The sequence below is a fragment of the Rhinoraja longicauda genome, chromosome 22, assembly GCF_053455715.1.
Source record: "Rhinoraja longicauda isolate Sanriku21f chromosome 22, sRhiLon1.1, whole genome shotgun sequence".
In the NCBI taxonomy this organism is placed as follows: Eukaryota; Metazoa; Chordata; class Chondrichthyes; order Rajiformes; family Arhynchobatidae; genus Rhinoraja; species Rhinoraja longicauda.
In genome coordinates this window covers 27819260-27963438 of record NC_135974.1, presented here as the reverse complement: position 1 = coordinate 27963438, position 144179 = coordinate 27819260, and the positions used below count along the sequence as shown (strand labels likewise).

The window sequence follows — 144179 nt, the reverse complement described above, 5'->3', positions numbered from 1 at the left end:
CGCTGCGCTACCGTGCCGCGGTCTTTAGTCTTCAGGCTATAGAGATCTATTGATCTATAGGTTGCAATATAGTTAAAATGAGCTCCCGCGCCAGCTTGAAGAAATCCAAAAGCTGACTTTTACATGTGGTACAAAAGAAATATCTGGAGGAACCAGTATCGTCCACTGGTTCATTTCACAGTACACAAACTAGAAAAACAGGATAGGGAAGGATTCAGTCAAAAAGGCAGAGGTTGACAAGTGAATTTTTCTATTTAGAGAAGGTTCTTGGGATGAAGGAACACTGGGACAAAGACCTAGTCGTACTTATTGCCCAGTCCTAATTAACTCAATTTACAAATAAATGGCTTCCAAAACTTGGTGTGATTTGGACTCTCGACATTTGTTTTGCTGCCTCGTGCTTTAACCACCATAATGTCCGAATATTACCACAAATAATCAGCTAAGGGACATTGTGTAGAAGTGAGGTGATTTAGGTAAGTAAATTAGAGCCTCATTTCAAATGTGCTCCTGTGAAACATTCACAAGGACATCTCCTGAATTTGGCAGATAACTCCTCTATATTTTAGATGAGGGATTAAAAGACAATTGCACGGTTTTATCGTAACACCTCTTGCATCATTTTCCTGTCCTACTGCCTGTTGGACACACAGAGGATAAAAAAATGTCACCAGAGGAAGTGAGCGTTAGAACTTGTGGCTAGCCCCATTAGATTACAGAATCTGTAAATAGGTTTCTGTCAACCGCTTCAAGATTGCAGCAAGGTAGGCTTGACATTCGTTTAAGTCAAGACGCTGCAAACAAAATGGCTGCTGTTTCTGACATAATATGTGCCCCACTATAACGCTCACGTTGAACAGCAGCACACTTGCACGTCCACTTCTAGAAGGGTTACCACACCACTGAAAGACTGGAATACGGAAGTGAATAAAGACTGATAAATTCATGCCGGTTTAATCTGTACACAGTGGATGGCCTGATTGTAATCATGTATTGTCTTTTTACTGACTGGTTAGCACACAACAAAAGCTTCTCACCATACCACGGTACACACGACAATAAACTAAACTCAAACTCTACCCGAACTCTAGCAAGCAATGGATCTCTGACCAAAATGATCTGATGACCAAAAAGAAATCTAAGTAGACATCGGCATGTCGCAAGTAAACGGATTATTGAAATGTTTACGCAAAGTTTTTCACAAACTTTACAAGATCACAGAATCTGCAGACATTACGTCACCAAAGTGTGATAGAACATATCAAGTATTCTGTGATGTAACTGAATTAATTAAATGGTAAATTGACCTCAGTTATCATAAGTCAGGGCATTATACCAAACCATGATATTTAATGGATAGAGTACTGAATTGGATATTTCACTTTTACTATCTTAGTACATATCTACTGTGTACAAACAAGAATGCATAACCCCACAAGTTAGTCTGCCGGAAAATACTATTGCTGCTGGCTTCAAGAAGTAAAAAGTAAAAGAAATTAAAGAAGTAAATCAGGAAGTCTGTAAATTTAGTTTTAATTAAAACAACAAAGAAACATACCAGTCCTTGACTAAAGGACACAAAGTGCTGGAGTAACTCAGCAGGTCAGGAAGCATCTCCGGAGAACATGGATAGGTGACGTTTCAGGTTGAGACCTTTCTTCAGACTGATAGATAACGTTTCTGGTCGAGACCCTTCCTCAGACCAGTCTTAGAGATACTCTGAGCATAATAAATAAAATCTTTCACTCCAAGTATGTTTATGCACATTTTATTCCTCAACATAAACGGTCATTAGGTGAGTAGGAGACAGATGAGATTACAATTGCTGGAACCTAGAGCTATAAACAAAATGCTGGTTGAAACTGCTGTTTCTGGAATGTTATGTAAAACACAACTTGGGGCTACTCACTATCCCGCGGTCTAGGCTTAAGCTCAGGGGTGACAGCGTTTTTGCGGTTGCAGCTCCTAGATTGTGGAACAGCATCCCTCTCCCCATCAGAACTGCCCCCTCCATCGACTCCTTTAAGTCCAGGCTCAAAACCTATTTCTACTCCCTAGCGTTTGAGGCTCATTGAGGAGGCGCTGTGAACTGTTTTGTATGTGCTGTTATGTTTGTGTGCTACTGTATGTTTCATTTTTTTCCTTAGTACATAATCAGATGTACAGCACTTTGGTCAACGTGGGTTGTTTTTAAATGTGCTATACAAATAAAATTGACTTGACAATGTGCTGAAGTAACTCGACGGATCAGGCAGCATCTCTGGAGGACGTGGATAGGTGACACTTTGGGTCGAGACCCTTCTTCGTACTGATTGTAGAAGGGTGGACAAAGCTAGAAATGAGGTGGGGACATGACAAAGTCTGGCAAGTGATAGGCGGATAGACATTCTGAGGAAAGACATTCTAGCCTTAGAGGGAGTACAGAGAAGGTTCACCAGATTGATCCCTGGGATGGCAGGACTTTCATATGAAGAAAGACTGGATAGACTAGGCTTATACTCGCTGGAATTTAGAAGACTGAGGGGGGATCTTATTGAAACATATAAAATTCTTAAGGGGTTGGAGAGGCTAGATGCGGGAAGATTGTTCCCGATGTTGGGGAAGTCCAGAACCAGGGGTCACAGCTTAAGGATAAGGAGGAAGTCTTTTAGGACCGAGATGAGAAAACATTTCTTCACACAGAGAGTGGTGTGTCTGTGGAATTCTCTGCCACAGAAGGTAGTTGAGGCCAGTTCATTGGCTATATTTACGAGGGAGTTAGATGTGGCCCTTGTGGCTAAAGGGATCAGGGGGTATGGAGAGAAGGCAGGTACAGGTTACTGAGCTGGATGATCAGCCATGATCATATTGAATGGCGGTGCAGGCTCGAAGGGCCGAATGGCCTATTCCTGCACCTATTTTCTATGTTTCTATGTTTCTATGACACAAAATGCTGGAGTAACTCAGCGGGTCAGGCAACATCTCTGGAGAAAAAGGATGGGTGACCTTTCTTCAACCTTTGATTTCTCCAGAGCCACATCCATGGAGGAAAGAGGGATCTGATTCAGGGACTCGACCCAAATCATCCACCATCCCCATGCCCCCACAGATACTGCTTGACCAGCTGAGTTCCTCCAGTAGTTTATTTTTTGCTGCAAGAAATCATTAGGTATAGTGGACATATTTGGATTTCTCCTGTTTTGTCATCATAGGTTTAAACATTAACAAAAATGGCAACAGCTTATTCCAAACTAAAGCATGTTTTAAATTATTTAATGAGATGGCTGCCAGCATTTACTGTCCCATACTAATCACCCTTGACAATGATGGTGGGGCCGACCCTTCAATCACTGCAGTCAGTGTCATGAGGGGACCCTCACAGTTAAGAGTCAAGAGGGTAAAGAGTATTTATTGTCAAAGCAGAATGATGACATTTTTAAAGGACACCAAGTGCTGAAGTAGCCAATTAACCAACAAACCAGTATTACGTCTTTGGAGTGTGGGAGGAAACCGGAACTCCCGGAGAAAACGCACGTAGCTCACGTAGTCTGTACATATAAACTCCGTACAGACAGCACCCATAGCCTCTAAACTTATATCCCTCCATTCCTTGTATATCCACGTACCAACCTAAAAGCATCTTGAATGTCACTATTGTATCTACCACCACCACCACATCCCCTGGCAACACATTCCAAGAATGTAACACTTTCTGTGTGAAAGACTTGCTCCTCTTGCCTTAAAATTGTGTCTTTGATATTTCCAAAGTCTTGTAAAGCTGCATCATGACTTCCTGACTCTTATACCCAATGAAGGTAAGCATATCAAATGCCATCTTAACTATTCTATCTACTCATGTTGCCACTTTCAGGGAGCTATGGACTTGGACCTCAAGATCCCTCTGTACATCAATGCTGTTAAGGCCTTGTCATTAACTATACTTTCCACACATTTGACCACCCAAAATGCAACATCTCACATTTATTCATATTAAACTCCATCTGCCATTTCTCTGCCCATTCCTGCAGCTGATCTACATTCCACTGTATACTTTGACAGTCTTCTTCATTGTCCTTAACTCCACCAATGTTGGTTTTGTCATCAGATTTTCTAACTATCTACATTTATGTCCAAGTCATTTATATATTGCACTAACTTCAGCGCTCACAGACCTCAAAATAGAATAACATCCTTCCTCCACAACCCTCTGTCCTCTACTAGTAAGTCAGTTCTGAATCCAAACAACCAAGTCATAATAGAATCCATGCATTGTGATCTTTTGGATCAGCCTATCATGAGGGACTTTATCAAATGCCAAACAACAACCATGTAGACACCAACCACTGCCCTACCCTCATGACTCATCTATGTCACCTCGTTAAAAACTTATTCAAGCTCATAAGACATGACCTGCCATGGACAAACCATGCTGACTGTCCTTGGTTAGCCTATTCTTTTCCAAATGGGAGTAAATCAAAAGCTTTACTACCTCTGATGCAAGGCTCACAGGTTTGTAATTTCCTGGATTATCGCTACTTCCCTTCTTAGATAAAGGAACAACATTAGCTCCTCTCCAGTCCTCCGGGACCTCACCTGTGGTTAGAGAATATACAAAGGTCCGTGTTAAGGCCCTGGCAACCTCCTTTCTTGCTTCTCCAAAAAACCTGGGAAGGATTCCATGGGGTCCTGGAGATTTATCCACCTAAATGCTCTTCATGAACCACAACACCGCCTCTCTCTTGATCTCAAACTGCTCTAGCATACTAGTATTCCGCACACAGATCTCTGAATTCCATGTCCTTCTTCTTGGTAAAAATGAGGTTTGTTTAATACTTCGCCTATGTCCTCTGAATCTAAGCACAAATTCCCTCCTCTATCCTTGAGCTATTCTACCTTCTCCCTGGTTACCCTCTTGTTTTTAGTGTATTTGTTAAAAAAACGCCGTGGGATTTTCATTAATCCAACTTGCCAATGACATTCCAAGGCCCCTTTTGGCCCTTCTAATTGTCTTCTTCTTTCCTGCTTGCTCTATATTCCTCAAAGGCCCAGTATGATTTCACCTCTCTAACCTCAAATATAGTTCCTTTTTCATTTTGACCAAATTTTACAACCTTAATTGACTATCGTAGGATCCTTTACCTTGTCATCTTTATCCTTCCTCCTTTTTATTTTTATGCAAATGATTCTGAAAAATAGTAATAAAAAGTGATGTTTCGGGTCGCGACCCTTCTTCAGACTGAAAAAAAAATAGAAGCTGTAACTTAGTGAATATTATTTTCAAACCGCAATCCCACTAAAGACATCTAAAGTACTCACAGAGATGAATGGGCCTCTCACGTCCTGTCTCTGATGTTATAGCACCACCACAGGTGAAGACATTTTGGTGCAATAGCTTCACTGCTGGCAATGAGACTTCACATTCTATCATTTACCAAAGATTCAGGCTTCACAGAGAACATGCTTTAAAGAATCATTCACAGCATTTCTCATTTTGTGAATGTGGGAACAAAATTCAAAACAAAATCTTGTTCCACTCACATTGAAAACAATCATTCTGACCCCATGCAAAGTGGTTGGTATTAACATTACGGTACCCACAGATCTTAACATTCGGCAGGACATTTGGGAAAAAATTTAGTTCGTCCTGTTCATCATCGCACTCTTTTCTATTTTATTGGCGAGGAGGTTGGGGTTAGAAATTAGTTTTTGATCCCCAACGCATTAGTAGTGGTTTCCCTTCTATTCCCCTCTGAATACTCCCACTCCAAAAACGTGCAGGTTTGTAGGTTAATTGGCTTGGTATAAATGTAAAATTGTCCCTAGTGTGTGTGGGATAGTGTTAGTATGCGGGGATTGCCGGTCGATGCGGACTTGGTGGGCTGAAGGGCCAGTTTCCGCAACGTATCACCAAACTAAACTGAACTAAACATTCAGTTCCAAACATTCTAATGAAATGAAAAACAGGAGGGAATATAATTGTTGCCCAACATTATCGTCCCTTTTCATCCTTACAACTAGACATGTATTTCTCACCTCTGAATTTTTAATTTATGAAATAAGTAAATTGTGTTATTTTAACTCCATGCCTTTTCTTTCCGGTAGAGCGTACCTCCTGCTCGTTATAAATTGTGTCCAATAGGACAAAGTACTGTTTGCTTTCTTGGAATGTTTTACGATGTTGGCCGCATCTATAAATTGAGATTATTTACTCTGATTAAACATGGTTCCACTTTTGAAATAATTAGCAATTATCATTCAATTTGAATTCACTTTCTCATGTTACCCTTCACTAAGGCCTTAAAACATTCCCTAACTCTAATCTATATTGCACAGTACTAATTTTATTGCAACCAGCTAAGTTGCATATAAATATAGCATAATTTAAAAAATAATAATTAACTTTTTTATACTAGCAGTCAGTTTCTGCATTGCTGCAGCTATTTTAAGGAATAATTCAAGATGCATAAATTAGTAAGGCTGTGGTTAGCTATTATTTTGAAACAGTGATTTCAAAGGTAATATTTGCACAACCTTGTTAGTTGTAGTGCTTAGTTAATGATTTGTTCCTGTAATCTTATGTAATTGGGAATATTCAGCAACATTAATTTTCTACTTTTCTTTAAGCTTTTGCAAGTATATGTTGTACATTTTTGGTTTTCTGCTTAATCTTTGGTTGAAGTACATATTTAAGTTCAGTTAAATATAGATTGCTCTGTACATCTGACCTCCCCTCACTCCCGCATGACTCGAGTCAGCCTGTTGTATCTTTAATAGTGCATGCCTGGTCCAGAATCTCTTGCACTGTCAGATCACATTTGTTGTTTGGTAAATACTATGATCTTTCCCCTATCAAATGGGATATATAACAGATTTACCACTTTCATCACACCACTTAAATTAAATTAGACCCATCATGTTACGTAACTCTTTAGTCATTCCCCCCGACTGTGACTGATTGTACAAACCATGTTAGTTTTTCCATGCAATTATTGAAATATTATAGTTTTGATTAGTTTATTATTGTCACGTGTACTGAGGTACAGTGAAAACTTTATGTTGCGTGCTCTCCAGTCAACAAAAAGACTATACATGATTACAATCAAGCCGTTCACAGTGTACAGATACAGGATGAAGGGGATAACATCCAATGCAAGATAAAGTCCAATGAAGTCCGATTAAAGATAGTTCAAAGGTCTCCAATAAAGAGACAAGGCAAATAATAGCTTATAATTTCCAAACTGTGGATTTCAGGAGCTATGGGGCAAAAACTGTACAAATCCTCCCCCTTCTGTCATGGGGTAGACTGAGGCTGACTGCCTTTCCCCCCCGCCACCCCCCCCCCCCTCCTCCCACTCCCCACTCTTTGCACATCCCCAATCCTTTCCACTCATCACTTTAATTTCATGTTTCATGGATTTTGTTTGTTTTTAAGACTGTTGGCAGATAAATTTTCCTCCTGGGATAAATAAAGTTCTATCGTATCGTATCATATCGTATCGTCAGCAGGAGAATGGGGCTAAGAGAGAAAGATAGATCAACCATGATTGAATGGCGGAGTAGCCTTGATGGGTCGAATGGCCTAATCCTGCTCCTGTCACTTATGAACTAATAAAGTCTTAGACTGGTATTTAGCCCTGGTCTCAGAGTTTATAGCTACCCTGTAGCTTCATTATCACATCAAAGACCATCAAAGATTTCTGGATTTAGGACACAGTTTCTCACTTTTAAAGTGATGTTCCTGGCGTTAGTTTTTGTATTCTCCAAAGCCTCAGCAGATGGACACCATACGTCACCTGACCTGCTAAACATGTGACGCTTTCCTAATGTTCACAAGACCACAAAACAATTATTCATCCAACTGTTTGCACTTCTGATCTAACAACCCACATCCTTGAATCATCGACAACCAATTCCAGCTCCCATAACATTAAATAACTTGTGAACAATTAGTTTATTTCCAACTAACCATAATTTTCTTTTAATATTCCCCCAACGCTATCTGGTAAGCAAAATCCATTTTCATCCCCACAAAATCTTTTCAGTATGTTGCTGTCCTCTGCTGGTAATTAATCCTTAGCAGATGGATTATGATTTCATGCACTGCACAGTTCATTAAATCCACAGATGAAAAGGTTACCAAGTTTTGCACAAACCCCTCACCCCAAATGTTTACAAATTTTCACTCTAATTCGATGGAGAATACAGCAGTTGCTCTTTGAAAGCTTAGAAGAGAGTTTAATTTAACGCTCCTACGGCTAATTTACACAGAGATTTTGGGCGGCACAGAGGTGCAATGGTAGAGTTGCTGCCTTACAGCTCCAGAGCCTTACAGTTCGATCCTGACTACGGGTACTGTCTATGCGGAGTTTGTACGTTCTACCTGTGACCACGTGGGTTTTCTCTGGGAGCTCCAGTTTTACCCCACATTCCATAGATGTACAGGCTTGTAGGTTAACTGACGTCGGTAAAAGCAATTGGAAATTGTCCCTATTGTGTAGGATAGTGCAAGTGTACGGGGTACCAGTGCTCGTGTACGGGGGATCACTGGTTGGCGCAGACTCGGTGGGTTTCCGTGCTGTATCTCTAAACGCTAAAGTCCAAAGATAATTCAAGGCTGATTATAAAACATCGAGATGCAGTAGCTTTCTCAAAATGCAGATGACAGGGCCCTATCATTGCATGATATGAGCGTCTTGGAATTATTTTTGCTCCTGCGAATCATCAAGGAGGAGCTGAGAGATTTACAGTCATCACACACATATGGCCATCAGCAAGCCTGGCTTCTCCAGGAACTACAGAGGGTTTCAGTTCCTTAATGTCCAGCTGGTCTTTGACCACTGGCAACAGTTCAGGCAGATGATGTTTCCGAGCAAACCCCATGATGTCTGTAACCTGTGGCTGTCTAGCAGTCATTTTCTCTCTCTGACAAAAATCAATAGATCCCAGGCTAGCTACAAGGAGACAAAATATCCTTACAGACTTGGCAGATTGCCCTGGTTCAAAATCTAGAGATGCCAGCAAAAATCAACAACAGCAGTTACAACTCAAACAGAACAGTCCATAGAAAAAAACAACAGCTCCTTGCTTAAATCAGAAGAGTTTTGCAGTGGTATCGTTTTAGTTTAGAGATCAAGCTTGGAAACAGGCCCTTCAGCCCAAAGAGTTCACATGAGGCAATTAACAGAGGACAATTAATCTCCATACCCGTACGTTTTTGGGATGTGGGAGGAAAGCGGAGCACATAGAAGAAATCCAGGCGGTCACAGTGAGAACGTGTCAAACTCCACACAAACAGCGCCCGAGGTCAGAATCAAACCCGGGTCTCTGGCGCTGTGAGGCAGTGGTAGTGTTCTATCTCCTGTACAATTTACTCCTACGTTGGAAAGAATTAGTGTTGGTTTCAAGTGAATCATGTAGAGGAAACTAATGTTCCAGTGGGTGCAACAACGGCTAAGAGGCAAGGAACATCTTCCTGCAACTGGAGTGGCTTTGTCCAGTTTGTTTCTGCATTTCCCCAGCCCTCACTGCCATCTCAAGTCTAATGTCCATCACTGCACATCATCCAAATTGGTCCTTCCTCCTTTCAACATAAGAAGCAACATCTACCTAACCATAGACAGACACAAAAAGCTGAAGTAACTCAGCGGGTCAGACAGCATCTCTGGAGAAAAGGAGTAGGTGACGTTTTGGGTCGAGACCCTTCTCCAGACTCTGATGGTGATGCTGAGTTACTCCAGCTTTTTATGTCTGTTTTTGTTTTAAACCAGCATCTGCAGTTCCTCCTTACATGCTCAATCTAGGCATAATTCATTTATATACCACAGCTTTGAACAGAATCACCCACTGAAAACATAATCAAATGGATAGGCAGTTCATTGTTTTAGAATTATAAAAGAAACTCTAAGAAGTCAGCCGTTAGCCCACAGTCTCAATTTATGAGTGGTGGTGATGAAATATTTCCACTACCACCACCACCCCCCTCCACCCACACTTCTTCGAGTATTGAATGCCCTTTGACAAAGGTTGGGGAGTGAGCTGTTGCATAACAGCGGACTCTGTCATCCAGGGACATATATAGAAACAAGGTGGCACGGTGGCGCAGCGGTAGAGCTGCTGCCTTACAGCGCCAGAGACCCGGCTTCAATCCCGACTATGGGTGCTATCTGTACGGGCTTTGTACGTTCTCCCCTTGACCGCGTGCTTTTTCTCCGAGATCTTTGGTTTCCTCCCACACTCCAAAGATGTGCAGGTTTGTCGGTTAATTGGCTTGGTATAAATGTAAATTGTCCCTAATGTGCGTTGGATAGTGTTAATGTGCGTTGGATAGTGTTAATGTATGGGGATCACTGGTTGGTGTGGAATCGGTGATTTTCTCGCATGAAGGAATACACGCTGAAGGATGCATTTAAGCCATATGCACCATAGCAAAAGCTTCAAGTCAAGTCAAGTTTATTGTCATACGCAGAAGTACAATGAAAAACCTGCCATTTACTCTATATCCATAACCCATAGAGTAATTGGTTACATGCTAACTTTTAAACGTGATATCAATCAATATTATGTCCATTACTAGTATGAAAAAGAGTCCCGACCCAAAACATTGCCTGCCCATTCCCTCCACCGATGCTGCCTGATCTGCTGAGTTACTCCGGCAATTTGTGCTTTGCTCAAGATTCCAGCATCTGCGGTTCCTTGGTTTAGTTTAGTTTAGAGATAGTGTGGAAACAGGCCCTTTGGCCCACCGAGTCTGTACCGACCAGCGATCCTGCACACTAACACTATCCTACACACACTAGGGACAATTTACATTCATACCAAGCCAATTAACCTACAAACCTGTACCTCTTTCGAATGTGGGAGGAAACCGAAGATCTTGGAGAAAACCCACGCGGTCGCGGGGAGAACATACAAACTCCATAAAGACAAGCACCCGTAGTCAGGATCGAACCCGGGTCTCTGGCGCTGTGAGGCAGTAGCTCTATGCCACCGTGCCGCCCTGCTCTAATGGTTCTATATTGGTTCTCCAATATGACGTGGAGGAAAGAACTGCAGACGTTGGTTTAAATCAAAGGGAGACACAAAATGCTGGAGTAACTCTTCGGTCTGACCCGAAGAAGGGTCTCAACCCGATACGTCACCCATTCCTTCTCTCCAGGGATGCTACCTGGCCCGCTGAGTTACTCCAGCATTTTGTGTCTACCTTCTCCAATATGATATTCATTATAACACAAACAAATCCTGAGACTAGTGGTCTTCGTTATCATTTGCTCTTGCATTATTGATAAACAAGGTTAGATCATAATCATGGTACATTATGTTATATATGTGGCCACGTTGAAGTTGACACATTTCCCTAAGGCAATACAAGGAGTATTGTACCATGGTAATTTTGAGCTTAAGTTTCAGTTTCAGAGCTACATTGAAAGGAAAGGGCAATTTATGCTAGAGTTTGTGCCTCTAATACAACAACTAGAATCCTATGAGCAAGTCTACTGCAAGAAGCACATCACATTTATGTATGATCTTTAACACCAAATGACATTCCAATATATGCCAATGGAAGCCTAGTCAAGGATGTAAGTGAAAATGAGAAAAAAATTGTAGATGCTGGAAATCTGAATAGAAAATGCTAGAAACACTCAGCAGGTCAGGCAGCATCTGTGGAAAGACAGAGAGGAAATAAGAAGGGTCCCAACTCGAAACATCACTTATCCAAGTCCTCCAGAGATGCTGCCTGCTTGACCCGACTTCATACTTGAAGAGAAAAAACAAAGTGCCGGAGTAATTCAAGGTGTTCACCATTCACCACTATTGCTGATGGTGGGAAAGAATGAGTGATAATGGTTTTCCATAGCAACCATCTGAGGTAGATCAAACTAACAACAGATTTCTGAGTCTTAAATCAGGGTTATTAAATATACTTATTGTGCACATTGAAGTGGGTAAAGCGTCATGCAATAGTTTAGAGCTTTGAACCTAAGTAACAATGAGGACAAAACATCCAGAACCAATTGGCTGAGGAAGGAAGCAAACCATTTTCATTAACAATATTAACATTAGAGTGGCAATGTGGTGCAGCAGTAGAGTTGCTGCCTTACAGCAACAGAGACCTGGGTTCAATCCTGACTAAAGGTGTTATCTGTATGGAGTTTGTACATTTTGATTTGTTTTACTTCTTCATTTACCCCATAGTGGGGTACTGATTGAGAATGATCAGCCATGATCACATTGAATGGCGGTGCTGGCTCGAAGTGCCGAATGGCCTACTCCTGCACCTATTGCCTATTGTCTATTGTCTATTTCCCTGTGACCACGTGTGTTTTCTCCAGGTGTTTCCTCTCACACTCCAAAGAGGTACACAGGTTTGTAGATTAATTGGGTTTGGTAAATTGTCCCTAGTGTTCGATAGTGTTAGTGTACAGGGATCGCTGGTTGGCACGGACTCGATGGGCCAAAGGGCCTGTTTCCACATTGTATCTCTAAACTAAACTAAACTAAACTGAATTAAACGTTTTGTGACAAACACTGCAGATGGAAGCCCCATAGTGAATACCTTCTCTAGCACAGTGTTTCACCTGTGAATGGAATATGGAATTTTGTATTGCTCACAAAGTAGTGTAGAGCTAATCCTTAGTCTCTCCCAGCAATAGTGACTAATAAGCCTTGGTAAGAAATGCCAATATCACCTTTATTGTATCAGGTGGAAATTAATCTCATAAATGGATTAACTTGAATGCTAAACTTCACAACCAATTATATTACTTTGGTGACAAAGTTCAACAATTATGGAGGACCTTATCAAATCAGGTCTTTCCTCAGCTGTGGGATTACTTTTTTCGAGTTGACACACTTAAGATTAGATGCTCAAATAAAATTTAATTTCATAAGCAACCCAATGAGTTGTGGTGTAACCACAGGTTAGCATTATCTGTATTTGAATGCAATAAAATTCATGATGCAATTTAAGAAAATAAATCCTATGTAATTTCCATCCCGCATTGAAGCATCAGTGCCAATTGTTTCCTTCAAAGAAACAATTCATTCTAAACTCAAAAATGACAGCAGTCCACACATTCGAAGCTACTCTGCATTGGATTCAGTATTTGGCAAATCCAACAGGTTAACTTATTGACTTTGCAACTGGATAGATAAGAAAACATTGCCAATTGTCAGGATCAAACCCGGGTATTTGGCCCTGTAATAAAAGCAATAAAATCACCTTCACTTCCCTCTGCCCAGCTGGTTCCATCTGCCTTCCATAGAAGGTTGTGGAGGAGGTAGGTAGGTGGGTAGGTAGGTGGGTGGGTAGATAGGTAGATAGGTAGATAGATTCTTGATTAGTACGGGTATCAGGGGTTATGGGGAGAAGGCAGGAGAATGGGGTTGGTTGGGGGGAGAGATAAATCAGCCAGAATTGAATGGCAGAGTTGACTTGGTGGGCCGAATCGCCTAATTCTGCTCCTATCATTTATGACCTTATGAGCCTTTTTTTTGTCAGCCTCCACCTAAAAAAAAGGTTAGAAAGTTTAAAAAAAACTTTTTTAAAAAGCTTCTAGAAAGTAAAAGTAAACAGGTATACTTCCTCATATACCCCAACCCTACCAATGGAATAAATAGTTTTCCATTCTTCAATTAGTGTGAAAGGACTGTTAATTCATCGTGTTGGCTAAACATTCAAACAAGCAATTAATTTTTGTGTTCTCTGTTTTAACATTAAGAATGCATCATAGTTTATACATCATTAGCTTCAGAGATCTTGCGATCAGATACATCTTTCCCTTTCGCTCCTCACATACCCCCGCCCCCCAACCCACCAGTTATTTTCTTATGTTTTTGCCTATCAACTACCAGCCTTTGTCTCAACTCCATAAAGAAAGTGCAATTCCTCAGTCTGACATCTATTTAACAAAAACATTGCTGATAATAAAATGTCAATGTGACATTTCTCAATTAGTCAGCTAAACAGATCATGGATATGTCCTTGCACAGAGAACTATAACAGCAATTTCAAAAGTATCATTTGCCTCAACTACTCTTACTAATATCTTTGTTAATGTATTTTATTAATTACTTATATCAGGAAAATATACCTTTTGCCAGAGGTAGTATTTGCGGCACTAACAAAACATTTAAAAGACGTTTGGATAGGTACATGGAGACAAAGGTTTAGAGGGCTATGGGTCAAATGGTGGCACTAGTTTAAATGGAGCATCTTGGTCGGCATGGACAAGCTGGACCAAAGTGCCTGTTTCAATGCAGTGTTACTCTATGAATGTAAAGACGAGAACTCAAAAGAAAAATGAAGTGGAAAAAAATTGGTTGTGATAGAGAGATCAAGGGTCTACAATAATCTTTTTAGGCTATCTTTTATCTCGACACAAGTCTCTTCATATATAATTGGGCGCTAAATGTACATAAGCTGTCAAAGTACAATAAACTGATTGTATATAGAACAAACCAGTTCTCTGGCAGTATCCAAAGTCCATCTTTGGGTATATTGCAAATCTTAGCTTTTCATTGTATTGCATGGATGGTGAAGTGTTGGTGACAGTGCAGAGATTTAGAAGAACATTAAAATGTTTGAAAATAAATTGGCATTTAAAAAAATTGAGCATTGAGAATTCCAAGATGGCGGCTGATAGAGGAGAGCAATGGTGCCGCCAGGACAATAGGCCTTTAAGGCCAATGGAAGACTGCATTCTTGACAACTTTGAAACATTGTGGGCACCAGAAACATGGCGACTCTTTGTGTACTGTCTCGGTGAAGTCTACTACTACACTACAATCATTGCACTTTTGTACTTATCTGTGATTATGCTTATCTGTAGTATGATTTTACTGGATTGTATGCAAAATAAATTTCACAGTACCTAGGTACATAGATACATGTCACAATAAAATATCACCATCAATAAAGTATCATCATGCCTCTGGTAAAATGACTAAATACAAATTAATAGAAGTCTTTAAACTTATGAAGGAATGTGCATCATTGGAAATAAGTATTGATAAATTTTGGTTGGACAAGGAAATTAAAAACTCACAAAACCAATGTGGAATTCACAAGACCCACGCCCTAAATAGGATACATAAGATAAGCAGAAGCGAGAAATTACTATGAGGATAATAACATTGTCCTCTTAGTTTAGGAAGGCCACTTTAGGATTGCAGATGGGGGAAAAAAATTGAAGGGGTTAAATGGCAAGTGATATAACAGCTGAAGTAAGACAAAGGTGCAATGAGAATTGTAGAGCAGCACAGTGGCACAGCGGTAGAGTTGCTGCCTTACAGTGCCAGAGTCCCAGATTCGATCCTGACTATGGGTGCTGTCTGTACAGTGTTTGTACATTCTCGGTGTGCCCTGTTTTCCTCCCACACTCCTAAGACTCACAGGTTTGTTGGTTAATTGGCTTAGGTAAAATTGTAAATATCCTAGTGCGTAGGATAGTGCTAGTGTACGGGAATCACAGGTCGGCATGGACTCGGTGGGCCAAAGGGCGCTGCATTTCTAAAGTCTAAAAGTCTAAAGAAATTGCAATGATTTTAGGGCAAAATATTCCCATGCAAGTTGTTTTTATTTTATTGAATCTTATTTTAAAAGATTAAAGGATTGCACTCTAAAGCCATCATTTAATATCACATTTATACCCTCAACATGATATAAATGTGATATTAAATTTGCATTATATATAAGAACGAATTTCTAAGTTCTGCATGATGTGAATCAGGTTCCTTGGAAGTGAGGGCAAGATTTGGCCCTCCACTCACCTGTTACTATCGCCAAAGTTTTTTTTTCACCACCTTCACTACAAGGGAGAGAGGGGAGTGATAACGAATGTACTCAAATGCATTTGTATGTAATTGCTGAAAAGCTGTCAGTGTGTAGGCACATAAAATCTGGGATGAATTAAAGGTAAGTATTCATTTATGGTATATGGTATATTTCACAGCTACAGAAACGTATGTCTGCACCCTTTGCAATTGTATCCGCCATCACTGGACAGGTATATGGATAGGATAGGTATGGAGGGGTATGGGCCAAACGCAGGCAGGTGGGACTAGTGCAGATGGGACATGTTAGTCAATGTGGGCAAGTTGGGCCAAAGGACCTGTTTCCACACTCTGTGACTCTGTGACTCTATGGCACTCTCGCTCTCCTGGTCTATTTCCTGTGCAGCAGTCAATTGCAGTGGCACAAACTTGGCTTTTGTTGTGTTTCCTTGAGTGGACATCCCTCCAAAAATTGTGTATCTGTTTGAAAGGTGCTTGGCCACAAAATGGTCTGCACTATTTAAAGCCATGTAGCATGGAAACAGGCCCTTTGGCCCAACTTGCCCATACCGACCAACATGTCCCATCTACACTATTCCCACCAGCCTGTGTTTGGCCCATATCCCTCCAAACCATTCTTACCTATGTACCTGTCTAATTATTTCTTAAACATAGCAATAGTCCCTGCCTCAACAACCTCCTCTGGCAGCACATTCCATACATCCACCACCCTTTGCATGAAAAAGTTAACCCTTAGATTCCTACTGTCTTTCCCCCTTCACCTTAAACCTATGCCCTCTGCTTCTCGATTCCCCTACTCTGGGCAAAAGTGTCTGTACATCTACCCAATCTATTCCTCTCATGATTTTATATACCTCTATAAGATCACCCCCTCATCCTCCTGCGCTCCAAGGAATAGAGTCCCAGCCTGCTCAACCTCTCCCTATAGCTCAGACCCTCGAGTCTTGGCAACATCCTCGTAAAAATGTCTACTATTTATCCAAGTGTGGTTGAGATTAAAAAATACTTTGTGGAAAACAAGATGTAACATTTCTCTATAATCTTTCAGCAATCACTTTAAGTCGGTGTCTTCTGCTTCTCTATCCTCCCATCACTGGGAATCAATGTTGCCTCTGAAATTAATCTGACATAATCCAAGGCTGACTCTCTGCAGATCTTCACTTGTTGACATAATTATTGGCCCAGATTTTCTGGTTGGCACCAAAGTGACTGCATTTCATAGAAACCCACCCACGTACAGATTAAGTAGGCTCTAAGGCATAGATTTCCCCTTTGCAATTAGTTTATTTTGTTTTACAGAATTTGAGACAAAGCGAGATGTCATTCTGAACTTCTGCGTTTAACTTGCGTACAGATGATGCTGCAGTCAGTTTTACTGGTGATTAGCACGAATGATTCCTCTTGTCAGTACAACAGCAAATTGTGGGCCGTTGATCTTGAAGCTAATAAGACCGTTGAAGCCAATAAGACAAACTGATTCAAATTGCCCATGTGTAGCTGTGACCAATGTATCCCGTTCATGCAATATATAGCTTGCAGGCCAGTAAGCAGTCCAGTCCAATTGGGAGAAATAAATTAGTATCAGCTCAATGTTGCAATTGTATTATGAGGGTATAAAAAAGGCAGGCAGAGCAGAGAAGTAACGAAAGGCCAAGCATTAGGAATTAAGCAAGCATATGAGGGAGACAAGCTTAGTTTTGTTTCCCCCAATTTTTCACAAGTCAGCATTTATACTCCAACCTCAACCTCAGGCACCCAGCTCCAGTTTCAGTTCAGCCAAGGATTCTATAGCAGGGTTCGTTGAAAACCTCTCAACAGCCCCAAATAATGCAACCCACAATTACAAAGCAATTCCAAACGGGCATGCTGGCAGTGTTTGCAAAAAAGGTTACAGAGAGAAATCTTCAGTGTCGCTGAGGAATTTTGTTCCATAAGCGCTTTTTAAAAAAATTGTAAGGAGACTCTTGTAACCACAATAGAGTTAACAAATTGAAACTTCTGCCAAGAGTTCAGAGTATATCAATAAATTGATGCTGACTCCCTAATTAAAAAGCAAATACTTCAGATCTGTTTAGTGCCCATTACTATTTTTTTTTCATTGCACAAATCCACTGGAATATGTTTTATGTTTTATGAAATCAAGAACAAATGAGAAGCAACATCAATTTTAGTAATTATAACATATAGAACACTGCTGTGACCGTATTCATATACAGCATTGCTTATTAATATTACATTTTGATTGCTCATTTGCAGTAAAGAAGCTCCTGCATCATCAACTAGTTTAGATTTATTCTACCACATGTTATTGAGTAAAATTGACTATAACAATCGTTACACCTTGTCCTAAGTCTGTGGGGAAATGTTAAGAGTTGTACTGACTTAGGTCTGGGTCATTTGAGGTTAAAATTGATGCATAGCATATAGAAAAGCAATTCTATCAAATCTAGTTCTTTCCCAAAACAAGTCAAAATGCTCTGCTGTGGATTTTGTTTCTATTATTCATTTTTCCTGAAATTTCCTACATAAATATTCCTCAACCTTAAAATCATAATTCACTGAACCCTGGAGAAATGTTTCAATCTTTATTCAATGTTCACCAGCTGCCCACTCTTGATGACAGCCCTCGAACACGAATAACACATATCAATAATTTCCGCTGATATTAATTCTGTAACCCGAGTCTCATGTTCTGATATTATTTCCTACTTTCGAATGTATCTTGGGATCTATTCCAAATGAATCATTGGCATGTGGAGAAGAGGGGATTGTTTGAGATAAAATTGTCTTGGTTCTGCAATTCCAAGCCAATTTTCTGAATTTAAGGTGTTTAGTTTTAGTTGAAAGATACAGCATGGAAACAGGCCTTTCAGCCCACTGAGTCCATGCCGACCGTTGATCACCTGTACACTATATCTATGTCCTACACACTAGGGACAATTTACAGAAGCTAATTAACCTACAAACCTACATGTCTTTGAATGTGGGAGGAAACCAGAGCAGCTGGAGAAAACCCACACAGCCACAGGGAGAACATGCAAACTCCGCAGAGATTGCACCCGGTCAGAATTGAACCTGGGTCTCTGGCACTGTAAGGCAGCAACTCTACCAGCTGTACCACAGTGCCACCGTGGTGGACTATCTCATTTAAGATGTAGGGTTTAGAAATAGCATAGTGCCTCATAAGGTGCAGCAAGATTGTGCTGTGCAGCGTTCTGTGAGTAGGTGGTGTGATGGAAGGGGGAGTTTTAGGAACTTTTGGTGGTGGTGACGGGGCCGCTCCAGTTTTGTGCAAGGTTTGCAGGCACCGTTACACTTTCAGGCACAAGGTACAAGCTGACATGTGTAAAAGAATGGCCCGCGGATGAGGAGACTTGCACAAAAGCCGAACGCCTGCATTCGCCCATCTTCACACACAGTGGGTCTGACAGACAAAATGAAGTTTGGCTGCAGTTTGCAGAGTACGGATTGAGAGGCTATCTCGGGGGAAGAGAGAGAGAGAAAGAGACATGATCACGGGGGGGGGGGGGGGGGGGGGGGGAGAGATGAGCGTAGGAGGCAGAGATAGGAATCAAAAAAAGCATTTACATGACTTTGAATGAGTTCCCCAGGCGCAGTCCAGAAAAGGTCAGGTCTCATTTACATAATGCTAAAGTTGCTAAAGTTAGCCCCAACTCTCCAGCTGAGGCCTACTTCACTGTGCATCGCCTAAGTTTTGTAGACCTCATTCCCACAGTGAAAGTTTGCATTGTAAAAGCACGCACTATACACTGGTGGAGTCGACAACGTGGAAGCATAAGCGTGCAGTTAACAGGAAAGAGAGTGTAGGAAAGGTCACGTTTAAACTAACAGGGGAGGGGGATAGGAACCAATGCAAGGAGACAGGGGGACATAAAAGGAGGACAGAAGCAAAGGTAGAAGGGATATAAGAAAAACAAACCTGAAAGCTTTGTGCCTCAATGCGAGGAGCATTCGTAATAAGGTGGATGAATTGAATGTGCAGTTAGTAGTTAAGGAATATGATATAGTTGGAATTACAGAGACATGGCTCCAGGGTGAGCAAGGCTGGGAGCTAAACATGCAGGGGTATTTGATATTCAGGAAGGATAGACAGAAAGGAAGAGGAGGTGGGGTGGCATTGTTGGTTAAAGAGGAGATTACTTCAATAAAAGGGGAGACATTAGCTTGGATGCTGTTGAATCGGTATGGGTAGAACTGCGAAATAACCAAAAGCAGAAAAAGCTTTTGGAGTTGTATACAGACCACCAAGCAGCAGTAGGGAGGTTGGGGATAGCATCAAGCAGGAAATTAGGGATGCACAGCAGTTATCATGGGTGACTTTAATCTACATATAGATTGGGCCAACCAAATTGGTAGCAGTGCTGAGGAGGAGGATTTCCTGGAATGTATACGGGATGGTTTTTTAAACCAATATGTAGAAGAACCGACTGGAGGCCAGGGAGTGCAGCGCAGGTTCACCAGGTTAATTCCCGGGATGGTGGGACTGAATGGGTCGACTGGGCTTGTATTTACTGGAATAAGGGGTCAGCCATTTAGGACTGAAATGAGGAAAAACTTCACACAGAGAGTTGTGAATCTGTGGAATTCTCTGCCACAGAAGGCAGTGGAGGCCAATTCACTGGTTGTTTTCAAGAGAGAGTTAGATTTAGCTCTCAGAGCTAAAGGAATCAAGGGATATGGGGAAAAAGCAGGAACGGGGTACTAATTTTGGATGATCAGCCATGATCATATTGAATGACGGTGCTGGCTCGAAGGGCCGAATGACCTACTCCTACACCTATTGTTCTGTGTTTCTATGTTCTATGTTTCTATCCTATGGGTATTTCACACATTGTTCCTCCAAGCACTTGCACTTATCAATTTAGTTTATCAACTTATCAATTTACTGTTACATGTACTGAGGTACAGTCAAAAGCGTTTTTTTGGTGCGTACTATCCAGTCAGCAGAAAGGTTACAGGGTGAGGATGTGAATCAGGTCAGGAATGAATGAATGTTGGGATATGAGGGGAAGAGAAAGTAGAGAGACAAATAATAACATCAAGATAAAGGGATGGAAGCAAGTAAAAAAAGTTTAATCAGGAGACGCAGCATCAAGGGAGGACAGCCAGGGGGGAGGAGCGAGAATTGGGAGAAGGGATTGTACTGAGGGAAGGGCTGAAGAGAGCAAAGATAGACAAAGGTGATGGAGGTGCAAGATTAGACATAATGTTGAATGACTTTTGAACACGTAATTAGACTAGGCTTCAGAGAGGGTCAAACATGCAATTTGAAACTCTACAAAGTATTGATATCAAGGTGAGCTGTGAGGCTTTGGAGTAAACAGTAACTAAGGTAACTGTATTGCAGTGGTCCCATCTGCTAGAAGTCTGGCACCTCAGTTCCCTGGCAGCAGAAAAGGCAACTCCAAAATAGTCATAATAATAGTCATAAGACGTTGGTGAAGGAATGTCAGTGGCCCATGCCATTCAAGGGACGCAAGCATAAATTTTATAGAAGTCTTCTTCTTGCGTTTGAGGCAGCAGAAATAATGTAACGCCCTCCAGGTGCTGTAGCCAGTGCAATGTGCTGTTGTCAAGGGCCGTGAGGTCTACCCCTCCACCAGGGGGACGGAGGACAGTGCAGTCGAAAATGCCGTGCTGCGCTGTTTGCTGGTCTGCTCCACACACGCAGGCTGCTGATGGACGCAACCCCCAACGATGCATGTTGGCATTAAACTGGCCGACCCCTGTGCGGAGCCGGTTCAGGGCGACCCACTCTTTGTGGGGCATGTCCGAGCCGGGTGGGGCTGTGGTGTTCGGTGCGACGGTAAATTGAGGAGGTCGCGATGTCTGTTCCCAGCTGGTTCTCCATGCTCCTAGTATGTTGAAACTGGAGCCACAGAGGGTCCCTGCATGACGGGAGAAAGGGCGATGAGATGACAGGTGTTGAGGTCCCAGTTGCTGTGAATCCTGGGCGAGGTGGTGCAAAGGATGTTTGGCGTCCGATAGAAGTAACAACAAGGTGTGGCATATATACCATCCACTGGCTCTGCACATGGAAGATAATGCCCCAGCACATGCACATCATAGGCCTGATAGATCAAGCAGGGAATTTCAGAACTGCAAAACCTACAAACAAAGAATGAGAACTTGGGAATTAGATTGAATTTCTTTGCCCAGCGTAGAGTAATAGTACACAGCATGAAAGAATTTCTGGCCTTGTCCTTTCACCTCTGTTTTAAGGACTGGATAGGAAAGGTTTAGAGGGACATGGGCCAAATGCAGGCAGTTGGAACTCCTGTAGATGGGGCACCTTGGGCAGTGGCGGCAGGTTGGGCTGAAGGACCTGCATCCATGCTGTATGACTCTGTGACCTGAAACATGCTTCTCAAATCTTTTACATCAGAATTAGGCAACTCTGTTTTCTTCTGGAAGGACACACGAAATTGGTGTTGCGTGGAAGTTTAGTTTAGTTTAGTTTAGAGATACAGAGCGGAAACAGGCCCTTCGGCCCACCGAATCAGCGCCGATCAGCGATCCCAACACATTAACACAATCCTACACACACTAGGGACAATTTACATTTATACCGAGCCAAACAAACTACAAACCTGTATATCTTTGGAGTGTGGAGGAAACCAAAGATCCCAGAGCAACAAGGTCAAAGGGGGAACGTACAAACTCCGTACAGTCAGCAGTCAGGATTGAACCCGGGTCTCTGGCGCTGCAAGGCAGCAACTCTACCGCTGCGCCACTATGCTGCCTGTTGTTGCAGACAGTTTGTTGGAAACTGGATTCCACTGCCAATAGCTGTACTGACCAAGCTGCAGTCACCGTGGCCGGGATTTTGTGGGGGAAATCTCAACTAATCTGCTAGCCTTTCCCATGCAACCAAAAACAGCTTCTGTGCTCCCATCTGTGAAATGTCAGATTGCACGCAACTGTTCATGGGTTATTTTCCAAGCTGTACTTGAAAGCTGGATTCATGTGCAGTGAGAGAGCACAAAGTTGCAGCTGTACCATAAAACATAAAGCAGTACGGCACCCTTTGGCCCACTATGTCAGTGCCGAACATGATCCATATCCCTCTATTCCCTGCATTTAGTGCTTATCTAAAATACTCTTAAACGCCATTATCATATCTATCTCCACTACCGTTCCAGGCCCCCGCCAGTCTCTGTGTAAAACTCTTGCCCCTCACGTCTCCATGAAACTTACCCCCTCACCTCATAGCTATGCCCCCTAGTGTTGGACATTGCCTCCCTACGAGAAAGGTTCTGACTATCTACCCTATCTATGCTTCTCATAATTTTATACCCTCGTCTTACAGGGGGGAAATCTGCATAAATATCCCAAATCAATCTGAATCAGAATTTGGAAACTTCTCTGTTGATTTCAATAGGGAGAAACAGAGGCAAGAAAATAAAGTAAGAGATAGTTCATTTGCACTTTTAAATTAATTATATTTAAATAGTTTTAACTCTAAACAAACAGAATATAGAACATAGAACAATATAGCACAGTGGCCCTTTGGCCCATAATGTCCCTGCCAAACATGACACCATGTTAAACTAACCTGCATGTGATTCATATACATCCATTCCCCGCATATCCATGCGCCCAAGAGCCCCTTAAATGCTACTACTTGCCTTCACCAAAACAGGGCCACAACACAAAACATCGCCTATCCATTCCCTCCACAGACCATCCCCTAACTTTCTGCGGCACGTTGTGTTTTGTTCAAGATTTCAGCACCTGCAGTTCCTTGTGCCTGCCTCCATCACCATCCCTAGCAACATGCTCCAAGCACCCACCACTCTCTGTACATGCATATCTTCTTTTAATTTTGCCCCTTTCACCTGAAAGCTATGCCCTCTGGTCTTTGACATTTCCATCCTTTGACTGTCTACCCTATCTATGCCCTTCATAATTTTATACACTTCTATCAGTTCTAACTTCTAAACTTCTAAATGTCTTTATATGTTTCAGAAATGTTTCATTTTGTTTGTATTGCTATAAAACAGTTTTTGATAGTCCTTGATTTTTTAAATATAGGAACCATTTAGAAACATTCTGTGTCTCGACACCATTGGCATGTGGCTGAGCCAGAAGAATGGTTAGTTATCGTAGTTTTTCAGTTTTATGGCCTTATTTTGTTCAGGCTGGTTTTACAAATCTGGAAAGCAGTGACAGGATCGGTCAAAGTCAGCATGGATTTATGAAGGGGAAATCATGCTTGACTAATCTTCTTGAATCTTTTGAGGATGTAACAAGTCGAATGGATAAGGGAGAGCCAGTGGATGTGGTGTATCTGGACTTTCAAAAAGCCTTTGTCAAGGTCCCACACAAGAGATTAGTGTTCAAAAATAGGAGCACATGGTATTGGGGGTAGGGTATTGACATGGATAGAGAACTGGTTGGCAGACAGGAAGCAAAGAGTAGGAATTAACGGGTCCTTTTCAGAATGGCAGGCAGTGACTAGTGGGGTACCGCAAGGCTCGGTGCTGGGACCCCAGTTATTTACAATATATATTAACGATTTAGACGAGGGAATTAAATGTGACATTTCCAAGTTTGCGGGTGACACAAAGCTGGGTGGCAGTGTGAGCTGCAAGGAGGATGCTATGAGACTGCAGGGTGACTTGGATAGGTTGGATGAGTGGGCAGATGCATGGCAGATGCAGTATAATGTGGACAAATGTAAGGTTGGCAAAAACAGGAAGGCAGATTATTATCTGAATGGTGTCAGATTAGGAAAAGGGGAGGTGCAACGAGCCCTGGGTATGCTTGTACATCAGTCACTGAAAGTAAGCATGCAGGTACAGTGGGCAACGAAGAAAGCTAATGGCATGTTGGCCTTCATTGCGAGAGGATTAGAGTTTAGGAGCAAGGAGGTCCTACTGCAGTTGTACAGGGCCCTGGTGAGACTGCACCTGGAGTATTGAGTGCAATTTTGGCCTCCTAATTTGAGGAAGGACATTATTGATATTGAGGGAGTGCAGCATAGGTTCACCAGGTTAATTCCCAGGATAGCGGGACTGAAAGAATGGACTGACTGGGCTTGTATTCACTGGAATTTAGTAGGATGAGCAGACATCTTATAGAAACTATATACAATTCTTAAAGGATTGGACAGGCTAGATGCAGGAAAAATGTTCCCAATGTTGGGGGAGTCCAGAACCAGGGGTCACAGTTTAAGGATAAGGTGCAGGCCATTTAGGACTGAGATGAGGAAAAACTTTTTCACCAAGAGAATTGTGAATCTGTGGAATTCTCTGCCACACAAGGCAGTGGAGGCCAATTAACTGGATGTTTTCAAGAGGGAGTTAGATGTAACTCTTAGGGCTAAAGGAATCAAGAGATATGGGGGAAAAGCAGGAACGGGGTACTGATTTTAGATGATCAGCCATGATCACATTGAATGGCGGTGCTGGCTCAAAGGGCCAAGTGGCCTACTCCTGCACCTATGTTTCTATGTTTCTACACCTTGAAAGCTTTCTTGACAAGCAAAGTCTCACCGTGAAGATGGAAAATGGGTAATAACGATTTCATAAGATTTCTATGATAGAAAACATGATAGTTAAACAGAGATGTGAATTAAACTAAGCTTTGCATTGAGTCCATGTGCAAAGATTTGTTTCTTGTGTATTGGAATATGTCAAAAATGAGTCTGTCTTTTACATTGTTTTTCCTCGCTGAAATATCCCCAAGTAACGTGATTTACTTGCCATTCTTGTAACAAAGCACTTATATAAGTTTGGATAGGGAGAGCATGAAACAAAATTGGCAACAGCTCAGTCAATCATTTTGATCACAGATTAAAGTGAGGCTTTTGATATAAGAAGATAGAACATAGAACAGTAGAGCACAAGGACAGGCCCTTCTGCCCACAATGTCTGTGCTGAACATGATGCCAAGACAATCACTTATCTATCTGCACATAACCCATATCCCTCCATTCCCTGCATATCTTTTAAATGTCACTAATGTATCTGCGTCAACCACTGGCAGCGCTTTCCAGACATTCATTACCCAAATTTTAGTCCGCGCTGAGCAGCAATCACCTGTACACTGGTTCTATCCTGCACACTAGGGACAATTTACAGAAACCAATTAACATACAAACCTGCACGCCTTTGGAGTATGGGAGGAACCTGGAGCACTCGGTCAAAGCCCACGTGGTCACAGGGAGAAGGTGTAAACTGTACAGACTGTACCAGTAGTCAGGATTGAAGCCGGGTCTCTGGAGCTATGAGGCAGCAGCTCTACCTGCTGTGCCACTGTGCATTGTGCAATGTCTACTTATTCAGTTGTGAGGTAGCATTTGTCAGGTAACATATGTCAGGTCTCTTTGTTCTCCAACCCATAACCTAGGTGGAAGATAAGAGTTGCTTTGTCGGAGATTCTTTCTGCCAAATGAGATATTAAACCATTAATCTGATATTAATCTGAGGTAAATGTAAGAGGGCCCAAAATGCTATATAGTGGTATTGCTGTACTCTTGGTATTGTGGCAGATATAAATCCCTCAGCGATACTGAAAACAGATGAATCTGTTTATTTATTACAGTCTCTGTTCCCCGATGGAATGCCAATTCCACTTGGCTCATGTTAACAAAATAGCATTCTAATGGAGAAATAATTAGTTAATGACTCTCATCTGCCCACTGGAGATTAAGTGACAAGGACCCACTGATGAAAAGAGTACACTCATAATGTAAACTATGAATACCAGTAAGTACAGAAACAGTTCGAACAATAGTTACTGTAATACATTACTCATCAAAACCACAAGCAATAATATTTAACAAGCACTTAGACGCAGCAACTGCCAATGACGCCAGTTTGTTTTCCCAAGGAGTATCTATGGAAAAGAAAGAGATTTTACACCACACTAAAGTGTTTGATTGGACATATCTGTGTCTTATACCTCAAAATGATACAGCTGTGATAGCAGTCTGAAGAAAGGTCTCGACCTGAAACATCACCCATTCCTTCTCTCCAGCATTTTGTGTCTATCAGGTGTGATAGCATTTCCACCGTGAGCATGAAAAGTGAATATCTCAAATTAAAAACTATCACAGACTTAAAGAAAAATGCCCATTTGCAGATTTTGATTTATGGAGATTCTAATAGAACTGCATGTTAGGTCGGCACTGTGATGCAGTGGTAGAGCTGCTGCCTCACAGCGCTAGAGGCCCGGATTCGATCATGACTACAGGTGCTGTCTATTCGGAGTTTGTACATTCTCCCCATGACTGCGTGGGTTTCCACTGGTTGCTCTGGTTTTCTCCCACATCCCAAATACGTACAGGTTTGTAGGTTGATTGGCTTCTGTGAATTGCCCCTGTGTGGAAGTTGCGAAAATGGGGTAACATAGAACTAGTGTGAACTGGTAAGATCAGATCAATCCCAGATCTCTGGCACTGTGAGGCAGCAGCTCTACCACCTGTGCCACACTCTTTAGAAAAGATCAAGCCTTGTCAAAGTTTTTAGCACCTACTATACATCAGTGGATTTAAGATCTGATTTTAGACATCAATCTGATGTAAACGGGATTTTCCAACTCACCCTTTGCTGACAACATTATTTTCCATAATATTAATCATCTCTTTGAATACAATATAGGCACTCAGCATGAATATGCACATTTTCATTCTTCATATACTGTCTGTTTTATTTGGATAAATGCAATAGAATCAGAAACCGAGATCAATAGTACTGCTTCAACTCCCCGAATCAGACTACTCCCAGTGCGGGCTCATTCATTCCAGGAATCTTCTCTGCACTTGTATATTCACCCCATGGGCATCAAGTTAACAAAATGTACATGATGGCTCGATCAAATATGTATTTGAACATATGTAATAGCTTCTTAAAATATTTGTGAATGTACACCTAAATATACAATGGCTGTAGGAAATATATATGTCAATATATTTTTTCTGAGAAGTCAATAAAAATACCGCAGAATATTCTTTATTCAGTTTGAACTTTTGCCAGAGCATAGATGTGTGGGTAGAAGTTGCACTTTGCACCACGAGATACAAGCATGATAAAATCTGAATTGATACTCATCTCAACTGGCAACTTCCTGTTTAAGATTATCCAAATAGCCTTATCCTCATTCAAGAATTAACTCTGAAAGTCTTGTACCAGCCAGTCCACATGGACACGAACCAAATGGTGATCAACAAGTCAAATGATATCTTCAGGTAATCAATAGAGCCTCTCTCTGCTGAAGGTAAGTGAGAATGGAGAATGCCCAGCGAAAAAGAGCTACTTCAAACTCTGAAGGAGTGAAAAAGGGACTATTAGTCACAGTCATACAGCATGGAAATAGGCCCTTTGGCCCACCTTGCCCATGCCAACCAACATGTCGCATCTAAACTAGTCCCATCTGCTTGCATTTAGCCCATATCCCACTAAACCTATCCTATCTACGTACCTGTTTAAATGCTTGTTAAATGTTGTGATAGTATCTGCCTTCACTACCTCCTCCGGCAGCTCATTCCCTACACCTAGCATCCTTTGTGTAAAAAGTTACCCTTCAGGTTCATATTAAATCTTTCTTCCCTCACCTTAAACCTATGTCCTCTGGTTCTCATTTCCCCTACTCTGGTCTGGGCAAGAGACTCTGTGTGTTTACCAGATCTAATCCTCTCACGAAAGCTGAACACTATACTCTCCAGCTTCTTGTGTCTATATTTGGTTTAAACCAGCATCTGCAGTTCTTTTCTACACACTAGACTCTAAATGTGGCCTCATCAATTTCTTATCTCATCTCAACATGACCTCCCAACCTCTATACTCAATACTCTGACTGATGGCGGCCAATGTACCAAAAGCCTTTTTGAACACCCTATCTACCTGTAACTCCAGTTTTAAGGGACTATTCTCATATTTCCTTCTCATTTCAGTTTTTATCAAGTCACAATTGGACGCAATTAAATAAAGAATCTGCACCTTCATAAGGTTCTGTCATCAAATCTGCTAGATAAATACTGAGTGCAATACATAACGTTGTTACTGGGCTGATACAAGAGGTCTGGACCATGGTTCCAGAGCACAAGTTTGATTTCTATCATGACACTGGAGAATTTATTCTCAAGTATTTAACTTAAACCGAAATATTGAAAATAAATAATCTCAGCAACAGTAACCCATCTGATAATAATCTAATCTTGTGTGGTGTCATCTTTTCAGAAAGCAGAAATGGGTGAGGATGGGAAGATGTGATTAGTGGTGGGATCATTTTGAAGATGCTAGAAATGTAGAAAAATTAATCATTTCTGACCCAAAACGTCATCTGTCTATTCCCTCCACAGATGCTGCCTGACTGCTGAGTTCCTCCAGCACTTTGTTTTTTGCACCGTTATTTTTACTCTTTGGTTCCTGCTCGACAACCATTTCCTAATCCTTGTCCGCGGCACTGTAGTGCAGCAGATAGAGCTGTTGGCTCACAATGCCAGAGACCCAGGTTCAATCTCTACCTCGGGTGCTGTCTGTGTGGAGTTTGCAAGTGCACCTTGTGACCACATAGGTTTTTCTCCGGGTGTTCAGATTTCTTTCCACATCCAAAAGACGTGCAGGTTTGTAGGTTAATTGTGCTCTGCAAATTGCCCCTAGCGAGAAGGGAGTGTTTGCAAAAGTGGGATCAAATGGAGCTGGTGTGAACATGGTAATTAATGGTCACCATGGACTCAGTGGGCTGAAGGCTCTGTTTCCATGCTGTATTTTAATAAATAAATTAATAATTCATAAATAAATAAAAAATATTACTCCCAATCCTATGTATTTTAATTCTAGACAATGCCGTTTATTGTGGGACCTTATCAAAACTTTTCTGAAAATCGACACAGGGTCGCAGCTGATAGAGTTGCTGCCTCATAGTGCCAGGCACCCAGGTTGAAACCTAGCCTCAGGTGCTGTCTGTGCAGAGTTTCCATGTTCTCACTGTGACTGCATGGATTTTCTCCGGATGCTCCGGTTTCCTCCCACATCCCAGACACGTGCAGGTTGTAGGTTAATTGGCCTCTCTAAAATTGCCACTGGTGTGTGGGGGATTGATAAGAAAGTGGGACAATATAGAACGATGCGAATGGGTTATCTGTGGACAGCGTGGAATCTATGTGCTGAAGAGCATGTTTCCATACTAGATCTTTAAAATTAAAACTAAAATCCAAATATACATCACATTCACTCTGATCAGTCTGAAGAAGGGTCTCGACCCCGAAACATCACCCATTCCTTCTCCCCAGAGATGCTGCCTATCCTGCTGAGTTACTCCAGCATTTTGAGTCTATCTTCGGTGTAAACCAGTATCTGCAGTTCTTCCTATACATCACCTTGCCCATGTTCTGTAGGAAAGCTGCCTGACCCGCTGAGTTACTCCAGCTTTTTGTGTCTGTTTAGTTTGATTGGGTGGGATAAATGCAGGAAGTTAAGGGTCATCTTTGTTAAGGTGCACGGGTGTAGTGAGGTAAAACTCTATCCTTGCATTATCACTTTTGGATCAAATGCATGCAGGTAAAACAAATGATAACTGTATTTTTCTTATGAAGTGGAATTTTATCCAGTTTTTATTAAACGAAGGCTAGCTGCTCATATTTTTATGTACGTCATTTTGAGCCCATAAATATGTCTAAAGGGAAAATTAAAATGTCACAAATATACAGTCATTCAACTTGCGTCTCAAGCACATTATTGTGGCATATTTCTCTTCTCCAGCTGGCCAGTGTTTTGCCAAAACTGATGATTTGAGGTTGGAAGATACATAAAGTCTTCAATTCAATGCTGGTGAGATGCATTATTTTGATCTGCACACCAAACTGTAATTTAGAAAAAAAATCTTACAGCTTCCTATGTGAAAACATTTTGTTTAGCAAATTTTGATTTAAGGATATTGTTCAGTTTTTGCTCCAAGTCAATCTGAATTCTATTCAGCTTGTAGTTCTTTTGTACAATAAAGCATGGGGTGCTTCAAAAGTACATCAAAAGGTCAGTGAGAATACAATGCCACAACTCAAAATTTAGTTTTGTTTAAAGATACAGCACGGAAACAGGCCCTTCTGCTGTCCCAGAATAAATTCTGTGTTTAGAGTTGCCATTGAGGCCCATTCTTCAAAGAAGCTGGCAGAAATCTTAATAAAGCCACACAAAAAAATCTCAATAGAACAACACACAAAACTGCAATGCCACAACTAATGTGATATTTCGGAGTAGAAAGTGGTTGTTTCAGTCAAACGTAAACACGAACAGCAGCTGAATGATGTCAGAAGGTAATCATGTTTCAACAGGAAATATAAACCCATAGCCCAAAAATGGATAGCATCGCCAAGTAAAATGTTTATCAAAGGCTGATAAATAACTTTAAAATGCGCCACTTATTTCGAGGGTCAGTGCAAGCCACAATGACGTCCTACACAGCACAACATTTGAAAAATGTACCACAGAAAAGGAAATTATGTTTTTCACTAGATGCAAGTTTTGGCACAAAGTCTGACAGGGAAAATGAGAAGAGGAAACAGTGAAGTTTAAAAACTTTATAAATATTTGGCAGAGGAGGATTGACTTTTGAAGAATGCTTTTCCCTCTCAGTCACATCAAACAATATTAGGGAAAGTAAAAGTTTTTCCAACACAAAAAATTGAATATTCGGGATATATTTGGCAATGCCTTTTATCTTCAAAATGCAACTACAAAGACTTTTGCAGCATAGGGTTTAGTTTTTCCCAGCTTAGTAGAGAATCTAGGATAAGATAAATTAAATTCAAAAATCGGTATCAGTCCATTCAGGCCTTTTCAACCCAATGAAGATAGATGCATGAAAGTCTCATTCAGAAAAGGCATTTCATTTGATGTTATTAAATCGACATTAATGTTGCCAGACAGGATATGAATGAAGGCTCGTGAAAGAGGTTACAGATCAACCATAAACACATTGAATCGTGGGCTGATTAGATTTTGCTGTGTCTATTGTAATTCAAAGTGGTACACCATGTTAGTTATGCAAATAGTCACCACATAAAGGCCACTAACAAAGTTACAAAGTATCTACGCCAGTTCCTGCTTGTTCTTCCCTCCTCCCCCTCCTCATGGCGGTACCCCCACGCTGTGTCCTCCATTGTTCCTCCCCCCTCCCTCACGGCATTCCCCCAACGCTGGGTCCCCATTGGTCTTTCCCTCCTTCACGGCGCCCCCCCCATGCCAGGTCCTCCTTTGTTCCTACCCCCAGCAGCAGCGTCCTCACTCCCACATGGTCCGTCCCCGTCCGTCGGTCGGCGCCCTCATCGACCACCACACCGACCTTTTCACTATCGCCGCCGGGTCCTCTCTGGACACCTCCGTGGCACCGACCCAGACCCCAGCGGGCTCCGCCGACCCAGGTGCCATCTGCCATGGGCTCCGTCGATTCGCGGGAGACTCCGACCCGAGAGGCTCCACCTACGACCGCGAGGCTCCGGCCTCAGCTCCGCCACAGTCTTCCAGGAGGCGTCTGTATTGTAACATAGGTGCTGTATTGTTGTATTGTAACACAGCTATTTGTAACACAGCTGTTGTAATGTAGCTGCCATGAAAACATTAAGTCCAGAAATCAAACCTATCAGGTTTTTAGACTATGTGTCGGTCCACATGCAGGCAATATTACACAGGTTAGATATTGTCCATGATTATTTCTGGGCAAAACAATGTTCCTTGGGAAATGTGTTCAGATTTAACCCTTCACAATTCACATTAGTGCTGGTGACATTTTCTTAGACTCAGATGAAGTCGTACTGATGTCAAAACCCACAAATTGCACCCTTCCTTCATTGCAACCTATGACCTTTGTTGAACATTCAGTGTAAAATTAGCAAGTATTGCATTTTTACTACTTTTTTAACGGTGTCTTTTTAAAGAGGCATCACTGACTTCTGGGAGTATAACTTGGTAGCTTCAACACTGATTATTGGCTACTGCTACTCTTTCTTTTCTGTTGAGCGCCAGTGGTTGAGATTTACCTGATAGAAGTATATAAAGTTATAAGAGGCATAGACAGCGGAGACAGTCAGAATCTTTTTCCTCTGGATGAAAATGTCAAGGACTAGAGAACATAGTTTAAGCTGGGAGTGGCAAAATTTAAAGGAGATGTGCGGGTCAAGTTATTTTTAACCGAGGGTGGGGGGGTGCCTGGAACGTATTGCCAGGGTTGGTGGTGGAGGCAGATATGATAGTGGCGTTTAAGAGGCTTTTAGATAAGCACATAGATATACAGAGGATGGAGAGATATGGATCATGTGCAGGCAGATGTGATCGGATTATCTTGGCATCAGGTTCGGCATTGACCTTGTGGGCTGAAGGACGTGTTCAGCACCATCCAATGCTGGTGCTGAAACCACCAAGAAATGCTTCTTTTGGCATTCGGCTGTTAATGTACTCAATGATGATACTGTTGATAGAACTCCATTGACTGAGTCCCGTTACATCAGCAGCATTAGGGGTTTCACAGAAGTACAGCGTAGAGTTGCTGCCTTACAACACCAGAGACGTGGGTTCAATCCTGACTACGGTGCTGTCTGTATGGATTTTGAATGCCCTCCCTGGGTGCGCATTGGTTTTCTTTGGGTGTTTTGTTTTCTTCCCACATTCCAAACACATGGAGGTTTGTAGGTTCATTGGCTTCTGTAAATTGTCCCTAGTGGGTGTAGGATAGAACTTGTGGATGGGTGATTGCTGGCTGGCATGGACTCAGTGGGCCGAAGGTCCTGTTTCTCATCCATAGAAGGATGAGAGGGGATCTTATCGAAACATATGAGATTATTAAGGGGTTGGACACATTAAGACAGGAAACATGTTCCCAATGTTGGGAGAGTCCAGAACCAGGGGCCACAGTTTAAGAATAAGGGGTAGGCCATTTAGAACGGAGATGAGGAAAAACTTTTTTCAGTCAGAGAGTTGTAAATCTGTGGAATTCTGCCTCAGAAGGCAGTGGAGGCCAATTCTCTGAATACATTCAAGGGAGAGCTAGATAGAGCTCTTAAGGATAGCGGAGTCAGGGGGTATGGGGAGAAGGCAGGAACGGGGTACTGATTGAGAATGATCAGCCATGATCACATTGAATGGTGGTGCTGGCTCGAAGGGCCGTATGGCCTACTCCTACACCTATTGTCTATTGTCTACTGTCTACTTCCACACTACATCTCTAAAACAAAACTAAAAACAACGATGATGCCAACAGTTACTAAAGCAATGTTATTGCACTCTACACAATGAAGGGTGTTATTCGTCCTGAGTGAGGATACATTTCTTCAGTGGCAGCATCTTCAGAATCATTTATAAGACAAAAAATACCCAGAGCTAACCAAAAATCATAGCATTGTTCAGTGAAATTAAACATCCTAGGGCCTTTCCAATTTCACTACCACGTTTGTGGGTTTTGACTTCCTGTTCTAGGTAACAGTAGGCCCATTTGGCTACAAATGAGAGACCCCCCTTTCCCTTTAAGTTCATACAGATGTTGATTACCCAAGAGAAGCTCCTACTGTGGAAGAAATTGGCTTCAGACTGCTGCTTGAGGCCTGTTGAAAGAGTGGTCTGGAATGGTTGGCTGTTGATCATAGGCACTGCTTGAGAAGTAATGGTGGAATTATCTTCAGAGGGAGAAGATGAACTTGCTGATCTTGTCAGCGGGGGAGCGATCAAGGGACTGAGTAGACATTGGTGTTATAGAAACATATAAAATTCTTAAGGGGTTGGAGAGGCTAGATGCGGGAAGATTGTTCCCGATGTTGGGGAAGTCCAGAACCAGGGGTCACAGCTTAAGGATAAGGGGGAAGTCTTTTAGGACCGAGATGAGAAAACATTTCTTCACACAGAGAGTGGTGAGTCTGTGGAATTCTCTGCCACAGAAGGTAGTTGAGGCCAGTTCATTGGCTATATTTAAGAGGAAGTTAGATGTGGCCCTTGTGGCTAAAGGGATCAGGGGGTATGGAGAGAAGGCAGGTACAGGTTACTGAGCTGGATGATCAGCCATGATCATATTGAATGGCGGTGCAGGCTCGAAGGGCCGAATGGCCTACTCCTGCACCTATTTTCTGTTTCTATGTTTCTATGTGTCATTACGTTCTGGAACTGAGACTCCAGTAGGAGGAAGTGTGGGGTGGAGGGGCAGGGTGGGGAAGATTTGAGTGCTTACTAACAAACCCGAGGATGAGAGGCATGTTCCTGCATACGAGCAAAAACAAGCTGCTGGAGGAACTCATCGGGACAAGCAGCATCTGTGGAGGGAAATGGACAGCCAACATTTCGGATAGGGAAACAAAGGCACTGCAGACACTGGTTTACAAAAGAAAAACACAAAATGTTGGTGCAACTCAGTGGGTCTGGCAGCATTTCTGGAGAAAATGGATGTGACATTGTGGGTCAGGACCCTTCTTCAGACTGATTGTGGTGGGGTGGAGAGGGGGTGAAAGCTGGAAGAGAGGTGGGGGCAGGACAAAGCCTGGCAAGTGATAGGTGGATGCAGGTGAGAGGGGGGTTTCCATAAACACTGGAAAACTAAAAGTCCAAGCATACAAAATGTAAAATCAAATAATTTTTCCTCCAGACCATAGCTTAAACGAATATACAGTATCTGTGACAGTGCATATTGGATCGATAATCAATTGGATTTGTGACCTACTGTATATGAAACTATTTATTTTACTGTCATTCGCAAACTTGCTAATCATGCCTTGTAATTCTCATCCAAATCATTGATATAGATCACAAACAGCAATGGGCAGCATGGATCCTTGAGGCACATCACTAGTCACAAGCCTTCTAGCACCACCCTCTGTTTCCTACCATTAAACAAATTCTATATCCGGTTAGCTATCTCTCCCTAGGTCCCTTGCAATCTACCCTTCCAGAGCAGCCGTCCAGATGGAATCTTATCAAAGGCCTTGCTGAGGTCTATGTAGACTACATTTATGGCCCTGGCCTCATCAACCTTCTTGGCTACTTCTTCAAAAAGCTCCATTAAATCTTGGGACACAATACCTCACGTCCAAAACCATGCTAACTATTTATAATCAACCCTGTCTTTCCAAATGCATATTTATTTTATCCCTCAGAATCCTCTCCAGTAACATCCCTATCACAGAGGTTAGGCTTTCAAGTCCAAAGTTCCCACGTTTTATTTTGCAGCCCTTCTTAAATATTAGTCATCCTCCAGTTTTCTGGAAAGTCTATTGTCTATTGTCATCCACATCTGATGATCATTCATACATCTCACCCAGGACCCCTGTAATTTCCTCTCTAGCTTCCCACAATATCCATGAATATACTGATCAGGCCTGGGAGATTTATATGTTTTAGGCAATCCAGCACCTCCTTGAATTATAATAGACTGCTCTCAATACATCGCCATTTTCTTTCCCGTTCCCGAGGAACCAGGAGAATTAGGCCTAGGAGAGTTGTCCAGAAAAACAGTCAGCCTTTAGTCCTATTTAGACTTATGAAGTACTTACACTTCAGCGATAATGCCTGTTTCTTGATTTATTTTTTCCTCTGACCTTTTTTTAACTATTATTGGACTATTCTTGGTGTTCTTTTCTGAAGGCTAATATCAAAGATTTGTTTAATGTCTCCCCTTTTCCTTAATTCCCATTCTCACCTGCTACAGGACTAAAGTTTTCTACCCTATGAGGCTATGTATCAAGAATGCAACGAATCCTTGTATAAGTGGCAGTGAACCTCCTCATGAACTACTCCTATCTGCCCCAGCAGGCTCTTCCTGCCCCATGTGTGGAAGACTATTTTGTTCCAACATTGACCTCATTAGCTGCCTTGGACTGGTAAACGATGGTATATAGTACTGGTATACTACTTTACTGGAGTGATTGTATATCATGCTAAATCCCAAAGGAATGCCTAAAAATATATTTTCCTTTTTATTTGCTGTAACCACTTGCCATTTGTTTTTATATGCATTTTAATTTATTTCCATTATCAATTGTCTCAGTCATTCCTTGCTGTTTTAAAAATGTTTCCAATTTTCTGGCCTACCATGGATCTTTCGATATTTTCTGCTATTTCTTTCAACTTGATACTTTCCTCAGTTAGAGATGGACCATCTTTCTTATGGTGTCATTTTTTCAATGAATTATATCTTTGTTGAGAATTATGTAAAAGTCCTTGAATGTACAATGCTGCATAACTACCATCTTATATTTTAAAGTATAGCAAAGAATTGCAGATGCTGGTTTATACCAAAGATGGACACAAAATGCTGGAGTAACTCAGTGGGTCAGGCAGCGTCTCTGGAGAAAAAAAATAGATGACGTTTCGGGTCGGTTCAGTCTGAAGAAAGGTTCCAACCCGAAATGTCACCGATTCCTTTTCTCCAGAGATGCTGCCTGACCCACTGAGTTACTCCCAGCTTTTTGTGTCTATCTTATATTTTAATCTAATTTCCCAGTTTGCTTTTGCCTTCAATGTCATTACATCTATGTAATTGTAAGCTTATATTAAACATTGCAGGCTTAAGACATTGGTTTCAGACCAAAGATTCTCACTTTCAGATTGAATAACGTGGTCAGGTGGGACATATTGGTTGGCTGGGGTAAGTTAGGCCGAAGGGCCTGTTTCCTCGTTGTATGACCATGACTCTATCGTTTACAGGAAACTTTCAACAATAAAAATACGAACAAATTTTCAACAATAAAAATGCTACGGTGTGCAAACAGTTCATCTGAAACTTCTTGACATGTCATCGTTATTTGACATATCGCACCTCAGACAGAATCCTTGTCAATATGTAGTCTAAAGATGGACAAAGTGAAGAACACGCTTGCATCTTGTACACAAAAAATGAAAACAACTAGAAATGATGGACTTTTGCCAATAGAGTTTCTGTTTCACATTAAACCCCACAGGGGTTGGTAATCTAATCTCAAAACAAAATTGGTTTAAATGGCCTAAATCAGAGATTCCACTCTTTTTCATTCTAGGTCTTCCACACTCGACAACAATTGCCATCTGGTAAAAATACGAGAGATTTCAGCACCTTTTTTCTATATGGGTATTTCATTTCCTCTGCACAGTGAGGAAATGTCCTTTTCCAAAGCTTTAATATCTGGATCACTATAATCCAAAGCACATTGCAAAAATTGAATTGTATATAATATTTTCTCCATGCAGTTGGTGGGTAAAATATTTCCCCTAAGCAATGGTATAAAATCTATTAACAATTAAAGAAGGAATGCTAGCACCAAATTCCAGCTGTTTGTCTGTATCTCTTAAATGTCACATTCGAAACAGGACCAGAGATGAGCAGAAAGACCTCACATTTCTTATAACGAGTGAAAGTAACTGATTCTACAGGAATCTATACTCCTTTCCCCAAATAACAAACTGAATTTTACCCCAAAACTACTCAAAATGCAACAAAATACAACAATGCTGTTTATCTAGAATAAGAACAAAAAATGTTCAGAACCCCCAGGTAGTTTCAATGGAGAAAGAAACAATAGTTTCAGGCTGATGATATTTTGCTAGTTCCAATGACAGATCATCAACATCAAACATTAAATATGTTTTTCTGTCCTAAAAAACCCCCACTAGATCTGCCAAGTGAATGGGTATTTTCCAGTTTCTAATGTTGGACATTTTACTGCTTACTAGGCAGATTTTCTTGTATTTAATGCCTAAAAATGATGGTGTTACCCCCTTATTTTACTTGGAAATTGTGCATGTTTAACACATTTGCATTCATTTTCTGTGGAAGTTTTGCTCAGTAGAAAACTGTGCTGATATTTCCAGCCTACAGAAGAGCTTGGCACAGACTTCTGTCATCTTTTACAGCATCACTCGTGTATATGATAACATCATTAACATGCTCATATCATAGAAATTGGACCTAAAAGTCACAATCTTAAACTTGCATTTTCAACTCGGTCCAATAAGGAACAATTCCAGTAGATTATTTTTTAAATAGAGACAGAATCCAGAAATCGGAGGTGCAAAGGGACTTAGGAGTGCTGGTGCAGGACCCCCAAAAAGTTAATTTACAAGTCAAATTGGTAGTAAGGAAGGCAAATTCAACGCTAACATTTATATCAAGAGGACTAGAATACAAAAACAGAGATGTAATGCTGAGGCTCTAAAAGGCTCTGGTTAGGCTGCATTTGGAGTACTGTGAACAAATTTGGGCCCCATTCTGAGGAAGGATGTGCTGGCTCTGGAGAGGGTCCAGAGGAGGTTTACAAGAATGATCCCAGGAATGAGTGGGTTTGCATATGATGAACATTTGACAGCACTGGGCCTCTACTCACTGGAGTTTAGAAGGTTGAGTGGGGACTTCATTGAAACTTACAGAATAATGAAAGGCATAGATAGACTGGATGTGGAAAGGATGTTTCCACTGGTGGGAGAGTCGAGGACCAGAGGTCATAGTCTCAGAATTAAAGGGCGCGTTTTTTGGAAGGAGGTGAGGAGGAACTTCTTTAGTCAGAGGGTAGTTAATATGTGGAACTCATTGCCACAGAGGGTTGTGGAGGCCAAGTCAGTGGATATTTTTAAGGCAGAGATAGACAAATTCTTGATTAGAACAGGTGTCAAGAGTAATGGAGAGAAGGCAGGAAAATAGGATTAGGAGGCAGAGATCAGCCATGATTGAATGGCGGAGTGGGTTCGATGGGCCGCATGGCCTAATACGACTCCAAAAACTTGTGAACTTGTATAATTTATATATAATTTACTTTTTATGTGTAGTCTGAGTCCATGTGCCTGCGATGCTGCTGCAAAAAAGATTTTCATTGTACCTGTACCTCACTATACTTGTGCACATGACAATAAACTCAACATGACTTGAATTAAGGGGAGAGGAAAGAAAACAAATGAAAATTTGGAACATACTCAGCCAGTTTGGCGACTTCTGTGAAGAAAGCAACAAAGTTAATATTTCATTTATACAACAGCTTTCATGTTCCTTTCTAATTGCCGTAAAGCCAATGAAGTACTTTTGAAGTGCAATTGTATTTGAAATATTATAAATGTGATAGCCAAGTTGCCCAAAGCAAACGCTCAGAATAGCAATCTTGTGATTAGATTATTTGTGTTAAAAAAGATAGATTACATGTTAAATATTGGCCTCTATGCCAGGTGATCAAGCCCCTGTGTTTAGTTTAGTTTAGAGATACAGCATGGAAACAGGCCCTTCTGCCACCAAGATCCCTGTTCATTAGCACTATCATACACACCAGGAACAATTTACATTTATACAAACCAAATTAATCTATAAACCTGTACGTCTTTGGAGTGTGGGAGGAAACCGGAGATCTCGGAGAAAACCCACAGTCACAGGGAGAACGTACGGACTCTGTACAGCCAGCACCCATAGACAAGATCAAACCTGGGTAAAACAGTAACTCTACCACTGCGCCACCGTGCCGCTCCTTTATTTCTTTAAAATTACGCAGTAGAATCTTTGACATCCACCCAAGAGACTATACAGAGTCCCAATGTATAGGAAGGAACTGCGGATGCTGGTTTATACTGAAGATAGACACAAAGTGCTGGTGTAACTCTGTGGGTCTCGGAAGAAAAAGGATGGGTGATGTTTCGGGTCGGAACCTTTCTTCAGGCAGAAAGTAGAGGGGGTAGGAATGGGGTGATTGAAGGTATGAAAAGGCCAGAACAAATCAGGGCAGGCAACAGATGACCAAGGAAGGGTGGAGCCCATAATGGCCCATTGTTGGCTGTGTTAAACGTGATAACGAGAGGGATGCGAACAGTAAAACTGGTTGGAGGCTTAGGGTGGGGGAGGGGAATGCAGGGGTTACTTGAAGTTGGATAAATCAATATTCATACCTTTCGGTTGTTAACTGCCCAAGCAAAATATGAGGCGCTGTCTCAGTTTCATATTGCAATCAATAAACAGCTCTCCCTCGGCAATGTTAACCAAATGTATATATGTTCAAGTATCTGGTGTGAGAACTGAACTCTAAGTGTTTTGACCTAGAGGTAAGGAGCAGCTAAGTAAATAACAACTGACATTCTAAAAAGACACACAAACTGTAGCTGGACACAAGAAACTGCAGGTTTTTGGGTTACGAAAAAAAGACTCAACATGCTGGAGTAATTCAACAGGCCAGGCATCATCTTTAGAGATCATGGATAGGTGACATTTCAGGTCAGACCATTACTTCAGACTAGGAACTTTGTTTATCCATGGTGGCTGACCTAAAACATTGCCTATCCATGTTCTCCAAAGATACTGCCTTCTTAATTAAAGAATGGTACAGCAGAAAAAACCTCCCCTGCACCGAACCCATGACATCTTTTGCATTCGTTTAGGAGCAAGGAGGTCCTACTGCAGTTGTACAGGGCCCTTAAGAGACTGCACCTGGAGTATTGAATACAATTTTGGGCTCCTAATTTGAGGAGGGACATTATTGCTATTGAGGGAATGCAGTGTAGGTTCACCAGGTTAATTCCCGGGATGGCGGGACTGACATATGATGAAAGAATGGTCGACTGGACTTGTATTCACTAGAATTTTGAAGGATTAGAGGAGATCTTATAGAAACATAAAATTCTTAAAGGATTGGACTGGCTAGATGCAGGAAAAATGTTCCCGATGTTGTGGGAGTCCAGAACCAGGGCTCACAGTTTAAAAATAAGGGGTAGGCCATTTATGATTGAGATGAGGAAAAACTTTTTCACCCAGAGGGATGTGAATCTGTGGAATTCTCTGCCACAGAAGGCAGTGGAGGCCAATTCACTGGATGTTTTCAAGAGGGAGTTAGATTTAGCTCTTAGGGCTAAAGGAATCAAGGGATATGGGGGAAAAGCAGGAATGGGGTACTGATGATTAGCCATGATCATATTGAATGGCGGTGCTGGCTCGAATGGCCTACTCCTGCACCCATTTTTCCATGTGTTCTATGTTTCTATTCTTTTCACAGAGCAGCCAATTAACTCCCATTTGTTTTCCTCCTTCAAGTATTTATCTATTACCCATTTAAGTACTCCTATTAAATCTGTTTCCATCATTTTATCTGACAATATATTTCACAGTGACACAGTGAGTTGCTGCCTCACAGTGCCAGACACCCTGCTTTAATCCTGACTACCTGAGGCATGGTTCCCCTCCAATCATCCTGAGGAATGATGTGACTCTACCAAGGGTTTAAACAAATCATTGAATTTGAACAAGCTAATTGAATTCAGAGCAGCTGATTTTCTTTTACGCAGGCTAAAATTAATTGACTATCTTTTACGTACAATGAATCATCTTACTAAACTGATTTGAACAAATTCCAGATGTTTGTATTTTAATCGAGTACATTGCCTTTCCTCAAGCATGCGCCTGATGTGACAGAAATAAAACTATAACATTTGCATCAAAATAAATTAAAACGCTGCTTTGTGAATCCAGCAGTATAATATTAATATATTACACTGACAAGTTTAATATAATCAAAACTGAGACAAAAGTGCACATTTGTTTGTCATAGTGACCTCTTACATTCCTGGCTTGTTCACAGGTCACTCTTTTAATCAGAACTGAAAATAAACAGACGAAATCTTCCAAAAGAGCAGGCGAATTTGATGCATTATATTTAACAAAATACAGCTGATGTTGTCTAAAACATTTCAACAATTGGCGAGTGGTTAAATGGATTATTGCCTGTACTAGTTTAAAAGCTCATGATATATAAACATAGAAATATAGAAAATAGGTGCAGGAGGAGGCCATTTTGACCTTCGAGCCAGCACTGCCATTCATTGTAAGTATCACAAAATGCTGGAGTAACTCAGCAGGTCAGGCAGCATCTCTGGAGAGAAGGAATGGGTGACTTTCGGGTCGAGACCCTTCTTCAGACTGTTGTCAGGGGGGGCGGGACAAAGAAAGGATGTAGGTGGAGACAGGAAGATAGAGGGAGAACTGGGAAGAGGGAGGAGAAGAGAGGGACAGAGGAACTATCTAAAGTTAGAGAAGTCAATGTTCATACCACTGGGCTATAAGCTGCCCCAGCGAAATTGTTCCTCCAATTTGCAGTGGGCCTCACTATGACACTGGAGGAGGCCCATGACGGATAGGTCAGACTGGGAGGGGAGGGGGAGTTGAAGTGCTCAGGCACCGGGAGATCAGGTTGGTTAAGGCGGACTGAATGAAGGTGTTGAGCGATACGATCGCCGAGCCTGCGTTTGGTCTCGCCGATGTAGAGAAGTTGACATCTGGAACATTCATTGTGATCATTGTGATCATAGCTGATCATCCACAATCAGTAACCCGTGGCTGCCTTCTCCCCATATCCCTTGATCCCGCTAGCCCCCAGTGCTCTATCTATATGAAGTGAATGTAAAACTCTACTCTACATTTTGGAAATACAAAGCTAAAAAGTGAATGTCTGAAGCTTAGTGCATCAACATAAATCTGAAGCTATTTATTTCACAAAAAGCTGGAATAACTCAGCAGGTCAGGCAGCATCTCAGGAGAGAAGGAATGGAATGCTGCCTGACCTGCTGAGTTACTCCAGCATTTTGTGAAAGAAATACCTTCGATTTGTACCAGCATCTGCAGTTATTTTCTTACACAACATAAATCTGAAAATCTTTTTATTAATCAAAATTTAACACACTAAAAATTATTCTTATCACTATTTAGCATGTATTTTAGTTCTCCGATTATTACTTTTGAACAGTCATCATCTTATTTATTAAAAAGGTCAATGACTGATTACAAAAGCAGACAAAAACAACACAAAACCACTTTCTCAATGTAGACACAAAGAACCGCAGATGCTGGTTTACCCAAAAAGCCACTCAGGCAGCATCTCTAAAGAACATGGACAGGTGATGTTTCAGGTCAGGCCCTTCTTCAGACTGATTGTAATAGGGGGGGAAAGCTGGAAGAGTGGTAGGAGTGGGACAAAGCCTGCAAATGACAGGTGGATATAGGTGAGGGGGGTTTTAGATTGGCAGATGGTTGGACAAAGGCCAGAGATGAAAAGGGTGAGGGAAGGGTGAAAGAAGAGGTGTGAAATGTGAATCTAGAGAAAGGAATATAGGTGGAAGGGAATGTGGCGAAGGTGGAAAGAGAGAAATGGATACATATCCAGGTGGAGCACAGGGAAGAGAGCAAGAAAGAGAGTGGCACTTTCCCAGTGTCATCACTCCAAACTTTATAAATTACATTTTGTTCATTGCTGGCAAAATCATCATTGACAGTCCATCCTGACAATGCTTTAACATTTCAAACTGGCAACTAAGTTGGTGAATCCAGAGTTATAAATACCCAGACAGAGTAACAATGGCAGTTTTTCTTCCATTAAGGACATTAATGAACTATGGTGAAGAAAATTACAACAATCACATAAGCAGTCACTTTTAAATCCACCTCTTTATATTTAAAAAAAATGTAATCATTTAAATCCTTTATGTGTTTTGCTGCGATTCAAGCTAACACCTATTGATAACAATGCTATTAAAACACTATGCGTGACCCAGGATTACTTTGCCCTCCTCCCTGACTCTCCTGGGCACTGTTCATCACCAGCCTATCCAGAACAGCATTGTCCCACATTTGTCCAATTGTGGCAAAATTCATACATTATGTAGCAACTCTTCCCTGTATCTGGAAGAGTGCTGTAACCCCTGCATAACAGTTGCAACCCCTGCATAGCTCAGGTTACGGAAATTTGCCCGTACAAAATTCACAAATCACGCTCAATAAATCAAGATAGGGAATAAAATTGATTCTTACAAAATTTGTGTGATTAAAATCAAATAAACAAAATTTATTTTGTTCAACTTGTATTTCTTGATGCATATGCAGATGACTTGCTTTCCTGTTACGGAAAAATTAGATTGAGCCATTTTTTTAGGAAGGCAACTAACCTGTTTGTAACATGGAGACGGGGGGGGGGGGGGGGGGGGGGGGGGGGGGGGGGGGGGGGGGGGGGGGGGGGAGGGGCGGCTGGGGTCACCTACATTGTGGTATATAATTTAATAGTCTGCTTAAATGGCAACAGCAGCAACAACATGCTATGTATCCGTTTAATACTTCATAATGAAACTGGCGTGTTACACATCAAAACCCAATATCATTGTTCTGTAAATGTCATAACTGAAGATTTTTTGAAGTTGTTGCTGTTCCACAGGTGCTGTTTTGGTGTAATTAAAAGGCAGTAAAGCAATATCTAGATTCACATCTCTTCTAGACCAAAGCTTATGTGCAGTTTCTGCAAAGCATGAAGCCTACGCCTTTCCAAGTGAGGTAAAACGTCTTTATTTTCTAAATCAGCTCCTGATGCAGAATGCATTAGTTGGAGACCAGAGTTCCTCTTGAAGAAGTGCATGGTGTATTTGAATAGTCCAGGCGAGCTTTAATTGGTGCCAGACATTCATGATAGCGTCCTCACAGTTAATACATGAAAATGCCGACTTCATCGGAAGCAATCATGTTTTCAAGGGCATTAAATTTTGTCTCGCCTATCTCAATTTTAGTTTAATTTCCATCGGACTATCTCGTGAATTATTATTTAATACATTTTATACCAGTTCCATCTGATTTTATTTATTCTTGCCTCTCTTTAAGTTTACTCACTTGTGTACATTTGTGTTTGGGAGGGTGGAGCAGAGTGTCATAATTAATTTAGCAGGTGAGAACACATTGTAAAATTTGACATTTTGTTTGTCTGTAAACTCCTCCAGCAGTCAGTTCAAGATCTGAATCACAATTATTATCATCACTTCATCACCGTGACTAATTAAACTTTCGGCACAATTTGCAAGATTCAAATTGCTTTTCATTGATTGTTTTATTGTTTGTCGAGCAGTGTGGCTTGAGCAGTGAATTGTCTGCACCAATCCTCCAAGGCAAGCTGCTGGGTTTTGTGGTGAAAGTAAGTGAAGTTACCAGCATTTGGTGGTGTAAAGAGTTGCAGCATCATGACATGCACTATAAATGTAGAAATCAGCAAGTTGTTTTCTGAGATGCCATCCTTCGCCAGAAGTGTTATTATACCAGTGCAGCAGTATTGGAAGGCACCAACTCTGCCTGAAAGGATGGAAACTAGGCCACGCCAACTTTTATAAATAATAATTAAACTCGAATTTGCTGCATTAAAGAGGTGCTGCCCTTAATATAACTGCCCAAGATGAAAACAATTGATAGTAGAGTTTTTGTCCTAAATGCTGCACGAAACAAGACCTACGTTATTAATATAGCTCTTTTTCCCCTATCTCTGATTTTTTATGTTTCTGTTTTTCTTCCTCTTTGCCATTGAGTTGGGTATTCTAGTGGACAATTCCTGGTTCAGTTGGTTTTTGCATCAGTAAATAATCTTATCAGTTAAGATTTAGAAATACAGCATGGAAACAGGCCTGTCACCCCACCAAGTCTGCACCGACCAGCAATCACCCCCTACACTAGCACTATTCTACACACTAAGGACAACTTACATTTTTACAGAAGCCAATTAACTTCCAAACCTAACTTCCAAAACGTATGTTTTTGGAGTGTGGGAGGATACCTGGTGAAAACCCATATGGTCACAGGAAGAACGTACAAATTCCATAGAGACAGCACCCATAGTCAGGATCAAACCTGGGTCTCTGGCGCTGTAAGAAAGCAACTCTGCCGCTGTGCCCTATGCCGCCCCTTGATTCAGCTGAGTGTGTGTTCTGTTCCCACTCGTTTCAGGTTCATCATATGGAGTGGTACAAAACATTTTTTATTATTATCCATGTGATATTAATTAGTTTCAATTATTTTCAATTAGTGTGTTTCAGTTGGAGGATGCGGTTGCATTCTTTATGTGTGAGCATATCTCTAGAGAATTGTAAAAATTAATGAGCAAGACCATGCTGGACCTCAGCTGAAACTTGTCTTCAGTTTTCGCAAGATGCATTATGTATTCACCTCTTGCAAGGATAACTCTGGTTTAATTTACCTTTAGCAGCTCCTACTACCAGCCTCCCACCCCACCCCGCACAAAGACTGGAGCACGGAGACAGGCCCTTCGCCCAACTTGCCCATGTTAACTCCATCAACACAAGTCGTACCTGCCTGCTTTTGCCCCATATGCCTCTAAACCTTTCCCACTCATGTACCTGTCCAAATGTCTTTTAAATGTTTTTATAGTACTATCCTCCTCTGGCAGCTCATTCCATTTCTCCACCACCTCTGATCTCACAATCCCTCATGAAACGTCATGGACCTGAAAGGTTTAATTTGGTTGCCCTTTCCCCAAATGCTGCCTAATCTGCTGAGTATTTTTAGATTTCTGGATTATTTAAGGTGTTAGCAGGAGATATTTACAAAACAACTATCTCAGATCAATATTTTTTGTGCCAGTCATATATGAACTTTGTCACCATTTGTTTATACTAATGAATTCTTAGGTACAGCGCTCTGTAGCTGGACTCCAGCCACATCACACCTTTACAAAAGGCGTTTTCACAATTCTATTCACCTGAATGCATATCTGGTAATCAACCGCATCAAAATGTGCACAACGATACATTTTAGAATTACTGATTCACTTTCATATTCCAAATCTCTAACTCCGCCAATATTTGGTCATACTTAAGGGATATTTCACAACGCCCAATACCACCAATTGAGCACTCTGTTATACATTGTCTATCATAAGACTATTCTAATAAACCCAAATAGAATCTACTGAACACAAAATTCAATTGCTGGGTTAGGAATGTAGCACTGGTCTCTTCTGTTACCTATCCAGGATTAAAACCCATTAACTGTCCAGAGGTTTTGAAGAGGGATTTTGGTAAATGACCCAAAAGAGCATAAATCTTTATTCTGGGGGGAAATACTTTTGGCTGACATTATGAGATTACATAACTTTGATTTAACAGCTGACACAAAAGTACACTTTCCTTCATTTTTACCTCACTTAACTGTAAACTGAATACTGTGCATTTTCATGCCTGTCCCTGAGAGCAACTTGCTGCAGATCCAATGAGGCATGGTATCTGTGGACTGACCAGGCCACCTTCCCCCCCACAGCAGCCACTGTTTCAGTGGTTTACCTGCCAACATCTGAGGGTGACTGACCAGGTCGCCTTTCCTGACTGCAGTGCTCTTGTGCCTGGGTGGTCTTACTTTTAAAGTAAACTCTGACCTTCAACAAAGTTGTTGAAATTGCAGCTTTCCCTTTGATCATATTCTTTCCCCCTCTACATGGCTTGAGCAAGTAGTCTTCAGCTCTTTTCCACTCTCCCAAAAGGGTATCCGTGTCAGCATTTCGTTGCATTTTTTTAAAATGTCGCAATGTCATAATTATACTCCAGGTAGTCAAACACATTTTCAATGGCTATCATGGGATTACGTTTATAAATTAAATTAAGCATGAAATGGTAGAGATAGACTCAAAAAATTACACATTCACAATAGAGATACACTTTAGGTGGCAAATACGTTTAAAACATTACAGCATCTGCTCGCTATTCCAATTAAGTTAACTCCACCATCACAGTTCCTAACCCCTCAATCCTATCTTTTCATCTCTGGCCTTTATCCAACAATCTGCCTATCAATCCCCTCCTTCACCTGTATCCATCAATAACTCACCAGGCTTTGTCCTGCTCTTCCTCTTCCTCTTTGCTCCACACCCCCCCCTCCCCCGACATAATGCAGCCTCCAAAATTTCTTTCTTGAGTCCTTTAATGTCTGAAGAAGGGTCCCGACCTGAAACGTCACCCACCACTAGATGCTGCCTGACCTGCTGAGTTACTCCAGCACATTGTGTCTTTTTGTTGTAAACCAGCATTTGCAATTCCGTGTTTTTAAGTTAACTTCATGTTATCATGAGATGCTGTATCTACAAATACAAGTCTTGCCGTCTCCGTATTGAGAATTTTTAAATGATTCAACTTTATTTTTCCTTTTAATATTCATAAAGTCTCTGTGGGCAAAACTTGGGGGAGACGTCATCTCCATTAATGCAGGCTTCTTGAGAGCTGCACCAGATTGTCAGACTGGATAATAAGGGCCCTGAATCGACTGCTTAGACTGAGAGTATTACAATTGAGTTTCGAGTTGATGCACTTTCCCTGCAGTTTATAGTGTGTCATAGCACATTTAAATCTACAAACAATATCCGTAATTGAAAGAAGAGCCAAATGACCTAGTTAAGTGACCTCGACAAACATTTGAGCAATGTCTAATTTTTTTAACGGAGATGGCAATGCACCAGTGAATGTTATCATTTCTAAATTGCACAAGACTGCAGCAAGGTTTGTCTTAATCAATGAAGCAGGAAAAAGTAGCGCTTTTTGCAGATATAAAGAGAGTGAAATTGGGTTATAAAGATCAAACCACAAATAACGCATGCAGATAAGTCACCTCACTGTGATGTTGGAGTGGCTCGAGCAAATGTATTTCCTGTCCCAGTATTAATGTTGTTGTTGTTTGTGACTATTTGAGATTGGTTAGATCTACTGAAGATCGCTTTCGCATGACATCATCTGGAGATCAGACGTCATATAGCTCCCTGTAGTCTAAACCTGCAAGATAAATTTAGTACAGGGGGAGGAAGTACCCGTTTCCTCTGTACACATGAAATGCGTAGTTGTTGAGAGGCTCATATGATTTTGCATGAACGTGTAACTATAAATTTAACTTTGAACACAGTTACACACGTAATTAGTGTTTACAATCTGAAGTAATAACACAATGGGTCATTTAATTACGTGGGTAGCATTGGAACAGATCACTTTTCCTATGCATGTCCAATATGCTTAAAGAAAGTATTTACTGTACCACAGGGCTAGATTGCAAATACTATTTTCAATTTATTTAAAAAAATCTATTGGAAATCTAAATGCAAAATTATGCATTTGTTCCTTAGCTTGATGCAAGGGAGGATTGATGCAGGAAAGGTGATTCCAATCATTTAGATAAGGTTACTGACGTTTGCAAAAATTGTGTGTACATGTGGCTTGACATAATTTATCATATTTGAAATGTTATAATATTTTCTCAGTACTTTAATGTGCTTTAAATTAGTTTTATCTTTTAGTGTGTTAAACTTTTTTACTTTAATTTTTGAAGTACAAGACCTCCAGATTTGACATGTGAGACATGCTCTGCCTCACTGAACTCTAGTTAGATCAGAGGGCTCACCTCTACCACATTCAGAAAATGGAAATGGGATTGCTTGGGGACTGCTGGCAGTGAGTTCAGACAAGGGGCTGAATTCAGATGACTTGAATGTATCTGTCTCTTTTATTCAGCACACATTTTATTGAAAGATACAGCATGGAAACCGACCCCTCGGCACATCGTGTCCTTGCTGACAACTGATCACCCGTTCACACAAGTTCTATGTTATCTCACTCTCGCACTCACATACTACACACTCGGGGCAATTTTTACAAAGGCCGATTAACCTACAAACCTGTTCGTCTTTGGCACATGAGAGGAAATGGGAACATCTGGAGGAAACACATGCGGTCACAGGGAGAATCTGCAAACTCCACACAAACAGCTGCCGAGGTCACCATCGAACCTTGGTAACTTTTTCATCGGTGAAGACACTGATTTGTTCTGGACCTTTTCATACCTCTAGTTTTTATCTCCCCTGACCCTGAATTTGAAGAAGGGTCTTGACCCGAAACATCACCTATTCCTTTTCTCCAGAGATGCTGCCTGACACTGAGTTATTCCAGCATTTTGTGTCTATCTTTACTTTACTCAGATCTAATTTTGGCTGAATATGAAGTACTAATCATGCATAAGGTAGGCCAGAGGCAGCAAGATCTTGAGTGGCTGTAATGGAAAAAAATGATTTCAAATTAAATGAATAATAATAAAAAAGTGTTGAAAAACAACTAAAAACACGTAAAACATTTAAATGTTTAAAAAGGTTAAAGAGCTTAAAGAAAGTTACTTACCCATTTTCCCTTTTCTTCCCCTGTCTTACAGCCTGCATTTGGATGAATAGGTGAGTGGTACCTGCTCCACGTCGAAACTCCTGCAGGAACTGAGAGCAGATGTAAATACTGGGGAGTCCAGCGAGCTTCCATGGAATGTCTTGGAGTGGAGTCCAATGAGGAAATGGAGCACATCAATAACTCAATAAATGTGTATCCATCAATAACTCACCAGGCTATGTCCTGCTCTTCCGCTTTGCTCCACCCCCCCTCCCCCAACATAATGCAGCCTCCAAAATTTCTTTCTTGAGTCCTTTAATGTCTGAAGAAGGGTCCCGACCTGAAATGTCACCTACCACTAGATGCTGCCTGACCTGCTGAGTTACTCCAGCACATTGTGTCTTTTTGTTGTAAACCAGCATTTGTAATTCCGTGTTTTTAAGTTAACTCCATGTTATCATGAGATGCTCAAGAGGTATCAAGAGGTACAGATGTTTGAAAATGCATACCTTCAGATTCAGGGACAGTTTCTTCCTAGCTATAATTAGGCAACTGAACTGTCCTCTCATCAGCTAGAGTGCAGTCCTGACCTCCCATCTACGCCTGACCTGCTGAGTTACTCCAGCACATTGTGCCTTTTTGTTGTAAACCAGCATTTGCAATTCCGTGTTTTTAAGTTAACTCCATGTTATCATGAGATGCTGTATCTACAAATACAAGTCTTGCAGTCTCCGTATTACGTTCATGTATGAGCTATGAAACTTCATGGCACTTTGCACAAAAATGTGTTGCTAAATTGCCAGAAAATCCCAACAAATTTCAATCTATGATAATACCTTGTAGCCATACCTGCACAAAATGTGGCTAACTGTACTAACATTAATGGAGCCATGCGTTAGATTGATGGCTAATTTTATTTTAGCTTAGTTTAGTTTATTATTGTCACGTGCAAGGAGGTACAGCGATACCCAGTCAAAGAAGACTATACATGATTACAAGATCGTGCAAGATAAGTCCAATAAAGTCCAACTAAAGATAGTTTAAAGATTCCCAATGACGTAGATGGGAGGTCAGGACTGCACTCTAGCTGATGAGACGACAGTTCAGTTGCCTGATTATAGCTAGGAAGAAACTGTCCCTGAATCTGAAGGTATGCATTTTCAAACATCTGTACCTCTTGCCTGATGTTGGAGGAGGGAAGAGGGAGTGATCGGGGTGAGACTCGTGCTTGATTATTATGCTGGTGGCCTTGCCAAGGCAGCGTGGTGTGGAGTCAGTGCTAGGGAAGTTGATTTGCATTGTGGTCTTGGCTGCGTCCACAACTCTCTGCAATTTCTGGCAGTCTTGGATGGAGCTGCTCCCAAACCATGCTGCATTGCATTCTGATAAAATGCTTTCAATGGGGCATCTGTTGACATTGGTGAGAGTTGTTGGGGTCATGCCGAATTTCTTAAGCCTTCTAAGGAACTAAAGATATTGGTGCCATTATAGCAATTGACCATAACTATTGTATCCACAAATGCCCCAAAAAATCCAAGGCTCGGCGAAATGTAGAAGCTATGAAAACAAAGGGAAGGGTGGGAGGGGGATTCATTATTTACGAGCCTAACCATGTTTTGTTTCTTTTCTGGCCCCACATGATTTGAGGTCACTCCAGTATTTTATGATGGAGTTCATCATGACTGACCTATTTTTATTTTCGATGCTCTAAACCTGGATCTTACCTGGAACGGGGGCACTCCGGTACTTCCAACATATTGACAGGACTGATTTTTTTCCTTTATAAACGGCAATAAAGAATCATTGAACTATTTAAAATGATGCCCAGAATTGGTGTTGCTTTTTTAACCACTTTCATGACCTACCTTGTCACTTTCTGTTAGTCAGAACAATGTTCCCGACCCGAAACATCACCTATCCATGTTCTCCAGAGACACTGCCTGACCCGCTGAGTTACTCCAGCACTTTGTGTCATTTTTTGTAAACCAACATCTTCACTTCCTTGTTTTTCCATTGTTCTGCCATGTTCAATGATTTGTTCACAAATACTTCCAGCTTCTTCTACTCTGGCTCTCTTTTTAGGACTGCGTTCTTTAAATACCTTCCAAAGAGCATCGCCTCATATTTCCCCACATTAAACTTCATCCGTCACATGTCTGCCCATTCCAGCAGCCTGTTTATATCCTGGTTACATCTTTGCAGTTCACAATCCTTGTATGAAAAGAAAATACTAATTGTAGTTTGCATTGCCATGTCTAGATTATCAATGCAGATTAAAATAAAAGCAACGGTCCCAACACTGTTTTCTGGAGAATGCTATTATTCACTTTCCGCCAGTCCAGTAAACAACCATCACTATAATCTTCCCATGTCAGTTTCTTAGCCAACTTCATATCATTTTGCCCTGTGTTTCAACTTCATGAAAAGCTTCTTATGTGGCATTTTACCAAAAGCTGTTATAAGTCCATGTACTTCAGCTGCATTACCCTCGTTGACTTAAATGGATATCTCATCAGAAAATAAAGTTAAACTGATCTCATCTACCTGTACATGATCCATATCCCTCTATTCCCTGCACTTCAATGTGCCGATCCAAAAGCCTCTTAAATATCACTATCATTTCTGCCTCCACCTCCTCCCCTGGCAGTGCATTCCAGGCCCCCACCACTCTCCATGCAAAGACTTGCCCAGCACATTTCTATTACCCTATCCATATCAAGTCTCCCCTCAACCTCTGACGATCCAGAGAAACCAATCCAAGTCTATCCAACCTCTCTCAGCAGCTGAAACCCTCTAATCTATGCAGCATTCTGGTAAACTTCACTGCATCCTCTCCAAAGCCTCCACATCATTCATTCAGATCAAACATTAATTTAAAACATGTACAATTTTCTTTGGCCATCTGAGATCAGAATCAAATGTTCAATTTGTAGATCTTGGGGTTGATTATTTAACAACACAATTAGCAGGACACAGAAAAGAATGTGCATGCTTACCATATGTGATCATTTACATTTTCCAAGAAGTTAAAACATTAATCAAAAGATTCCTCATTGAATAATAGATCCTTATTGCTACTCGTGCAGAAGTATTTTACAAAGCAGGAAATGAAATTTAAGTAAACAGATGATTTTATAGTTTTGTAGGTGAGTTAAGGGTTATGAAAATAGGTCAAGATCAGATCAACAATCAGATCACGTCAACAGCCTATTGTCCCTATCTGCTTCAAGGAAACTATCATTCTAGCCCCCCGGAAAAAATAGTGACCTGTTTCAATGATTACCACCAAGTAGCTCCAACGTCGACCATAATGAAGTGCTTTGGAAGGCTGGATATGGCCACTTCTGTGCAAGTCTCCTGGTCAAATCAGACTCCTTGCAATTTACGAACAGGAAAAATAGGTCTACGGAGGAAGCCAGCTCCCTTGCTCTACATTGGACGCTGAATTTCCTTGATAATAAGAATACTCGTGTCAGGATGCTATTCATTGATTACATCTCAACCTTCAACACTATCATACTGAATAAGCTCACATCTAAACTTCTGGACCTTGGCCTTGGTGCCTCCTGCTGCGATTGGTTTCAGGACTTTCTGACATCTGGCAGACCTCAAGCAGTAAGAATTAGTCATCACATTTCCTCCACCCTGACGCTCAACACTGGTGTTTATCAGGGTTGTGTGCTCAGTGCCCTGATCTACTCCCTGTACATGCTTGACTCTGTGGCCACATTCAACGTCAACTTCATCTCTAAGTTTACCGATGATACACTGTAGTTGGATGAATCAACGACAAGACAGAGCATAGGAAAGAAATTGAGAACCTGTGCATTGATGTCAAGTCAACAACCTAGTTCTTAACATCAGCAAGACAAAAGTGTTGGTTGTAAACTAAGAAAGATGGAGGGTGAACACAGCCTTGACGTCATCAACAGAGCCACTCTAGAGATGCTTGACAGATTCAAGTTTCTTGGCATCCATTTCACCATCAACCTAACCTGGTCCTTTCACACTGATGCAGTCATGAAAAAAACACATTACTGTATTTACTTTATTTGGCTTCTGAGAAGATTCAGAATGTCCAAGAGGATTCTTTCAAACTTTTAAGGAGGCGCAATAGAAAATATTTGAATGGGATGCATTTAGGTCAGGTATGGCAACTGCTCTGCTCTTGACTAGGTGAACCTGCAGGGAGTGGTGAACCTAGCTATGCCCATCACAGGCTTGCCACTTCCTTCCTCCCGTCTATCTTCATGGTGTTTTGCATCAAGAAGGCTGCAAGTATTACCAACCCTGGCCATTCCCTTTATTCTCTTACACCTTCTGAAAGAAAACACAGGAGCTTGAAAGCCCAGACATGCAGACTTGGAATAGTTCCATCCCCGCAGATATCAAACATTTGAACCAATCTTCCCTTTCACGCTCTATTCCCGGAGGTGCTCTGCAAACTCTTATTCTTAGGTTGACCATATTTCTTTATTCCATTTTTTTACTGCAATCTTTTTACCATTCTGTTGTTATGCATTAGTCTTTGTATTTGTAGTTGTACTTTTTATTGTTTATTTTATGAGCTTCACGTGAGTAGGAATTTCATTGTACCCTAGTGTATACTACAATAAACCAATCTGAATGAATGATAATTTTATTAAATGGCAAAGCAGGCTTCCACTTCTGTGTCTTTTGTTTTAAAATGTTCTTACACCTGCTAATAAATTACATGAATTTCCAGAGCACTTTATCAGCTCTTCTTTTGTTAGATATATTCACACTGACTAAACCATTTGTCGCTGTGTTGTCTCAATCTACAATAAACAGGTATGGGTACCTTTAGAAATGTCAGTGAGGATTATTTAGCTTTACAGCCAGTTACATTCTCAGCAGCATTCAATGTTTTGATTCCTTCTTCTACTGACATCATCAATCACCACCACTAAACTTACTTACTGGCTACAACATCAAGGGAGACTATTTGACTCATCTGGTCAATGCTAGCTCCTAACAGGGCAGACCTGGCAGTCCAGTTCCTCCCTCCTTGTTTTCTAGTTGTCCTGCAAAGACATACACTTCAAAGACATACAGGGTTGTAGGTTAATTGGCTTAGTATAAATGTGTGGGATAGTGTTAATATGCAGGGATCGCTGGTCAGTGCGGACTCGTTGGGCCGAAGGGCCTGTTTCTGCGCTGCATCTCTAAACTAAACTAAACTCATGCTCTCTCACATGCTCATTAACACTAGTGTGATTTTCTTTTTCCAGTTATCGACTCTAGATCATAATTTACAGCAGCCAATTAATCTGTCAGCACCTGTCAGAAATGTGGGATGGAACTGACACATGGAGAAAAATCCATATAATCAGAGGGGAAATCTGCACATCCAAACAAACAGCACCTAATGTTGGGATCAAAGCTGAGTCCCTGGAGCTGTAGGACATCAGCAGTACATGCTATACTATCATATCACCATGAAGCACATCTGAGGAATCTAAAAGAAAATAGTTTGGAAATTGCATTGCAACTGAAAAAGTGCATTAAAAATATATTTTTAAAATCAGTTAACGGTGTTCAAAAGGAAAAGAACAAAACATTTTAAAAAGGAAATTTCCACTTTTTTTCTTCACTACAGGTTTGTAATTCCGATTGAAATAAATTAGATTGTGGATCCTGCAACAGATTGACCAGGTGCAGGGTCTGAACGCCAATTGCCTACTGTGAATGCTGCGGAATATCTGCCAGATAGGAATCCATCATTGAATTCCATGGTTCAAGCAATTCAGAATTTCCATGTCTGTCTATACATGTTCAGGAACCTGAAACCTGCTGACATTTTAGTTTTTTTTAGTTTGGAGACACAGTACAAAAACAGGCCCTTCGGCCCACCAGGTCCCCGCACATTAACACCATCCTATACCCACTGGGGACAATTTTTACATTTACCAAGCCAATTAACGTCTTTGGAGTGTGGGAGAAAACCAAAGATCTCGGAGAAAACTCAGGCAGGTCACGGGGAGAACGTACAAACTCTGTACAGACAGAACCCGTAGTCGGGATCGAACCCGGGTCTCCGGCGCTGCATTCGCTGTAAGGCAGCAACTCTACCGCTGCACTATCATTACCCATTTAAATGGGTAAGGCTAGTGAATCCGAAGTTTTGATATTTGTCTGCAAATTCAGTACCACAACTTCTTCAGACCGGTTTCAGACTAGTTCGGACCGGAAACATCACCTATTCTTTTCCCCAAGATATGCTGCCAGACCCACTGAGTTAGTCCAGCATTTTGTGTCTATCTTTGGTATAAACCAGCATCTACAGTTCTTTCCTACCCGTAATATCCTTGTCGGCTTTTCTAAACCAGCATCTGCAGTTTCTTGTATCTCCATGCTTCCTTATCATAGTCATACGTCATGAAAAAAGGACCTTCAGCCCCAATTGCCCACACCGGCCAACATATCCCATCTACACTAGTCCACCTGCCTGAGTTTGGCCCATATCCCTCTAAACTTTATGTGTGCAATCCTTTGTCAGAATCAGATTTCTTTGGTGAAGAAAGATCTATTGGAAAAAACAAAATAGTGTCCCTCCAAATACCAATATTCTGCACCCCAACAGTAAGTATTTCTCTTTAAAAATCTCTAAGGTTATTTTTTCATCCTTTCACGCTGATTTAAAAAGCAATGACATTTATCTTTGGAATAAATCAAGACATTCATGATATTGTGCATTGTAATATTAGTTTGGAATGAAAATTATTGAGTTAAAGCTATCCATTCTTTAAAGACAATATCATGTGACCAACTACTCCTTCAGTTGCAATGATATTAATCAAAAGTTTTGGAGAGGCAGTCTGTGTGGAGCCATCAAATAAAGAAGGCATACCTTATTTTGAATTCCTTGTGTCTCATGGGTGTTTATCTGCACACTCTGCAGTAGGATGTTGTATGCTAGGAATTTACCTCTAAATAATGCATACTCCATGATATTTTACCAAGACACAGGTTAATAAAGAACAATTAGCATAGATATGTTAAGGAATGACTGTGTCTGACTAACCTTTTTGAGAGGTAGTAAGGGGAATCAATGAGATGAATGACTTTTATATATATATTTGACATAGATTTTAGCAAGACATTTAAAGTCCGCATGTTAGATTGATCAGGAAATGAAATGCCCCTATGATCCAACAAAGAAAGACAAGTTGGATTAATATTCGGCTCAACAGGGGAAAGCAAAAGATATGGTCAATGGAAATTTTAGTCTCTGGATTTTGCAAACTGTTGAGCCTCTGTACCCGTGATAATTACACAGACACAGTGCAAAATTTATTTATTACCAAAAACAAGATATGGTATGTGCTCAGAAACATATGCAGTCTTAAAGAGGAAATAAGCATCGTATTCTTATAAAGGAAAGATAGCATAAAGGCATCATAACAGTGCTACAGAACAGTGGTACACAATGTTTTTATGTCTTATAGCCAGATTGATCATTATTTAATCGTGCATAACTGAAGAGTTATATTATTAGTCAGATGTGTGAAGCTAAAAATGCTAAATTGGAATAATTGGCATAAACTTAGCATACGTAACTTCACACGTGTGAATAATATATAAATTTCTAGTTATGCATGATTAAAATATAACAAATTTCATGAGTGCCCCTCAGATAATGTTTAGGTGATCAATATGGCTCATAATCAAAAGCCACAGGGAGTTAAAGAAGAAATGACGTGATTTGACTGGCAAACATATCCCTTCCTTAATTAAAGTCCGCATGTTAGATTGATCAGGAAATCAGGGATCCTGTCCCGTCTGAAGAAGGGTCTCGACCCGAAACATCACCCATTCCTTCTCTCCCGAGATGCTGTCTGACCTGCTGAGTTACTCCAGCATTTTGTGAATAAATCCTGCCCCTTCTTATGGCTTTACATTTACAGAGCCTATTTATTTCCTCATGGTGCGCTGGGATACTGAACTTTGTTCAATATCTGTGTATGTGAGCTACAAACAACCCTTATTTTACAGTCACCCACCCCTGCTAATGCTAATGCCACACTTACTGCAGATTGGGGGAAGGAGGGAGATTATTAAGTAAAAAAGTTTACGCCCAAATACAAATGGGGGGTCTTGAACTCTGCTTGAAAGTCGGTGGGGATGGACATCCTCTTCCTATCCAAAAGGATGAATACCTGAGGCACTATAATCTACATGAAATCTAAAGAAGTAGGATTACAGGGAGCATCATTAGGTGAAAAAGGAAGCACTTCCCAATTTCCATCAGCACATTTTTCTTTAAGTCTTGTTCAATAACCACTTTGGAACAGTCATAGGAAGGATCCTTGCCATCAACGTCACAATCCCATGATGCTCAGATTCACCAGCATCACCATCGTTCAAAGAGATGCAACTTTGCCTCTCACCTCCTTCATAGCCCCATTGAAATGCAGTGCCACTGCTACCATTTACAAATGAAGATACAAATGTAGACCAATCACTCCTCTGTTCTGCCGTTTTTTTGTTGATCTGAATACACCACCCTCAATTCTACATTTTGCCGACTGCAATAGCCTACTGTCTCATTACAAATCTGTCTCAAACAAAGTTCATTATTTTTAACTGAGGTTCTTCATTTACGGAATGCAATCAGATTTACATTGAAACTAGATTAGGAAATGTCTTTTTGATTTATGAACTTTCTCTTAATAAGTTACACTTAAGAAAACGAGTCCTTTTGAATCCAACTCTGTTGGAAATCAGGAAAATTCGTGCCCCTCCTGACAACAAAGTTTAAAAAAAAGAAGACTTTTAAGACAGGGATTTGCCCATCACTTGCTTTCCCTTCAGGGAATAGCTAAGAGATGACAGATTCATGTTGAGATCTGAATAGCATCATTGATCCCAAATGTTTGGACATAGAACATAGAAAAGTACAGTGTAGGAAGGAATGGCAGATACTAGTTTAAACCAGTATAACAGATAGACACAAAGAGCTGGAGTAACACAGCGAGTCAGATAGCATCTCTGGAGAAAAGAAATAGGTGATGTTTTGGGTCGAGACCCTTCTTCAAACTCTGAATTGAAGGACGTTCTTTTAGGAAAGAGATTTCTTTAGTCAGAGGGTGGTGAATCTGTGAAATTATTTGCCACAGAAGGCTGTGGAGGCCGTCAGTGGCTATTTTTAAGGCACAGATGGTTAGATTTTTGATTAGTACAAGTGTCAGAGGTTAAGGGGAGAAGGCAGGAGAATGGGGTTAGGAGGGAGAGATAGATCAGCCATGATTGAATGGCAGAGTAGACTTGATGGGCCAAACGGCCTAGTTCTACTCCTATCACTTATAACCTTATGAAACGTCACCTATTCCTTTTCTCCAGTGATGCTGTCAGACCCGTTGAGTTACTCCAGCTTTTTGTATCTATCTTCGATAGAAAAGTACAACGTTGGAACAGTCCTTTCAGCCCACAATGTCTGTGTCAAAAATGATGCCAAGACTGGATATGAGATTGTCAAATCCTTACAAAGACTGTTCCACATAACTCCTGAAGTTAAAGAGTTTAAATACCGTATGGTAGGGATGAGGTACAATTATAAATGCAACGAGTCATCACCCTCTTACCTGTAGACAAAGACACACATGCACAAAACACTCATTGTCATGGCAGAAAATTCTTCCAAGCGAAGGACTGTTTTAGAAGTTTGAAGGCTTTCATGCTGAACATATCAGAGTAAAGGAATAGGAATGGATGCAAGTAATTTCTTCAGTCGGATATTGCACAAAAAAAGACAATCAGAAAAGTGTTGCGCTCGGAGCTGCAGGTGCATAAAGCATGGATATTTAGGGTGGAGTTGTACAATACTGAAGCCTTTTCATATGTTGCCAGAGGCATCTCAAGGTTCATTCAGTACATAAATGTATCAGAAAGTTGATGGGATGAGCTATTTGCTAAGGTATCAACATTCCCTGCTACAATAATATTCGGAACGAATGGGCAATTGAGAACTTCTCGATGAACTAGGAGCTTTATCAACCACAAGGGATTTCATTTCATCAATGCAAAGTTGGTTTCCATTAAATTCTCTGGGAGATGTCAGAGTAATTTTGTACTACTACAGTCCACCATTCCAAACCATTTTGTGGCAGGAAACAAAATACTGGACAAAGGATAATCTATTTTAACATGTTCAAGATGCCTCTTAAGATCTGGCAAATTAGAAAAACCACTAAGAGCCATAGATTAAACATATCAAGAAAGAGTATTGAAATGGAGGATTAGCCATGATTTCACTGAGTACCTGCGCAGGCTAGAGGGATAAATTAACTTTTTTGTTTTTATTTTTCTTATAGGAAACCAGCCATCAGGATGTTTAAAAAATATATATGAAAATAACTGCAGATGCTGATACAAATCGATTTATTCACAAAATGCTGGAGTAACTCAGCAGGTCAGGCAGCATCGCGGGAGAGAAGGAATGGGTGACGTTTCGGGTCGAGACCCTTCTTCAGTCTGAAATATATGCCTGATGCCCGAAGAGTTCTGTAGATACTAATCTTGATGCAAATCATTAATGATTGGTGCATCATACATAATTAGTCTGTTTTCACTTTCAATGCAATTGGCATACCCTGCATGCTTGGTTCATGATCTGCGTAGACCATAAGAGTCAAACTTAAATTTCCACTAAGCCATTAGAAGTTCTCGCAATTTTTGCAAATTTGATCATTAATGCCAAAATAGACACCTCCATCCATATTGGAAAGAATGCATGGCATTTCTACCAGTACCTTGTAAAGTTGCTGTTGTGTCTTTATTGGTCTCTCTGTCGACCACGAGTTCCAATGTTCAGCGTCCATGTCAAGCAGAGCTTGGAGTGGATTTCACACTCTCACACCACACTCCCTCTAACAGAGTAGTGTCACTCCCTTGTCCAAAAATGGTAACGCAGATAAGCCCATCAACTACATGCCAGTCAAATATGGTAAACCCTTAAGAAACATTGACATAGGACAGGATTAAGGAAAATTGAATACTTCAGGCAAGTTGACCTGTTAACCAATTTGATAGAATTTTTGATGAGGTAATGAATAGATTTGATGGGGTTAATGCACTTGATGCGTGTACATGGATGTACAGAAAACTTATGATAGGCTGCCACATTACACGCTTTGCAGCAGAATTGAAGTGCATGGCATAAAATAGTATACGATGGCACAAGATATTGGAGATCCACAAAGTGTATGCAACTACATTCAAGAAAGTTTCAATGTCTTCAGAGTAGATAGAATGAGGAGAAAATTCATGAGAAGTACCAAAAAATATATATTTATGTAAACAAAAGACTGCAATGCTGGAATCTGGAGCAAAACCAAACTGCTGGAGGAACTTTGCAGATCAAGCAACTTCTGTGGGGGGGGGGGAATTATTGACATTTTGTGTTGAGGCTATGTATTGGGACTGAGAGTGGAGAAGGTAGATAGCCTGTGTAAAGAGAAGAGGGGGAGGGGTAAGGCAGGGACTAGAAGGTGATGGTGGAACGAGGAGGGCTGAAGGATGATGACCAGATGGAGCTAGGTAGAGAAGGGGGAAGGGGTGGAGACAGAGTAGATGGGTGATCGTGCTCCTCAACCTGCTGAGTTCCTCCAGCAGTCTGTTTTTTTGCTATTTATGCACACTATGTGTTCAGTTGCTTTCACATCCACCTTTTTGTATCGGGAAATCATCAAGCCTAATCAGATGAAACTTCTTCTGACATCATTTTGAATATACAGAGAAGAATGGGCTTAGCTAATTTCCAGATTGGATAAATCCACAGCATAAATCTTCACATAACTTGACACTATTTAATATTTTCATGCAGCGAGATCACAAGTGGTGAACTGGGGTAATGCCTCCTTCCAGGTCGTGCAGGAGGTGCTTCTGGGACATAAAGATGGTCGGCGGTTCGAGGGAATTGCTCCAGTACATCGAGCATGCGTGCCAACCGGACTTTGGATTTTGAATAATGGCGCCAAAAATGGCGGTGCCTGCATGAGTAATGTATACAAAAATAGTTTCACTGTGCACTTGTATATGTGACAAATAAAGCACCATGAACCAATGAACCAGCGATAGTTATCGTAAGAATGAGGCCCCATGGCAACTTTTCTAAGATTGGTATTAATGAAAGCACCGTCATCTGAATAGTAATTGAATTGACCGGTGTTTCTCCACAGAAGTCAAATACCTCTAGTACAGCCAAGTTCTTTACCTTTAGTACAGCCAAGTTTACTTTTAGATAAACCTTTGACAGTTCCCTTTCAAGTAATTTTGCCACCCATATGGAGCACCACATCACCGGAAATTGATTTTCAGCCATAGGAATGAACCAATAAGGCATTATGCGGACGTTTAGTGGTAGTTCTTGTAATTCTGGGATCTCAGTCACACTTACATATTCTTTAAAAATGTAACCAATAGATACATAGTTAAAATATGTGTATAACACACAGCCAATGTAGTTTTGTTACCCACAGAGATCCTGTACATTTACTTCAATCATTGATGAGCATATTTACACACTGAGATGTGAGTTATTGCTGTTTCGCAATGTCTCATTGCTAGCTGATAATTTACTACTCATTCCAGATGTTTTGAAAATACCGTCATTATACTATTAAGTTCCGAGAAGCAGTCTCTCGATCCACACAGTATGAACATATGTAGCACACCCCTTTCTCAATACATGTAGGAAAGAAAACTGCAGATGCTGGTTTAAATCAAAGGTAGACACAAAATACTGGAGTAACTCAGCGGGTCAGGCAGCATCTCTGGAGAGAAGGAATGGGTAACGTTTCGGGTCGAGACCCTTCCTCAGTCTGAAGGATGGTCTCGACCCGAAACATCACCCATTCCTTCTCTCCAGAGATGCTGCCTGACCTGCCGAGTTACTACAGCATTTTGTGTCTCCCTTCTCAATACATGATTGGTTACAAGACGAACCATCTGCACAAAATAGGCACAGAGATAATTCACCATATGCAAAATTAACAGTGCTTATTTTCTCCAATGATTTAATATTTCTTCTAACATAGTCTCAGAATAGTATGTGTGTGATTAAGTGATGATAATCAAATCCCATAAAAAATGGTCTGTTCATTATGATTCTTTAATTCGCAAGCAGCTAAAGAAGGTCGCATGAATTTTCAAAGTACTTGTTTCTGAAATTTACATTTTCCACAAAACTGAGTATCGTTAATGAATCATTGGTTCCCCTCTTCCATCATCGATGAGGCCCTCACACGTGTCTCCTCAGTGCCCTGCAGTTCCACCCTTGCTCCCCCTCCCTCTAGTCGCCACAGGGACAGAGTCCCCCTGGTCCTTACCTTTCACTTCATCAGCTGTTGCATGCAACACATTTTCGTCACCTCCAACGGGATCCCACCACGGGATAACATCTTCCCATCTCCACCCCTTTCCGCCTTCCACGGAACACGTTCCCTCCGAAACTCCCTAGAAAATTCATCTCTTCCCACCCAAACCACCCCCACACCAGGTACCTTTCCCTGCAACCACAGGAGATACAACACCTGTCCCTATACCTCCTCCCTGGACTCAGTCCCGGGACCCCAACAGTCCTTTCAGGTTAGGCAGAGGTTCACTTGCACCTCCTCCAACCTCATCTACTGTATCCCTTGTTCAAGGTGTGGACTCTTATACATCGGCGAGACCAAACGTAGACTGGGCGATCGTTTCGCTGAACACCTTTCCTTAGTCCACCTAGACCTACCTGATCTGGTTGCCAAACACTTTAATTCCCCTTTCTATTCTCACACTGACCTTTCTGTCCTGGGCCTCCTCCATTGTCAGAGTGAGGCTAATCACAAATTGGAGGAACAGCATGTCATATTTTGCATGGATCACTTACAGCCCAGTGGTAAGAAATTTGATTTCTCTACAAGTAACCCCTCCCTCTCTCTCCACCCCTCCCCCACTGAAGTCGCAGCAGGTTCCCGTTCTCAACTAGCAAACAGCTAACAATGGCCTGTTTCTATTATCATCGTTACTTTTTTGCATATCTTTCATTCATTTGTTCTTTATCTCTCTACATCACTGTCTATATCTCTTGTTTCCCTTTCCCTTGACTGGTCTGAAGAAGGGTCTCGACCCGAAACGTCACCCATTCCTTCTCTCCAGAGATGCTGCCTGTCCCGTTGAGTTACTCCAGCATATTGTGCCTATCTTCAGTTTAAACCAGCATCTGCAGTTCCTTCCTACACAAATCATTATATCACATTGGTAGCATAAGTTCCTTTCATTCCCTTTTTCACTTTTGGATAGATTTTAATTAGCTAACTTCATGAAGTTGTTAAACAGACAGGTTCATGGCCATTGGAACTGTCAAAGGTTTATCAAACTTACTTTCTAATTGAACTTTGTACTGGGATTAGGCAGCACACTTGTACACATAATAACTTTTAAAAACTCTCAGATACTTCCAGCTATATTTCAGTAAATCCCTGCAGTAATAATAAAGTAAAGCTTTTGTATAATGTACAGTATTTAAATTATAATATGTTTTGCACAATATTTAATGGAAATGAAAGATAATAGACTGGAATTCAATACTTAAATTCAAAAGCAGTAAAATTCCATGACCTATGTTTATTCCTTGCTGACATCATGAACAAGCAACAGGTTTACATTGACTCATTCATACTGAATATCAGTTGTAGGCTGGGAGCCAGTTTCCAACTGATGTCATACTGCACATCAGAACACAATGTTCTGGCAAAAAAAGCAAAAACTTACTCTTGCACAGAACAAGCAAAAACATGTCCAGAAAATTTAGAGTGGTGGTTCAAACTAAGTGGCTTTAAATTCTTTTACCTGGCTTTCGTCATGACATTCTCCTCCTCCCAAAACTGCCTGTCCCGCTGAGTTACTCCAGCATTTTGTGTCTATCTTCAGTTTAAACCAACATCTGCAGTTCCTTCCTACACAAGTCATTATTTGGAATGGAATGCGCCGGCAGGTACAGGTATTAAAAACACATTTGATAGGAACATAGGGCAGATGAGTTTATTTCAATGACATGAGCATTTAATTAGAGGCAGTTAAACCAGAATGGTCAGATGATAGGGGACAAAGTTGAGTCACTGAGGGAGGAAAATCCACTGTTACGCCAGAAACATTTCTTTTATGACATGCATCTGAATTTAGAAAGTGGGGATTAAATGCTCCACTTATACCTTCATGAATACTTTAATAGAGAAAGTCTTTAAATACTGTTCAGAAAGTTCTTGCATTATTTAGTTGATCCTTGTTTTATACAAAAGGAAATTTGGTGATATTAGAAATCAATGTTATGGTGCATTATATCTACTCACTTTTTTTCTATTTAAAGTATATTTGATCTTCCAGATGTTAAAAGACAAGTAGAATTATTGATAATTCATACTTAACTAGAAAAATAAAATAACATTAATGTTTTTGGTATAATGCATGAGAAAATTGATATTTACCCCCAGAATGGGATGTAAAAGACAATTATTTCCTGTTCATTTCATTGCACAGTGGAAAGTCAACCAGTGCTTTGTGGCATAAATAACCCTCACGCTTCTGATCTGATTTCCACATTAGTTGAACAAGGGACATAATTTCCCTTCTTCTTGGACCATTACCGGGGAATATAGAATATGTATTTCCATCATAGAGTTCTCTTGGTTTAACAAGGTCTTCACATAATGATGCTGGATTGGTTCACTATTTATTTTCATTTATTATTGTGAAGATGCCAAGATACAATGAAAACCTTTATTCTGCGTGCAATCCAGTTACATTATATACATTGAAATGCTAATTTTTCATCCCTCTGTTAAATGCACACTATGCCTCCACATTGTACTAACCAACTGCAGCTCTGTGTTCCCCTCTTTCCCTTCTTCTTCAACACTAAGATGTCCAGAACCCCCAGCTCTCAATTCCTCAACAACCTGGGGCCTCCCTAATTCTCCTAAACCCCATTTCCCCAAAATAATGATGCCTAACAACACACTCTGTGTACCATCACCATGATGGAAGCGAGATCTCCAAACCCAACACCGATCCACTCACCTAATCATTGTCTCCAATTCCTGTCAGGTTCAATCCTCAGCCTTGATGCATGGACCCTCTGTAACCTTTAGCCCACGCTGACAGTCAATACCTCCACCACCACAATCCCTGACATTCCTCTCCTCTTCCAATGGCAACCACTCGTCTTCGCTATCCCAAAGTGCTCAGAATCCCACCTCAATCCTTGGCAATCCACCAAGATCTTAAGCAATACCACAATGTTTAACATTCCTTCTAACCCCTATCCTCAATAACCCCGTGATTCCTGGCATTTGCTGACTTAATTCTAGGCAAGCCTCCATTCCACCATGCCATCTCCTAGGAAGCTCAGTGCTTTTCACCCCAATCTTTATTCTTCTGTATCCACGCTCCCCGGCCTCAGGATGAGACTATCTAGCTACCCTCAATTAATCCAGACTCCTCTCCCTACCACACCAGTTACATCCCCATAATGGTCGATGCTCCTCCCTTCTTCCAACAACAACCTTTCCATAATCCTCAGGAGGACTCTTTCTCTTCACTGATCACAGGCCACAAATGTCCAAAACCCTTACCCTAACTGAGCAAAAGGCCGCTGGTAGTCCAGACTTTGCCTCACCACTGCTCCCTCCTCCTCTTATCACAATTTGTTCCGATTACCCCCTATCTCCCTGCAACCACTGAAATTTACAGTGGGGGCCTCATACCACATCAGTTATTCGCACCTTATTGCAATGCCAATCTGGTTAGGAACTCTGGAATTTCTGGGTAACTGCAGTGTATTGTGATATTAGCCCATACAAGGGATTTTGTTTCATAAAAGCACTTGCATCACATTCCGCAATGCAAAATGTGAAAGGATACTTGTGCTCCTTGACATACTGACATCAATGTAACAACTGATAAGCTGGAAGGGAAAAAAACACTCCCTCAGGAACGATTTATGGTCCATAGCACCATCTAGAGGATTTTGAAAAAGCACCGTGTTAGCATAGTCACCTGTCAACTTCTATTGCCCCTCAGCACTAGGCTATAAACCAGAAAATTAACATGACTCCCACTCCCAGTCATTATAGGACAAGTCAAACAGGAAAGGGTGTGTGTGTGTGTGTGTGTGCGCGTATGGCAGATGTCAGGTAAGAGCAGACTTCAGCTCAGCTATTGTGAGGTGGTTAACTTACTGATAATTACTTCCTTGAGTCACACAAGAAGAATTCTTATGGCAGACAAGTTATGTGAGAGTCGCCAGTACCTATGGCCATATACCCTGCAGGAATCATCTGCAGAGAAGTGAGGAAAACAAACACCTTTGGTATGTTAAAATGCATGTCTATTAGGATACGGTAAATTATATGACAAGTATAGAATTAGAATAATAAATACATCATTTATAAGCTGATGGAAACACAAGGAACTGCAGATGCTGGAATCTTGAGGAAATCCCAAAGTGCGGGAGGAACTCAACAGGTCAGGCAGCATCAGTGGAGGGAATGGACAGGTGACATTTTGGGTCAGGACCCATCAGTCTGAAGAAGGGTCCCAACCTGAAGCGCCCCGACACAAAACAACACTTGTCCATTCGACTATTTAAGCTGATGGTGTAGTTTCTGCATGTGTGTAAATCCATGTGTGTGCATGCACGCACGTGTTTGACCATTACAGAAGATGGTCGACTAGACAATATGATTTCTCCCCTTCTGTACGCTTGAGAATAAGACTTCCTCACTAGGGCAGAACTCTTTATACTTTCAGTCTCAGAGATAAAGCAATTTCTCTACTTCTGTGCAGGAGAAATCCACTTTGCCAATGCTGTCCCGCAATGCACCCCTCAACCCTGCTCCTGGTGCTATGGAATCAATGTTTTTTGGTTACAAAAGAATTTGTGTATTGAACATCATGATTCATAATTTGCATACGCCAAAAGTTTTAAGATGTTTCTTACTTTTTATTTCTGTCGATTATCTAATATTTACAGGAATCTGTTTTTTTAGTGGTATCCTTTTGATTGGCTGTACTAGACACTCTAGACATGGTTTGTCATTAATTCAACCTCGAATTGATTTTGTGTTGTCAGATATTGTACAATTTCATTTTTTCTTGCTTTGACATTCTTAAAGCTCCTAAGTATTCCAAATAACAGTACAGTTTTTTGTCATTATGCAGCAAATCATTTTGCTCTGCTGGTAATTACTGACTCTCTTACGAAATGATAGAACGTTATTTATCCCAGGAGGGAAATTAACAACATTTTTATACAACTCGAGCCTAATGTGCTTAGCCTGGAGGGAAATTTAACAACATTATGATAAAATTTGAGTTTAAAGTACATAGTCAATGTCACATTTCATTGTTCCTTCTCTCAAACATACGCAGAAGACCATTGGCCTCCTTAAAAAAAAAGTATTAATTTTAACCAAATAAATTCAATATCGTCACATAATCTCGAAAGAAAACAAAACAGGGCTTGTTGGAGGACTGGGTTTATACCATTATATCATTTGGTTAGTTTATTTCCTATACTTACATTCTAGGAAAACATATACACTCTACCTTCTTGGAGTACATGACCTGATTTCAGCTGAAATTACCAACAACCTAGGTAAAAAAAAGAACAAATCTAAGAATAACTTTTTGGGAGGTACTGTGGTCTTCATATTGAAATGTCAATGAAAGCATTAAACGCTCTGGGAAATAGTTGAATGAATAGTGTTAAAGTAGCATGTATGCAAAGCCATTGAAAGGAGCTGCTGAGGTAAGCCAATAACAAAATATATAGACAAAAAGGAAACAAAATACAAAAAGAAATGCAGATCATCAATAAAATCATTAATGGAACAAAACGTGTGGAAGAATTATACAAAACGAATCCAGATGAGAGATACAAGACTAGAAGATGTAGAAGTAAAATTTACATAGAGTGAACTTGATGTCTTCACTGTACACTGATGGCACTGTATGCCATTTATCTTTATGTTTAGAGGGGAGAAGTTGTTTTATTTAATGCGCTGGTGGGCAAGAATGCTTGAACAAAAATTACCTTAGAGCAGATTAATTCTCCCTTCTCACAATCACAAACCATGAAAGTGATAAGCACAATAATCTCCTCAACACTTAGATGAGAATTTCATCTGTTATAATTAGTACACATCATGAAATTGGCCCAAGTTCTTTCACGCACTATTCATCATTACGCAATAAATTATATTTGGTCATGATTCACATCACTAATGATGCCATTACTGTGCCTCCTTTTTCCAGCTTTAATGTTAGAAACTGGAGATTTTTGGATGCACATTATCACTTTCAAGATTCACTCTTAGTTTAGCTGCAAGTGCATCCCACCACTTTGCTGCAGCTTTTGTGATTGGCTGGCCATCTTCAGGAATGCTACTTTAACACTATCCAAACCCCACTAAATCTGCAGGAACATAGTGCGTGACTTTAGCTGCATTAAACAGCCAATGTACTAATGTAAGAATGGACAATAGTCACACCAATGGGTGCTAATTTTGAATGGAGGAATCAAATTTTGACGATTGGCTACACATGATATGTTGGAGATCTTCCTCATGTGGCAAATGCATGGCCATCGACCAAAATCCTAATTCCAGAGTCTTCAGAAATACAATTTCCAAATAAGATCTCACTGACAGTTGACTACTTTTTCAAAACCAGTCACAATGACGATATGTGACCAGATGAAGAAAGACCTTAAACCACATTCTCATGCCAGGACTGTTCTCTCCAATAACCTCAAACCAATTTTGACCATCAATTTCTTTGTCATAGGTCATTCTAAGCAATCACAGAACTCTGTAATGATTTCCAATATGCTACTCACTGTTGCATCATAGAGGTTATACAGGCATATTACACAAGGGGAGACGACTTTATCTTCTTTGATTTCAGCAAGGAACAGATCACTTCGCGAGCAAAGAGGTTTACAAGACTTGTTGGCTTCTCATAATTGTGAGCATCTACTGACTGCACTCATGTGCCCAGAGGAATTCCATTCAATAAGACCAACCTTTTAATCAACAGAAGAGGTTTCTGCTCAATCAACATGCAGGTCATGATGGTTCATTAGAAGATAATCAATTCCACTCATATTCCACTTGGTAGCTTCCAACCCAATGGTAAGTGCATTAAATTCTCCCATTTTAGATAACAATCCCACGCCCCTTTTCACCCTTCTCTCCCGTGCCCCACCCAGGTCCATCCTCCCACTATTCTGCCCACCCACCCCCCTTCTCCCTCCCACTCATCCCCTTGCACATATCCTTTCTTCTGGCTTTATTCTCACTCCTCTCCTTCTTTTAGAGCCTTATGTCTTCTTTTTATCTCTTGTCTTTGTCCATCCATCTGCCAATCAAAACACCTCTCACCTGGATCCACCTACAACTTGTTAGGCTTTGTCCCACCCTACCTCTTTTCTAGCTTTGTCCCACTGACTACAATGATTCCGAAGAAGGGTACTGGCCTAAAACATCACCTACCCATGCCCTCCCGAGGTGCTGCCTGACCTGCAATTCATCCAACATTTTGTATTAAGCTCAATTCAATGTTTTATGGCAGGTCTCACAATATGTAGAAACAAGGAACTGCAGATACTGGTTTACAAACAAAAAAGACACATAGTGCTGGATCAGGCAGCATCTCTGGAGAACATGGATAGTTGATGTTTCGGGTCGGGATCCTATTTTAGATTAGGAGTATATATAGACATGACATATTCATCCTGAGGGAAAGCCAACTGTAAATTTAAAAAAAGGCAGATGCCAGAAATCCAATAAAAGATCTTGAATCTGAAATATTGTTTCTCTTTCCTCAGATGCTGCTTGATCTGCTGTGTGTTTCCAGCACCTTTGGTTTTTATGTAAAATTGGCTAAAATTGTCTTCACTCATTTAGTGACAATTACACAACTGCCACCAGATGGCAATAGATGTACAGCACAAATTTAATGATACCTGCATCAAAAGATAAATGGAACTAACTTGAATTAAATTTCTGTTTGTTATCATAATACTCTTGTTCCTAATTATTCACTTGATAGCCCAGCAATTTCTATTACATTTCTTCAAAGGTCTGGGATAATTATTTGCATTATATCCATCAATGTTGCTTCAAAGATCAGATATAAAGAATAACTCACTTTTAGAAAGTAACATTCATAAATGTAGGCCATCCTAATGAATTATATGACCTATAAAGTACTTCTGAATTGCAGTAACATAAGAAGTACATAAGATAATTTGCACGCAGCTAAATGCTATGAACAGGAATAAAACTAAATGGGTAAGAGGGAACTGCAGATGCTGGTTTAAACCGAAGATAGACACAAAAAGCTGGAATAACTCAGCGGGGCAGGCAGCATCTCTGGAGAGAAGGAATGGGTGACGTTTCGGGTCGAGACCCTCCTTCAGACTTAAAAAATGGACCAGTTAATCTACTCAATGCTCAATGATTATTGTCACATGTACTGTCAAATTCTTTACGAGTACAGTTCTTACGAGTACAGTCTTATCTTGGCCTTAAAGGCCTTTTCTCCTTCGTCCGCCGCCTTGAAATCAGCATCTTGTCCAGTGTCCCTCCAGCCATCTCCCGACTCCCTCCAGACATCTCACCTGTTCCCGGTCTTCAGGGTTCGGAAAACAATTAAGGTTGAAATGGTTTCCCATCATACAATGAACTAAATCAAACAAACTCTGTCTCAGTGTACTATTTCTATCAATCTGAATCTGAGTAATCTCAATCTAAAGAAGGGTTCCAACCCGAAATGTCACCCATCCTTTTTTTCCGGAGATGCTGCCTGACCCGCTGAATTACTCTAGCACTTTGTGTCTATCTTCTTTACTATTTTATACATTTGTACTGTATGTAAAATATTTTTATACATAGTAATACTTGTACTGAACTGTATGCAAAAATGAATTTCACTGTACCTCAGTACATGTAACAATAAAGTACCATTGAACATTGAACCATATTGTTACGTGGAAAGTTACTTAAACTTCTGAGCACATTGAATTCTCCTGCAGAAATCTGCCCGATATAACTTGCACAGAAAATATTCTTATGCAGAAATTGTGCAACATAAAGGACACTATTCATTAAATAATGTCATAGAAGCAGCTGCTTGCTCAGAATATTTTCTTGCACAGTGCAGTATTTCAGGACTTAGATCCAACTACTGACAATTTTGAAAGAGGTTGGTCTACAAGGGATGAATTATTTTCACTACTTCTAGGAACCTGGAGAAATTTCACCGGACTGCCTTTTGATCAATAGATAGAAGCTTTGAAAGAACATATATGGAAGCTATTGCAGCCAAGTCATAATAGTTAGTGAAATGGACACGGTCTTTTCTAAATTTCAAGCTCATCGACATGTTCCTCACTTTTGGAGGTCACCGAAAAAGCACCTCAAAGTCATAAATAAAACAACATTTCTGTTAAATGCTTAGCACCTTGTTTGGTTTACAGGCTGCTCCTCAAATGTTTATTATTTATTATAGGAAGCTGAGGGGTGACCTTACTGAGGTATGTAAGATGATTAGGGGTAGGGATAAAATGAACGTTCACAGTTGTTTTCCCAGGGTGGAGCATTCTAAAAGTTGAGGGCCTAGGCTTCAGGTGGAGCGGGAGATGTAAGAGGGAACTTACGGGCAACGTTTTCACTCAGTTGGTAGTCTGCATCTGGATTGAGAAACCAGGGGAGGCCATAGAAGAGGATACAATTATGGCTTTTAAAGGGCAGATATATGGATAGGAATGGTTTAGCCCAGTATGCCAACTTGGTCGGCATGGACAAGGTGTTCAGAAAAGTTTGTTTCCTTGCTGTTTGACTGTGATTAACTCCAGCAGAAGACATAGAGCAGTGACTCACCCTCCAATAGCAATGTTGTCCAAAGAAAGGAAAAAATGTCTATGTGCACTAGCAGCATTGTCCTTCCATTACCCAGTGTAACCTGACATTGTGAATTCCAAAAGGTGTCTGATCTATACAAGGAAAGTGAAAATGTTTTAGTCATAAAGTTAGTCAATAATGAAATTCAATTGAAAATTATTTTGAGTGAACAACATGGCTGACTCTTAAAAAGTACATGGGACTTTTGTAAGAAATGTGACATTTAATTGAATAGCCTGAGCTCACGATCTCTTATTTCGTATGACACAAAATGCTTCCTTTAAATGAATTAAATTATATCTCCTGACTATTCACAATGTTATGCTCCATATAATGAAAGTGGTAGGAATACGATTGTTCCTTGTTGTATGATTCGACTCAATCTCCGGCAGACTGGATGCAGGGAGGATGTTCTCCTGGCTAGGATGTATAGAATGAGAGGTCAGAGTCTCTGGTATGAGATTTAGGTTTGACTTTAAAATGTCTTCTCTGAAGGTAGTGAACTTATGGGATTCACTACCTTAGAGAGCTGCAGACGCCAAGTCACTGAATATATTCATGAAAGAACATTAGTGGATGGAAAAAGCATTAAGAGGAATGGGAAAAGAGAGGGAATATTTTATTGAGATAGATGACCAGCCATGATCATATTGAATAGAAGAGCATAGAACATAGAACAGTACAGCACAAGAACAGGCCCTTCAACCCACAATATTTGTGCTGAACACAATGCCGACCGTTACATCTACCTGCACATAACCCATATCCGTCCATTCCTTGTATATCTATATGCCTATCCAAAAATCTTTTAAATGCCACTAATGCATCTGCTTCAACCACCACCTCTGGCAGCACGTCCAGGCACTCAACACCCTTTGTATAAAAACCTTGCCTTGCACATCTCCTTTAAGCTATTCCTCTCTCATTTTATACCGATGCCCTCTGGTATTTTTCCACCCTGGGAAAAAGATTCTGACTGTCTAGCCTATCAATGCCTCTCATAATTTTACACACTTCTATCAGGTCTCCACGCAACCTCTGGCATACCAGAGAAAACGATCCAAGTCTGTCCAACCTCTCTGTAGCTAATAGCCACTAATCGAGGCATCATTCTAATAACCCACCTCTGCACCCCTTCCAAAGCCTCCACATCCTTCCTGTAATGGAGTGACCAGAACTGCACACAATTCTCTAAATATTCGGCCTAACCAAATTCCTATAAAGCTGCATAATGACTTCCAGATTCTTATACTCAATTCCCCGACCTATGAAACCAAATATATCATATGCCTTCTTAACTACTCTGTCTACTTGTGTTGCCACTTTCAGTTGGTTATTCAACACTTCAATCTTGAACACTCACTCCCTAGGGTAATCTCGCACATTTTGAATCAAACCTTCTGTAAGAGTTATGACAAAGGTAAAATGCCTTCTCAGGCGGATGTGAATGATCTTATGCACCATATCAATAAGAACAAGGGATCCGATTCAATTAACACTTCCAAAGATTGATTATCTTCAACCTTTGCACACATGGAAAAACTCTGTTACTGGCTTTACAAATATAACCTATTATTTCCTACAAGTTGTTTTTATTTCATAATTGTAGCATCTGCAAATTGGCCTTTTGTATCTTATATACAAATTGCCGACCTTGTCTGTCTGCAGGACAACATTTCATAAATAATTCACTGTATAACACTTTTTAATATTCTGAAAAGGTAAAAGTTGATTGGTGCAAGCTATTTACTTTATACACCTGCTTCTGGTGATAATGAAATCTTTGATTCAGGAATCAGGTTCCAAGTTCCGGCATATATTTTTTTCAAAGCCAGGAAAGTGTGGTGGTCAAACAATATCATATACATTGAAGTGACTATTATTCCACTGGAACACTACCCCTTTCATAGACTGGATTTGTGTGCAGTTTTTAATTTATGGAAAAGCCAGTCTCCTGATGTATTTGGACTTTATGAAGAAGGGTATTAGTCATAAAGTTACATAGTATGGAAACTGGCCTTTTGGCCCGACTTGCCCACACTAACTAACATGTCCCATCTACACTAGTCCCACCTGCCTGCGTTTGGCCCATATCCCTCTAAACCTGTCCTATCCATGTACCTGCCTAATGTTGGTTAAACAATGCGATAGTACCTGCCTCAACTACCTCCTCCAGCAGCTCGATTCACCCTTTGTGTTAAAATAAAAAATACCCCTCAGGTTCCTATTAAATCTCCCCACCCCACACCTGAAACCTATGTCCTCTATTAAACAAAATTAGAGCACAAAACATTGGGTCTAATATCCCTGCATACTCTGAGGATTGGTCAAAGGACAGGAAACAAAGAGTAGAAATAAAAGGTAATTTTTAATTTGGGAGGCTCAGATGAATGGGATGGTGCAGGGTATCAGTGCTGGAGCCCTGGTTGTTTGCAATCATTACCACTGATTTTTAATGGATCAGGTGCAATATTTTCAAGTCTGTTGAAGACACTAAGCTAGGTGGCAGTGTGGCCCAGGAACATGATGCAAAGAATTCAGGGAGATTTAACCGGGCAAATTAAATGGCAAAGTACATTGTAGACCAAATACAAAGTGGAAAAATGTGAAGTTTTCCACTTTGTTTTAAAAAAAGGAAAGGTTAAAAAAATATATATATGTGTGGTGAGATATTTAATAATGTTTGGGAGCAGATGGACCTTAGTGTAAAAATAACCGTAACTGAAACGTAATAATCAGGTTCAGCAAATAATCAGGTATGCAAATTGTGTAAAAGCATTTGAATACAAATGAGAAATGTCTTGCTTAGAAAGAGCCCTGGTAAGACATCATGAATGTTGTGTTAAGGCTGGTCTCCCTACCTTAGGAACGATAATCATGCAGTAGACTGAGCGCAGTAAACATTCACTACATAATCTGCATCGTTTTTCCCACATGACAAACCAGGTATAGATAGGGCAGGCGGTTAGAACCCTTTTCCCGGGGTAGAAATGTCAAAAATTAGAAGGCATAGCTTTAAGGTGAATGGGACAAAGTTTAATAAGGATGTTCAGGGTATGTTTTCTTAGACATGGGTGGTGGGTGCCTGGAACGCACTGGCAGGGATGTTGGTGGAGGCAGATACAATAGTGGCATTCAAGAAGATGGATATGCAGGGAACGGTGGGATATGCATCATGTGCAGGCAGATAAGTTTACCTTGTCATTATGTTCAACACAGACATTGTGAGCTGAAGGGCCTGTTCCTGTGTTGTACTTTTCTATCTTCTAAACTGACATCATGGTCATCCAGACATTGTGGGCCAAGGTCTGTTCCTGTGCTGTACTCTTTTATGTTTTATGTAATGGCAATTGAGTTAAAATACTGAATTGCCAACAACACCCAAAGAAATGAACAGAATAAATCTTTGAAATTCTCTATTATAGAGGGCTGTGGAGTGTCAGTTACTGAGTCCATTCAATTAATTATATTGATATATATTTGGACTTTAACAAAATCGGGGATATGAGATTTGTGCAGGAAATTAGCAGAGATGTAAGGTCAACCAGAGAAGCACCAAGTGGCTTGGGACTCTTGCTTCTATTTCCTATGCTTTCTAATTTGTAAGAAAATCCCCAGACATGAGTATAATATGATTGCTTAAAAATTTAAACCCAAATTGTGAAGGCATGGAACAAATTATGTCCCAAAATATTTGAATGTTAAAGCTAGACATTATAGCAATTTCTTCAAGTTGCACAATTTGCAATTTCTTTAACATCTTAAAGTTAATTTGTAGGATTTCATGGAAATGATACTGTTTTTTTCTTTAATTATTTTTTAATGTAGGATCAGATGCCATTATTTGGGTAAAAAGATCAATTTGCATATGATGGCCTCAGTTTAAACACCGGAATTTTATTTTGGTTTTCATCTAAAGTATCTCAATCAAAGGGATCGAAACAACGGTTTTTGCTCTCCTTTTTGGGGGCAATAAATGGCTTTTAAGAATCTTACTCGCGAGTTGTTAAACTGACATATATATTTTGGAGATAGATACAAAGTGCTGGAGTAACTCGGCGTGTCAGGCAGCTTCTCTAGAGAAAAAGGATGGGTGATGTTTTGGGTCGGGATCTTTCTACATATTAATTTGGGAATTTTCTTCACCACTTCATTGAAATCTAAGAGTTCTGGATCTAGTGTTCAATGATCTAGTACTCTAATTTCAAAAATAATAATGTATCATCAGCAATGCCCATGGCTTTCTTTCTCTTGGGTGATTTGTCCATGGGCTGGGTTATGTTGTGATTCAGGTTGGCCTGCAACCCAATTTTTTTTGTGTGTATGTGTATTTGGTATATTTTCAAAAATAAACTTTATTCAGAATAAAAACATATACAAATCCAAAAGCTCTGCATAAACTCTTTGTACTTTCTTAGTGTCTACATTCAATAGTGACATATCAATAAAAACAGCCTTTCCACTCGTGTGTGGGATTGAACTGCAGATGCTGGTTTAAACCAAAGATAGACACAAAATGCTGGAGTAACAACGGGAGAGGGCAGTTTCTCTGGAGGGGCGACTAATTCCTTCTCTCCAGAGATGCTGCCTGCTGAGTTACTCCAGCATTTTGTGTCAGCCTTGTCATTCATTTGGCCTCCTGGGGTGATATCCATTTCCTTTCCTTGTTTGAAGCGTGTCCCCACCAAACTCAGCCCCTCAATGTCCCGCAGCATTAGGATCCCAGACTGGTCCTTTCCCCCACCTCCAAGCCTTGGTGTTGGCAGCACGAAGTTTCAGTAGTGCATCCTTCATCACTACTCCTCCTGGCTGAAAAAGGGACAGTTGGCAACGTTTCCCTGACGGACATTACTTCACCACCAAAACGCTGGGATATCAGGCTTTGAAAACAAACCGGGGAGGGAAGACTCTCCCCGCAGATTAACAACCCCAGGACTCACAGCTCGGCCAACGTTCCGCCTTCCTCGCTTCAAGCAGCGGCGAACTCTGGGAGCGCCACTGAACTACATCTCCCAGCAGACCCTGCGAGTGACAGCGAAAGCAAATTCATTATTTTTCTCTCAGAGACGACATAAGATAAAATCCTATGTGGTATTAAAATCAAAATCTGGCTTTACCGTCGTTATTTTACCTAAAAGATATCAGGCTAATTACATGACACTAAGAGAGAGATGACTACAAATCCCAGGAGGGAACGTAGCCGGATGGGGGCGATTCTCTCCCCCCCCCCCCCTCTTCCTCCGTGGATTCTGATTGGTGGGAAGCAGTGTCAGTCAGGCCGGGAGAGGCGGTTCGTTTCCGGCCCGGAGGGTCGGAGAGCCTCTGATGTCAGCGGGTTGAGATGAGGAGGAGGAGGAGGTAGGGCGGAAAGAGAGAGGGAGAGAGATAATTTACAGCGTCAGTGAGGCCCGCAGGGGAAGGTGCAGCGACGCTACACCAGTCATGGAGCAGGAGTTCGAGGAGATCGACAAAAACGGAAACTGGTCGACGCTTTATCAGGTGAGGGCGGTCGGGGCTTGAGTCCGAACGAACACCTCTGATCCTCGCTCGGCCTCGACTCTCCGGTGGGCAGCTTCCCAGCAGCGAACAACCGCAGGCCGAGAGGGTCGGTCCGGAGTAAATGTCCGCCGCGCCTCAGTACTGTGACTGTAGGCGGATGCTGAGAGCATTGTGCGGGAAGGATCTGCAGATACTGGTTTAAACCGTAGACAGACACAAAAAACTGGAGTAACTTAGCGGGTTAGACAGAAATGCTTTCTCCAGACTGACTCGCTGAGTTACTCTAGCTTTTTGTGTCTATCTTTGCTGAAACCATTAGCTGCTATCCGTCTGTGTGTGAGAGCGAGATGCTTGTAGATTGTGACGGGCTTGTCCAATTAATTAGTGCTGTCAGCGGCCGCTCAAGCAAATTACTCCACAAGCATTGAAATAAAAGTTGTCACTGTTGCTTGGACAGTTCGCTGGCAATTACTTGTTTGTAGTTAACGTTTGCCTGATCTCGACATTCGTTTGCCCGTTTCAATGCCGACGAAACGATCACATTTATTCTCTGGCCTCCTGAACAAACTTTTATCATTATACGCCGGGATTCATTTTTAACTGAGAGTAATGTTGTATAAAACAAGAAAGACTTTTAAAATCTCAAGTCGAGTTTCACCCCACAACGGTCGAATCCACATACGCACATGTTGCATTCCCAGAGACACTTCCCCCACATTTTACGTGCAACCGACTGGTGATGACCTACCTATTTTTATTTCAGTAAAAAGAATAGTTAAATCTAACTTGAGGCGCGGGAATTTCCCGTTTCTATGAACTTGCAGCTGGAAGAATAAGTATCTAAAAAAGATTGGTTCTGGTAAAATATGCAAGGCCCCAGAATTCACACTTGCTCTATCTTAACGTTGCCATATGTGTCTGTCAGGAGGTGAAACTATGCATCTACGGGTCAGTATATTTATAGTAGTCCTATAATGAACATCACAAGTATGCTGTGTAAAATTAACAACTTCAATACATCTGCTGAACTGTGAATGTATTGTTCCAAAGCACTCAATACTATTTTCTAATCTCTAAGTCATAGATCTACTTATGACTATGAAACTGAGGATGCGTTTGACCAATCCTTTGAATTATTACAATTTGGGAATAATTTGGAGCATTGACTTTATAACACAAAATGGATCAAAATGTCATGACTATGTCTGTGTGGGAGTGATTTTTTTTTAAATTTTTTATTTGCGGCTTCAGTGTTTACTGTTATTTGTTAAATGCATTTACTTCCTGAACTGCTTTGCAGTGACTAGCTAAATGCAGATATAAGATTGTGGAACAATCCCAAACTTTTAGCAAAACTTGTTTGAAAACATTTTCAAGTGGAACAGGGAGCCATTAAAGGCTAGTAATAGGTAGTGTAAGAGAAAGTGAATCAATTTCTGAAATGTCTGCATTGACTGATGAGAGACGAGAGTGGCACCCAGCAGTGTGGGTGTGAAATGGGCAAGTAGACATTATTAAGAACTGGGAATGACCATATAACCTAGTGAACTAGAACCAATACTGTGATTGATTTACAGTCCTTAAGACGGGACCCATTTACACTATTTGCTTTCATCTATCAATTTATAGATTGTGATAGGAGGAAATTGAAGCACTTGAGGGGAAACCCACAAGCTCAGGGAGGAAATGCAAACTCCACATAGATGGGACTGGAAGAGTTCTGTGTGGAGCTGAGGCAGCAGCAATGTATGCTGGTCTACTGTGCTCTTCTCGTTGCCTAGTGCTTGAATCTTTTCCTACAGTAAACAATTTGTCTGGATCAAATACGGCAACCAACTACATTATTTGTGTAATCATGAAGAGAAACTCATGTTTTAAGATTTTATTTTTGAGTATAAAATCCTGATTATTTTTGCCTTCCTTTAGCCCAAAACTGCCCGTCCACTAATGTACTGTATTTGATTAGGTGATAACTGTATTCGTTACCCATGTGGTGACTGACCATATAGCAATTCAACATCCTCATTTCTGTTGAGTTTATCTTAGTTGAGAAGATAGTAAATTAATTTAGAAAGAAGGCTGGAAATTCGAGAAAGTAGAATAATTAGTGGGTTCATGATAAGAATGGCGTGAAAGAGGTTACAAGGAAAAATTCAATAAATAAGATTGAAAACATGATTAATTTTGAACGGGTTACTCATTTTGTTTAATATTTGTCATAGGAAATTATTTAGTCAGCCCACTTTAATGAGTACAATAGGTATCTAGTCCACATAATGTACTTTCATTTTGACTTTTTTGATAAGATTTTATGCACCCTTGGTGCGTGGTATTTATCACACGGCTTGCATTTTTAAGGATTCTCTTAACGCTGTACCTGCATTCTATTATGTTATATCTGTTCACTTAATTCTTCGAAATTTATTATTTGTACTCTTTATCTAAACCATTAGAATTACATTATAAAAGTATATCTTGAGTAACCTGCTCTTACTTTCAATCCTATTACCTATTGACATTTTGCCTTATCCAACTTCCTGCTCTAATTTTTATTGTGACCCCAACTTGATTATCCATTTTCTCAAATTCTCATCTTTCTTTCGAAGATTATTGTCTTAATCACTCGAATCCTGCCATTTCTAATTAACTTGCACTTCTTGCAAATCATTATTTTTCTCAATAATTGGAAAACGTAAACATGCAAGCTCAGCTCTAAATGCTGACAAGATATTGGATGTTACACAATTGACCTGGATTACTATCAACTTTTAGATTTGGTGATGTTCCACAAAATTGCAACTCTACTATAGATTGACACAATTATCTGATGCATGTACGTAGGTACGATTCTACGACTTTAGAAGCCCTCGCTGGTGCTTCAAGGAGTATGTTATTAAATTAGTATTTTTGTAGGAGTCATTGTTTCAAAACTACTGTGAATGACGCTCGACTCTCGAATGACCAAATGTCAGCAGCAAGATTTCCTATAGATCATGAAATATGTACTTTGTGAAAGAGCAAAATAATCTTAGCTTGGGTTGTTTCAGAATCAGTAATCTTGACATTGACATTTTATATTTTGTAAATCTGCTGAACCTTTAAGGCGACAACTAAGTTCAAACATGAATATTTCGATTGATTCACAAAATGCTGGAGTAACTCAGCAGGTCAGGCAGCATCTCGGGAGAGAAGGAATGGGTGACGTTTCGGGTCGAGACCCTTCTTCAGACTGAGACCCTTCTTCTCTCCCGAGATGCTGCCTGACCTGCTGAGTTACTCCAGCATTTTGTGAATAAATCGATTTGTACCAGCATCTGCAGTTATTTTCTTATAAAACATGAATATTTGATGGATTTTAAATGTAAACGATGCTTTTAACTTTATTCTGGAATTTTGGTATCCCTAAATGTTTGGTAAAAAGTTTTTTAAATGTTTAAATCATTTCTAAAATACAATATTTTCCTTTACTAACTTCTGATGACTACTTAACTCGAACAGTGAAACACTAGCCCTATCATGGATCCCTTCATTGAAACTTCTTGACCAAACATAAGCCAACAATGCCGCACATTATTATTGTGTCAAGGTATTCCATTTTTACAGAGGATGCATTTAAACCACTGATTAAATGGTTGTAAGATGATTTTTAAAAATCTCAATATGGAAAGAGAAAACATGTAGGCTGACACGGTAGCCAATTTATACATGGCAGATTTCCACAAGAAAATGCCATAGATGAATTGTAAGATCCCATTTTATTCCCTGCCTGTGAAAAACAATGCAGATGCTGAAAATTTGAAATAAAATCAGAAAATGTTGAAATATTAAGTTCAAAGGTTTCAAAGGTCTTTTCAACAGAACAGATCAACAACAGAGCTTTATTTGTCATTCGGTACCGAGGTACCGAACGAAACTACATAGCAGTCACACACAAAAAAGAACACAAGACACATGACCCCAACACAAACGTCCATCACAGTGACTCCAAACACCCCTTCACTGTGATGGAGGCAAGAAAACTTCCACTCTCTTCCCCACGCCCACGGACAGACAGCTCGTCCCCGACCGACCCGCACAGTCCCCGCAAGGGGATGGAAGTCCCCGCGGCCGAGTCGCACCGGGCGCTGAGACATCTCGCGGCCGAACCGGGCGATGGAAGGCCCCGCGACCGAGCCGTGCACATCGTCACATTATTGTCACATGCACCAATTAAGGTACAGTGATATGCAAATTACCATTTTTAAAAAAAGCAACAAGATACACCGACATAAAAGTTAACATAAACACCCACCACAGCAGATTCCTCACTGTGATGGAAGGCAAAAAAGTCCAATCATCTTCCTCTATTCTCCCGCGGTCGGAGCAGTCGAACCATCCGTCGGGGTGATCGAAGCTCCCGCAACCGGAGGTTGAAGACCCGCGTCGGGGGGATCGAAACTCCCACGTTGGGGTGGTAGAAACTTCCGCAGCTTGGAGTTCCCAATGTCGGTCTCTGACCAAACCGTGATGTTAAGTCCGCAAGCACCCATGTTTGGAGCTCCGAGGCCGATTCCTGGTAAAGGGATCGCGGGCTCCGCGATGTTGAAGTCCCGCAGGCTCCCCGCAATGGAGCTCTCAAAATCGGTCTCCTGCAAAGGCCGCCAACTCCTCGATGTTAGTTCGCAGCGCGGACGGGGATACGCTACGGAAAAAATCGCATTTCCGTCGAGGTGAGAGATTAAAGGAGAAACAGAGTTAAGTTGTGAAAATAGAATTAACTGATGAAAGGTCATTGACATGGAATATTGACTTTGTTTCTCTTTCCACAGCCTGGCTGGCCTGCGTATTTCTGACTTTAAAAAAAATTACACTCTAATTATTACCTAGGAGAGGGGGTTTGCAGTAATAGCAGAATTTAGTGTTGCATGGTAAAGGAAATGGCATTTTTAAAACTCGAACAAAAGAGTACAAATTTAGAATTACAACATGAGTTGGCTTTAATGTAGATCACAACAATTCAATAGTTAGTTCATTTCATGAGGATTATCTAGATAACAAAAATGCTTGGCTAACTTGTTTACTGCAGGAACTTGCCTGAACAGCAGTCAGCATGTGGATTTGCACATTGACCCAGTCGAGTACTATCTCATCCAAATGTAGTTTGTTTGCAGAGGAATTTTAATAATGGGAGATCGTTCTGGGAAACCTGCGAATCCCTTGCGTTGTTAGTTGTAGGGAAATCAAATGTTGGTAATGTTCAAGTGTGCAGCATGTAACATTGAGAAAAAGGGTGGTAACATATAAACATGAGTTTTAATTACCTGTCCTATTGTCTGTAGATAATACCTATGTGTATGAAGGACCTGCAGATGCAGGCCTGACGCCAGTCTGAATAAGGGTCTCAACCTGGAACGTCACCCATTCCTTCTGTGCAGAGATGCTGCCAGTCCTGCTGAGTTACTCCAGCATTTTGTGTCTATAATATCTATGTAAGTGGTCGTTGCCAAGCCAGAGATGACCAAAAATGTTTCTTCAAATATTGTTTATTCTAATCATGTAAATGAAACATTTGTGCATTTTAAAATATATTTGTGCACTTTAACATTATGAAATCTTTTCTAAAATTGTTTATTTTGGCATCTCAATTTGTAACAAGTCACTCTGGAATTATTATCTTTGCTCGTAGTTAATTATGTGTACATTTTTGACCTACATAATCCTCATGAAATGAACTAACTCTTGAATTTTATTAGTCCTATTATTGTCTGTCAGATAGGTAAAGTTTCACCTTTATGTTTATGGCATTTTTGTGATTAAAACCAGCTGTCTTTGAAGATCTCCAGAGAATTCTTATTTCCTGATGGCAGTTTATCCATTTAGAAGCACAGCTGATAAAGTAGTAGATGGAACCCTTACTATGCCACGGACAGCAAAACTGAGAGCACTGATGACTGGGTTCTTCATTATGCGGCTTTATAGATTTTGCCTTCATGCAAGCAATGCTTCCACTGCATTCATATCCAGGTTGCAAAACCCTCTTTTAATAAAGAGCATAATGCTGTTTGTAATGAACAAATTGTGAAAGTCTATTTTTTTTAAAACTAGCTTTGATTCAGTTCCTGGAGTCAAAGCCTGTGTTTGCTTTATATACTCACATGCACAAGGTCTGCAAAAAGCACAAGATTCATGCCTTTTTCACAAAGTGCTGAAAAGTTACTCATTACATGGTGCTCCTAGTCCATCTGGCATGGCATGCACCAGATCCATGGTTGATTGAATTGAGATAGTTACAAATAAATTAATAGAATTAAAACTTTGTAGCTGTCGCAATCATTTAGGCTTAGACCGAAAGTTATTCATGGTGTCAAAACGAACAAGTTTCAGACATGGCAAAAGTTGGTGAAATGGATCATGAAATTTATTTGTTCCTTTCCCTGGGCAATCAATTGTTGAATTTTCCAGCCCCAGTGTCCCTATAAAGTTGGCAAAAATTGCAGTGACAAATTGCCTACAATAGCCATGTCTGTTGATTTCTGGCAGTATTTTGGAATTTAGATTCTTGAGATGGGAATCATTTTATCAAAATGAATCTAAACACTTGTGTTTGGTTTTACGATCTATTTATCTTTTCCATTTTGTAGTATGTTATCTGAATGGTCATTGAAGTTAACATTCTTATTTTTCTGACTAATATGGTTGTATTATAGTAAAAATATTAGTAGCTAAACTTACTTCGGAATTCTGTAATCTGTCATCTGTATTCTTATGCAAGGTCATTGAAAATCATGCAATTTTTTTGATGAGATTGTGATTGAGGGGCGATCTGTGACAGTTATTTTCATTATAACAAATTGTGTGCCATTTTCTGCTCATAGGAGATTTGCGGTACTGGGAAGCCCATTTTTTCTAAGATGTATGTTGATAACCTTTTGATAATGCTCAGTTTAGAATGACATAATTAGCATTTGTAAAATCACCAATTGATTAATTTGTTTTAAAATTATTCTCAATTTCTCTTTGGATTCCTATGCATTAAAATTATCCTTGCAGTGTTGACACTTTATGTTAATTAAAGGATGTTGGGATTGCAGGAAAGGTCAGCATTTATTTGCCATCCCTTGTATGCTGTTGGAAAAATAGTGGTGAGCTTTCTTGAAGTTCAGCCGCAAGTTGAGGATTTTGTTCATGCAGTGTTTTTTGCATTGGATATAATGTGCTTGGATACCCATGCACCTGTTGTCCATGTCCTTCTTGTTAATAGAAATAGCATGTTTCACGTAAACCGTTGAAGTTGTGTTGAATGAATGCATTTCATCTTGTGAACCAAAGCCAGAGTGCACTGCTGATGGATAAAATGAATGCTTGGGAAAGTGGAATAGTTGTCAGTCAAGTAAGCTCATTTGTCTTGGATAATATCAAACTTTTAGTTTTTGGAGCTGCGCTCTTTGAGACGAGTGTATTGTATTCCATCTTACTCATGGTTTGCACTTTGTAGATGTCAGAATGCCTTTGGGAGGTTGCGGGCCCCCGCATTTGACATAATGCACAGCTTCTGACCTCTTAATTATGTAAACCTCTGGTCAGCAATAAACTCCAGGATGTTTACGTAAGGAATTTTATCATTCCATACAATAAACATCAAAAGATGCTGGTTTCAACAAGGAGCTCTCTTGTTAGAAATGTTATTACTTTACTATTTGTTTGGAGCAAATGTTATTTGTGACATCTATCAGCTCGTGTCTGAGTATCTAAGTATACTGTACAAATCTATGATGGCTTCATTACTAGAGGAGTTCAAAAGTGATTGAGAATTTGGATCCTACACTGGTGAATGTATTCTATAAGTCAAGGTAACAGGTTTATTCTGTGATGAGGTCAAAGTGGAAAATTGATAAGATTTCGCCTTCATTTGCATGTCACATTCCAGTACCGTCAATTAGCTGTAGAATTATTTAGGCATTCTCCAAGGTGAGATTAATGATGGATTGACATTGACGGACTGCAGAGTTCTGTGTAAGATTTGAGGAGAAAAATAATTTTGAAGGTATTGTATCAAATTATGGATTTAATTGATTAACGGCCAAATGCCTAGTATACACGCAGATCCTTTGTACAATTTTATGTTTTAATAAAAATTTAATAATGGCATAACAAATTTCAAAGGAAATTGTTTATTTATCTGAAATGCAAAATCAGGTGGAATGCTTTGAAAGGTGCAGACTGCCGTGTCAATTAAATCTCAGTGTAAAGTCACATGAAAAGTTAACAACATGTGTTGCATTTCTTGGGAGGCTGAAGTGGCTTAATATTTGTTCAGGAATTATCATGGACTAGTTGCTACATGATGCAAAGCACTTTTATACTGAAGTGTGAGCAAACTCCCTAGACTTGGAATGCCTCGCTTTGGGAAGGTAGTAAAAATGTGGTGTTTTTATTGCAGTGACTCAAAAGGAATTTTGGAAGAAGAACTGAAATAGAAATTGAGAACTTTATCCTCCCCCATTGAATGATTTATTTTTGAACAGGTTTAGACATGGATTTTTCAGAATCATTCTGGTTTTTAATTTAATAATGCTGTCCAACTCTTTTTAAATGCAGTTTTTTTTGTTGCTTATTACAGCCATCTATTATTCTTAAAAATATCAAGTATTGATGAAAGAACGCAAAGTGCTGGGAGTAATTCAGTGGGTCAGGCAACGCATCTGGTGAGCGTGGATTGGGATGTTTCAGGTTTGGACCCCAAGGGTAATTCCTGACCCGAAACGTCATCCATCCATATTCTCCAGAGATGCTGCCTGACCTGCAGAGTTACTCCAGCATTTTGAGTCCCTTTGTGTAAAGCAGCATCTGTAGGTCTTTGTTTCTAAGTATTTATGAAAGTTGTAGTCGAATGTTGAATGCTAATTTAAATGTAAACACCCTCTATGGATTATCCATTATTCGTGTATAATTACACAAGCACATTTTATTCGAGTGCATCTGAAGTTGATGGCACTAGCATAGTGGTCTCATTTGCTCAATAATGTCTGTATAATCAAGATTGACAGGTACCTACATTGTGTAATGTAATGTGCAAATGGAAATGCCCACCCTCTCAATATTTGCATGCAGTGAATCTGCAGTGTCTTGAATCTGGTCTAACTCATTGGAGTTTTGAAGTGTAAGGGGTGACCTCATTGGAACATCTAAGATTCTTAAGTGGCTTGATAAGGTAAATACTGGTAAGATATTTCATCATGGGAGAGTCAAGGATCAAGGGGCCTAGAAAAAGGAATTTTGGAAGAATTTCCCCTTTCAAAGTTCATTTGATTCTGGAATTCCTTACTCGAGAAAGCTATGGAAGCTGAAATCCTGAAACTGAAATTTTATTCAATCAGCGGCAGACAATAGACAATAGGTGCAGGAGTAGGCCATTCAGCCCTTCGAGCCAGCACCGCCATTCAATGCGATCATGGCTGATCACTCTCAATCAGTACCCCGTTCCTGCCTTCTCCCCATACCCCCTCACTCCGCTATCCTTAAGAGCTCTATCCAGCTCTCTCTTGAAAGCATCCAACGAACTGGCCTCCACTGCCTTCTGAGGCAGAGAATTCCACACCTTCACCACTCTCTGACTGAAAAAGTTCTTCCTCATCTCCGTTCTAAATGGCCTACCCCTTATTCTTAAACTGTGGCCCCTTGTTCTGGACTCCCCCAACATTGGGAACATGTTTCCTGCCTCTAATGTGTCCAATCCCCTAATTATCTTATATGTTTCAATAAGATCCCCCCTCATCCTTCTAAATTCCAGTGTATACAAGCCCAATCGCTCCAGCCTTTCAACATACGACAGTCCCGCCATTCCGGGAATTAACCTAGTGAACCTACGCTGCACGCCCTCCATAGCAAGAATATCCTTCCTCAAATTTGGAGACCAAAACTGCACACAGTACTCCAGGTGCGGTCTCACCAGGGCCCGGTACAACTGTAGAAGGACCTCTTTGCTCCTATACTCAACTCCTCTTGTTATGAAGGCCAACATTCCATTGGCTTTCTTCACTGCCTGCTGTACCTGCATGCTTCCTTTCATTGACTGATGCACTAGGACACCCAGATCTCGTTGAACTCCCCCTCCTCCTAACTTGACACCATTCAGATAATAATCTGCCTTTCTATTCTTACTTCCAAAGTGAATAACCTCACACTTATCTACATTAAACTGTATCTGCCATGTATCCGCCCACTCACACAACCTGTCCAAGTCACCCTGCAGCCTTATTGCATCTTCCTCACAATTCACACTACCCCCCAGCTTAGTATCATCTGCAAATTTGCTAATGGTACTTTTAATCCCTTCGTCTAAGTCATTAATGTATATCGTAAATAGCTGGGGTCCCAGCACCGAACCTTGCGGTACCCCACTGGTCACTGCCTCCCATTCCGAAAGGGACCCATTTATCCCCACTCTTTGCTTTCTGTCTGTCAACCAATTTTCTATCCATGTCAGTACCCTACCCCCAATACCATGTGCCCTAATTTTGCCCACTAATCTCCTATGTGGGACCTTGTCGAAGGCTTTCTGAAAGTCGAGGTACACCACATCCACTGACTCTCCCCTGTCAATTTTCCTAGTTACATCCTCAAAAAATTCCAGTAGATTTGTCAAGCATGATTTCCTCTTCGTAAATCCATGCTGACTCGGAATGATCCTGTTACTGCTATCCAAATGCTCAGCAATTTCGTCTTTTATAATTGACTCCAGCATCTTCCCCACCACTGATGTCAGACTAACTGGTCTATAATTACCCATTTTCTCTCTCCCTCCTTTGTTAAAAAGTGGGATAACATTTGCTATCCTCCAATCCACAGGAACTGATCCTGAATCTATAGAACATTGAAAAATGATCTCCAATGCTTCCACTATTTCTAGAGCCACCTCCTTAAGTACCCTGGGATGCAGTCCATCAGGCCCTGGGGATTTATCAGCCTTCAGTCCCATCAGTCTACCCAAAACCATTTCCTGCCTAATGTGGATTCAGTTCCTCCATCACCCTAGGTTCTCCGGCCCGTAGAACATTTGGGAGATTGTGTGTATCGTCCTCAGTGAAGACAGATCCAAAGTAACGGTTTAACTCGTCTGCCATTTCTTTGTTCCCCATAATAAATTCCCCTGCTTCTGTCTTCAAGGGACCCACATTTGCCTTGACTATTTTTTTCCTCTTCACGTACCTAAAAAAACTTTTGCTATCCTCCTTTTTATTATTGGCTAGTTTACCCTCGTACCTCATCTTTTCTCCCCGTATTGCCTTTTTAGTTAACTTTTGTTGCTCTTTAAAAGAGTCCCAATCCTCCGTCTTCCCACTCTTCTTTGCTATGTTATACTTCCTCTCCTTAATTTTTATGCTGTCCCTGACTTCCCTTGTCAGCCACAGGTGTCTCTTACTCCCCTTAGAGTCTTTCCACCTCTTTGGAATAAATTGATCCTGCAACCTCTGCATTATTCCCAGGAATACCTGCCATTGCTGTTCTACCGTCTTCCCTGCTAGGGCCTCCTTCCAGTCAATTTTGGCCAGCTCCTGCCTCATGCCTCTGTAATCCCCTTTGCTATACTGTAATACTGACACTTCTGATTTTCCCTTCTGCCTTTCCATTTGCAGAGTAAAACTTATCATGTTGTGATCACTGTCTCCTAATGGCTCTTTTACCTCTAGTCCCCTTATCAGATCAGGATCATTACACAACACTAAATCCAGAATTGCCTTCTCCCTGGTAGGCTCCAGTACAAGCTGTTCTAAGAATCCATCTCGAAGGCACTCTACAAACTCTCTTTCCTGGGGTCCATTTCCAACCTGATTTTCCCAGTCTACCTGCAAGTTGAAATCTCCCATAACCACCGTAGCATTACATTTTTGACACGCCAATTTTATCTCCTGATTCAACTTGCACCCTATGTCGAGGCTACTGTTTGGGGGCCTATAGATAACTCCCATTAGGGTCTTTTTACCCTTACAATTTGTCATTTCTATCCATACTGATTCAACATCTCCTGATTCTATGTCACCCCTTGCAAGGGAATGAATATCATTCCTTACCATCAGAGCAACCCCACCCCCTCTGCCCACCTGTCTGTCTTTTCTATACGTTGTGTACCCCTGAATATTCAGTTCCCAGCCCTGGTCCTCTTGTAGCCATGTCTCAGTGATCCCCACAACATCATACTTGCCCATGACTAACTGAGCCTCAAGCTCATCCACTTTATTTTTTATATTAAGCGCATTTAAGTACAACACTTTAACTTCTGTATTTACCTCCCCTCTCACATCGGTCACAAATGGCCCTGCCCTTAATTTCTTTTCCCCTCTAGAACTTCTGTTCCCATTCTTCCGAGAGTCTTTTGCAATATCTCCTGTATTCCCTTTTACCTCATCTTCATATTCACAATTTGTTAACCCCTCCCCCCCACTACTTAGTTTAAAGCCACAGGTGTCGCACTAGCAAACCTGCCTGCCAGAATGTTTGTCCCCCTGCTGTTAAGATGTAACCCGTCCCTTTTGTACAAGTCACCCCTAGCCCAGAAGAGATCCCAGTGGTCCAGAAATCTAAATCCCTGCTCTCTGCACCAGCCCCTCAGCCATAACTTCATACCCTCTATCTCTCTGTTCCTGGCCTCACCAGCACGAGGTACCGGTAGCAGTCCAGAGATAACCACCTTCGACGTCCTACTTCTCAGTCTTTTTCCTAACTCTCTAAACTCCCGCTGTAGCACCTCCTTCCTCTTCTGCCCGACGTCATTCGTGCCCATGTGCACAACGACTTCAGGTTGATCGCCTTCACTCACTAGGATTTTCTGAAGCCGGTCCGTGATGTGTTGAACCCTGGCACCAGGGAGGCAACAGACCATCCTCAAGTCCCTCCTGCTGCCACAGAATCTTCTGTCCGTCCCTCGGACGATGGTTAAATTAGTCATAGCCTTATTGAATAGTGCAACATGCTCAAGGGGTTGAATGGCCTACTTCTGTTCCTATTTCCATGATCTTCATTAATTAATCCAGCAGTTCTATTGTCACATATTGAACTCCTAGTATAATGTGGCTGAGGTAGCATTATATGACATACAATGAAACTGTTCAATATATTGTCATATAATGACTATGCTCTGCATTCAGTATGTTAAAATTATATTGTTCAGCTTCTGTTATAAAGACAACTAATCCCAAGTTACCTATAAATGGTGCAGAATAGATTTTGTGGGTCAGTTATTTAACATAAAGATGTTTTTTTGTTGGATGCTTATTTTAGTCAGCCTTAATTGTTTAGTCACCTGGAAACTAGAAAGGTTGAATAAGGATGTACTTGTGAAATATTTTGCATTTCAATGTTTGTAATTTCTCTACAATTTTCCAGAGGGTTGATATGATTTTTCGCCAGTTGAGCAGTCAGTTCTGTGACTAAAGCAACTAACTAGTTTGTTTTCATCGGAAATTGATGGTTTTATTGATGTAAAGTGTATTTGAGGCGGAAAGTTGTATATTCAAACCCCACAACAGAAGGTCTGATAGCAAATCAAAAAAGCAAAATATCAAATATTCTGGACGTCTTTAATAAAAGAATATGTGGATAGTATGTAGAGTGAGAGTAGAGAATTAATATTTTAACTCAATGACTGTACCTTTTTTCCCTTCTGATAGAATGTTCCCGTATTTTCTGATAATTGAAAAATATGGTGCTTTCATGAATTCCTTGAATTCATAGAAATGTTTACTTTGTAATTTTATGAACTGGAGGGCTTTTCTTGGTGTATTGAGTAATATTTACCTCCCAATAGATCCCACAGATCATCTTGATTGCTGCTTCTTGCAAAAGCTTTCAATGTGTAAATTGGCGGCTAATTTTGCTGCGTTGTACCAGAACTACTTAATTATGAGTGAAGTGCTTTTGAATGTCCTAAAAAAATAGAATAAATGTAATTTTAATCATTTGGAGTCTTATCTGTCATATTTCTAGGTATTTTAACATTGTGTAGTAAAGATTTTGCTCCTAATTTTTCTTGTTAGTACATACCAATCCCCTATATTAGTAGAAGATAGGGATCGGTATGTACTAATCCAAGTAAAATGGAAAGACATGTATTGAAGTTCATATTTTTCAAGCTGCACTTCTGATTTTGTAAAATTCGTTTTCCTTGAGAAAGTGGTATAGCAACCAACTGATTGTCGTTTGTGCCAGTGAATTGGTGTTTTTTCTGAACACCTTTAAACGTGCTTCCACAAGAGCACCACAATTTCTGATGCAACACAAAAGACTGGATGCAAGAAACTATAGCCAAAAAAAGGTGAGCAGCTAGGAAAACTCAGCAGGTCAAGCAGCATCTTTGGAGGGAAGTGGACATTTTTCATTTCAAGTTGAGGCCTGTCATCTATCTGAAAAAGCAGAAGGGAAATGGCCAGTATTAAGAGGTGGGAAGGAGTTGGGGTAGAGCCAGCAAACGATAGGTTGATACAGATTTGGCTAGGAGATGAAAGGTAGCAACAACGGCCTGCCCCTCTAGACTCTTTGTTTGCTTTTTGTTTCTGATACCCATTATGGGCTTCTAGTCCTCTTCTGAATTTCTCTTTATTGAAACTTCCGTTCCTCTTAGAGCTTTAAACATCTACCATGGTAGTTGACTACTCCCTTTTTTAATGTGCTGATCGATCTGGGACCCACACTCATGCTTTTTACTTATTTTCTCCTTATTTTGCACACTGAAAGGCGAGAACAAATACAATAATTGGATTAAGCAGGTTTTACCTGGACGTGAATGACTAGAAGAGGGAGGGTGATGAATGAAGTTGCATCTCTTGGTTACAAGCAACCCAAGTTAAGTGTGTTTATTTTTGTATTTGTGGAATTTGGTGTTAAATTGCACCAAAAGCCTCAGTTCAGTTCAAATAAATTATTTTTTGAGATTATTTGCAATTGCCTTTTTCTTTTTGAGCAGTTTATTGTGCAAAATGTTAAAATCTTTAAGATCAAGCCAATTTCTTTGTGAATTTGTATATGATAAAATGAATTGAAAATGAGAAGTTTGAGTGAAACATAACATATTTTTGTATTTAAATTTGTGTACACATTCTTGCACGTTTACCAGAGGCATGTCTACCAGAGCTGTAGCATTCCCATTGTTGAGGTTTTGCTTCAATCTAGCCGCTGTGTAAAATATTTTTTTCTACAATAGAATTGTCTGAGAACACGCACCGTATATCTAGGTTATGACTTCACAAATAACTTCACGTAAATCATTCTATATGAAAATGATGATAGTGTTGAAAATGCACCTAAATACACTTAAATATATATTTTCTGTATTTGCACAACGCCACACATTTTTCGTTTCACCAGTGGCACTTCCTCCATTTATTTTTGAGTGCTGTTATTATTCATCAAATTTCCACTTTTATGAAGGACTTAGTAAATTTATTGCAGCTCACTGCCAATTTGGAATGTCATGCTATTCTATTATCTTCAAGTACGGTGTTTAAAACCAAGTCGTTACTTGCTCTTCAAATAGTCATTTGAATTCTGTTGTAACCCTTATTTCAAAATCTGAACAGTGATATTAGCAAACTATTTCAAACAATAAGCTCGCCAACCTCAAATGTTGGGCTTGGATTCCAGTATTGTAGTGAACTTTGAGTTGTGGGTTAGAATTTGTAGAATACACCTGTTGTTATGCATCATAACATTATTTTTAGTTAAAGGTTTTAATGGTGCAATTTATTTTTGTTCGGGCTTTTAGTTTTGTAAAGTTCTGGGTGGGAATAATTCATTCGCATTTCTGTGATTTGGGATGGTGAATACAGTTTCAGGCTGTAGTTTTGTACTTACTATTGTGGCATGAACTAGGTCATGTTGCATTATTCTCAATTTGCTACTGACAGTCTAATACAGTGGAACATTAACTGAAACCTGCAGTCCATGTTCATTATCTTCCTTAGTCTAGTTACACAATTGAGAACTCCAACTGCCCTAATGTAAATCTGGAATGCAATAATGAAAGGAGCAAAGAGAGGGACTAAATTATCAGTATGTTTCCAGGCCAATATGGAAGAGGTCTAGTAAATCTGTTTTACATCACCTCAGATTAGTTTAGTTTACAGATACAGTGCGGCAACAAGCCCTTCGGTTCATTGAGCCCAAGCCGACCATTGATCACCCGTACACTAGCTCTATCCTATGCCCCAGGGACAATTTTCGGGTACAATTTACAGATGCCAATTAACCAACAAACCTGCACGTCTTTGGAATGTGGGAGGAAACTGGAGCACCCGGAGAAAACCTGTGCTGTCACAGGGTGAACGTACAAATTCCATATAGACAGCACTGGTAGTCAGGATCGAACCCGGGTCTCTGGCGCTGTACAGTAGCAACTCTTCTGTCGTGCTATCTCTGATTAAGACTCGGGTTAAGATGATGCAGAGGGTATTGAGATGGTGTAAATAGGAGGGACTTCATTTACATCGCAATATGCAAAGATAAGGTTTGATCACCATAGTGGAGTTTGTTGTTTGTGTATGGATAGGGTTTAAACTAGTTTGACCTGTGGGTACAATTGGTAGGTAAATGGCTAAACTAGAAATAGAAGGTAGGGGTTCAGATGAAGGTGCATTTAGGAAGAAAAAGGCAAAGGTATTGTTCAATCATGATAATGCCGAGAGTAGCAAATAAGGTTGCTGACTTGCAAGCAGAGATAGCTAATAGGGACTATGATGATGTGGTAACTAAAACAAAAAAAATGGCATAGTAATGGAAGGACATTAGGGAAGGGAAGGACAGTAATGTTCTTGGATACAACATTGAGTAAAAAATTGATTACAGATAATAGTGCTGGAGAGAAGTTGTCGCAGAGAGATCAATGATTGGTTAGGTTTGTTTGGTTAGAGAGAACAGTACACACCCGAGCTTGGGGTAAATCGGTTGAAGTAATTAGTCACCAGGTTGTTTTAGTTACCACATCATCATAGTCCCTATTAGCTATCTCTGCTTGCAAGTCAGCAACCTTATTCGCTACTCTCGGCATTATCATGATTGGATGCATCCTAAGATTGAGGGAAGTAAAGAAAGAAGTTGCAGGGTTACTGACCAGCAGTAGAAGATTCTTAATGCTCTATGGATGTTGGAGGAGAGGGGCAGTGGTGGCCCTGGATGACTGGAGAATGGACAATGTCTCTCCCATGTTCAAAAAGGAACACGTGTTAATTATCATCTGGAGGAAAATGAATTAGTTATAGGAAACCAATTCATGTTCAACCAATATAATCTAATATTTTTGATCAGAGTAATTGAGTTGTAGTGTATCTAGTTTTGCAGAAAACCTGATAAAATGGTATGTAATAGCTTTGACGGAAAAGCTGAAAAACACGGATATCACAGGGACAGTTTAAGTAACAGCCAAGAATGGCATGATAAAATTGTTTTTTGACTGGGTGAAGGTGATTAGTGTGGTCACAGAGGCCGTGTTTCTTTCCTTCTATCTTAATGACCTATCTGAAAGGGAATCTGGCAAATGTATGGTCATAAAGAATCTAAACAAAATAGGTTGAAAGGAATTACTCCTATTGGTGGAAGTACTCCTATTGCTGGAAGAGTCAGGAGCCAGAGTACATGGAATGAAAATGATTGGAAAAAGAACCAACGGTGACGCGGAGAAAACTTTTCCTGCATGGCTCTGGATGTGGGATTTTGTAGTCCACTCAAGATGTCTCCCATCTTTTCTCCCTATGTATCAGCACAACTCTGTTCCCTTCTCTTTTGTAGGCTTGTTGCTTCAGCCAATGCCGGTGGTTTTACATTGTAACCAATTTCTTGCTAAAGAAATATCTTAATTTCTCTTTGTTTTTTGTTTTTTTGGTGTGACGATCTGCGTGACACTAGGGCCTTTAGTTATGCTCTTCCTCACAAGTGGACACATTCGGTTTCAAATCTTGATAAAAACCTTCACATTCTGTTAGGTCACCATATATTCACGCATTGCTGGTATCATCATTGTAATCTCTGCACTCTCTCCATCTTCTACATGCTAGGGTGACCAGATCTGTATACTGTGCTCAAAGTGTGGTCTAACCAAGATTCAATACAAATTTAGCATAACTGGCACTTCTAGCTTTCTAGAAATAAACTACTGTTTGGCTTGCTGTGCTGTTGAAATAACCTTGCCAGCTGTGACCCAACTTTTAGTGATTGGTAAGGCCCTACATAAATTGTGGGATGAAGTTCAAAAGCAAACTGCAGCCGAGTAGTTAAAAAACAACATACGATCAAAAAGCTAATTTCATCAATTTGGACCTTTGCAGAAATTAGGCATGTTCACTTCTGGAGGAAAATCGCTAAAATTACAATAAAACATTACCTTTTTTTAAACCACTAAATGATATTTGTTTTAGTAATAATAACATTAGTTTCAGTTGATGCACTGCAGTTTTTAATCCAATTCAGAGGTTCTTCGTTCTCGTGTAGAAATGGGCCAGGGATTGGGTGGGGTGATGTCAAAATCTGGAAGGAACCAAGAACCAAGTACTGGGAGGGACGACAGTCGGACGAACCAACTTGCTGTAAGAGGCGTGATGTGATGGAATACGTTATTTTGTCATTTTTGCATTTTTGGCTTGGTCGTTAGTTAATCAAGTATGTGTATTTTGAGATCCTTTTCTCCACCTAGACTAGCAACCTCCAAATAATAAGTGATAACCCTGCTCTTTCTATCAAAACGTACTACCTCACATTTTTATATTAACATTCCTTTTTTTTACATTCTACTTGTCAATGGCTTACTGTAATTTGTTGCAAACCTTCTTGGTATTGGTTATCTCTTCACCTCTAATATTTTGAAATAGTTTTTGATTGCAAAGTGTGAATTATTAATGTAATTTAATCCAACATCAGCATCAATTCTTATGAAATAATGCTATCCCACCCTGCGTTGCTACCCCTTTCTGTTTTCTTTGTTGAAGCTGAGCAGCAAATCCATTCTGCTACTTGGTACCTCCCTCACCTCCATCCAGGGATCCCAACAGCCCTTCCAGATGCGTCATTTCAAACCTCATGTACACTGCATTTGTTGCTTTCGAGGTCGCCCCCTTTATATCAGTGAGACCACGTGTAGATTAAACAACTATTTCACCGAACACTTGTGCTTTGTCTGCCAGGGCATGCTGGACATCCAAATCTAATCATCTTAAATCCCCTTCCCATTTACATACCAACTTTTCTGTTCTTGGCTTTTTCCACTGTAAGAGTGAGGCCAAACACAAACTGGAGGAACAACAGCTCATATTCCACTGTTCAGCTTACAACCTAACGGTATGAACATTAACTTCTCCAATTTTAGGTAATACCCTTACCCAATCTTCCTCTTTTCTGTGTCCGCCCCCACCCTAGTGCACATCCTTTTCTTCCCAATATTCACACACTCTCCCCGGTCACCTTGCTCCTTTCCTCACCTTTATACAGTCCCCTCCCATCCACAAGTCCCCTATTTTCCTTTTCACCCCCTCTTTCTCCTTTCACCAATATCCCTCCCACTGGCTTTGCATTTCACTCTTCTAACACCCTTTTGTCTCCTTTTCACCTCTAGCCTTTGGTAGATGGGCAGAGTAAGTGACAATTAACCCCCCCTCACCTGTAATCATCTATCACTTGCCAGTATTTGTCCCACCCCCACCTCTTTTCCAGCTTTCTCTCCACCCCCACCCCCCCACAATCAATCTGGAGAAGGTTCCCGACCTGAAATGTCACCAGTTGATTCGCTCCGTGGATGCTGCCTAACCGTATCTGTTTCTGCAGCAGTTTCTTTTGCACAAGATTCCAGCATCTGCAGTTCCTTTTATCCCCATTTTCTGTTTGTTTCCAGAGTTTAATTCCATAGACATTTTCTATCTTTCTTGCTAAATGTAACTTGAGAATGCAACACAAGTTTATTACAAACTGAAGAGATGGAACATTTGGTGCACTTTACGATTTCTGATTTGTTCGGACGTTTGTAAAATTTACGCCGACAAATGACTTCAATCTTTTAAATGCATTGTAGTTTTCCCATTATGTGAGCACACGATTGAGTATCGTCTCCCTGTTAAAATACAAACAATCATATGTTTTGTAAAATGAAAGGACACAAGTTTCCTTGAGAGCTGGAAAATTCAAATTACTTATTTAGAATATGAAGACTCAGTGGGCTAGCGATTGTTTACCAAGGGTACTGGCCGAAGACTTTCAGCCTTGGAATTAATGATGTGTTTTGAAAAAATACTCATTCTGTTTTGAATTCTTCTGGTGTTTCTGGAACATAGCGATACAGGGCTAAGAACTCTCGCTACTGAGAAGGAAAATGTATCCATTCGGTGCTTATATTTTTTAAAGATGCTTAGATCTTAAAAGTGAAAAATAAATGGTAACACAATGCACATAATTGAATTTACTGGATTGTATGAACATCTTTATTTGCTTGGGGTGCAAATCTTTTCGAAAATACCTGAAATAATCCAATTGGTTGTAAATAAAATAGCATATGTAAAGCATAATAGCATTTGTAAAGAAATAGTTATGAAAAATGATTTTCATTATAAAGGTTGATTGATTGATACTTCACATGTGACATGTCACAGTGAAATTCATTGTTTTGCATACCATACACAAAGTATGCAAAGAGTTTCCACATATAGTGCACTGACAAAGTTATACAGTAGTTCCTCTTTGTTCACTCGGCGCCCCCCACCCACGCCGGGTACCCCTTCTGCTCTTTGTTAAATCATCTGGGGAAGAATGTACCTCAATTTATTGACTCATTGCATAAAATGTGTCTGACAAGCGACATGCACATTAGCATGAATGTACGTGTATTTGTAAAGATTTTGGGAGCCCAGGGTAATTCCACAAACTTTTCTCAATGACAAATTAAGGGGTAAAATAAAGAATATTATTCTGGGAGCAAGTTGAATTGCTTACCTGTTTGATAACAATCTCTAATTCGCAAACAGGATATATTCTGTTTCAAAAGCTATAACAAGAAGCTGGGTTGATGGCAAGGAAATGAGGTTTGATAGCAACACAAGTGTTTATATCAATGACCTACTCAAGTGTTCTCCATTCATGTACCATGAAGTGCATGTGCATGCATAGATTGATTAGAGATCTTCCACGTGTGGTTAGCTGTTTGCTTTCAAAAGATGAACTGCTAATGGGGAACTGCTGAAAGAGAAATTATGAAGAGTAGTCATGGCTGGAAATCATGAAAGTGCCACCTAAGTGCAATTTTCTACTTTGCTGGATAGATCCCAACTTTGTAACTACTGGATAGAAGTACAGCTTTATGTGGAGTATGGACTACTGCATCCAGTACTCTTGTCATTTATCTTTGCACATCCTCTTTTCAAGCAAGCACATTTAAGTGAATAGCATTGTGCTGCATAAACTAGCCATGGTCAAAGGCCCAGATAAGAAATGCATCTGATCTTTTACCTCTGCCCAATTAAGGAGGAGATCTAATATGCAATAGACAATAGACAATAGGTGCAGGAGTAGGCCATTCAGCCCTTCGAGCCAGCACCGCCATTCAATGCGATCATGGCTGATCACTATCAATCAGTACCCCGTTCCTGCTTTCTCCCCATACCCCCTCACTCCGCTATCCTTAAGAGCTCTATCCAGCTCTCTCTTGAAAGCATCCAACGAACTGGCCTCCACTGCCTTCTGAGGCAGAGAATTCCACACCTTCACCACCCTCTGACTGAAAAAGTTCTTCCTCATCTCCGTTCTAAATGGCCTACCCCTTATTCTCAAACTGTGGCCCCTTGTTCTGGACTCCCCCAACATTGGGAACATGTTATCTGCCTCTAATGTGTCCAATCCCCTAATTATCTTATATGTTTCAATAAGATCCCCCCTCATCCTTCTAAATTCCAGTGTATACAAGCCCAATCGCTCCAGCCTTTCAACATACGACAGTCCCGCCATTCCGGGAATTAATCTAGTGAACCTACGCTGCACGCCCTCCATAGCAAGAATATCCTTCCTCAAATTTGGAGACCAAAACTGCACACAGTACTCCAGGTGCGGTCTCACCAGGGCCCGGTACAACTGTAGAAGGACCTCTTTGCTCCTATACTCAACTCCTCTTGTTACGAAGGCCAACATTCCATTGGCTTTCTTCACTGCCTGCTGAACCTGCATGCTTCCTTTCATTGACTGATGCACTAGGACACCCAGATCTCGTTGAACTCCCCCTCCTCCTAACTTGACACCATTCAGATAATAATCTGCCTTTCTATTCTTACTTCCAAAGTGAATAACCTCACACTTATCTACATTAAACTGCATCTGCCATGTATCCGCCCACTCACACAACCTGTCCAGGTCACCCTGCAGCCTTATTGCATCTTCCTCACAATTCACACTACCCCCCAACTTAGTATCATCTGCAAATTTGCTAATGGTACTTTTAATCCCTTCGTCTAAGTCATTAATGTATATCGTAAATAGCTGGGGTCCCAGCACCGAACCTTGCGGTACCCCACTGGTCACTGCCTGCCATTCCGAAAGGGACCCATTTATCCCCACTCTTTGCAAAATCAATGCTGTTGATCAGTAGTTTTCTGGATCTACCGACTAAATAGGAGCACAATATCACATGGAATGAATTGCATTGGCTGAAATTTGGTGGCAATCTCAGGAAGGACCTGAGATAAATCAACCACCTGCCACTTCAGACTGAACATGTTTGTGACTACTTCAGCCTATTTTGAGCATTTTCATGGAAATGTTCTTGCTGCTCAAGCCAATTTTAAAACCAATTGAAATTGATATGTTTACTTTTTATTGAATTGAATAAATTTTATTAGCCAAGTATGTGTACATACAAGGAATTTGCCTTGGTGCTCTGCTCGCAAGTAACAACACGATATACAGTAAACAATTAAGAATAAAACATTATAATTTAAACATGTGAAGGATGAAATAAAATACCAGAGCAAATGGAAGCTACAGACTTTTGGTTGTTGAGTAGAGCTACTGCTCGTGGAAAAAAGTTGTTTTTATGTCTGGCTGTGGCGGCTTTGACAGTCCGGAGTCGCCTTCCAGAGGGAAGTGCTTCAAAGAGGGTGAGAGGGGTCAGAGATGATCTTACCCGCTCGCAGTGTACAGTTCGACCATGCAGGGAAGGTTGCAGCCTACAACCTTCTCGGCTGATCGAACGATGCGCTGCAGCCTCTGGATGTCATGCTTGGTGGCTGAGCCAAATCAGACCATGATGGAGAAGGTGAGGACAGACTCTATGATGACAGTATAAAACGACCATCATTGCCTGGGGCTGATTGTGTTTTCTCCGCAAGAAGTACATCCTCTGTCGGGCCTTTTTGACTGGAGTCGATGGTGACCTCCCATTTAAGGTCCCTGGAGATGATGGTTCCAAAGAACTTAAAAGATTCCGCAGATGTGACTGTGGTGTTGTTGATGGTGTGTGGGGGGAGGGGAGGGGGACCTCTCCTAAAGTCTACAATCAATTCCACTGTCTTAAGAGCATTGAGCTCCAGGCTGTTGCGATGGCACCAGGACGCAGCTGTGTCACTTCCTGTCTGTAAGCAGATTCCTCCCCATCTTGGATCAGACCAATCAGGGTTGTGTCGTCCGCAAACTTGAGAAGCTTGACAGTGAAGTCTGTGGAGGTGCAGTCGTTAGTGTAGAGAGAGTAAAGGAGAGGGGAGAGTATGCAGCCTTGGGGTGCTCCTATGCTGAGGGTCTGCGGGTCCGAGATGTGCTTTCCCAGTCTCACATGCTGCTTCCTGTCTGTCAGGAAGTTGGTGATCCACTGATAGAGGGGTTCAGGCACAGTCAACTGGGAGAGTTTGGAGTGAAGTAGCTCTGGCACAATGGTTTTGAATGCAGGCTAAAATCCACAAACAAAATCCTTGCATAGGTCCCCTTGCAGTCTAGATGCTGGAGGATGAAGTGCAGGCCTAGGTTGACTGCGTCATCCACTGATCTATTGGCAAACTGCAGGGGGTCCAACAGGGGGTTTGTGATATTTTGTGGGCCACCGCAAGTCATTCAAGGGTCTTCATGATTACAGAGGTCAGTGCGACAGGCCTGTAGTCATTAAGACCAGTAATTCATGGCTTTTTGGGTCATATTTCTATTATTTAGAAACATATTTAAATTAAAAGCCGAATTATGCACCTCTAACCTTTTTCATCCAAATCTGCAACTTCATTTAATTGTATGGTATTATGCCACATGCTAGCCATGGCCAGATGTGAAGTGTATCTAGCTTTTCATTCCATCACAACTAGTGTAATACACAAAAGCGCAGAGGTCAGGAACGCACTGTTCCTTGTAATGCTGTTGAATAACGGTTCTCTCTAGAATTTCTTGTTAAAAGGGAGCAAAACCCAGACCGTTATCTTGATGGATATCCTGTTTCTGGTATAGTGTAAGCTACTGCGACAGTCACTTGCTTTACCAATTTGGAGTTGATCTTAAACCATTTTGTTAAAAATTACCATTTTCAAATGAAGCATGATTTAGATTTCTAAATAATTTTCCAGGTCCTTCAAGAGATTTTATCATTAAAATATTTATCTTGGAGGTCCAGAATGGGGAAAAAAGGATGAAACATCCTGATCTTTGAGGTTATTCATTATAATTGGTAGTGAACTATGATATTTGAAAAAGGAAAGTGCCTGCCATTTGTATTTATAATTAAGCATCTTGAAATTTTAATGTTGGCATGTATTAGTATTTTTCCAACACTGATGTAGCAAGACTATTTTAATTCTAGAAAATATATTTTTTCCTTGTACCATTGCTGGACTGCCAGGATGAGAATCCATACATTTTGAGTATATTCTGTGAGGCAATTTGAAGATATTTTCATCTGTTCCAAGGTAACTCCCCAGGCATTCATCAGTTGGATTCTAATTGATCACCAAGCCTGCAGTGTACAGAATTTCCCATTTATGCTTGTATAATAGAACCAAGATATATATGCTTTTATGAGATCTGTCCTTCCCATTGACTCCAGTTCAAGATTATTTTCTAAATCTCTGGTTGTCTTCACTCAGTATGTGTAACAGGAGAAAAGGAAACAAATATTTTCTGTTGTGTAGTTCTGTTCAGTTGTCTTGTGTTTAGATCCTGCTCAAAATAAATTGATGCATTGCTGTACGTCTGAGAGGGTTTGTGTAATTAGGGTGAAGGAAACATGACATTTTGGAAAGATGCTAACTCGCGTAATATTTCAACATTTTTATTCTCAGTAAAGCTAATGTATATCTCACCACACGTTAGATGTAAATCCTTTAAAATGAAAATCCTACAAAGTATTGATTTTTAAAATCTTTAGTTCATGCAACACACAAATTCCTGTGTCCCTTAATACTCTGAAGATGTGTTTAAAATAAAAATGGCTTTCTTCTACAATATTGAATGCATTTACAGATTACTTTTTTTATACCCCTTAAATCACAATAGTAAAGCCTTTTAGTGGACAGTTAACATAAAATAAATGTTTCTGAGAATTCAGAAACTATCAAATGTTTTTAAGATTCTTAAAAGGAACCTATCAAAGGGTGAATAATTGAGGTGCAGATTTTTACTGTAACATTATTTTTTTGGTTCTTTGAAGCTTTAGTCAGTAGACGTTTAGTTAAAATACAAGGGTTCTAAAAATTCCAACTACTTGACTAAAAGGGTGCGGTTGGATTCCTTTTGCTTTTGCCAGTGGAATCTGACTAATATTATCTGTCCATTCATGTCTGAGACATCAATGTACAAATTCTTAATATAATTGTAACACTAAGGTGGGGAAGGCTAAAAAGCTGCTATTTAAACGTAAAAATTGGGTTTTATTAGCATTAGCTTTTTTATATTCTGTGGATTTAGTGGATTTTTTTTGAAGACTGCAGTACAGTTCTGTGGATCAAACTTGAAAACATAAATTTGTAACTTAAGCAACAATAACTTATGTTGAATTAATTCTATCATTTGTACTTTGTTCACAGTAAAGCTCCATTAATCCAGCACACAGCTTTTTCTGCCAGACTGGCAGGTTTTCAAGACTGTTGGATGTTATTCCAATTAATACTACATCATACTTTTCATTTTCAAATATTACACGGTGTCATTCAATTTCCAGTGAACCCAATAAGTTACAAGGGATTGCAGGAAATGGGACCAGTCAATTTCAAGGGAGCTTGGATGAACTGGATGCCGATGCATCGGGGTTTCCAAATGATCTGATAGCGGACTATCGGGGTTGTGCAGGTCTGTTGTGTTGGTGAACTTTTGAAAAAATCTTACAACGTGCCTTTTGAAAATTAAAAAACACTTTTGACTTATAATTCACACTGCTATCTTGCATAATTTAGGATAACAATTATTTGTGGGAAGACAAATATGAAACACTAGAATGTAACTACCTACAGGGTGCTGCTTTTTTATCTTTATATCTTTATTCATTTTTCTCGGTTGTTTTTAAATGACAATATCGGTGCCCGATTCCAATGTTGTGGCTAAATGTTATCTGCAGCCTCTTGACAAAAATTCCAAGCTTGGTGACATTATGGTTCATATAGACGTGATGGGCCAAACGGCTCGTTTCTATGCTGTCCAACTCAATGATTCCATGCACAGATTAATACTTCTATATAACATTTACTTCCATTAATTTACTCACCTCTTGAAAAAACGATATGGGTTTGCGAAGACTTGCCTTTTTATGAAATGTTACTAGTTCTTTTGAATCAACTGAAAATATAACTATTCAGACAGATTATTCTTTTAGACAATAATTATTATTTGCTTACAATTTGGTATCCAGTCAAGTTATCCAGTAACTTCCAATCTCCCTGATCAAATTTCTTTAAAATGATGTTAACGCGCATCTAAATGTTGAGTCTCCAAATTTGGAAAACTCTACTGTTACAAATAGGGCATTTCCAATGTTCTCACTCACTTCCTTATATGTGGGGATGGGAACCATACAGTCCTAGGTGCTCCCATTTTCTTCATTTTTATTTAGTTAATGTTAATTTTATTAAGTGACACCCTGATTCCAATATGCTTTTAATCAGGGTTGATTCAATGTCTCTGCGTTGGTTCTAATGCAAGCTTTTTGAATTAAACAATGATTCTCCACTGTCCAACGTTCTGAATAATGTTGGGGGATGTGGGACTTGTTAATTTTTACGAGCTTTATTATTTGAAGATGAGGTAATTTCAATGTTAGAGAATTTTGATGAATGTATGAAGTAATCAGTGGTTTCTGTTGGGAGAAAAAATGATCACGAGCAATACAGACCTTTGAAAAATAATTACTTTTGTGGAATATCAAAAACAGTATACATGTTATATTACATTGCATTATGAATCACAATGGGGTAAGATGGTGGCATATTATTCCAAGGAAATTCATATTTAATTGTGGAAAATATCAATGTTGGAAAATAGTAATGAAAATATCACAAGCTGGAATTCTGAAATAATGAAAAACTGTGGAAATATTCAGAAAGTTAGATAGTATCTGGAGAAACAAATGTTCAATTCAAAGAACTTTCATTAGATCTAATGCAGACATTGAATCATACCTGATTAATGACCATATGTTTAATTGCTCATATCATGTATCATCCAGTGTCTTGTCCACCTATCGGCCTGATGTGTTTATACTGCCATTCCTGGTATCTTCCTTGTAAAAATTGCCTCTCCGATACCTCTTTTTTAAAATATATAAAATAATAAAAATCAAATATTAGAGGACATAGCTTTAAGGTGAGGGGGGCAAAGTTGAACGGAGATGTGCAAGGCATGTTTTTTACAGAAAGTGGTCAGTGCGTGGAATGTGCTGCTGGGACTGGTGATTGATGCAGATATGTTAGTGGCGTTTAAAAGACTTTTGAATAGGCATATATGCAGGAAATGGAAGGATATGGTTATGTGCAAGTAGATTAATGATCGTCTTCGCATCATTAAATGACATAGCAAGGTTGAGTGGTCAATTCCTGTTCCTACTTTGTATGTTTGTAAATCATGTCTCATTAAATAAAAGTCCCCGCCTTGGATTCATCTGTCCATTCATTGTATATGTTGATTAATGTTTTGTAATTTTGTTGCAGTCACCCTCGATAATGGTTATTCTCTAACGCTACCCCCACAACCATTTCTCTGAACTTGGTATCATTCACAGATGTCAAATGTGAATCATTTATGTTAATTGCAAAAGGTAATTATCCCAACATTGATCCTCGGGGAACACTATTACCCGCTTTCTTTCATTGAAAAGCTACTCTTTGTTCCCACTCATTCCAGTCAAAGCCAGCCAGCAAACTATTTTAATACATGAATTTTTCTGTCATAATTCATTATCTATTGTGTGGGTTGGAAATCTAGATAAATTACATCTGTTATAATTGTCTACTCTGTCTCCTGTGGGAAATTCAATTAAGTTAGCCATGCTATGCCATTCCTTTTTAAAGTCATAACTGTTTGAGATTTTTCTATTCTTTGCTTCATTATTCCATTATATTTTTTACTACAGATGATAGGTCTATAATTCCCAAATTGCATTGTACTCTCTTAAATACGGACATTATTCTAGCTAACTGCCAGTCCTCCGGTTTGCCATTTTCTAATGTATTATTAAATATATAATGACTGGATGCAATTCATTAGGGCATGTTTCAAATTTTCATACTGTCTTTCCAGCTGACATGAGATCCCTTACCCTGGCAATGGTAAGACCATTTTTGTATTTTACTCTCTAGCACCCAGTCCCGTCCCCCCCCCTCTTTCCTACCAAGCTTGGAATGGTGCATGTGCTTACAGTGCTGATGACTTTTCATGTATTAGGAGTTTCCTTCTCATTCTAAAGTGTGATATCAGTACCTACAAATCTTGTGTGCAGTCACTGGGAGTAAAACTATTGCATAAAGGCTGTAAAGCCAAACACTCCCCTGTTTAAGTGGGGCAGACATCCTTAAATTAAAGGGGGAAAAATACCAATTTGCTGGAGGAATTGAGCTGGAATTGGGCAGCATCTGTGAAGAGAATGGACAGATCACGTTTCAAGCCGATCATTGAAGAAGGGTCCTGACCCAAAACAACATTCCTTCCAGTGATGCTGTCTGACCCCCTACGCTCATCCAGCACTTTATTTGCTGACAATTCCAACATCTGCAGTTTTTTGTGTTTCCTTAAACTAAAGGCATTTGAGCTCTTAATTCATTATCACTTGCCAATAAATAAAGTGGGAGCTTGCCCATATGCCTTTTGGGTCTCCTGCCAACATAGTCTGACAGCTATTCTGTGCATACCACCAAAATCTATTTCACTGTTCCACTTTCAACACCAAATAGAATTTTACCAATTCTTGAGCTTGGCAATTAGTGTTGACATTGGGGTTGCAATTTTTTTAATTCCAGACTAGGAACTGGGTTGGAACACTCAACACCAATCGAATTATCTTGTAGCAGGTGAAGATTTTTACACAATCAATTTTGGCTGAAGTCAAACCTCACTTATGGAGATAGAATAACATCTTTCATGTCCTTCCCTTGAAAATTGCCATTTTGAACAAGTTGCATAAATACACTAGTTATGAACTAAGTAACTTGATTCAAACTAGTGAGAACTGTAATGTTATTTTACAAAATGTTGGCATTACAGCATCATTGAGAATATCATTAGTTTTTATGATTGAGGTTCTTGCTCAAAGGTTGTTATTTCAGAAGACCAAAACCAAGATATTTGCAAATTTCTTAATGCCTTGTTTATCTAGAAAACCCAGAGCCCATAACAGGACGTAGGAAGTGAGAATTTTTCAGAGAAACACCTCAAATGCATTTCCGTATATTTTTAGATACTGCACAGCTGTAGAAAGTTATAACACATAAAATTCTAAGTAATTCATAGTAAATTCCACTGCAGTAACAAGATAAATATTTTTTAATTGTAAAAATAGGTTTTGTTTATTCTGCATGAAGCTTATTAGACATGCATTGCCGCATTAGCTATTTTGTATGTTAATATTTTTAAATACTGGTAGCCAGTTGATCAGTATTTCTAAGAACAATAAAGAATGAGGCTCCTAAAATTGCAAAAAATGTTGACATGTTTCTGAAATGCATTTTGCTGTTGGTTTATTCTATAAATAAGGATGTAAATTGAAGGGCTTAAATCTTGTTACTGAGCATGTGCATACTGTGGGGTAAACCACTGTTTTACATCCTTTGTTTTAAGGTAATATTTTTGGTTGTGCAATTCAAGTTTAATGATCTGAGGGTTGTAGATATGTGCACCACTTTAGCAAGAAGTAGATGTCATGTGCTACCGGCTGTGAAATGATGGATTTTTGTGAAGGGGAGAATGGGAATCTAATCTAAACAATGCCATACGAATATACCGATCCTGACAAATAACATTGGAGGTAGAAAAAGTGCATGTATAAAGAGAAAGGGTGAATCTTTCTTGCTAAGTATGGCTAATTGAGCTGCTGGCTTTTAGCCTTTGAAACGTATTAAGTCTCAGATTTCAGTTTATTTGCTATCGATCGTCAGTGAACCCCCCCCCCGTCTTGTTCAAATTCGCATGGAATCACCACATGGATCCTACGTAATTCAGAAGTAGACTAAAATCTGCAGTTGAGATTAAATACCTGCAAATTTGGAGACAAGGGGAAAAGGCAGGTTCTCAATTATTTTATTTTTTAATGTTTTAAATTATTTATATGAGATTGTTTTTAGTTTTGTAAAAATTTCCATTAGTTTTTCAAAATTCTTAACATGTTTGCCATTGGTCAGAGACTCTGTCCCATATTTTTATTGCTTGAGGTATAATTACCGCTGCTACCTCTGTAGTCACATTTGTGTGGAGGACCAGTGAGACAGGGTTTGCATCTACTCAAGGTGAATCCAGGTGTGCCAGGATGGTGGAAGCTGATGAGTTCCGTTCAGTCCATTCAGATCAAAAACTGAGAACCTGCTGAGGGAGCTGTAAGATATCAGGCAAGGATGTGATATCCAGCCTTTTATATTAGAAAATGAATGAACTAGATATATTTTGAGGGCTGAAGTGAAATCATGCAAGTTTCTTGCATATATTTCGCAAACCTTGGTGAATTCAGTAATAGTTCAAGGAAATAGTTTGGGTGCATTTGAGAGGACTACAGGTAAAAATCTGAAGCAGATGGGCAAAAATCATTTCACGGATATATAATGGCATGAGGTACACGCGGAGTGTAATTGTTGACAGGAAGCATCTGGGGAATAAGAGGGAGCGAGTTAACATTTGGGGTTAGTGACTGTCAGGACTGAGTAAAGTGAAGGTGGACAGAGAGGAGGCCTGCCATTGGCTGGAAGGGAGGCGGTATTGAACACAGAAGAAATAGTGTAGGGTTATATAAATGTGTTATATAGAGAATAAGCTATTTTTAAAGAAGGTATAAAAAAATGAATTCTATCTGGAATTGAAAGCGAAAATGTCATATTATTGAGCTTGTTCAGCAGGCAATGTTGGAAAATGTTTTGCAATTGAGTTTAATCAACAGAGTGGAAGTAGTTCAGAGCATGCAAGTGACAAGTAATTATAAACTGGAGTTGTGCTTGTGGGTTGTGTTTTAGAAAGCGGTCACCCTATCTGTATTTAGTGTCAGGATGCTCAGGTTAGTGAGCAGAGAATGCAATATAATTTTTAAAAATGCAAATAAATTAGTGCTTCAGCTGAGGTGATATGGGTGCTGTATAATGGGTGGGGAGGAAGTAAAATGGTAGGCATTTGCATGGGGAATTGGCATTTGTAGAGATAGAAAAGTGATCCAGTGTATTCTCAAGGGATTCATTTTGGAATGCATGAGCCATCATGATGGAAATTAGATGATCGTGTGAACGTGAAGATGAGGTCTAAACAACCTATCCTGGTCCTGAGTGGTGAGAGTTGAGGTGGACACAATATCTGTGGTTGATGGTACTGATGACTTTGGAAAAGAATCTATGGTTGAGGAAGAAGGAAGATTTGCCAGAAGTCTTGATGGAGGACTAGAATTGAGGCCTTAAAGAAATTGGTATGGGAGGAAATGTGTCAACTGTGGGAACCTTGACTCACTCGATATTGGTGATTGGCCCATCGTCTGCAGTGGAGATAGAGAAGTTGTGCAAGAGTGGGGAAATGACTGAAGTAATGTGGGAGGAGCAGGTGAAAATTCAGGCAAGAGCAGGCAGCACTCTAATCAGTGTATTGGAGGTAGGGAATCTGGACAGGACCGAACAAAAAAAAATCCACAAATTCCAAAATTGGATAGACCTCAAAACCAAATAGATTTTAGGGTGGCACAGTGGCGTAGTGGTAGTTTTGCTGCCTGACAATGCTTGCAGTGCGGCACGGTGGCGCAGCAGTAGAGTTGCTGCCTTACAACGCTTGCAGCGCCAGAGACGCAGGTTCAATCCCGACCACGGGTGCTGTCTGTACGGAGGTTATATGTTCACCCCGTGACTGCTTGGGTTTTCTCCGAGATCTTCAGTTTCCTCCTACACTCCAAAGATGTACAGGTTTGTAGGTTAATTGGCTTGGTTTGTCTACTTGGTATAAGTGTAAATTGTCACTAGTATGTGTAGGACAGTGTTAATGTGCGGGGCTTGCTGGCCGGTGCGGACTCGGTGGGTTGAAGGGCCTGTTTCCGCGCTGTATCTCCAAGCTAAACTAAACTAAACACCAGCCATTAACTGGAATCACTGATAGACCATAACAGATAAGAACAAGTTTCCTTACCTAAAGGCCTTTGGTGATCCGTTTGGATTTTTATAAGTAATCAGTGAACTTTATTAATTTCATATTTAGAATTCTAAGTTTCCAGTACAACTGGTTTTGGTCTACAGAATGCTCATCCAATCATTAGAAACATGGCACTCGCCTTTGGAGAATGGAAAAACTATAGTTTGAAGGAATAAGCCATTGAAGTAATAAATATTAATGTTTTTGAGGAGGTGAACTGAGAAATCTTGTTTCCTTTGTTAGTGAAGATTATTGAGAGACCGTCAATTTTTAAAAATGTGCCTGATCAGGGACAGAGATTAGTTCAAATTTCTGTAATATAATAGCAACTTGGAGTCTTCTGTGAAGTGCAGATTAAACTCAGTTTATTTTAGGCTGGTGTAACCATAGACAATTTAACCATTTGGCAGCCATTATAGTTGTTGAAACTAAAAGTGGGTGGACCATGTGTTTTTTATTTCGAATTGTAGAAGTGGTGGAGAATCTGGCTTCACTCCAATTACATACTGCAGAATGACTTGGTTTACACTAGTGTGAACTCTACAGCTAAGAAATGTTTCTGTATCCCTTCTGTTCACTTCCATTGTCTGCCATTTTTTCTGGTTCGCGTGGTACAAATTTATTAGCTTCTTTAACCCTCAACAGTAACCCCCCCCCACCACCACCATTCGCATCATGAGAGTCTTCTGCCTGGAAAATTATATTTCATGTCACCAAATTCACTGAGATGTTTGCAACAGAATATGTTCTATTTATGAATGCAATTTTTTGATCATTTTTGTCGACACAAGATAAACTCTCTAGTCGGGAACCTCTCCACACGTGTTTACCTTTGTCAATTGACCTATTGCTTTCTGCTGCTTGATGGTGGGAGGAGTGGAAATGCTAACCTCTGTTTAGTCTATCCCAACATTATGGAACAAAACCTGTCATTCTCTTGGACTACATCAGACCTCCTGCATTGTGTAAATGTTTAAATTGCACGGATGTAGTCTTTAAGAAGCTTGATTTTATGAAGGCAATCACTTCCCTGCAGATAGATGTTGGGATTGTTCATTTCCAATCGAGTCCTGTAAATGGCCATCCTGCCCTTTTGTCAGTAAAAAGCCATTCCTTCATTATCCCAATAATCCTGGAACAGAACGGCAATATTATGGGACTATGAACCATTTCATTTGCAGTAGTTCAAGTCAACATCCCAGCGCCATCATCCTGAGGGCAATAAATGCTGGCTGGTCTTGTTTATGTCAAAGGACACATAACTTTATTTTTTTAATCAAGTTACACTATTTGCCTATAGCAAGTCTGAATTTGTCTGGGTTTAGTTGCAGCTGCCCTCGCCTCCTCCAATTTCTCACATACCTGTACTTTTCATTGTGTTCCTTGCTCTCGTTAGAATTTTTGCTCCGCCCCATTTTTTTGTTACATTTATTTTGTGGTGAGAGCATTTATGAAATAGTTCTTTAATGACAGCTATTCCTTTATTTTCCTGCCCCCTTATTTCTCCTATTATTATTATCACTTCTTGACATTGCATTTATTTTTGCTATATTTCTTACATATTTGTTGAAACTTGTAATCTTTGTCCTGCTAATTTGTAACTTGACTCCTTAATCAATTTATTTAATCATTCGTTGCTGCGTTCTTAAACCACTTAATCCTCTGGTTTACTGACATTTTGGAAGTACATAATAGTACATCTATTAATGTAATCATTTCCTAATCCCCATAGTCTGCCATTGATAAATCACGTTCCTCGTGGAGTTTATATTTTTCCATGGAATGTGCACTTGTCAGAAATGCTGAAATGTTTCTTTAAATGTTTGCTATTGTTTATCTATTGAAAAACATTTTTTATCTCTATTGCTAATCTCCAGTACACTCCCAACATAATTGTAATTATGAACAGTCAAGAGTTTATTTTGTAACCGATCTGTATCTTGAATGGCTATAAGATTACTCATTAGCCCAATCTCAGATATTGTCAAACATTCCTCAGTGGCTTCATGATATATTATTCCAGAAAACCATCCTAAGTCAGTCATCCAAACTATTTTGTCATAATTTGATTTGTTGAGTCTCCACGAAGATTAAATTCCTCCATGATTATCACATTACCTTCTTTTGCTGTAAACTTTTCTGAATTAAATTTTCTCTCCAATATTGTTACTGTCATTAGAGACCTGCTAAAGTACTTCAACTGTTAACTTTTATTTTCTGCCATCTTCACCCATGCTGATTGTACTTCCTGTTCTCTGGTACTAAAACTATTCCTCTCTACTTTTGTAATCCTTTATCAGTGTTTCCTCACAGCACTCCTTTTTCATTTTTTATGCCTTGCAAATGTTATATATTTAATTCCCTTGTTCATCATGATATATTTGCGCAAATCATAAATTGGATTATAAATTGGATTATTACGAATGGAGCTATATTTAAACCTGGTCCATAGAATGTAAGTCCTGTAAAATTCCCTGTTCCATCTATGAGATTGTAAAACGTTCACAGTATTACTCTTAACAACAACGCCCACCCCCTCCTATCCTGCAATTTAAATTCATTTCCAAATCTGAAGCCCAAATCCTGAGCAACCAATGCTGCAATGCAAAGTAGCAGGCATGGACAGAGGGAACCATTTCATTCCCCCTTTTTCCACCAACTATAATTTCTTCAAGTAGTACTGTGTTCCTCCTCACTTTTCTCACTCCCGTGCGTGCTTTCAGCTCCCCACTCGCCACGTCCATTTCGAAACAAACCCGTCAGCAATTAACCCTTGCCTGTTGAATGTCAATGGTAAGGCTCCTGCCTATTGGTGTTTTCAAACCTCCCTGACTCTCAGAACATCATTCTCTCCCTGACTAGTCCCAAATCCAGATTACTACCTAACAGCTGCATGAATTAAATTGTCAGAGTAACACTTGCCCTCCTTGACACACCATGTCGGTAAAGCCCAGTGCCTCTCTATCTGAAATTCCTAGAGAGTTACTGTCTTCAAAACTGCTGTTACAGCAGCGGTGGCTGTTAGTGATCCTGCTAATTTCCAAAACCGCATTAAGCAGCTCCAACTAATCATTTGTCCAGCTATCAATATTGAGCTAGCTTATCATATAGAATAAATAGTTCTTTCAATTAACTTAATATCTATAGCTTTAACTAACCATGTTATCCATAAAGATTGGTGTAAATCACTAACAACTACCATTCATTCTGCTGCAAGTTGCACTTAAAAAATTGAACTAATGAACTAAACACTAGTCGAATTCAAATACCTTTCGCCATAAAAAAGGATTGACAACACAGGGCGGCAATGCATTCTCACCCTATGGAACTCACCACCCTATGGAACTCACTACCCCAAACCGTTAGAGACTCCTCCACACTTACCACATTCAAAACATCGCTGAAGTCTCACCTGTTCAGTACTGCCTTCAACCACTGAAGGTCACCTCACCTTCTGTCTCCTTTCTCTGTTCATTTATTTATTTACTTATTTATCTATTTATTCATTTCCCTATGTTCTCAAAATCTCTGTAAAGCGTCTTTGAGTATATGAAAAGCGCTATATAAATAAAATGCATTATTATTATTATTATTATTCTTTCTGCACTAAATTCACGTGCTGTTTATATACCTGACTCAATTCATTAAAGTTACTCTTCATTCCAGTTTACTTTATGACCACTCAAATTACTTATTGGTTATCATGAGTAAAACTTTCAAAATTATTTTTGTAAATAGTAGAAGGGTTATATTGGGCAATGAATTTTGCATCCATTGCCAAATATTGAGTACGGTGATGGAAGAAATTCCTCGTGACCTGGTACAATAAGGATGTGGAAAGACTATCTGTTTTGCCAAGAACTGCAAGGAGTCAAGAGTGTTTAATTGTCACATGCCGAAATGGAACAATGGAATTCTTACTTGACATTATTGACATTATTTCCAAATAATTAAATTTATTGCTTTTAATTTAAATTTTATTAACAAAAGTGGTTTTGACACTTGATATTAATTGTGTGTCATTGCTAATATTGAACAGCACAGTTTAATTTTGTATCTTAAACACTCCAGATGCTGAGACACCAATGCTTTGGGCAGTGGATTCTCTACATTCAACTTTAATCAGTTTGATGAAATGCCCTGAACAAAGATGGATTTCAGGGGAAAAGATTTTCCACTATAATTCGCACAGCACACGAACATTGTTAGCACAATTTAAAATTTCTTTGGCAGCATTCTGTTAATTTTCTTTTGACTATTTTCTTAATATAACAAATTGCCAGAAATTTTTGAAAATTCTTAGTAGTCCAGCAACGAGTGCGGAAACAAAAATAGTTAATGTTTCAGGTCAAAGCCCTTCACCAGTACTGCTTCCATTGATCGAATGAAAATAATGCCGGAATGTTCCCGCTTCATTTACAGTATTTCCAATTTTGTAATTCCAGGATATCCGACATCAAGCCAGTGACTTCCCTTGTAAAGTAGCCAAGCTTCCAGAAAATAGAAATCGGAACAGATATAGAGACGTCAGTCCGTGTAAGTGCGGGGAAAGGGGTCTTAATTACTGTAAAATGTGAGCATGTAATACATTTCCATTTCCTGCTGAGTGGAGTCCAAACAATATGCAACTAATCCATAAAATAAAATGCTAATTGACAATGTAGAGCTGAAAGTTGATGTATATATGAAATGTGTTCTAGTTGATTATTGGCTTAAAACCTATGATTTACTCATTTTGTCTCCACTTATAGTCTAGAATGTTTACCCCCATTTTTCAAAAAAAGCCGGAGGAAATAAGCTAAAAGTCACGATGTTCAGCTATGGTTTTTATTCTTTTGGCAATTATAAATGTGACTTAAACATCAATATTTTGACCTTTATTACATTAAGATATTTTCAAGAAAAATATGCAATAGCCGAAACGCTTTGCATTAAAAAATATTAGCTCTATAATTAGGGCATGTATTGTTTCTCATTGCAACAATTATAGCTACAGTATTTCTGTAAATAAATTTTTACTAGGCATGCCCAAGATTTGTATTTCTGAACTTCTCAAGACAGATGTAGATGTATATCAATGATTTGATTTGCACTGTCCACTATAAATGGCGGGGAACGGTGGCGACGGCATGGACCCGTTGCCGGGCGGGAAGCGTCTCCCAGAGCCATGGGTGGGCGAGAATGGACAGGGAGAAGGCACTGACCTCGGCCACATTTCTCCTGTTGCGATTGGCGGGGAGCAGCGGGGACGGCCATCTTGTTGGACACTGCCACAGCCTCTGCGGTGCGCTGCAACATGGGAGGAAGGTCAGGCGCGGGGCATGCCGATCCTCCCACTGGTCCTCCGGGGGGGGAGTACATTTAGTAAAGTTTATAAGGTAAATTGTTTATAAAAAGTAACAAAAGTGGGTTTATTCACACCACTGGGGAATGGTGAGTAGGGTGAGCCTATAATTGTGGCGCTATCGTGTACCGTTGTTGCTGTGTAGAGGGCATGGTACACATATAAACACAAACAAACCGAGTTTTAATTGTATACTAGACCAAGTGGACCCGTTGGGCCCATTCCTCGTAGAGGGGGAACAGGGAAGGGGAGAGGGTGTCATCTCTGAGTGAGCCCTGGACTCAAAGCCTCTCCTTTATTGGTGTAGCACCCTCAACCCCCCCCCCCCCACTCAATCCCCCCTACCCCACCCCCACGTCCCTCCCCTGCCTCCAGCCCTGCCTCCACCCCCATTCCCCCCTCCCCACCCCTATTCCCCCCTCTCCTGACCCCCACCTTCCTCCCCCCACCTGACCCCCACCTTTCTCCCCACTCCCCTCTTCCCCACCCCCACTCTCTCCTGCCCCCCAGTCCCCCTTCCCCTCCTCCCCCACCCCCACTCCCCTGACCCCCTCCCCCAACCCCACTCTCCCCGACCCCCTTCCCCCACCCCCACTCTCCCCGACCCCCACCCCCTCCTCCCCCACCCCACTCTCCCCCTACCTCCACCCACTCGGCCACCACGCCCACTCCCCTCCGTGGAGCCGTTGGCTGCGAAAGGCACTTGCCAGTGCCCGTGCGTTCAACGCTGACTGCCGACGTGTGAGTCTCTGCCGGGGCGGGGCCGGAGCCGGGCGAGAGGTGAGGTGAGAGATGAGGGGAGAGGCGAGGGGAGAGGGAACGACTGAGCCCGGGTGGGCGGCAGCGCTGCCGACGGCCATCTTGTTTTGGCAAGTGAGGAGCAAATTAAGTGGAACGTGGAGATTGTGATGTCATACGCTGAGGAGTTTCAGGAAATGGGTTAGAAAATGAATTTTGAAACTTTAAAACGTCTAGCTTTAAAAATGTAGCTTCAATTTGAATGAGAGTTGTTAGAGATTATGCCCAGGATAATGGTGAGTAATGTGGTGCAAAGGTTGTGGCGCTATGGTGTACTGTTTTGGCTGTGCGAAGCACCAAAGTTATGGTGCACACAAACACACATACACACGGACAGAGAGTTTTAGTAATATAGACAGACAGACAGGTGGCTGAGTTGTGGACCATTGATACAGAAACATGAGTTCAAGTCATGTCATGCTAGCTGGAACATTTGAATTAATGTAATTAAATATCTTTATTTTAAAGAGCTAGAAATAGAAAACACAGACCACTGGGAAGGCTTTGCATGTCAGGCAGCATCTCTGAGAATTAAACAAAAAGTTAGTCTCTTCATCAGTAACCATGAAATGATCAAATTTTTGTAGAGCCCATCAGTTTTTCACTAATGTCCAAACAGTTCAGAGCAACATTTTTGAAAATGGGAGATGGTCTGAATGGTGTTGAACACTGGCAGGTTTATAGCATGAATCCACTCAAGAAATGACATGGGTCTAAAGAGCTGAGAGTTGGTTCGCAAAAGGTTGAATAATCTGGCTGTTTTCAATAATCAAGTGTATGATTTGAATGGAAAAAAAATGGAAAGTATAGTTTTTAAAAGCAGCCTTGTTTGACAGCTATTAAGAGGGTTTTGTAATCTTTCAACTTTGAGTTTTTGTACAAAAAGATCAAGAATTACAAATGTGCAGTGTACTCTTTCCTTTCATTGTTCCAACGGTTTTCATGAAAAAATATGAAGATCCTTTTTACAGAATCATAGAATCATATAGAATGAAAGCAGGTCTTTCGGCCCAACTTGCCATTGCTGACCAAGATGCCCCATCTATGCTAGTCCCACCTGCCTGCAATTGGCAAAGCTTTTCCTATCCCTTTAGCCACCCAAATGTGACCATGTTTTTGTGACCATTTTATCCCTACACCCACCCCCCCTTGCTCCAGCCCTACCCATATTCCAAGTAAAGAGTGAAAGCATTGAATTATAATAGATGCATGAAAAAAGGTCATTTCTGTAAAAAATAATAAATATTCCATCTTATTGTTATTGTCCATCTCTGTCGTTATTTTCACATTTTTGTACGGTTCCTTACCAAATTCCCTTCTAAAAATCAAAATATGCTGCCTTTGCACTTTCTCTTTGTTTTCTTGTGATGAAATATTGTGTCAAATTCCCTCGGTCTAGTTATCTTGGGATGCACATTAAGGCCCTTTCATTTGTGAATAGCTCCAGTCTTTAGTAAAGCACCCCTACACAAGCACTTGTAAGTAGTACAAGCTTGGTCTATCTAGACCTCTCTTGCACCTAGCTGACTCCCTTCCTCTTCTGACTGATGCCCTCTCCCTCGCATCATTCTATCTTGTGCTGCGTTCCAGTGGTTCCTAAATACCCATTCTTGGTCTGGTCGTCAAATCATGCCAAAACCTCGCACTGGTTAGATGTTATTTTGATGTTTTACTGAGGTGCTGTTTTAAAATTGAAAAACAAATGAGGAATTGAGTACATTTGGTGAGGAAATAGCTGTAATAATATGAATGCCAATATGAGACATTATAGAAGAGAATGAAAACAGGACACAAGATGTTTAAATTGTACGTAGGAAACATTCCAGGATATACCATGACAGATTAATTGTAAAGTGTAAGAGCCAGAAGAAGAAATGGTGCATAAGATAGGTTAGATTGTTGGAGCGAGATAACAATTATTCCAATGCAGGACTACAGAACATCAATCAGAAATCAATCTGAGATTAATGGATTTTGCCAATCCCCATTTTCCTAGATGGGTAAACACAAAATGCTGGAGTAACTCAGCGGGACAGGGACAGCATCTCTGGGGTGAAGGAATGGGTGACGTTTCGGGTCAAGACGTTTCGGGTCGAGATCCTTCGTCAGACTAGTCAGGGGAAAGGGAAACGAGAGATATAGACAATGATGTAGAGAGATGGGAATCTTTGATTTTATGCAGCCAACAACTCCAAGAAATTGCATCCTGGTTTTAAATGCAGGCCCCAGAAAAAAAGTGTCATGCCAAATGTAGGATTAAGTTAGATATGTTAAGGTTATTTTGAAGAAGCATGAGAACCTGCTTGTGATCTGGGACAATATTGGACTCATATTTACCCTTACTGTATCAATATTAACAGGAACAGTGTTTTACTTTGTTCGAGTAATGTTGAATTAGTATCCAATTCTGATATTCAGAGATGGACTTTAATGTGTAAACTACATTTTGAATTAAACTGCAAACTGTATTAAATAAATGAAGAAGGGTCTTGACCTGAAATGTCACCCATTCCTTCTCTTCAAGGATGCTGCCTGTCCCACTGAGTTACTCCAGCATTTTGGGTCTATCTTTAAATAAATTCACATGCAGTTATCAAATTTCTGCCATTATTTATACTTGTGGCACTTCTCTTTTTTTAAACCACACCCCACTGGTTAAAAACAGAAGTGCTTGTTTCATCATTTCTGTGCTGAGTTTTTTAAATATAGTATATTCAGTTGCTATATAGGAGTGTTTTTTGACCTGTAGATCAATTACCATTTTTGATGATTTTTCTGGTTTTAATGAAACTAGAATTAAAGGAGTTGGCTTTTCAATTTTACATGAACACTGATTTTTCTTTCATTTTTGTCTCATAACCAAGCAACTATAATGTACAAACTATTTCCAGCTTGGGCTAGCTGGATTATAAATTGTCCCTTCCTCACGTTTAGGTAAAATACTTATTTCTAAAGAATGTGGCATTGCGACAAAGTAAATGTATATCAGACCATTTAAGTATTACTAGCTGCTGTGGACCCATTGTGTCCAAACCTTTCCTGCATTGGTCTAACACCCTCTCCTCCCCCACTCCATCTCCCCTCAACCCCCCCTTATACCCCCTCCTCCCCCCACTCAACCACTCTATCCCCCCTCAACCCCCCTTGAGGCAGTGGCGGCTCGACGCCGACTGTCCCCTCATTCAGCGGCAGCGGCGACTCGCCAGCGATGGCCATTGCTTTGAGCAGGAAGAAGCCCTGGCGGACAAACGGCGTGCTTTGAGCGGGAAAAGCCGGCAACCAATCAGAGCGGCGGCGGCGCTCCCCCCATGTGGGACCCAGATGGAGTTTAATGCTGATAAGTGTGAGGTGCTGCATTTTGGTAGGACAAATCAAAATAGGACGTACAGGGTAAATGGTAGGGAATTGAGGAATGCAGTGGAACAGAGGGATCTGGGAATAACTGTGCATTGTTCCCTGAAGGTGGAATCTCATGTGGATAGGGTGGTGAAGAAGGCATTTGGTATGCTTGCAATTATAAATCAGAGCATCGAGTATAGAAGTTGGGATGTAATGTTAAAATTGTACAGGGCATTGGTGAGGCCGAATCTGGAGTATGGTGTGCAGTTCTGGTCGCCAAATTATAGGAAAGATGTCGACAAAATGGAGAGGGTACAGAGGAGATTTACTAGAATGTTGCCTGGGTTTCAGCACTTAAGCTACAGAGAGAGGTTGAACAGGTTGGGTCTTTATTCTTTGGAGCGTAGAAGGTTGAGGGGGGACTTGATAGAGGTTTTTAAAATTTTGAGAGGGACGGACAGAGTTGACGTGGGTAGGCTTTTCCCTTTGAGAGTGGGGAAGATTCCAACAAGGGGACATAGCTTCAGAATTGAGGGACAAAAGTTTAGGGGTAACATGAGGGGTAACTTCTTTACTCAGAGGGTGGTGGCTGTATGGAATGGGCTTCCGGTGGAAGTGGTGGAGGCTGGCTCGATTTTATTATTTAAGAGTAAATTGGATAGGTATATGGATAAAGGGTTATGGTCTGAGTGTAGGTAGATGAGACTAGGTCAGGGAGAGTGGTCGGCGTGGACTGGAAGGGCCGAACGGGCCTGTTTCCGTGCTGTAGTTGTTATATGGTTATATGGTTATTATATGGAACAGCGACCAAGCGGGAGGTTGGAGCCAATCAATCAACCCCATGTGGGGGGGGGAGACAATCAGGCGCGCCGGACCCTACGTGGAGGGGAGGTGGTAGAGCCAATCAAATGGCAATCTCAAAATGGCAACCCTCCCCCAACTGCGCACGCGCAGATCTGGCAGCCATCTTACCGACGTGACGCATGATGAACACGTACGAATTAGATCAACGGGTCCCAACTGTGCATGTGCGGACCCATTGGGTTCCTATTGTGACGTCGCACGCGACTGACAGGCACGGCAAGTGGAAAAGGGATTTATTAAAGTTTAAAAAGTCAATAACTTTTTAAAAATAACAACAATTTGAACGAGACTTCCACCAGCACAACGCAGGCCAATGGTGAGTAAGGTGGGCCTAAAATTATTGCGCTATCGTGTACTGTATTTTGGGAACAACATACATACATACAAGTATAAGAAAATAACTGCAGATGCTGGTACAAATCGATTTATTCACAAAATGCTGGAGTAACTCAGCAGGTCAGGCAGCATCTCGGGAGAGAAGGAATGGGTGACGTTTCGGGTCAAGACCCATACATACAAGATGAGAGTTTTATTGATAAAAATATAGATAGATGCCCTTTCTGTGCTACAAATAGCTTGATTGGTACTTCCTATGTGCCTCTGTTACCAAAAATATAGCAGATATAGAATGCTCACGGCTCTTGTTTTTTTTTAAAGTTGATCACAGTCGAATAAAGCTGCGGCAGGGTGATAATGACTACGTTAATGCAAGCTTGATTAAAATGGAGGAGGCTCAAAGAAGTTACATACTAACTCAGGTCAGTATTCGTAAGAATGGCACATGGCTGAAAATAATCATCTAAAAAAAAATTGTTTTTTTAAAGATTAAATTATTACACGTTCTCACTTCCTTTTCATAACATGGGGCATTTGGCATAAGTGGTCAAAACATAATGTGAACCTGAGATGGTCCATTGAATAGATCTTCCTGACCCCAGTCCCTCTGCCTGGATCTTCTACCTGCAGTACCCAAGCCAGTGATTCCCTTGTCCAATTGTGGAAAGGGGTGTTATTTAAATATCCAGGAGATTTACAGATCCCAAAACTGCCTTGAATTTCCAATGTCTCAAATTGCATTGCAATCTCTGCACCATTCTGCTGCTTATAGGTTGCACTTCAATCTTTGCACCTTCCTCCTGTTTTACATTCATTGTTGCATTTATTATTATATCTGTCATTACCAAGTATACTATTTACTCTGGACTTCATGCAAACAAGAAATTTACATAGAAACATAGAAAATAGGTGCAGGAGGAGGCCATTCGGCCCTTCGAGCCAGCACCGCCATTCATTGTGATCATGGCTGATCGTCCCCAATCAATACTCCGTGCCTGCCTTCTCCCCATATCCCTTGATTCCACTAGCCCCGAGAGATCTATCTTACATTGAGCTCTATGGTTTTTTAGGTTGAGATCCTGCATCAGTACTGAGTGTAGAGGAAAGATAGCCAGTATGTAGAAGTGAGAGGGAGAGGTGAGATAAGAGCCGGGGAGGTGATGGATGAAAATAAAAGGAGGTGGTGGGGGTGGGGGGCAGAGAAGATGGAACTAGCCCTCACTGTCCCCTAGCTCTTTCCCCATCAACTGTAGGTGAAGCAAATATATGCAGATCCTTGTCCCTTCACCACCTCCCTCTCTACCATCCAGGAACCCAAGTTGCCCTTCCAGGTGAGACAGGGAATCAATGAAGCTCCTCCAACCTGATCTATTGCTTTTGATGCTACTGTAGTCTGTTAACAATTTCCGGCTTGGGGGTGGGTGCTCTATGTAAATCATTACGGTTTATCTACACAGTTTTGAAATGGCGTGAGTTTATTCTAATCCTGGTTTAAAAGAAATAAAGCTTGTCTTTATATAAACTTTCACAAGCCCTATATTTTGTAGCCACAAACTATAACTTTATAGCCACTGTAGCAGTTACTGATAAGGGTACCCATATTGTGTATGACAAAGAAATATGGTAATAAATAGCCACACAGCAAAATCCCTTGAATGTTGCCTGCAGTCGAAGCATTGACACTGATGGCTTTTTGTGTCTAGAGGTATATTTAATATCCTTCAGAAAATATATAGATGGATCTATACTTAGATACATACCTGATATAATAATATTTTACATACCTGAATACCTACAACAATGTAGCAGAATTTGAGACTTGGATTATAGGTAAGTGGTTTAGCCTGCATGTTCTGAAGCAAAAGAGCTAACACTAAATACAGAGTGCCTTCCAGTTGAATGATCCATAAGAGCATTTTAATAATCTGTATAGAGTTTTTTCCACTTGGTAACAATTGTATTATTTTCCTCTGTCTCCCATTCCCATTCTCATCCCCCAAAAAGATGTTCTGTACTGGTAATTCTATGTCACTGCATGGAAGAAATGTGAATGAAACTGTGGTTCTGGAAATGTTGAGATACTTATAATTCTATGTAAATTCGTACCTATTTTAATAAGAGTCCTGAGTTGAATATATTTTGGCTCCTGATCATTTTGTACCTACAATGCTCCTTTCTAAAACCCATCTTCTATCATTCTTAAAGTTTCTAAGTATCAGTTTTTATGTTCAAGCTGTCTGCTCGTAAATAGGATAACAATAAAGTTTTTTGTACCTTGGATTGGCAGAGCATGCCTGCAGTGTACAAAAAAATTAATCTGTTACTTTTACAGGGACCTCTTCCAAATACGTGTGGCCATTTCTGGGACATGGTTTGGGAGCAAAAGTCTCGGGGAGTGGTGATGCTCAACAGATTAATTGAAAAGGGATCAGTAAGTAGTATCTGCACTCATTTCATAAAGCGCCGTGTGGTGTTGTTGAAAATGTGAATCTTCAGTTAAGATATGTAATTAATTTATCAAATTAATCAACTGTAAAAAATTAATTGTAGTTTAATCTACCGTCTTGATTGATTATAATGGTGACTGAAAGAACTACTTTAGACCATTATATTGGAACAAAAAGCTATTTTGCTAAGTCATGTGGTATTAACAGACCTTGATAATTGAATGTAATCATATGCATCTATCTTCCTCTACCTGAAAATAACTTTGGTGCTCATGCCATTTGTTAACAGAAGAACCTGATAATGGGATGACCTGCATTTGTTCTTTCTCCCTTTTATCAATTTGGTGTTGGATTGGAAGCAGTCAATTATGCATATTAGAAAGGATGGATAAATATCATTGCATCAAGAGCTTCTTAAGTGTTTTGGCGCATAAAAAAATTACTGCATGAAATGTCTTTCCCAAAATTTGTATTTTCCAGCCAGAAATAAAAATATTTATTGAATGTCAGAGCTTGTTTGGCAGTAAGACTGTGCTTTATTGAAACTTAATATAATAATGCTGTGTTATTTCACTTCGAAAAGTAGAAAGTTTGAATGTCGGTTACAAGGTCATGCCAATTTATCCAGTCATTTTGTAATTCCAGGTAAAATGTGCACAGTATTGGCCAAGTAAGGAAGAAGTGGACATGTTTTTTCCAGACACACAGTTCAAGTTAACATTGATTTCAGAAGATGTAAAATCATACTACACAGTACGACAGTTGGAGGTTGAAAACCTTGCAGTAAGTGCATCAACAAATATTTAATCTTGGTTTTTGTAAATTTTGTATTGTTTAGATCCCTTTACAGTTAATAGTATTGCCTTAATTCCCACTGCAGAATATCAAGGGAAATGGTGACCAAAGTTAGTTGAAGCCATTTAATATCCCCTCATAATTATGCTGTTTGCAGGTACAAACCCAACAATTAATAAAATGTTATTCTTTCAAGCTTAGCAAATGTAAAAGGTTTCCTGTGCTGATTGATGTAAAAGCTTGTGCAGAGGTAACACAGAAGAAAACTATTTATTTCTGTCGGAATTAGTCAACAAAGAAATCAAATGCATTGCTCATTGTCTTCTATTATAATGAATCAGGGATGATAGATCTTTTGATTCATTAGATAGGTATCTTTTGGAACAATGTATCTGGGGTTTTGTTTTGAGACTCTCAGACTAAATATCTATGTACACACAGCTATTATTAATCCTAGAAAATGGCAATTGGATTACGCTGAAAAACATTTATTTGAATTAGTTTCTCAATTTGTGGCCAGTAGCAGATTAGATTAAGCTTTCATGGGTATTGATTTTTTAAAATTTTAATTCATGCACTTTCAGTAGATTTAAAGGAACAGCAAATGGGACATGCACGAACGCATGTCATTTTGTGAATTAACCAAGTTAATCAATTTTCCTGACGTTGATTCATGGATTAAGAATGAAGAACCCTGTTCTTTGAATGCTCTTGTCTTTAGCATTTCCCAAAGCAATTTAATTTCAATTTTCCTTCAGCATCTCAGACAAAAGAAACCATCTCTGTTATTTAATAAGCAATAGCCCATTAGAAACAGAAAAAAAAAAAAAAAAAGAAGAAAAAAAAAAAAAAAAAAAAAAAAGAAACAGATGGAAAAAAAACATCAGTTGGATCTTTGGAACTGGCTAAATATTTGAAAACTGAACATGTGTAGGAAGGAACTGCAGATGCTAGTTTATACCAAAGGTAGATTCAAAATGCTGGAGAGGCAGTGCTGACCTGCTGAGTTACTCCAGCACTTTGTGAAGACTGAACATGGCAGGTTATTACACTACAGAAACACTGAAAGATTGAACCTCATTTTTAAAATTTGAATCTGGCTGAAAACTGTGACTCAGTTCCAGATAAAAGACAAGACATTACATAGAATAAGTGACATACTAAAGCACAATAAATTACATACAAAAGCACAATAAATTACTTACAAAAGCACAATAAATTACATACAAAAGCACAATACATGGTTTAAAACCAAGAATTAAAAAAGTCAGTGTCCTACAACGAGACAACTATACCAATGTCTCCACAGCTGGGATTGGTAGCGTGTAGTGCTCAACCATATGTTTCATAAAGGCAAGATTTCATTTTCAGAGTCATTAATCAGCCAAATAAATTTATATATAAGATTTTCTAATACAGTTTGCAAAGTATTGACTCCTGCAGCCACAATCATTTCACTTGCACTACACCATCTAGGTGCCAAACCATTGGATTAGTATAGGCTTAACACATCTTGGAGACCATTAATCTCCAGAATTACTTTTACCTAATTTATAACATGCAACCTATGTTATGGATTAATTGTTAACTGTTTCTCTTTCCACAGATGCTCCTTGATCTGCTTGAGTTTGTCCTGCATTTTTGTTTTCATTTCAGATTTACAACATGCAGTTTCTTAGATTTTTTTCATAAAAAAGACTAAGTATGTTTTTGTAACGTTTTCTTTATAATAGTTAAGGTGACCAATCTGGAAATCAAAAGATTGTGATTGTTTGACTGTAAACGTAGTTCTATTCAATTTCACAAAGTCCAATTTATTTTCTGTTCTGAAGCTTGATGGGCCCATGAATTAATCCATAACATAGGTTGCATGTTATAAATTAGGTAAAAGTATTTCTGGAGACTAATGTTCTCCAAGATGTGTTAACACTATACACTAATCCAATGGTTTGGCATCCATTAAGAATGGAAAGCTGAGTGTATTTCTTTAGCATTCCCTTAAGTAAAGTTGATTCTCAGAACACCCAAAATAACAGGATTTTTGAGATGCAGTTGTCCACTTGTAGAGTACAGAACACACAATATGACAAAGCTACTGTTGTGAATATAATGGGGAAATTACTTTTTGCACTTGCATTTTGCTATTGCATTTTCATTTCTATAATTAAAGAACATTCGTTTTCATAAGACAAATTGTATTTTAGTTCAGTTAGCATAATAACATTAATTTATTTTAAATGCTTTGGGATATGTGTATGTACTTCAATTGTAAAATTATCACTAAACCATTTCAATGCCTGGTTGTATTTATTCTTTCATTTGTCTCTCTACTTATTTAGACCAAAGAAACCAGGGAAATTTTGCACTTTCATTATACCACATGGCCTGATTTTGGAGTTCCAGAATCTCCTGCTTCATTCCTTAACTTCCTTTTCAAAGTGAGGGAATCTGGCTCACTGAATCCAGAGCATGGGCCTATAACAGTTCACTGCAGTGCAGGAATAGGAAGATCTGGCACATTCTCACTGGTTGATACCTGTCTTCTGCTGGTATGTACTATTATAATGTTGCATTACATTTCATGCAGAGTTTTTTTTTTAAAGCTTAAAAATACAATAATATTATCAATGGTTGAGGCTGACTTTGAGTGTGACATTATTACTCTAAATATCTGTGGTATGTTGCTACACGCATAGAAGGAGGTTTACCAGTCAAACGATAAACTGCTCTTCCTGTACAAACAGTTGATATGAAGAAAAACGGCTGAATTCCCAGCAGTACATTTTATATATATATATATATATTTATTTTGGGAGGGGAAAGTAATATTATTAACCAATAAACATTTCTAAACTTTAAGAAAATAAGGGGGGAAACAATGCAGGTGTCAGCTCCTCCAAGCGATGGCTTGTTTGAAAGTCTCCACTAAAATAATACATCTAATTTGTTCATGAACTTATCTCTGGGGAAAAGAGTTTTTAAATTTATTTGTATTTCTGAGGCTTGGACTATTTACACCAGGCATCTCAGGGCATTGGAAAAATACCACTGAAGCTGTCTCCACAATATCCCCCAAATTCATTGGAATGATGAAGAAACCAACATCACAGTCCTCTCCCAGAACAACACCCTAGTATTGAGGCCATATTTACACTAAGTGGCTTTGTTAGATAGGCTAAACAGATCTTCAAAGCAGAAGCACTGTCATGGTAAGAGATTACCAAGCTGATAGAAGAAAGGCTTCAAGAATGTGCTGCAAGCCTCCTTGAAATGCAATAACTCTTCCGGTTGCTAGGAATCTCTGACCTATGACTGCTCAAAGTAGAGAAGGATAATTTGAATGACGTTGAGAATGTCGAGCCACTCATTGGGAGTAGACAAAAATCCCACCCAAACGGCAGACGTAGTGCACCATCTCAAGCTGTCCCAACTATGTGCCCCATCAGGAAGTTGCTGGTCCATCTGTGGAAAAGCCTGTAGTTCCAACCTTGCCTCTTCAGCTCCCACAAAATGGAGCGGAACAAGTTATCCTCAATTTAAGGGACTGCCCAGGGGATACTAATTCCAGCTAGTGAATACTCATGTCTACAAAGATGGCAATTTATGACACATTTTGCAAGTTCAGAAAATGGTTCTATGGACATTATTGCACATCCTGAAAGTTACAAACATTGTAGCATTAGGAGTTACATGATTTCTATAGAATGAATAATAGACAATAGGTGCAGGAGTAGGCCATTCGGCCCTTCGAGCCTGCACCGCCATTCAATGTGATCATGGCTGATCATTCTCAATCAGTACCCCGTTCCTGCTTTCTCCCCATACCCCCTAACTCCGCTATCCTTAACAGCTCTATCTAGCTCTCTCTTGAATGTATTCAGAGAATTGGCCTCCACTGCCCTCTGAGGCAGAGAATTCCACAGATTCACCACTCTCTGACTGAAAAAGTTTTTCCTCATCTCTGTTCTAAATGGCTTACCCCTTATTCTTAAACTGTGGCCCCTGGTTCTGGACTCCCCCAACATTGGGAACATGTTTCCTGCCTCTAACGTGTCCAACCCCTTAATAATCTTATACGTTTCGATAAGATCCCCTCTCATCCTTCTAAATTCCAGTGTATACAAGCCTAGTCGCTCCAGTCTTTCAACACATGACAGTCCCGCCATTCCGGGAATTAACCTAGTAAACCTACGCTGCACGCCCTCAATAGCAAGAATATCCTTCCTCAAATTTGGAGACCAAAACTGCACACAGTACTCCAGGTGCGGTCTCACTAGGGCCCTGTACAACTGCAGAAGGACCTCTTTGCTCCTATACTCAACTCCTCATGTTATGAAGGCCAACATTCCATTGGCTTTCTTCACTGCCTGCTGTACCTGCATGCTTCCTTTCAGTGACTAATGCACTAGGACACCCAGATCACGTTGTACGTCCCCTTTTCCTAACTTGACACCATTCAGATAAAATCTGCCTTCCTATTCTTACCACCAAAGTGGATAACCTCACACTTATCCACATTAAACTGCATCTACCAAGCATCCGCCCACTCACACAACCTGTCCAAGTCACCCTACAACCTCATAGCATCTTCCTCACAGTTCACACTGCCACCCAGCTTTGTATCATCTGCAAATTTGCTAATGTTACTTTTAATCCCTTCATCCAAGTCATTGATGTATATTGTAAATAGCTGTGGTCCCAACACCGAGCCTTGTGGTACCCCACTAGTCACTGCCTGCCATTCTGAAAGGGACCCATTTATCCCCACTCTTTGCTTTCTGTCTGTCAACCAACTTTCTATCCATGTCAGTACCCTACCTCCAATACCTTGTGCTCTAATTTTGCCCACCAATCTCCTATGTGGGACCTTGTCGAAGGCTTTCTGAAAGTCGAGGTACACCACATCCACCGGCTCTCCTCTGTCAATTTTCCTAGTTACATCCTCAAAAAATTCCAGTAGATTAGTCAAGCACGATTTCCCCTTCGTAAATCCATGCTGACTCGGAACGATCCTGTTACTGCTATCCAAATGCTCCGCAATTTCGTCTTTTATAATTGACTCCAGCATCTTCCCCACCACTGATGTCAGACTAACTGGTCTATAATTTCCCGTTTTCTCTCTCCCTCCTTTCTTGAAAAGTGGGATAACAATAAGCAGCTTCCTAATACAGTACCATCTTCAGCAGCTTGCATCATTTGCAAGCACAGGCCCAGGAAACTGGATTATTCTTGTGATTTTGGTTAATATCTGGAGCACCACATTGAATGTGGGTTATACGTATTGAGAGATTAGTTTTAAAATTAGATTCATTAAAAATTATACAAATGATTCTTTAGAGGATATTAATTAATACAGTTGTCATTTGTTAGAATAGGGTGTTTGATCCTTTTGCAATCTTGCCCTCCATCCCTTACACTTGAACACTCACTCTTCTAAGTATTCTTATGTGCTGCTCCTTGACCTCTGCCAATTTCCTTTTAGCTCCCATCTCCCATCAAAGCTAGAATGTTTAAGAAATTGAAATTGAGCACTAGACTATAATTTTTATTCTTAATATTGGTTTAATTCTTCTTGACAGATGGATAAACGGAAAGAACCTTTGTCTGTGGATGTTAAGCAAGTTTTATTAGAGATGAGAAAGTATCGTATGGGTCTCATTCAAACAGCTGATCAGATGCGTTTTTCCTACATGGCTATTATTGAAGGGGCAAAATTCATCATGGGAGATCCTTCCGTACAAGTGAGCATTCCAGTTTTATTTATTGGTTTGGTTGTTACCAAAAAGCTTGCATTAATAAAGAAACTTGCATGCCCTCACCCATATTAAATATTACTTCAACAATTTTGTTCTGAAAGAGGTGTATAAAATCATGAGAGGAATAGATCGGATAGATGCACAGTCTCTTGCCCAGAATAGGTGAATCGAGGACCAGAGTACATAGGTTTAAGGTGAAGGGGAAAAGATTTAATAGGAATCTGAGGGGTAACTTTTTCACACAGGATGGTGGGCGTATGGAACGAGCTGCCGGAAGAAGTAGTTGAGGCTGGGACTATCCCAACGTTTAAGAAGCAGTTAGACAGGTACATGGATAGGACAAGTTTGGAGCAATATGGACCAAACACGGGTAGGTGAGGCTAGTGTTGCAGGGGCATGTTGGCCGGTGTGGGCAAGTTGGGCCAAAGGGTCTGTTTCCGCACTGGATCACTCTCTGACTCTAATTACAATAGCTGCCTTGTGTACAGAAAAGTCTGCAATTTTTTTTCAAATTTTTATTAGATCACTGACAACTTTGAATTCTGCTGGGGAGTTTTTTGAAATGCAGCTAAACAGGCAGATGGGGATTTCATGTTAATAAGCTATCTGAAAGTCAACATCTTCATCAAAGTTGCAGTCTCGCCCTGGTGCATTGAGATGTGTTTTGGTCCGGAGGGGATACTGCAACTGTGGCTTTCGAATCCATTGCAACAGATACTGGTGTTACAAAGGAAAATGGCCCCAAGATGCATCATAGGAACAACATCAAAAAGGTTTATGCTGACCCACAATATATAGTACAACAGTGGACCAAAAGGTTTATGCTGACCCACAATATATAGTACAACAGTGGACCAAAAGGTTTATGCTGACCCACAATATATAGTACAACAGTGGACCAAAAGGTTTATGCTGACCCACAATATATAGTACAACAGTGGACCAAAAGTATTTGCCACGGATCATTATAAAAGACGAGCAAATAGTTGATGGGTAGAGAAGTTTTTAGGATCTGGATCTCCCCAATGCCAACCATTTAAACTCTCCTTCCAATTCCCATACTGACCTTTCTGTCCTGGGCCTCCACCAGTGCCAAAGTGAGGCCACAAGCAAACTGGAGGAACAGCATCCCTTATTCTGCTGGGGTAGCGTACAAACCCAACGGTATGAACAATGAATTCTCCAATTTGGTTAACAAACTAACAAACACGCTCCCTTGCTTCTACTCCCTGGGCAGATGGAAACTTCGAAAGCATTCAATGGGTATCTTCTGGAACAATGAGAAAAACAGAAGAATAAATGTTTTGAATAATGAGCTAACTTGATTATATCCTCAAATTCTTTCCTCTATAAATAAGGAACAATGGAAAGAGCTTTCTAATGAAGACCTTGCACCACCACCAGAACACAGTCCTCCACCTCCGAGGCCCCCAAAACGTGCAACTGAAATGCCCAATGGAAAAGCACAAGATGACAGGATATGTTTTACAGACCCAGATGAGAGAACATGTGAACAAAAAGTGGAAGATATCGCTGATGGCAAAATAAACCAACTTGCCAAGTCACAAACAGAAAGGTATGTACAAAGACAATTTGTCCCTCATCAGTTGTAGTGGCGCAGTTCACAATTGTTCTGGGGCTTGAGGCTTTTTTTCCTTTCATGAATTGTATCGTGCTTCTAAATGACTCAGATTAGAAAATATTCACGAGAGAAAAAAATTGCTGCTGATGCATGGTATATAATTGTTAAATCAGGGATATTGATCAGCAATCTTGAGTATGTTTGCTAATGAATCTGCAGACTTGGCCAGGATTATTGCTGTATCTTTGTAAGTCTTGTAATTTGCAGGCAATTAGCATGGGGAAGTTGTTGAAAATATGTACTAGGTGTCCTAAATGCAAGGTTTTGCATTCTTGAACAATTGTGATAAGGGGAGAGCAAAAACAGTAAGCTAAGAAACATAATGGGGCAAGCAGCATCTATGGAGGTCAACGTTTCATTCCACCAGCTTCCACATCCAAATCCATCATTTGCTGCCATTGTTGCCAGCTCCAGCACGATCCCACCACTATTCACATCTTCCTTTCTCCCACTGCTCTCCACGGGAATCTGGACGTCTCATCCTTCCTAGTTCCCAGTCATTTTCCCCTGCTGTTGATGGCAGTCTAACACCTGTCCCTTCACAACCCCTTCCCCATCACTTTTCAGGGTCATAAACAATATTCCAGGGAAAGTGCTTTTGCCTCCTAAGTTGGTCTGCTGCATTTGGTGCAAATTGGTAGAATAACTACTTGAGACACGGGACTGCAGATGCAGGAAACAAGCTTGTTGGGGGATCTCAACGGGTCAGGCAGCATCCTTAATGTTCTAGGTTGAGACCCTGCACCAGGACTGAGAGTGTTAAGGCAGGAGGTGGCAAGTGACGGATGAATTTGAGTGATGAAAGTGGTGTGGGGAGAGTGGACAGAGGCTGGGAGATGATCAGTGGAGACATTGAAAGGCTGCAGGTCTCATAAAGAAAGGAAGATCATAAGTGGGACCATGTGAGGGAGGGACTCTGCAGTTGCTGTGTTGGAGGAGGGGAGGGATTGGAGACTAAGTAAGTTGTGTGTGTGGGTGATAGACTAATTAGAATTAGGTGGAGGAGGGGAAGAAACTGGGTAACAGCGGTGGGGAGTGTGTGGGGTTGGAAAGAAAGGGGTGAGATAGTCCTGAGTGAATCAGGTGCATCGGGAGAGAAAGGAATAGAGGTGTGCATGTTATTTGAAATTAAAGTATTCAGTGTTCATGCCATTGGATTGTAGACTACCCAGGTGGAATATGAGGTCCTGTTCCTCTAGTTTGCATTTGCTCTCACTGTGGCAATGGTGGAGGCTGAGGACAAACAATTCAGTGTTGGGAGTTCAAATTAATTGCATCTGGGAGTTCAAGATCACCATTGCGGTGATATTTCACTGAAGTATCTTATAGCCCACTTGTATGAAATCTGAATTTTCCAATTTTGGGTAACCCACACTGCTGGTGTTGTCATCCCAAGCACACATAGATGTCCACCTAGGTTAGACACAAAATGCTGGAGTAACTCAGCGGGACAGGCAGCATCTCTGGAAAGAAGGAATGGGTGACATTTTGGGTCGAGACCCTTCTTCAGTCAGGGGAGTGGGCGGGACAGAGATAGAATGTAGCAGGAGACAGTAGGACTGGTGGGGAAAACTGGGAAGGGGGAGGGGATGGAGAGAGAGGGAAAGCAAGGGCTATTTGAAGTTAAAGAAGTCAATGCCGGAAATAGCGGCGGACCGGGGGTCTAATGAGATGGAGGAACTGAGGGAAATCCAGGTTAGTCGGGAAGTGGTGTTAGGTAAATTAAATGGATTAAAGGCAGATAAATCCCCAGGGCCAGATAGGCTGCATCCCAGAGTGCTTAAGGAAGTAGCCTCAGAAATAGTGGATGCATTAGTGATAATTTTTCAAAACTCCTTAGATTCTGGAGTAGTTCCTGAGGACTGGAGGGTAGCTAATGTAACCCCACTTTTTAAAAAGGGAGGGAGAGAGAAAACAGGGAATTATAGACCAGTTAGCCTAACATCGGTAGTGGGGAAAATGCTAGAGTCAGTTATTAAAGATGTGATAGCATCACATTTGGAAAGTGGTGAAATCATCAGACAAAGTCAGCATGGATTTACAAAAGGCAAATCATGTCTGACGAATCTTATAGAATTTTTCGAGGATGTAACTAGTAGAGTGGATAAGGGAGAACCAGTCGATGTGTTATATCTGGACTTTCAGAAGGCCTTCGACAAGGTCCCACATAGGAGATTGGTGTACAAACTTAAAGCACACAGTATTGAGGGTTCAGTGTTGAGGTGGATAGAAAATTGGTTGGCGGGCAGGAAGCAAAGAGTAGGAATAAACGGGTCCTTTTCGGAATGGCAGGCAGTGACTAGTGGGGTACCGCAAGGCTCAGTGCTGGGACCCCAGTTATTTACAGTGTATATTAATGATTTGGACGAGGGAATTGAATGCAACATCTCTAAGTTTGCTGATGACACGAAGCTGGGTGGCAGTGTTAGCTGTGAGGAGGATGCTAGGAGGCTGCAGAGTGACTTGGATAGATTAGGCGAGTGGGCAAATGCATGGCAGATGCAATATTATGTGGATAAATGTGAGGTTATCCACTTTGGCGGCAAGAACAGGAAAGCAGAGTATTTCCTGAATGGTGAACGATTAGGAGAAGGGGAGATGCAACGTGACCTGGGTGTCATGGTGCACCAGTCATTGAAAGCAAGCGTGCAGGTGCAGCAGGCAGTGAAGAAAGCGAATGGTATGTTGGCATTCATAGCAAGAGGATTTGAGTTTAGGAGCAGGGGGGTTCTACTGCAGTTGTACAGGGCCTTGGTGAGACCGCACCTGGAGTATTGTGTGCAGTTTTGGTCTCCTAATCTGAGGAAAGGCGTTCTTGCCTTAGAGGGAGTACAGAGAAGGTTCACCAGATTGATCCCTGGGATGACGGGACTTTCATATGAAGAAAGACTGGATAAACTAGGCTTGTACTCGCTGGAATTTAGAAGACTGAGGGGGGATCTTATGGAAACATATAAAATTCTTATGGGGTTGGAGAGGCTAGATGCGGGAAGATTGTTCCCGATGTTGGGGGAGTCCAGAACCAGGGGTCACAGCTTAAGGATAAGGGGGAAGTCTTTTAGGACCAAGATGAGAAAACATTTCTTCACACAGAGAGTGGTGAGTCTGTGGAATTCTCTGCCACTGAAGGTAGTTGAGGCCAGTTCATTGGCTATATTTAAGAGGGAGTTAGATGTGGCCCTTTTTGCTAATGGGATCAGGGGGTATGGAGAGAAGGCAGGTACAGGTTACTGAGCTGGATGATCAACCATGATCATATTGAATGGCGGTGCAGGCTCGAAGGGCCGAATGGCCTACTCCTGCACCTATTTTCTATGTTTCTATGTTCTTACCGCTGGGATGTAAGCTACCCAAGCGAATAGAGGTGCTATTCCTCCAATTTGTGCTGGGCCTCACTCTGACAATGGAGGAGGCCCAGGACAGAAAGGTCAGATTCGGAATGGGAGGGGGAGTAAAAGCGCTGAGCAACCGATAGATCAGGCAGGTTAAGGCGGACTGAGCGGAGGTGTTCAGCGAAACTATCGTTAAACCTGTGCTTGGTCTTGCCGATGTACAGGACATTAAATCAGGACTCTTTTGCAGGACTGAAAGTGAAATGGTTTAACTTTTTTAATTTTTGAGAAAATAATACATCAACCTGTATTGTAGGAGATCTATTGCTGATGACAGGGAGGTTTGTTCCACGTGCAGGAAGATTCAATTCCTGTGCCCAGAATGAGTGCCAGTTGCTTATGCTCACCACTATCCTTTCAGACAAATAGCAATGGGCAGTCAGTAATGATCATGTTCTGTGAATGCCATTTTTTAAATAAATCAAGTTTCAAACCAAACTCCAGGATTTAGGCAGTTAATCTACATACTCTGACATTTCAAAACATTCCAAATTGCATATTTTGGAGGCATACGATATAGAGACAGGGTAGGCTAATCAGAACCAGTGCCTGTTCTGCCATGCAGTGGCTGAATTTTTATTTCAGTACCACTTTCCGACACTAACTTTATGCACCTTGAATTCCTTGCTATCCAGTAATGCAATAAATTGTACAATCAAACATGCAATACAACCTTTATTAACACAATGAAATGTTCAAAATTTCACGTTGTCATAAAATATAATACAAATTACCTTTCAATCTACTCCATCCCTCCCCACCCCACCTCCATCTGCCTCATCAACTCACATTGGCCTTATTAGCCACATTGTAAGAAGGTAGTGCCATACACGAGAGCAGGTGTCAAGTATGTCCAGCTGAAAGTAATGGTTGCCTTTCTTTTTCTTGCAGTTCAGAACCAGGACTTCGGAAGAGGCAGATTGGCGAGAATGCATTTATGCCCTCACAAACGAATGAACAGGATAATCCAGGAAAAAGTGAAAAGGACGAGGAGGCGATGAAGGAGGAAAATTCATGGTTACATTGGAAACCTTTTATGGTTAATGTTTGTGTGCTCACTGCTCTCACAGCTGGGGCTTACTTCTGCTATAGGGTGTACTTCCATTGACAACTACCCAAGAGGATAATGTTTCATACAGTAAAGCATGTTTCATAAAGCCGAGGGTCCATGTCTTAGGAAGCAAACAAATTATAAGACTGGAGCTTATTGGGATAAGATGATGCACTAGGGTTTGTTATAATCCCTTGGTCCCAGGAGTATAACATTCAAATCTCAGGGCCTTAAATATTCAGGAGAAAGCCGTAGAAATGCCAAATATGGGAGGGTCAGGGTGTGTGTGTGTGTGTGTTTGTGTGCGCGTCTTTCAGTGTATAAGGCCAGCAGGGGTGGTGGTGTACTTTTGATTTCTTTATTGTTCACTTTAGAATTGTGTTTGGGAAAAATACACATCCTTCAGCCCCAGTAAACTTATTTGCCAATGTCAATGATAATTGTCATTGGTTCAATTGGAAACAAATCCAATGTTATATTCTTGGGAAATAAAATGTAGCATTTACGTTAAACTTTTTGCTTTCATTACAGACACATTTCAGTCATCAAAAGTATATATTTTTTCATACAATGTTTGGGCTTTGCCTTCTGTGAAATTGCATTAATCTCGGCAAAATTGTGACATTACGTTTTTGCTTTTGTCAAAACAGTTCTGCTTCCACACTGCTCAGGGTTCTCTAGCAAAATGGTCCCCATCAATTGTGTCTGATAACCATTTTCTATTACTCTTGCAATATTGCTTGCTCACAGCATTTTGAAAGCAAATTAACTGGCTTCTAGTCGTTCCTTATTCGGCTATCACAAAATAGGGAGGTGTAATACGACAAAATGCAAAACGTTTCCACCAGCATTTTTTTTTTTACAGCCATGCCACACATAGAGTGTAAACCATCAAGTCTGCAACAAATCATTTTTCACTCCATATTTATTTGTAACATTTGACATTTTTGTTAACCAATGTATTAAAAATATAGCCTTTTTAATCAGAGCTTTGTATCAAGGGCTCATAGAAAAATAAAGTAATATACCTCATGCCAGTACTGGAAGCTGAGCTCCATCTACCCTGTGAGATGTAGGGTGCCAGTACTTCATCTGAGGAAAAATTGTAAGTAGTCAGTATATAGTTCTGTTGTCTTGAGAAAATATAAAAATTAGCCATTTTTGGATCATGTATAAATATGGGTAATCTGATAATATATAATTGTAGAAAATAAGAGTGTGTAAGCTATAGAATTGCTCTGTTGAATGATTGTCAATGGTCTGGATGCCCATTATATCCTGGCAGTTGGTCATTGAACACCAATGTGTTGAATGCATGTAGATTCCAGTACCGTCATTAAATATGAAATTGCTTGGAAGATGAAAGATGTATATCTTAATTACTGCTGTGAAGATTAATTGCATGGTTATTCTAGTTGGTAACGATGCCAGTGGTTATGAGACAGACACTGAAAAGTTAAAATTTGTGATTGATTCCCATGGTGGATATTTGTATAAAAGCTAGAATATTTGTATTTTAATCTACCATGGCATGTATGTATTAGTGTAATTGAGATGTTTGCCACATTTCAAGTACAGAATGTGTAGTTCCGGCATTCCAAAATTGTCCGCAGGGCTTATTCACATCTCACTTTTTGTTGCCTTGCGCAGACCATATTTCTATAAGCATTGAAATTTGGTGTCTTAGAAACAAACTTGAACGTAAATTTCTTCATGTAAAGATCTCAGCAATATGACTGGCAAATCTGCCTTCTCCCTCTGTTGCTACATTACCAATATTTTGACTGAGGCATTGTGGTAATGTTTCAATCAGCTTATTTCAAACGTAATCCCTCGATGCTGAAATATTACCACTTCAGCTCAATGTGTGAGAAGTGAGCAGTGAATGAACCCCGTATGCAGAATTTTAAACTTTGACTTCTGTATAATGTTTATGTACAGCAAAATTCAAAAATAGATGAGTTGGCATACCTCTTAAATGACAGACACTGCTAAACAACTGCTTTCATATAAACAAACTATTGAGCTGCTCTGCTACATGCCTTAATTAAAATTCTCGTTGGCTCTTGCTCGTAACAGATGGTCATACCAATAAGATAATTGAACAGATAAGCAGTGAGATTGTGGTATTGAACATTTTGCACATTTTGCTATTATGAACAGATATGTGGACCATTTAATAAAGTGCAAGTTTTTAACAAAAAAAAACCATTTTGGTGAGCATCAACTGTTCAGAAGTGTGAACTAAATGTTTTCTTTACAGTTGGACAGGAAATATTGTGCACAATATAGTTTATCGTGCTATTCAGTAGTAGGATTGTATAAGTTCCCACATTAATTGCCCCTCACACTATTAGATCTAGTAAACCAGGGCAACAAGAGTAGAATTATTCAATATCACACTTTCTAGTGTGAGTAGTTCCTGGCCAACGTTCTGTTGGTATTAAAATCTAATAAATAATGGTCAGAAAAATGGGAATAGAGGTATATCCTAGCTGTAGTTTGATCATTATTTATTTTAACCCAAAATTCAATGGGGCCTTCAGTTTTGTGAGATAAATATTGTGAAAGGTGTATTATAAAATCATGCATTAGCATTTCTTGGATAGGATGGTATCGTTAGTGTGATTGGTAGCTCAGAATAATGAATGTGAGCCCTAACCTATCTGAGGCTTTCGGATGAATTAAAACAATTTTCCCAATCACAATTGTCCACATTGACTTCGTTTATCACATTCTTTGTTGTATTCATTCCAGTTTAGTTAGTCTTTGGAAGATTGATTTTGTTTTAGTTTTCCAAACATCTATGAAGTGGTATGTTACTTACATGATCAATGAATGACAATAGACAATAGGTGCAGGAGTAGGCTATTCGGCCCTTCGAGCCAGCACCACCATTCAATGTGATCATGGCTGATCATTCTCAATCAGTACCCCGTTCCTGCCTTCTCCCCATACCCCCTGACTCAGCTATCCTCAAGAGCTCTATCTATCTCTCTCTTGAAAGCATTCAGAGAACTGGCCTCCACTGCCTTCTGAGGCAGAGAATTCCACAGATTTACAACTCTGACTGAAAACAATTTTCCTCATCTCTGTTCTAAATGGCCTACCCCTTATTCTTAAACTGTGCCCCCTGGTTCTGGACTCCCCCAACATTGGGAACATGTTTCCTGCCTCATCCTTCTAAATTCCAATGTATACAAGCCTAGTCGCTCCAGTCTTTCAACATACAACAGTCCTGCCATTCCAGGAATTAACCTAGTAAATCTACGCTGCACGCCCTCAATAGCAAGAATATCCTTCCTCAACTTTGGAGACCAAAACTGCACACAGTACTCCAGGTGCGGTCTCACTAGGGCCCTGTACAACTAGAAGGACCTATTTGCTCCTATACTCAACTACTCTTGTTATGGCCAACATTCCATTGGCTTTCTTCACTGCCTGTTGTACCTGCATGCTTCTTTTCAGTGACTGATGTACTAGGACACCCAGATCTCATTGTACGTTCCCATTTACTAACTTGACACCATTCAGATAATAATCTGCCTTCCTATTCTTACCACCTAAGTGGATAACCTCACACTTATCCACATTAAACTGCATCTGCCATGCATCTGCCCACTCACACAGCCTGTCCAAGTCACCCTGCAACCTCATAGCATCTTCCTCACAGTTCACACTGCCACCCAGCTTTGTGTCATCTGCAAATTTGCTAATGTTACTTTTAATCCCTTCATCCAAGTCATTAATGTATATTGTAAATCGCTGCGGTCCCAGCACCGAGCCTTGCGGTACCCCACAAGTCACTGCCTGCCATTCTGAAAGGGACCAATTTATCCCCACTCTTTGCTTTCTGTCTGCCAACCAATTTTCTATCCATGTCAGTACCCTACCCCCAATATCATGTGCTCTAATTTTGCACACTAATCTCCTATGTGGGATCCTGTCGAAGACTTTCTGAAAGTCAAGGTACACTACTTCCACCGGCTCTCCCCTGTCCATTTTCCTAGTTACATCCTCAAAAAATTCCAGAAGATTAGTCAAGCATGATTTCCCCTTCGTAAATCCATGCTGACTCGGAACGATCCTGTTACTGCTATCAAAATGCTCCGCAATTTCGTCTTTTATAATTGTTTCCAGCATCTTCCCCACCACTGATGTCAAACTAATTGGTCTATGATTTCCTGTTTACTCTCTCCCTCCTTTCTCAAAAAGTGGGATAACATTAGCTACCCTCCAATCCACAGGAACTGATCCTGAATCTATAGAACATTGGAAAATGATCACCAAGGCAACCATGATTTCTAGAGCCACCTCCTTAAGTACCCTGGGATGCAGACCATGAGGCCCTGGGGATTTATCAGCCTTCAGTCCCATTAGTCTACCCATTTCCTGCAGTTCCTCCGTCACCCTAGGATCTCTGGCCACTAGAACATCTGGGAGATTGTTTGTATCTTCCTTAGTGAAGACAGATCCAAAGTACCGGTTCCTCGTCTGCTATTTCCTTGTTCCCCGTAATAAATTCCTCTGCTTCTGTCTTCAAGGGACCCACATTTGCCTTAACTATTTTTTTCCTCTTCACATACCTAAAGAAGCTTTTACTATCCTCCTTTATATTATTGGCCAGCTTACCTTCGTACCTCATGTTTTCTCCCCGTATTGCCTTTTTCAGATTGAGCTTTTGATTAAAATTGAAATTGAAACTTTTATTTCTACCAAACGAAGTTTTTGGTCAGTAGCAACGGAAGTCACTCCAGGGTTACGTCAAAAATCTAATCAAGGAACATTTTTATTGTGAGTACATTTTTTCTTGCCTAAAATGTAAAATCGAATAGCTCACAGCAGAAAGTTATTGTGCTGTTCAAAGTACAGGTATGCCTTTCTTAACACTTGGAAATGCAGATGTAGACCTTACTGATGCATGGTCCAATAAATAATGTGACCAGCATCAATTTAAGTTGACAGTAGCAACAATGTTGGATATGTTTCGTATGGGTTTAGTTATTCAACATTTACCATTTTTCTAAATGGGTATAGAAGGAAAATCTGTTCATCGTTTTATTTGTATGGCCTTAAAGTTAAGACTTATGACGTGTGGTGTTAAGAGCCCTTTTGGTAGGAGCAGATGAATGCTAATGCTTTTTTTCTCTCTTTCGTCGTCTTCCCAGAAATGTGATTTTTTTAAAAAGAAAAATATATATAAATATATAATGGTTAACAACGAATTCTATAAGATCATGCTCGTTTCCATAAATTTCAGGGATGTGTCTGACTTGACTGGAATTATTTTTGTTTTTATTGAATACTTTCGGACCAAATGTGTACAACATTTTTTTTAAAGAATGCCAACTCGTTTTTGATGCGTGATCTCTTGGACACAACTTGTTTTTATAAAAAAATTCCATGCAATTATAGGTTATAATTTAAATTTTTAAATTAATTGCTTGCACTAAGTGTTTATCAACAGCATAACTTCAAACAATTCAGTAAAACAAAGTTTGATCATTGAATGTTTCCTCCTAAGTGCACTGTCAAACAACGTACAATCCTTTTCAGCGTACTCCCAGGATTATGAAATGCAAACTGTGGACCATTTTTACAGTCAGTTTATTAAGTAAATTACTGGTAAAGCAACTTAGGAGTTAAATGTTGCACTTTTCTGTACCTAAAATTTTAAAAAAGATACTGATTTTGTTTTTACTTGAGCTGGTGTGATCTTTTAACATGTTCCTACTTGACTGTTTCACATTTTTTAGCTTTTTGTTACAGATGGTAAACAGCTTTGTGTATTTTACTTTTTTTTCTTGTATAGTATCTTGTAGATTAAGAATAACTGTGTTGTTGCTATTTTCTAGGCAGCATTACCTGTTTCTGCATATGTTATGATTTTCTACGGTTTTATATTGTTAAACCATTTATGTAAGAAGCGGGGTCTGGGGCTTTTCCAGCATTTACAGACTTTGCAGAACCATTTTCGATTTTACAAGCTGGCTTTAAAGTGCACCACAAATCTTCATTTCCAAATAAAACCAATTTGAAAGTAACTTGCTTGTTTTCTCTTGAAGTGTCATATATGTCCAGTTACAAACTTGACTGTCAGACAAGTCTAGTAAATAATTTAGCCAATTTGTGGAAATAAGATTTTGTAATTTTTGTTTTTCTGTCAGTTAGCATGTCTTAATCATCACTGCACCCTGTTTGCTACTTCAGTGAAAATAAACTATGAAAAACTGCTCTATTAAAAATTTTAAATCTGAAGACTGGAAATGTGATTAAAACATGGCAAGTCAGGCAGCATCTGTGCAAGAAGGATGATTGATATTTTGGGCCTGCAACCATTTGTCAGAACTGGGAAAGGGTTTCAGTAAGAGAGAAGTTGAGGGGTGGGGGAAAATAATAAAGACAATGTGTCTGATAGGGTGAGTCGAAATAGCTTAATGAGCTTGTAGAACTCATTATTCTGTAAATAGAGACTAGGTTTCAGCAACCTAACCCCTGATACAAAGATTGCGACTAGATTCAATTTTGATCATTGGGAACAGGTCTGACTGCTGCTTGAAAT

General features: G+C 40.3%; 1 protein-coding gene and 1 long non-coding RNA gene across 2 annotated transcripts; one reads left to right on the top strand and one right to left on the bottom strand.

The window, feature by feature from the left end:
- Positions 1-72213: 72213 nt before the first annotated feature.
- Positions 72214-78599, bottom strand: LOC144604695 (uncharacterized). The gene is made up of 3 exons (XR_013548762.1): positions 78550-78599; positions 73589-73701; positions 72214-72338 (listed from the first exon to the last, which is right to left on the bottom strand). It is a non-coding gene; the product is annotated as an uncharacterized LOC144604695 (long non-coding RNA).
- Positions 78600-78962: 363 nt separating this feature from the next.
- LOC144604507 (tyrosine-protein phosphatase non-receptor type 1-like) lies at positions 78963-143912 on the top strand. The gene is made up of 9 exons (XM_078419002.1): positions 78963-79108; positions 116299-116389; positions 122856-122956; positions 124867-124965; positions 125627-125764; positions 128116-128325; positions 131356-131517; positions 132891-133108; positions 137458-143912. The coding sequence occupies exons 1-9, from the start codon at positions 79052-79054 to the stop codon at positions 137672-137674; spliced, it is 1293 nt and encodes a 430-aa protein (XP_078275128.1). The 5' UTR covers positions 78963-79051; the 3' UTR covers positions 137675-143912.
- Positions 143913-144179: the final 267 nt, after the last annotated feature.

Excerpts from the sequence above, each read along its gene's own strand:
- LOC144604507 (XM_078419002.1), top strand. The coding sequence starts at position 79,052 with ATGGAGCAGGAGTTCGAGGAGATCGACAAAAACGGAAACTGGTCGACG. Across the intron at positions 122,957-124,866 it reads GAAGTTACATACTAACTCAG|GGACCTCTTCCAAATACGTG; the intron begins GTCAGTATTCGT and ends TTACTTTTACAG. Across the intron at positions 131,518-132,890 it reads TGGGAGATCCTTCCGTACAA|GAACAATGGAAAGAGCTTTC; the intron begins GTGAGCATTCCA and ends TCTATAAATAAG.